The sequence below is a fragment of the Pieris napi genome, chromosome 12 (genome assembly GCF_905475465.1).
Source record: "Pieris napi chromosome 12, ilPieNapi1.2, whole genome shotgun sequence".
In the NCBI taxonomy this organism is placed as follows: Eukaryota; Metazoa; Arthropoda; class Insecta; order Lepidoptera; family Pieridae; genus Pieris; species Pieris napi.
This window is the reverse complement of record NC_062245.1, coordinates 11042363-11186541: the sequence shown is the minus strand read 5'-3', so window position 1 is coordinate 11186541 and position 144179 is coordinate 11042363. Positions and strand designations below refer to the sequence as shown.

Below are 144179 nucleotides of genomic sequence, written 5' to 3'. Positions count from 1 at the left end.
GAAGAAAGACACTCACGTCCCCATTTATAATTGGGGATGTATTGGTCATGTTCTGTATTGTATTGGTTCGTACTCCAAGTACTGTATCTCAAAGTACTTTATTGATTTTGGTTGAAATGTGAATAGCAGCCTATTTTTGGAGAAAGGTGATGTCTATAGAGGCATTGTTGAATATATTTAGTAAAGTACTTTTGTACCGTTCCTGTTTCACCAATAACCATCGATATGACACTCGTTTGGGTAGATTATTACTTGTATTTGAGTCGTAAATAGTTCCTTCATTACAGAAGGTCTGCCTCCACATCACCCTACCTTCAGCTTGTGTCAGTCTCAGGGATGTTGAGCCATAATTGTCTTTACCTGGTCAGACCAACGGGTAGGCCATCGAACCTCACTTCTCTTGCCATCACTCCTCCCTACTATTACCAGCTTATCGAGACTATTCGATTCTCTTAGTTCTCTCTATAGTTGACAGTCTTATGGTGATCTTTGGTTGGTTGAGAATGGACTTATTGGTATTAGTAGTCAATGGTATTTGCAACATTCCCCACTAACACCACATCTCATCATCCACGTACCTACTACTACGTACTGAAAGTCTTGAGGAGTGTAGACAACCCAAGTGTACTCCAAGAGCTGGGTTTCTTAGTACCTATGGGATATGTGCGACGGCGAAGACCTAGGTTATTTGTGATACCAAGAGCAAGAACCAGTCTGTTGCACAGATCCCCGGTATCAAAGACGTTGCGCCTACTGAATGTCTCCGACACTATCGACATACTTTTATGTTCGCAGATTGTGTATGTTTCTCGACATTATCGTATTGGCATAGTCTGTAAGGATAATACTTTGACTTTGATTAATTCGATGACTTGATAATCGCGTTTTAGTCTCTTATTTTATTAACATACTAATTATCATTAAAATATCCGTATTTGAACCTAACCTTCATTCACTCAAGTTAAATATAATTCGCATAATTGTTACATTAAATCAATATCCTTTACTTAACTTGTCGTTTACTATTTCGTTATAATAAATCACTCTTTGTTTGAATTATTTATTTAACTGGGACGTTTGAGAATAAACAGTCAATAAATTAGTATTTTATTAATCATGGGATAATTAATATAAATTAGTTCGTATGAAATCTTTCGTGATCGACGTATCACTAAAACTGAAAAAATATATTAAAATTGAAAAGAAGACAACTGAATATATGTATCTAATATATAAAATTCTCGTGTCACAATGTTTGTTCATATACTCCTCCGAAACGGCTCGACCGATTCTTATGAATTTTTTTATGTATATTCAGTCAGTCTGAGAATCGGCTACTATTTATCTTTTAAACCCCTAAGTGAAAAGGGGTGTCCAACCAACTTTTTTTTTTTCATATATTTTGACATTTTATGATACAGCATAGAAATACATACAACCCTTAATTTTCACCCCTCTACGATCAACCCCTATTTTTTATAATAGTAGATACCTAGTTATTTTTATTGAACTAATAATATGTTTCCTAGAAATAATATACATGGCAAAACCACGTTTGCCGGGTCAGCTAGTATTATATAGAAATTATTTTTTATATGTTGAATTTAATCCATAGACATAAATCTTTACCAATGCTTTAGTCATATTTAATTAAAACTTCATTAACGGATATCAATAATTGAATTAATTAAATAACGTGACTTTTCAGCATTCGTGATGGTTGAGACTGCCTGTTATACTAATAACTAATATTATTACTATGTGATTGAATGGTTGAGAAATGAGAAACAAAACAATGAATACATTTCATATAAGTTTAATTTTGTGATACTTGTGAAAAAAAACAGTGAAAAAATAGATAAAAACAATCCTTGATGCGGATTATATAAACGCCATAACGAAAGCAATATTTCAGGAGCAGACAGGAAACACCAATGAACTCGAAACGACGAGCGTAAATAATTACAATCGTAAAAGAATGGTTGTTAATTCGCATTAACAAACATAACAACGATAAAGTTTAAAAATTAATGTAAGTTGCGTACTGATATTGCCACATCGCTCTAGTTCCACGAAGCATTATGAAGACGAAAATTGTCACACGCATACTTCATTTACCACGGACATTCTAAATCCAGTTCCGGTTCCGCCATCTAATGACGTCAATTTGACATGTCAACGTAATCATTTCTACTGGCTGATTTTAATAACTGGCTGACCTGATTGACAAGTTTCTGTTGTTTCTTCTAAAAAAGTTCTCATAGGAATGGCCAATTTGTTTTAATACATGAAGTGTAATAGTTGCGTAAAGATGTCGGCATCTTCTACCGCATTTATCATGAAGATAGTTTCGTTGTTCGGATTAATACCTGCAGCTGAGTTACATCATCGGATCGAGGCAGAATTTAAAATTCCACCCTCTGGCATTGAGAGTATCTCATTTAACAACATGCGAGTCTCTTATGCCCCTAGTTCTATAAAAAAGCAATAGTGCACGGAGAGTGTTCTGAAGAAATTTTTGGGTTAATCCCGTTCCATCACCGCACGAGTCGTAATAATTCCACATTAAATCCGCACCGTCATGATGGCTTCCGCAGTCCGTTCCCTAGGCTGTACTTTTGCGAACTAGCGAACTGTGGTATGGGCTACCGGTATCTCCTGGGAGATACGCAGTCCAATTATTTAAAAAGGAAGTTACTCCTTCCTCAAACACCGGAAACACCACACTAAAATGTGTTTCCATGGGCTGCTTTCATCGTATACCTTAGAAATTATTTTTAATCTTTCAATTTATGTATGTTGATTTAGAGCCTAAAATTTGTTTACATAGTCTAAATTTATTTTAAAATCACCATCTCACCTTATTTCTATTTAATTACAACCATAACTTAAAGTATAGATCATATTTTTCCTTAAACATACTACCACATAAATTAGACAAGTTTCTCATAGTAAATCCAATACATATCAATCAATATTAGTTGCTGAGTTTTTTACAAAGTTGCTGCTTATCGCCTTACTATGCGATAGTAAAAATCCGACAATCAATATAATATTTTTATACTGTGAATTTCACCATTCCATTACTCCAACATTTTAGTAGCGATAAGCTTCCGGGCGTTCATTTACCTCAATCACGAGACACGATCTCGATTTAACAAATGGCCGATAAAATTATTGAGAGTTGCTTAAAAGTTTAACATTTCTATTTATAACGCTGTCGCTGAACTTTTAATATATTTTGAAACCGGTGTTTATAAATAAAACTATTATATTAAGGGTCTGTTTCACAATGTACCGATAAGTTGTACATAAGTTCCAAATTAGCTATTTATTACTTATTGGTAGGATATACACTATTATTGCGTTTCACGACTGTCAGATAGCTCTATTCGTAACATAAAATCCATTATTAGTTATTAGTCCGATGAAGTGTCAAATAGCTAAATTTTTCTTCCAAATAATTTATGTGTTGCATAGCTATTTGGTACATTATCCATACATTGTGAAACAGACCCTTAATATAATTTTTAATTATATTAAATATATCTATTTTCTAGTAATGTGTGTTAAAATCTGAAGGTATACGATACATGACTGAGTACCTAAATAGTTTGTATTAGACCGGTGAAAAAATATTACTGTTAAAAAGAAGATCAAAAATGCTAGTATATATTATTTAACTTAAAGTTATTGGTTTTAATAATCTAAAACATCCGCTAATTCCGATAAGTATATCGACATTTTTTCTTGAGGTTAGTTATCGTGTGACCAGTTTTTATAAACAAATTGTCAGTCATGTCCCAAACCCACTATTACTAATGTAACTGCGGTGTTAATTAAAATAAATCTGAGCATAGCGACACAGTATTTCCTTTCTAAATCGATTAAATGGACAAGTGTATTTTGATCTAATTATTTTAGCGACAAGCGCAATTCCTTATTAGTAACATTAAACCGATAGTTACTTTTTGCGATATGTATGTCATATCTTAGCTTACTTTGTAAGAAAACAAGCTAAAATTATATAATATATTACTTATATGCTAAGAAAAATCCCATAAATGTCATGCGAAAATCCAAGGAACATAGTTTCGATTCTCATTGAAACAACTTTTTTGGGTCTACCTTACAGACCTTGATGTTCAAAACAGTTGTCTATTGCCACATTAGGGGTTATGGAACTTTAAAAGAAATATATTTTTATTGTTTTTATATGCTACTATATACGTACTGAATGTTTTAACGAGATTATTCCATATCCGAACTATCTCGGTACAAATATGCACGATATGATCACAGTCAAATTGCTACAAAAATTGTATAAGGCGCTTCTAAATCTAGAAAGAAAATTTAGTAAAACTTATGTAACTCGCTGGATCGATCAAGTTAACCCTGACCCTTACAGGTTTTCTGTAACCATCGTAACCATAACCTAAGGCTGAGAGAGTAGAGGAAATTGGCTAGAGACACTGATACTACACCAGGAATGAAGAGTGCAACTGAAGATAAAAACCGTTGCTATGCTTCTTTGTAACCGAAGTCAAAATCAAATCATCTATTTGAATTAGGCCTATTAAAAAGGCACTAATGAAAGTCTAAGAAGATTAGTTGCCCCTTCCAAATGGTAGTTTCATATGGAGAAGAATGGGCAAGAAACTCCATACTTACTCTTATAAAGTAGTTTGTTCAATATGTTGTATGCATTGATATGTGAAGACCATGTACCTAGAACAAAATAAACTACTATACTAAAATAAAATAGGCTATATCCAAAAATAATGTATAAATCCAGGGTATAAATTCTAATGAATGCAGTGTTAATTGTTATTAATTGATTTGCTGACACATAGTATATGTATAAATTCAATAACTCAATCAAGTTGTGCATTTCTGCAATTATAAATCGTTTTTTGCTGTTAATTATTAGTTATTGGAGCTACCTTGCTGTCAAATAATCTTGAACTTAGTTTATTTATTTTTGTTTATTCACACTTCGTTACATTTATACAAGAACAAATAACATAATACATAAAAATTATAAGGAATGCACCAGGCGACCTTATCGCTAACAAGCGATCTATTCGAGACAACCCTAGTAAGGGGCAAATCTAAAAAAGATATATAAAGTGCAAGTCAAGTCAATGTCAAAAATCATTTAATCATATAGGTAACATAATGTACACTTATGAACGTAAAAAAAATAGATACTTTAGCAGATAAATTTAAGCAGCCATAAGCTTTCTTCTAGTGTGTTGTGTTCTTCTTTTTGTCATTTTGTTTGACTAACATTTTTAACTCCACTTCAAGTTTCATTTTGCAAGTACGATCGTGGTTCAGATCGACATTTGGGGCCTTCAGTTTGTTATAAAAGGGGGTCGCAGTCTATAGAAAATTAATGATTACAAACTACATATAGGTACAAAAGATTCATTAAAAATAGCGCGCTATGTAAGTATTATTATAATTTTACAGTGACTGGTCCACAAGACTGTTTAACTTAACTTTTCGGGTTATAGTATAAGTCAGGTAACATGTGTGGGTGACCACACGAAGCCTCCAAGATAGTGTTGTATCATAAATGTCGTAGTAACCAATCTTTTAGCCCTCTCAGATTTTTCAGGATGAATGCCGTACGTGAGAATACGCTTAATCTCTTTCCGCTAGTTGATTCATAACAACGATTAGTAAGTTTAAAACACAAGTAGGTAAAATATGGAAACCCAATAGTAAAACAGAGGTTTCTCATTCTAAAATTGTGTCATTATTATGAATTTCAGTTTCTAGTCGAAGCAAAAAAGGCAACGTGAATGAGAACAAGTCACAAATTGGTTTTTTATTATTTACTTTATAAGTGAAAGGGAAATTGCTAATCTTATAAATAATGCAATCGTGTTGTTTTAATAAAAAGTTCGTTTGTAATACAGCAATAAAAACTATATTATTATAAGTATGAATCATAGTAATAAGGTAAGTTAACATTTTTTAAATATTACTTTTAAAATTAATACGCTGTGTCAGGAGTGTATAGTCTTATATACTTTTATAAATCTTATAGGAATAACCCAAATCAATTTAAATATGTAACACAAATTTAAATGTTTGCAATTAACATACATAAAAAAACTCCTATGTTATTATTAACTTAATTCAGGAAGTTATACATAGTATTAAGTTTTAATCTATTTTATTTCTAGAAGATTATACTAAATTTCAACTCTGCTCTCACAGTCTCTATAGCCGTGATCGTCTAGTGGTTAGGACCCTACGTTGTGGCCGTAGTAACCCAGGTTCGAATCCTGGTCACGGCAATGTGCAAACATTGTCACGGAGAGACGTTTCTTTTTATATTTTATTCCATTCAGATTTGTAATAACGCATTTTTTTAATTTTATTGAATTTAATTTTCGACTAAAGAAATTAAAAAGAATATTTAAAAAAATTTCAGCTGGTGGTCCAAGCTAATTCTTGATTTTAGTATTTATTTATATTAAAGCGATAAAAAATATTGATAAGAAAGTTATCGCCATCTGTTGAAATATTCACGTACTAATGAGAAGCAAACTTACAAACGCGTTTGTAAAAAAGCGCCATCTATGCAGAGACAGTGGAGGTTAGTAAGGCCATTTTTATTCATGGTTGAAAAAACTGTATTAATAGAATAATTAAATAAATACAAGTGAACGAATTAATATTTAATATTATTTTTTTTATTTAATTTAAGCAAACAGGATATTCAAATGTAGTTAATGTTCATGATTAACTATAAAAATAAAAGCTTGCAATTTCAAATAAAAATAATAAAGCAGCTCTAAATAGCATATTTGATTGTGTACTATGTAAAAGAAAGTAACATTTACTATACAAAAAAAAATTACCACCAATTTTCTATTACATAGAAACGGAATAACTTTTAAAGTAAGATCAAGAGATTTGAATTGGCTCATATTTATACATATTATGTATATAAGAAAGGAAAAGGAAGATTTCTCGTATGAGCGATGAAAGGGTACCGTATTTTCTTCTTCCACAACATTAATTTCTTAAGAATTCAAAATACTTCCTTTTCGTAAAGGGTTTTCTGAAAGGCCAGGCACACAAAGAACGGTTAGTAGAGCGTTTAATATGACGGCAATTACACTCATTTTTATAAGTAGGACCTTTTTTAGCATAATAGAAACAAGTGAAATTGGGTCATTACCCACTTCGTTGTGTTAATTGTTAGAAGGTTTTTTAAGCATGCGAAACGACGGTACTGTAATATTTTCACAATTCATAATGATTTTGTATTAACACCATATAATAAACAGTCAACGATCATTTTCAGTAGTTATAATTTTAAAAGCACTGTTGGCCTAGTAGCCTAGTACCACTAGTAGGTTCAAACCCTGAGTGTGCAAGACTATGTACGCATTAAACACTCGCTTGTACGGTGAAGGAAACATTATGAAAACCGGCATTCAGACCGGCCCCATATCACATGCATAATTTGTAATATTAAATGATAGATTTTACGAAGAAATTCAGAAAAAATTGTTAACAAAACGTAAGTAAATTTTGAAAATATAATAAAAACTTGAAATTCCAAATAATTTTAGTAAATTATCGAAAGCCTAATAATAATAATTAAATTGCCTACCTGTGGGGCGTGGGCCTTAGACCTAAATATCGCATTTGTAATACATGTAGTTATATTAAACCTGGTTTAGCCACGTAGTTGCGTAAATATTATTTTTCTTATAATGGTTATTGTACGAGAATTCGTATTATAAATTCGTACAATAACCATTATAAGAAAAATAATATTTACCCACATTCGTATGCTCCTATTTCACCATGCCTCCTGCTGATAGAGGACAAATATTTGTTTTTAATTATTTCATTATTATTTATTACTTAAGATGTCATGTGGAACATGATGTAATTGCAGCTCCTTACAAACATTGTGTAAAACGAAAAACTTGCTCATTAAAAAGAGTGGTGATTTATTGCCAGTTCTTCTCTTCCGTTCTACGCCCTTGTTTTGAGAACTGGCAGTAAATGTAAAATTAGAAGCATTTAATATGTATTTCTTTTTTGACATTCATAAGTGTACATTGTGTTACCTATATGAATAAATAATTTTGATTTGATTTGATTTAACAATGTCTTTGGCAAGTTTAGTATTTAGTCTACTTGAAAAACCTTGTGGTACATCACATGTCACAGGAATCGCTAGGCTTCGCGGGCTGATTCGATTTCCCGCCGCGGGATTGGCCCGGCGAGAAGTAAATTAAAACCTTAAACGAATTACTATGTTGCTCCGATATTCCATTAAAATTGATGTATTGAATCAATTTAAGATATGCGTTACAGGAAAATGATTTTTGTAATAACACTTACGGTATTTAAACATGGGCCAAACTTGGGCACTCACTAAAATGCAAACCAGGCAACTGAAGACATGCCAGACGGCGATGGAAAGAATCATGCTAAATATCAGGAAGAGGTATAGAAAAGTGGAACAAAAAGATCATATATTGGTACCCAAGAAATAAGAAAAGAAAACGAGGTAGACAGTTTCGAAGGATGGAAGACGAAATAAAATCCGTAACTGGGAAAATTTTGACCAGGAAAGCTCAGAACAGAGCAGAGTGGAGAGAAATGGAGGAAATGCCAAAGTTGGGCAAACAGATGGGTTGTCGGTGTCACCGACTCACTAGTGTTAAGTTTAAGTTTAAAATTATGTAAAATTTTCTATCTGAATAAAGGCTTTTATTATTATTAAAACATGAATATTCTATATAGACCAGTGCCGATAATTTTTGAAACCAAAGAAAATTACAGTAGGATAAAACCCATTAGAAAAGCAGGGGAATATGATCAAAATAAAAGGAAAAATAAATTACGGTCGATCTGAGGTCGGGAAGGGGTAGGGGGGTTAGGTTTAAGGGTAAAAAACGGTTTATCTCGATTTCCGGCAAAACTAAAAGTCCTATCGAAGAAAACTAAATGGCAAAGTTGTAGGTAATAAAAAGATCTAAAACTTTTGTATTCAAACATTTTTCACATAACCTCAAAATTTATGTGAAAAATTCAAAAAAACAACTTTTTGGTTTTTTATTTCTATCTTTTACAAAAATTTATTTTTTTAAACGAAATTTGGTTAAAACTTACCTTATTATGTCCCAAATATACTGTAATTTATTTGATTAAAAATATTTATTTTTTCACCTTATTTTGAATTAATATCTTATTATATTAATAGTCTCATATGTTTATTCATGGAAATCACCATTAATCACGGCATGTAGGTTTAAGTCAAGTAGGTGATTAGTCTCTATGCCTGACACATTAATTTAAAGGTCATAGATACATACGTTGGTGCTTCGTTGTAAGTCAGTGTTAATATAATTATAAAAGTTAAAAAACCTTCTTATAACTAGTTGACTATAGGAACATGTTGGCTTGGTTTCAGCGTGCAAGTCTTATCCCAAAGGTTGTAGGTTCCAACCCCGGATGTGCAGCAATGTGTAAGTGCGCATTAAAATCTCGCTTGTATTGTGAAGGAAACTTCATGAGGAAACTAGCATGCATTAGACCCTAAAATCGACAGCGTCTCTCAGACATAGAAGGCTGATCATATACTTGCCAATTAGGACAACAAATGATTCAACAAATACAGAAGTCAGAACAGATGACAAGTAATGCAGGTTAGTGACTAAAGTTCTAAATAGGGATATGTGAAACATATCAAAAGAACAGATAAAAAAGTTGACTTGTGGAATGTAGACATCATTTTCACAAACTATAAACGAGATTGACATGTCTACATCTTAGCCTTTTCCCGCTAGAGAACAATTAATTCTCTCGTGTCGAATAACAATTATATTTTGCATTCCAAAATATATTAAATTGATTTAAATTCCTAACCTATGGAATTCAAGATAAAAGCTATTTTCGATTGAACTCACCGGTTCGTACCTGAAGATGCACTTCAGAATATTTGGCACGATTTAACAAACGATCAGCTGCCACTTGGGTGACCATAAATAAATATAATAAAATAGGTTTACAAATGAAGCCATAAATACAAAAAAAATTCGTGAACCAGTTGTGTTGGACAGTTCTAAAATAAAAATAAAATATGTTTATTATGGAACATAATTTAATGACGTGGAATAAGTAATACCTGTGTATTACTTATTCCGCGTCATTAAATTTGAATCTGTTGGCATCCCTACTCATCGGCAAATAAGACAGAGGGTGTAGGCTGAGAGAAAACGCCAGCGTAAAAAACTGTCGGTACCTACTCTTTTAAAATAGAGTAACATCACATATCAAATATCAAACATCACTTATTTTAAAACAAATATCGCAAATTACTACGATGAGTACTCATCTGTCTGTTTACATCACAATGTTGATTGAATCAGACGAGTACTTTAAAATGAGTGCAATAAGACTTATTTTTTTTAAATATCTAAAGCCACACAAGCAGTGTTGGTGACTCGAGCAAAAAATCTTTTAAGTCTATCTGAAAGTGACGTTGACATTTTAGACTAAAAAGTAAAAAGTGTGGTATGCCGCTCTAGGGGCTTTGGCTTACCACACTTACTCCTCTAGCTCTGCTCTCTCTGTTCTTAACCTAAGTCTATCGAAGCCTTCGAAACCCGAAACTTCCAAAACCATGGCCACACGTTATACGTCACAGCCCGAATAGCAATATTTATAGACCATTGGCGGTGTTATAATAGAAATATGGGAATTGTGTTACGTACAATTTATATTTGTACGTGCGCACGTAATTTATGATTGAATTAACCAAATGTTATGTTTAACACAATTTATTATGTCAATATAAACAAAATTGCTTTTACGTAACGCACGAGTTGAGCGAATTTTGCTATAAATATGTTTACTTATTATAAGATATGCATTAGGTTTTAACAGATTCATAATATTTGTCCTAGATTTACGTGAATTTTTAACTAAATTTCTTTAACAAATTTAAATGCGTATTACATTACGTAACTTGACGTTTCAATAGACTTATCAAATAAGTTAACTGTCAACTTGATGTGACAGCATCTAGCTGGCTTTAGCAAAGTTCTCAAAGACTCAAGAGAAATAACAATGTAATAAACACGCGATCTCTGTTAAAGAATCTAAATTTATTTCAATGTATATTCATTATGAAACCGGTCAAAGGTCAGTTTCTAGTCTGTCAAACGACTTCGGCATATGACATTATAACTTCTCTGTGGCATTTGGCGTTTGACTTCATATGTTACGCAGACCTTTTTTTAAATCAGAATGATATATTGATTATTAATACTGTATATTGTTAGACGATTCCATTTGAGGGGACTGCCTTGCGATTCTGTAACTCACTTTTCGAACTCGCACAGCGGTTTTCGCAGCGGCCGTCGCTCTCAAAGGAGGGAGCTTGTAGTTTATTGTTTATCAGAATGCCAAATCGTAAAATGACTGCTTCACGACTGATTTGACAGGGACCGCCGCTGCGAAAACCGCTGTGCGAGTTCGAAAAGTGAGTTACAGAATCGCAAGGCCGGGCTCTGGAGGTGAGGGGCTATTTTAAAACACTGACTTCATGCTTAATATATATTACATTCACTTCACTACATTTACAATATTTTATAATGTAAGAATGAATAGAATGAAAAAAATAGAATTAGAATGTAATTACAAAATATAATTGTTTTAGCGTCAAATAAAGTACAGATACTGTTCCATAATGGGGATTCCTAATCATCCATTCGGAGTAATAAAAATGGTGCCTCCAAAGATTTGTATATAAATAAATAAAGTTTCCTGTGGTTTTGACCATTACCGTTTCGTTTATCCGAGACAAAGATGCAGAATTACTTATAAAAAATTATTTTGGCGCATAATATTACCTACTCCATTTATAAATGAAAGAATTTTTTAAACTGATTCTTTTCAAAAAATGAAACGAACAAATAATTAATTTCAGAATCTGTTGTACGACTTCTATTAGGACAAGACGAAGCTTAGTTAAAGGAAGATTGACTATTTACGGAGTAAACGTGGTCGCTTCTAGTTCTTATTTGTTATTCGCTCTTCAGTATCAGAGAACGATTAATTTGATGAAAAATTTATTCTTTAAACTACTTTGGAATTCATCCTTAGCGCTATCAATGTTTGGCATTTGATTATTTTAAGTAACAGACTAAGCGGAAAGGAGAATATTCTTTTGTTATGTATTCAAGAAAAGAGCATACCAATTCTTAAAATGCCGGAAACGCACTGGCGAGCCTTCTGATAATGTGAGTGTCCATGGGCAACAGTATCACTTACCATCAGATGGGCCTCCTGCCCGTTTGCCTCCTATTACATATAAAAATTCCCATAATTCATGTACCCGCAGATCCGTATTCCTGTTTGTATCTTAAGTTACAGTCTCATCTTGAGTACTTTTAAATATTATGTCGTACTTCGTACCCAAAATATTGTTTGACAGGTTAGAACTAGGTTAAAATAGCCTTACACTAAGGGAAGAATAGGGGTAAAGTATTGTCAAATAAGATTTAAAAAACAACACAGTACACAGTAAATTTTATTGAAAACAGTTAATCCATACGTAATAAAAACTCAACCAACTCAATTATCTTATCTCTCGTCATCACCACCCGTCATCACCTCCATAAACTCTGAAAAAAGAAAGGTAATTGTCAGATGAAAGTGAAAATATCAATAAAATGGCATGTTGAACATGAATTATCCCATTATCTATCAAATAGATTTAAAGAATACACGGATAAAAAGAGATAATTATGATTAGCAATTTCTCAACTTTTTAATTAAGTATACCCAACAATTTCTGTCTTAATTGCTATTAATACAAACTTAATCTACCAAAGTAAAGTACAAGGAACTTATAAACTAATTATCACTTTATTGGCTACGAAAAGGTAAGGGTGTCAATTAAGTACTACGCCGTAGAATTTATTATTACTACGAATTTGAAAAATGTAGTTTTAAAATCCAATCAATGTGACAGAATTAACCATATTTTCATATTGACGACATTAACATCATGAATAAATTACTTGAATATAATTAAAGGGATGTCATCAGTAATTAACATGTCAAACATTGATTAATCAAGTATTTTATTATCTATAATATAAAAATGAATCGCAAAATGTGTTGGTAGCGCATAACTCAACAACGCCTGGACCAATTTGGCCAATTATTTTTTATAATATTCCTTGAAGTACGAGGATGGTTCTTACGGAGAGAAAAATTTAAAAAAGAGTGAAAAAGTCTAAAAACAACACTTTTCTATATTCCCATACAAAATATTCGTAATAATACTTAAAAGTCAATTTGAACTTTAATACCATATTATCATAAAGTTCAAGTGTTAGTGGAGGGGTTCCGGGAAGGTAAATTTTTATTTTTTGACATAATTTAATTTTCTTGTCTAATATCAACTTTCTTTTTTTATCTTACTAGCTAGACCAGTGTCCCGAATAGCAGAATAATTATTTAAAAAAAATAAAGAATCGACTATTAGGCGGTACGTTTGCCGTGTAAACAATAAACTACAAGCTCCCACCTTTTCAGAATGCCAAATCATAAAATGACTCCTTCACGACTGATTTGAGAGCGACCGCCGATGCGAAAACCGCTGTGTGAGTTCGAAAAGTGAGTTACAGAATCTCAGGGCTGTGCTCAGACATGAACTTCAAGGTGGTACAAGGAGTATATGAAACCTTACCATCAAAATCAACGGTGCCTGAACCATCCGAGTCAATTTCTTCAATCATCATATCCAACTCTTCGGCGCTTATCTTATCATCAAGCTCCCGAAGAATCTCTCTCAAGACTGCAGTGGTGATGTAGCCGTTTCCTGAAAGTATTTTGTATAATATATTAATTCCTGTACCTTTACGTCAGGGAGAGCCTGGTAGACCTGGTTGACCTCGTATAATATGAATATTATGAGAGTAGAGGAAGCTAGGTCTTCAAACCTCAACTTGCTACGATCCTCGGAGACCACAAGTTCTTTGCCTATTTCTTTTGCGACATATATACCTATACATCTGTGAACTTTTACAAAGAGATAACTACTGATGTAGAGTATCACATAAAATAAATTAGTGGCGCTACAACGTTTATATGTCTGGGCCTCAGATTACTGTATCTGTTTCTGATTTTTAATCTACTAGACAAGCAGGTGATTAGCTTCCTGTGACTATACACACGCTGTTATTGGGTCTAATCGGTTTTTCACCCTTCAAGCTAATTTTAAATGCGCACATAGAAAGAAAGTCCATTGGTGTATAGCCTGGGATCGAACCTACGACCTCGGGATGAGAGTCGCACGTTGATGCCACTAGGCCAACACGGCTATACTGCTTTATAGTATCACATAGTTAATTAAAATCTAAATTAACTTAATTTTGCTCATTAAAAACTTACGTTCTGCTGTCATTTGTATAGTTTATAATTAAAGCGTTTCATTTTGTTATTTTCAATTAAATAACTTTATATTAACTTATGAATGAACTACTTTTGTTCACAAAGTTTTTTAAATTGAATGTTTCACATAGTTTTTATTATTGTTTTTTCAATTTCATATTTGTGTGAAGAAGGGCTATATTCATGATTGTTTTTACAACAAACTCCCAGGCGAAATTAGGGAATTATCACTAAATAAATTCTAAGCTCTCGTTAAACGTAAATTAATCAGTAAAGCTTTTTATAAATTTGACGAATAGTTAAATGGTCCTAATCCTTGGGATTGATTTGCTCCAGTTAACAATTTGTATGACTCAAAACTTGGCGATTAAAAAGAGTGGCGGAGGGTTTCTTGTCTGTTCTCATTGCCCGTAGACCGGGAAAGAAGAAGTCTTTGTCTAACGAACTGGTAGTAAATGTAAATTTATAATTAATTTAACTTCTTTTTCGACGTTCATAAGTGAACTTGTTTACCTATATGGATAAAGTTATTTTGAGTTTGAGTTTGATATTTTGCGGCGGTTTCCACCAGTCCAGATACAGTACTATGCAAAATACTTTGCTTTCTTGAACAGCCAACGACACTTTGAATATTAGTTAACGATTTCCTGGTTTCAACAGTCCCAAACAACGAACCCAGATGACGTCATCTAACGACAAAACCCACTTTCGATTATGTCTATTAACTCTGAAATATTACCGTAACGTGAAATTTTAACTTATGTGAGATGTTTTTGGTTTTTATATTAGGCATATTTTGCCTTGCGTAATATAGTAATGTACCTTCTTTGTCGTATAACCGGAATGCTTCTTTAAGTTCCTGTTGCATTGCTTCAGCGTCTTCCTCAACCATGAACCTGGAAGCCAGGGTTACGAACTCCTCAAACTCCAGCTCACCCGATCCTGATAATATATAAAACAATGTTTGTACCCTGTTAATACGAAAGTGTGAAAGATATAAATCGCAGGTCATAGACACCCATGTAAGTGGGTGTGTTGTCGGCATTTGAGAAAGTAGTATACTCTTTCCTTGATGAATTGGAGGTTCGCAAAAGAAAGTGTCTTGTGAAGCTGACTTTCAGCCATGAAGGTGATGCTGATGAAATTTTAAATAAAGAAATTATGCAGATCAGCGATTGTTGCTTGTTGTGTTAATTGTTTCAGCCTACTTTGAATCTAGGACTTCACCTACGGTTTAATAATATTTTTTTCTTATTACTAATTATACTTCAATATTATATACATTTTAAAATTCATTTATTAAATAGACAAAGTTAGTAACTAGTGAGTTCTTGTGTTATTTAGCGCCACCTAATGGATCCAAGTAAAGTTCTATCAGATCTCAATAGATCATAGAGGATCATGGGGAGAGATTCTGTGTCTGTTATCGATGCTTACTGCAATTAGTTTTATCTAACTCTAATTGTTTAGCCGGATATCAAACCCAGAACATATATACTATAATACCAGTGCATTAAAGAATATCTTTACCATCAACATCAACTTCATCAATGATGTCTTTGAGCATGTCATCTGTAACGGACATTCCCAACATTCCCAGGATTGTTCCAACCATGACTGTACCAATACATCCTTTCTTCTCGTGGTCGAAGGCTTCAAATGCCTTTTTCAGGACTGTAATAAAAGGCTTACGATTAAGATAACTTAAACAAAATATTTCATCCAAATCCTATAAACATTTAAAGGAGTGTCGTGGAGCGTTATTATTGATTGGATAAGGGAATTCTTTACGAATAATTGGTAAGCCCAAGACTCTGTTGAACTGGTCATTTTGCGAGTAGCAGAAGATCGAAGTTCGATTCAAATGCTTGAATCAAAAGCTCGGAATCCTGACCCACCCATCAGGCCCAGATGTCGCTGGAAAGAGGCCGTAGAGAAGGACGTATGCGAGCTGCAAGTGGCCGATTAGGAAGCGATAGTGATTGGCAAAATTTTCTAGATCGGAGGTCAAGGCTCACTTTGACTTTGTGCCAGCAGAGTAAGGAAGTATTTCTAGTCCAATTAGAGCGACATCACCTTGATCAATAACAGTCAAACGTCTTTTGTCTTTCATTTTCTGCTCTGACCCACGTGTTGTAGAAGAGGAGCAAGGACGCTTATCACGCACTTTGATATAGAGACATTCCATATAGAAACCGAATGTGATGGTGGTGTGGAGATACATTTCGAATGTACAAGACTAATTTAGAGTCTGCTAAACAAAAGAAAATTAACAGCAATTTTATAGAAAAGTTTCCCACTGTAGTATTTTATAGCAAAAAATAACAATACTCCGTTTGTCATTGGTGGACGTGTGTTTGTTTGAAGTCCTGAAACCACGCAATTAGCAACTATTGTTTTACCTGGGATTCAAACATGAACGCTACATTTGGTAACCTCTAATACGAAGATAATACGTTATATATGAATATTTCTTATACTTTTTGTTTGTTAATAATAATAAGAGAAACATGTATAATTTGTAGGTTGTTCGTTCTATTCAGCGTTTAAATTAATTGTTAAATTTAATTAAAACTACAACTTACTGATAATCTGATCCTTGTTGAGCTCTTCCTGTGAATATAATGATTCAATTTTTAAATAAAATCACATCAAAAACAGTTTTGAATTCAGAATACTATATCGTTAAAGATTACCCTCCTAAGCCCACAAGTCGTAAAGGAGTTAGCTTTAGACACGCTTAATAATGATTTTCTTCACAATATGTATGTATTAATTCAGCACATAAATAAAAAGGGCACAGAACGCACATCATGGTTAAAAAACGCCAGCCTCTGTTGCACAAAATCACTTTGTTTAACTACTTAATAAAGAAAAATAACCTTCAAAATAATTGTGCTAATACTATAAAATTAAAAATAATAATTAGATTTAAAACTTGAATAATAAATAAAATTCCACATCAATTTCAACTGTAAAATCCATATTTAAAAACACTTCAATATTCAATTAAATTAACAATTAATTTAGAATTAGTAAACACTCACCATATTTGAAGTAGTACGTTCAAAAGAACTGAATCAAATAAACCACGATAGCAGACAGCAGTGTTAAAAACACCAATCCTTGCAACTGAATGAAGTGAGCGACTGCCTTGACACTCGCTAGAAATGATGCGATACCCAGATCGAACCGACTCACATACCGACTTGAACAGCAAGTAGTATTCTGGCGAACCGGATCGCTTTTAACTACTATAGCTAAGGACACACACGTTGCCAAAACTGAATAAAGGTAAATATCGCTGTCTTGCTCGTGGGATAATCAAAGTGATTAGAAGCTTCCTATAAAACAATGGATATCGTCCGTAGTATTCATACTTGGATAATTTGTACAATAATTTAATCTAATGAAAATAAATTTGTTTTCTATTTTACATGCACGGGCTAAAAATACAGACGTTATAAATGTTTAAACTAATATAGTGTGTTTGAAAAGAATATTGCTCAAAACAGTATGGATTTTACTTGTAATATATGAATATATATTTGTTCCTTTATATCAAAACCCTATATATGTATTTGAAATGAGAATGATACACTTAAAATCGCCTTCAATGTTCATTCATTTATTCAGTAATACAGAAATACAGTACAAATGAAATAAATACAATTATAATTAAATAAGAAGGTGGGCAACTGGCTGGCTTATCGCTTTCGAGCGATCTCATCCAGAAAAGGCTTCATTATAATTGCGTGGCGGAGAGTTTATTGCCAGTTCTTCTCTTCTGTTCTATGCCCTTGATTTGAGAACTGACAGTAAATGTAAAATTAGAAGCATTTAATGTATATTTCTTTTTCGAGGTTCATAAGTGAACATTGTGTTACCTATATGATTAAATGATTTTTGACTTTGACTTTGACTTTTGACTTCGACTTAAACTTATAAAGCACTCAAAAATACGCTTTTTTACGTTATAAATAATGACAATTAATTTTGTTTTAATTGTACAGTATAGTTTCACGTGCATAAAGATATAATATTATCTAATAGTTTGGCAAATAAAGTCTAGTATTCATCATAAATAAACTAGTATTGTTGCTCATAGCTTCTAAAAATCATAATACATTAGACTAATTTTTCCCTGTCAAAATTCACCCGTTTGTGTCGTGTCAAATGTCTGACGAGCTCACGTCTCTGAGCAATGCACTATATAGCGACATAGCATCCAATTAAAATGTATCTGCCCGAAATCGATTGGATATTTGCCATATTTTTGCCTATACGTTTGAAACACGAGCCAAGACACGTGTTAGTGAAAAGTATTATTATAAAAAGGAAATGAAATATCTAGTGAAACAGCAGGAAATATTATTTTGTCAGGCTCAAATTATAAGTTATTGTGAAATTGGAAAAGTTTGTGTTCACTGATTGTGGGTGTTTATAATGTGATATTAAAGTCACAGAAAAGCAAGATATTTTAAGATAATGCATAGTTATTTCATTCATTTAAAAAACAGTAGTGCTTCAGCCTTTTTAGGTCTTGGCCTCAGATTTCTGTATCTGTTTCATGATCTGTCAATCCAATAGAAAAGTAGGTAATCAGCCTCCTGACACACGCTGTCGACGGCAAGCCAGTTTCCTCACGATGTTTTCCTTCACCGTTTGAGCGAAAGAAAGTCTAATGGTGCATAGTCGAAGCCAACTCTGCTCTATTTATTTCATTTACAAATGGTATTATTAATACTCCATTAGACATTTTATTATTGCGTTTAAAAATTGCTCTTCGTTTGTCTCGCTAAAACTCGAGAATGCCTGGACTGATTTGGCTAATTACAATCTTGAAATATTGGTACAAGTACAGGGAAACGGGAAACATAAATAATAAGTAAAGAAAAATACTAAATACGACAGTTGAATTTTCCAATTAAATCTTTCTAGCTGGAAAATATGTTTTTTTGTATTTTAAGAAATAAAATATGTACACTTAGTATATGTACTACATATATTTATAGGTGTCTTAAGAAATTTGTATTTTGTAGCTATAGTATGAGGATACAAAATTTTTAATACATACTAAAAATATCAGGTCTCTTTGGAATGTTTTAAAATTGAGTTGTATTAAGTTTTGGACACATATGTAGGTGATACGAAGTTCACCGGATCATCTTCATCATCACCGAAGACGGCTGGACCAAATAAAAAAAGTTTATACCATTATTTACAATGAGCACAAAAACTTAACAGAATAATAAAATTCGACTGAGTGGCCTTCAAGGAAAGAGCGTACCAATTCATGAGAGGCCGGCGACACACTCGCTAGCCCAATGAGAGTCTTCATCTCTTAACATCGGGTGAGCCTCCTGCCTAGATTTAATGGGATATATTTATTTATTAAAGTTCACCATATTTATAAAGCTATATGTAAAGTATGTTACAAGCTATCCTTTCTAAAATACATGACAATACAATAAAAATAATAAAAACATAAAACTTCCAATTTTAGATTTTAAATTAAGTATGACTAACAAATTTCTATGCAAATGAAATTGCAGAGAAAAAATCAGATTTAGTCCTAAACAAATTCGTTTTCCGGCTGATTTAGTTCAGTTTTATAACAAAAGTTTTATCTCACAAGATTTACGATAGTTGGGTTTCTTCATAAAACCTTATCTCCTTCTCAAGTTGAAGTGAGCTTTTATATCTTCCACATTATTAAACTTACCGACGTGTGTACAAAACTGAGCTCATTTATTGCCAGTTCTTCTCTTCTGTTCTACGGCCTTGATTTGAGAACTGGCAGTAAATGTAAAATTAGAAGCATTTAATGTATATTTCTTTTTTGACGTTCATAAGTGTACATTGTGAATTGATTTTTGACCTTTGGCGAATTGGGTCCTTCAAGAAAAGAGCGTACCAATTCTTAAAAGGCCGGCAGCGCCCTTGCTTCTGACAATGTGAGTGTCCATGGCCGGCGGTATCACTTAACATCAGGTCCGTTGTCCGTTTTTTCTCTGCCTGTACTTACACTAACTCCCGTTTGCATTAAAAAATCTGGTACTAGCTTTACAAAAATAAACAGCAAACTTTATATTTTACTATCATTATTTTGAAATAACGTGCCATAGAACAAACCCAATTTCGATGTACGAGTAGTTCAAATATTCTAGCGCTGAGCGCGCAAAGTTGGCCTCACGGTCTCTCTATCAATGCTCATAGATTACATATTATATTAACATAATAGTAGATATAATATTTCCGAACATAACAATAAATACCATGCAAATGTTTTGTGTGTTTGGAAAAGCTATTAATTATAATGTATTTATATATTTTTTGTATGAAATGATCCCGTGAAGTTTTCAAAGAAATATTTTGATTAGGTTAGTAGCTATCAGATTTACCGCAAAGAATAAGAAAAGTGGCATTGTTTTATTCCAAGTCTTATCTATACTGAAAGATCAAGAAATCTGTTTGTGTATAACTGTTTCTCAGGAAATTTATACCTTCAAAAAATTCATAGTTATTAGGATTTATTTATTTATATTATTTAGAAACCACTATCAGAAACAATAGCTACCTTATATTTCTAATGATAGGATTATTTTCTTGCCGGCAACCACCACAAGGCAAAGGCAATTCATTCGAAATTTAAAAATACAGAAACTAGGGAGGACGGCCTGCAACCAATTTCATAAACTGAACTACGAATGTTCATACACTCCAGCTTAAGACCCTCCAGACGCGACCGTAGTACAGTCGAAAATAAAATGTGTCATTACATTTTCTTGAGAAGAACTCCAACGGAAGCATTTGCACTACGTGTTGTATGTCCATGTGCCACAATTGGGCACTTAGCTGTCGGTCCTGCACCTGCTCTCGCAAGTCGTGTCGGAAATTCAGGAGGGGTTGTGTAAACTCAAACTCAAACTATCTTTATTCATATAGGTAAACAAGTACACTTATGAACGTCATAAAAGAAGTTAAATTAATTCTAAATTTACAAGTGGCGGCAAGAAACTTTCCGCCACTCTTTTTAATCGCTAAGTTGTGAGTCATACAAATTGTTTGAACTGGAGCAAATCAATCCCAAGCTTTATTGATTAATTTACGTTTAACGAGAGCTTTGAATTTATTCAGTGATAATTTTCTAATTTCGCTTGGGAGTTGGTTGAGTAAAAACGAATACTAATACAATTACTTAGAATTAAAAAAAAACCGACGGATTATTAATTATACAATGCAATAGTATTTTCTAATGTGTTCCAGGCCGATCCGAATTTCTATTGAGACTGGCTATGTTAGCAGGAGACATTCTAGTGTCCAAGTGTGTGTGCAAAAACATAAGTGAAATTCCATTCCATCGTTTAAGTATTCGTCAAATTTATAAAAAGCTTTATTTATTCATTTATTTTTATCGACTGTAGTTTGAAAGTTTGTTTTTTGTAGTGAGCGCATATGTGTTTAGCGTCCTAGGTATAGCCAGTCTCAATATACTGCCACAGCGTTGAATCCACCTGGAGAACAGTTGACATCGAGTATATTTAGAAGCAATACAAATTATTATTAGGTACAAGTACACAAACATAATATGTTTGTCATTATTTGAAGGTCTGATTTTCCAAATATAACTTCCGGTACATAAAACATAAATAGATCAGCCGCTACTCGCCAGTATTTATTATCCAGAAATGGCAGATAGGACATGACATTTATTAATTAAAGTCTAGTTAACAATAATTATCAATTCAATAACATGTGTTTTGCGTTTGAAAAGCTTACTATAGCTTCTCTCGTTTTATTTCTGCAATTTTAGAAATTACGTACTCAGTTTATGAGGCATAATCTTTCAATTTAAAAATCAAAGGTTACTTGTATACTTAAATATACACGGGCAACTTCTGCAAACACTTAACTAATGTTATCTTTTGGTATTTTATGATAAAGTACTAAACAGAAAAAAAGCACATTTAAAAATAAAATAATTATTTAATTATTGACGGAAACCTCCACTACAAACAATTTGAATCGTTCATTAACATTTCATTGTTAACACAAAAACTATTTGTGTATGTCTTCTATATACCCTTCCCTAAATGGCGTTCTATAGACCTATTGGGTTTCAGTATTGACGTCCTTGGGCTACGGTAGTTATATTTATCGATAAATCCGAGTTATGTAACCGCATATTAATTAAGTTAATAATTTGGAGCGCAAACCAAATGTTAGCAATCATCGCACACTTGAAGCCAAAATGACTTCTTTTGTTTTTTCCACACTCATAAATTGTAATATAACATTCTCGTTTCCGATTATGTCCAATAGGTTGACTTCACCCTTATTAAAGTATTACTTAGATTTAAGAACCCTAAATTAAGTCAAGTTAGGTTTTAGTTAGTTATAAGCTCAAGTTTGATGATGATGACATGACATTAAAGCCAGTCGACAGCTTTAAACAAAGAGTTTCATTTATGTGAACCTCCCTCCAAGCACCGCCACCGAACTTAACTACCGTCAGTATATTATATAATTACTTAAAATCCTAAAGAAGTATTTATAACTTTATCTTTGTGGTAATAATAGTGTTTATATACAACATCGCAATGTAATGTATACAATGGTTTGTAAATAAATAAGCTTTTGATTCCCTAGTATAAACGTTATGTGCAATGAGACTGGTAGATAGTTCTTAATAATATTATGTTAACAAACATTTTGGTAATATACTTCGTTACATATATTCACTGACCGTATAATTCGTTCTTTTATATTACAAGATACATTGCTAGTAGGATTAGTTCTTTGTAATACGCCTCTTCTTCGAAATGGGAATATTCGTAATCAAGGAATATTCCCATTTAGTAGCCACCTGCCGAGCCAGTGTGGGCCTAGTAATAACTAAGGGAAACTTGGATAAATTAGTATACATACAAGATATTGTGGAACAGAAAAAAAGTGGTAGCAGGACTACACCAGTGTAAGAAAAACATTGAAAAGAGACATAAATATAGAAAACAAGACATAAGATATAAGGAAAGGTAATCATGAAGGCAAAGTGAGATAATTTAGATGGTATCGTCAAAAGCATGGAAACCACGAGACAAGAAAATTCTATCAGGAAGTCAAATCTCGTAGGGACAGCTAACCAACTTATCATGGAAGAAGAACTTCAAAAACAGACTATCTCCTCATAAGATGATACTGGGGCCGACATGAAGAGGAAGGACAGTTCATGGAGAGTCGAAAAATGCCGAAATAGAAGAGTTAGTAGCCGAGCTCAACATTATGTGTACAAGTCCGAAGACTACGTAGGATGGGGCACCTTGAGCTAATGGGCCGAGATCGGGCGATAAAGGAGGCTTACCTGAGTCGGCCTAGAAGTCGGAGACCAGTAGGTCAGCCTTGGTTGCGCTGGATCGATAGAGGAAGAGGACCTGCTGCAGCTGAAAGCCAGCAATTGGCGGGGGGTAGCACAGGAGAGGAAGATGAATGCTAGAAGATTCTTATTTCTGAGGCCAAGACAATTTTTGGGTCGTAGTGGTCGAGAGTGGGGGGGATTAATGTGTGATGAGAGTGCCATGGTAACGATTTTATGTCCATATAGAATCGTATGGAAATAAATACGGTAGTAAATTAAGACAATTTTGGTCTAATTGTGGAAAAGAGACAACTGAAACCCAAAATAACAATTTCATGATAAAACTGTATAATATGTATGTTAAATAATATTGAAATAGCCAAAAGCCAAAGATAGAAATTGGAAATAATGTTTAGGTATACAAGATAAAGTGTAATATAATTATTGGCCAGTGTTCAAATGCTTTAAATATAAAATATACAAATTTATTGGTGCATGTGATTAATGTATATTTTATTGAAATTTGTGTTATTGTGGTTATAGACTTTGACTTATAATTTACTAGCGACCCGCCCCGGCTTCGCACGGGTGCAATGCTGATACTAAATACACTACAGAAAAACTGTGCGGCCGGCCGGTACCGCCGCAAACGCTACGTCCCGCAATTTTTAAATCTGTAATATCTTCGAAAATATTCACTTAAATCATACGGTGTAAAGGGCCATATAGATCTATATTAAAGGAACAATGTATTCAAGGTATTTCATTGGTTAAGGATTAATGCTGTATTGGTTAAAATCGCTTCGAAAATTAGCCATTATTTGTCGTAAAAAGTAAATGACAAAAAAAAGTTATTGTGGGTTATCCATAACAGATAGACATATACCATTACGGACTTTTGTAAAGACCTTTTCAATGTGTACAATACTTAGTACATTATTTTGATAAAACTCGTAGGGTTCAGCCTGCGTTTGCAATGTAAGCGGAAAAAATGTAATTATTTACGACATCACATTAGAAACCTCAAAAATAACAGTACTTCTCCACTATTTAATGGAAGTTATTATACATATAAACCTTCCTCTTGAATCACTCTATCTATTAAAAAATCGCATCAAAATCAATTGTGTAGTTTCAAAGATTTAAGCAAACAAAGGGAAATAAGGACAGAGAAAGCGACTTTGTTTTATACTATGTAGTGATAACACCATTATTGTGAATATTTTTTCATAGACAAACCAACTCTCTGGTCTTATTCAGAGTTAGGTTTTAAGTCTAAGACAGACCTTACGATATTTTTCTTCACCTTAAGTAAGATTAATTAGCGTGCGTACAAAGTAGATAAGTGCAGAAATTCTTAGAGCAACAGACACTAACTCCAAATAACTCTATCGTTGGACTTGTCTTTATGTAGTTAATTTTATTTAAACATATTTGTATTATGCGGGTTCGTAGGATTCCTTGTGATTTAAAAATTACATTATTCAGAGCAATTTCCACTTCTTTTCATATAAAGTGTATTTGTACTGATTGTGCTAACGTAGCTTTAAGATTTATACTACTACAATATTAATAATACTAAGAGCAGTGTTATGTGTGGCTTCAGGGTGCGAGTCTCATCCCTGAGTTCGTAGGTTCGATCCCCGGCTGTGCACCAATGGACTTTCTTTCTATGTACGCATTTAACATTCGCTCGAACGGTGAAGGAAAACAACATGAGGAAATCGGCTTGCTTTAGACCCAAAAAGTCGACGGCGTGTCAGGCACATGAGGCTGATCACCTACTTGCCTATTAGATTTACAAATGATCATGTAACCGATACAAAAATCGGTGGTCCAGACATATTTATTATTGAACACATTCATTAATTAATGGACTCTGTCGTATAAAACATAAACAATATTATTATTAATTAGAATGTTAAAGTAAAAATGTATGCAATGCTGCCGTCACCATTTTTATTACAACAGCGCTGTTTCAATATTTTTTTGTAGCCGTTTGGTGTTTGAGAGGAAAATCTCACGCGCGTTTCGATAGCAACAGATTGCGTACAATATATCCAACGTTCGCTGTTTATTTTAACGAATCGCTTTTATAATTGCAATTAATATGTGATGCAATCGATTCACAGCGCGATATAGTGTGCACATTAAATGATGGCTATATATTTGTAGGGCAGTGTTAGTCTTCAGTGTGCGACTGTCATCCCTGAGGTCGTAGGTTCGATGCCCGGCTGTGCACCAATGGAGTTTCTTCCTATCAGAAAAAAGGTAAAAAAAGATATATATATATATTGAAAATATTTCTATCAAAAGTCATATTAAGCAGACACTGAAATATTTAAGCAATCCGTTTGCATCTATTTATATATTAAATTTAACTTATTATTTAAAAATTAACTTAAATAGCTAACGAGTAAGCTTAAAACGACAACTATGTACTAAAAAAATTGCTATTTCACGTATCTGAATCTCTAAGCTGGCAAGAATATTTTTTTGTTATAAATGCGGAATTAACTTGATTGTACAGAGAAGGTAATTATCATAAAAAACCGATATTGTACCGAAAAGATGGACTTGTGCCTGGCATAGAATCCCGATTACCTACTTTTTTACAAATAATATCAAAGAAACGGACGCAATCTGAGACCCTTCTTCTTCTCTTCTTATTTTTTGTGCCTCCATTCAGGCCGTCAGTCTAGTGAAGCGTGTCCTATGCCAGATAAAGCAACGCTTCCGCAGTCGCAATACCTTCTCCAGTCCCTAACGTCACCAATCCATGATATTTTCCTTCCACCAACAAGCCGTTTACCCTGGATTTTACTCATATGATTGTTGAAGTTGTAGGAGGTGGTAGCGGTCATGACGCACAACATAGCCCAGGTATGGATCTCCGTTGTTAAATGATCTGCATAAGTTTTTTCAACTTTCCAACTGGATTAAGAACTTTCTATTAAGAGAGCTTCTGGATTCAGCTTATATGAAGCATCCAACGATAACGCAACATCTCAAGTGCTTCTAAGCGATATAGAAGAAGCGAGATACCACCAGTATCTTAATTGTCCAAGCTTCATACCCGTGACCCTTATACCACTGGATTATTATAATTGCTACGAAACATATGATATTATTCAATTTTTATGTATATTTTTATTTTATGATGGACATACGAGCCTGTATCTAACAATAGGCAACCTACGCGACGTGGCATCGATTAATGGGCGGCTGTCAACTGATTTTCAGAAAAATATTTTAAAGCTGAAATATCTACAATTTTAGTTGTATCACTGAAATCTGCTAAAAATAATATTTTTCAACTTCATTGTAATTCATTTAAATGAATATATATATTTGATTGTTATGTTTAGTTATATGAGTAAAATGTAACAAATTACTAAAATTCATTATTTGTCAGTCAAACAGCATTTTCGTGAAGCATTCAAAATTATATAAATTAAAAAAAAAACAAGTAAATCTTGACTTAATTTATTGACCTATAACCCCTGGATGGGGCAAAGGGCATCCACAATGAGTCCGGCGTTCGGTCTTAAGCCTCGTATTTCATCTCGCTCCAAGTCTTTCCCGCTTTCATTCTCTTCTGCAACTGTTTGCTTGGTACCACGCTTCCGCTTTCTTAGCGGCTTCCAGACAATCACCTGCTTGGGGATATGATTGGAAAGACTTCGGACAGGCCTATCCAATTCCACTTGCGTCGTTTGATCTGCTGGCTAATCGCACAGCGCTCCCAAAGTGAATAAATGTATAATTCAATTAATTATTAATAAGTCTGGTTTGCCTGTTTCGGTTCTCATCAATCACCACGAATCCAATCAATCATCATCAATCGATCCCAAATCATAAAAGAATTGTCAACTAGGAACTAAAACCTCAATAATTCAATATGTTAAATATTCATAAAGTATTTCTGACCGTTATATATTTTGTACACTTTAATTATTGGGGTTCATGAAGTTCTTAATGCGTTCTATTGATTAAGTTTTTGTTGATTGATTTAGTTTTGATTGGGACAGCTAAACATTAGTGTACCTACTTAATTTTATTAATATGCCCTTCCGTTACCTGTGGATTTTTTTTTCTTAGAGCGTATATCAGAAATTTACAACGGCGTGGTAGTGGCGATAACTATGTGAGATCTTTGACTGGTAACAGACACCACCAATCCAGATAGCATCGTTTTTTATTATTATTACTAAGCCTTTATTATATATATTACCACTTATTTAAGTTACATAACCTAACTTAATCTAATACATCATATTAGCCGTTTTAGGTAATCAGCGTGTCCTGTGACACATAAGCCTCTTCCAGCTGCTTCCATTCTTTTCTGAAGTTAGCTCTTCTTGTCCAAGTTGTGCCTCCTATTCTATCTATATCGTCTGCCCATCTCTTGCTCTGTTTTCCTCTTTTCGTTTTTCCATCGCGTTGTTGCCATTCTGTAATTATTGTTGTCCATTTCAACCTGCTATCTCTCGTCATGTGCCCGGTCCAAATAGCATCATTTAATCCTATATAAATATGTACGTAATAAATATGTATGTAATAGGACTACTAGCTATGGATTTTTGTTTCCGAAAGTTTGATTACTGATCCACTTAAGTACATGAAAATATCAAGGTCCCATCATACCCTTGGCCTTGTATGCTAATTATTGCACATGTATCGTCTATTATGTCATTAATTGCGTCTACCTTTTGGCACGCGACTCCGTATCGTAGACAACCGTATGACCGACCTTTTATCTAATTGATTGTACAGGTGTTACATAATTCATTACGTTCATAGTAAATTTAAAACATGCGAATGCTAATTCTATTTTTCTTCTATGTTCGAAATTTGAATTTCTATGTATTGGTGTTCTGTAATAGCGACAGTAATATGAATTACGCCCTATTATACACTGTGTGGGTGTGGCACTGGTACAGACGTAGCCAAAAAAACTTTAATATATAAGAGTAATTAAAAATAATATCTGGACCTAAGCTGATTAAAAATTCTGTAAAACACACAGTACAGTGGTTGTTGGTACTGTTACCACGTTATTTAAATCTTTATTCAATTGTAAGTAAGCAATGGCCTGACAGTTTCTACTCCAAAGAGCACAAAACGAAGTTGGAGGAAACACTAGAATTTCTACAGTTTATTACGATTTATGATTTTACAACATAAACTTAAAATTCTGTTATTCCAGCCCTATTGAGTCATTTCTGAGATGACTACTAAGGTAAGTAAGAATAGTTTCTTACTAACCTTAGCTATTCTTACTTACCTTAGTAGTAAGAACCTATAGATAAAGTTAAATATATTCAAAAAGGAACCTATTAAGAAATACCTAACCAAGCTTTGAATCCGAAACGAGTCATAACAACATATTATCTTCAATGTACCTACTATCCAATAATTATAGTTTTAATTTGAAAATAGTGAGATTACCAAATTCAACCACACAAACTTAATAATATATTAAGTACATAATACATATAGATTAAAATAGGTAACAAAATAAATATAAATAGATTTTCGTCAATTTTGTCATCTTACCAACCATAATGGGAAATGTAGTTCGTTGGAATTATTGAAATGTAGTTTGTTGCAGTTCTTTTGAAATTGGTTACCAATCTCGTGTAATATCATATAAATAAATGACAGTTAAATCAATTACCAGGCAAGCTGCCATTCAAAGTTCATTTAAGAGTTACGGTAAGTTTCTTGTCAGTTCTTCTTTTTCGTTGTAGGTTCTTATATAAATGATGTACGTATGTAAAATTTGTGATGTCATATTTTCTTGTATAAATTTAAAACAAAGTGTATGCTTATACACGTTGTTTAAGAACTTATAAATAAATAAATTTGTACTACGCCCTTGATTCAGTAACAGGTAGTAAATTTAAATTTAGAAGCAATGCATTCTGCGTCAATAATCAGTTAAAATCGGTGAATATAATGGTACGGATATGAATAAATTATATTTTGATTCGAGATACGAATCCCTGTATTGACATTGAAATAGGATTCGCTTATTAAATTTACGTGGCTTCCTAGTACGTCTTTGTCCCGTATATTTATCGCAAGCTCCTTAAATTCTCAAAATGTTCTATTTTAAAATACTGAAAGACAAAAAACAATATTTTTAAAATAATTAAATAAATTAATAAAACACAATACAATTCTTAATTTGTAATTCCAATATACACGAAATAGAAACGTCAATGTGCCAAGAGATCTAATAGACCGATACTCAAACGCTTCAGAGCTACAGTTGCTTTTGATACAGCCATTAAAATAGATACATTTCTCAGACAATATACTGTGTGTCAGAAACAACTGTACGAATCGATTCACTATGAATACCGTAGTGGCCAAACGTCTTTAATGAGACCCGGGTAAACTATTTCTCGTATCTCTTAATACCATGATTAATGATAGCTCTGAACGGTGATCTGTAGACAAGTGATTTATGAATACATTTAGCTCATGAACAATTATTGTTTCCGTGCCATTTAATTTCTAACCACGTCGTATGGCGTGTCGTAGATTTTTTCGTTTAGCGAGTAATATGGCAGCGAATCATTATTGAAAATATTAGAAAAATGGAAGTCTGTAGGAGATTTATACGGTGATTTTAAAGATTGTTTCTTTCGCCATTGCGTTAATTGCTCCTGGGTCGGTTGTAACGCTGATATATAACTCACTTCATTGCTACTAGGACTGAATGACTCGGATCTTTCTAAATTCGATACACTTTGTTCATCAGTTGTCACAAAAAAGATTTTCTTCCCTAAATTATCATCATTTGAGTGATCAAAGGTTCGTAAGGGTACTTTGGGAGGTAGAATTAATGCATTGATTTCTTTATGCTTTACAAACACAATTCGTTTATTTCCTTTCAATAGATTTGGGTTGCGTTGAATCAACGCGTAAACGCAGATAGCGCCACAGATCAGGCATATAATCGACAGAATTGTAAAACCAATAATCATGAATTTAGTCTCTGAATACTCTTTCACATCACTTGTTAAAGGAAACTTATAGGAAATACACTGCCTTGTCTTTATAATGGAAGAACGCAAATCAAAGAGGCAGAACGTGTATTGCACACCATACCGTTGATCGAATATTTTTAAAACATCTGGAATTGAGTTTATGCAATACACATCTTCTGGACAACTCGATTCAAACCAAAGTAGTCCGTGCTCTGTGCTCAGGTTCCTCGGTAACAACTCTACTATGGACAGTTGATTGCTGCGGACAGAAAATGTCAAACTTAACCAGTCACTGTCTTGAGCTTCAGGCCATAAATTTGAACTACCAGCTCTTGTCATTTCATCTATTTTTAATCTATTTAGACGACAACCATTATTATATACATCAGAATCAACTCTAAATACTTGACATGTTGAGTTGTAACAAACGCCATTTATATGAAATGTATGTGTTTTGTTAATTGATTCATAATCGTTAACTTCATTGCCCTCACCCAGTTCTAAATCTGGTTGGGGCTTTTCATTTCTTTTACAATAATGGTTAAAATCTGAAAATGTATGACCTCTCAAATGTTCAGGATGACGACATATTGGGTCCACAATTATAAGACCACTAGATGACAACTGTCTTATATCAGTAAAAGAACAATTGCAATACCACAAATTATCGTGTAAAGCTATTCTTGGAGTACGCGGGATAATTTTTCTGAACAATCCATCAGAAACAGCGACCAAATAGTTGTCATTTAAATATATCTTCTCTATGTAATCCAAAGGATCAAAAGTTCCCAGTCCAAGATAGCTTATACGACAAGAATTTAAATGAAGTATCTTGCACATTCGTATCTGTGTAAAGCTGAATTTGTCCAGAATACTGTAAAATGGGTTTAGTGAAAAATCCACAACGCTTATCGCTCTAAGGTCCGCCGATCCAGTAATGTTTCTTGGATTCCACTCAAAGCTCGCTTTTATATCCAAGAATTCTAAAGTGTCGTCAACAGCTTGCAATGCGTTTCTTGTTACATTTTTGAAAACGCAATCTTTGATGTATAGCTGTTTGAGGCCAGTCAATCCCATGAAAGTTTCGGGTTCCCAGTTCGATAACTCGACCTTTTCCAATATTAATGTATCCAATTTACTAGAGAAGTGCGTATTAAAAGCACGGTGTGGTATATGATTTAGATTGCCGTCAATAATCGCTAATTCATTTACATGTGAGCGTATTTTAGACAACCAATTCTGGGGCAGTGTGCCATTTGGGAAGTGTGGGCGTTGTAAGGTTAGTACTATTGTTGGGCAGATAGCGTTAGTTTGCTGAAACAAAGAATGATATTACTTATCTGTATTTATTTTTATTTTATATCAAATTCATCTTAATCTGCTTGCTAGTATTCTAAGCAAGACTTATGAATTTGTTAAACTGAAAGGAACACAATCGAGTACTACTAATAAAAAATTCGCTTCTAAGCATAGTCGTATAAGGTATATGATATATTTAATGGACCACAGGGATTTTTCCCCCGAAGGATTGGATGCTTTATGAACAACCGCTTGACGTAAGTACTAACTAAACTTCAGAGACATATAAATTTTTGACTACATTTTTCTATAAAAATAATACGTTATAAAATTGATAATTATGAAACGTGGATTAACGTTACTACCGCATTTGTTAGCGTTTGCCATTCTTTTTATATGGAAACTAGAGGTATGGGAAGATATTTAACAGATAATATTACACTCTTAATAACTTTCGAACCATATGCCAGAATTGAATAATTCAAGAATAAATTTACAGATATTGCCTTAAAATGATTATTAATACCAAGGTAAGAAAAAAATTGTTAGTAACAGACTTTACAATTTTATATTTAAATTGAACTGTAATTGTTAGATATCATGGACTTTAATTCGCTTCAGTAGTTTAGGAGCTTCAATGCAAACAAACAAACCATGAAATCTTTCCTCTTTAATATTTTTTTATGTAACAGGAAGCAAACGTACAGGAGGCACACTTGATGTTAAGTGATACTGCCACCTTTGATACTCTATGCCAGAGGGCTCGTAAGTGCGTTGCCGGCCTTTTAAGAATTGGTACGCTCTTACATTGGTTCAGAAATACTTCAGTGAGTAGATGGTGTGTATATGTGTAGATAATACCGGTACACAGTGTAAATGATATTAACAGTACAGTACAGTGTCGGTTACCATAGTAACCGTTATATTACGTCTACTCACCCACGCCGCTTCGATAATATCGTTCTCATATTTATCATAGTATGGTGTTTCAAAACAAACCACTCTACAGTTATGAATTCTGCATCTTGTAAGTTGATCATACTTCGAAGGCCTTGTCTTTAAAGACATTAGCAGAATCAGTGTAAAACTGGACACAATGATAATTCCGAAAAATAATTGGACAATCCATCGAAGCCATCCTTTGCTGCATGATGGATTTCTGGAGAGATAGCAATATAATATGTTTTAGAGCGCTATTACTGGCAGGCGTAACTATTATGTACACCGAATTGTTGCTTTTACTCTAATGAATTAACATACACTGATATATGTAAGCAAATATATAGTAATACTAGCTGCCCCCGCGAACTTCGTTTCGCCTTAATATGTTTTTTTCGACTGAGCCCACTTTTGAGTAGCTACATACCAATATATGGAACATTTGTTCGGTTTTCTAGAATGAAAACTTTTTGGGGTTTTCTGTGAATTTTTCTCTATATAAACCTAAGTCATAAGATTTTAATTAACAAAAACAAAATAGGGGTTGATCGTAGAGGGGTGAAAATTAAAATTAAATTTTTTAATGCTGTATCATAAAAAAATAAAACAATAAAAATTTATCTAAAAATTAAAAATAAAATTAGGGGTGGACTACCCTTAACATTTAGGGGGATGAAAAATAGATGTTGTCCGATTCTCAGACATACCCAATATGCACACAAAATTTCATGAGAATCGGTCGAGCCGTTTCGGAGGAGTTTAACCACAAACACCGCGACACGAGAATTTTATATATTAGATAAATCTTAGTAATATTATAATTTGTTCAACGTTTTAGCTGTAATATAGCATGATTCAATTTTTTTATAAGCTCAAGCTCATATCCCCCAAATATAGGACAGCACAAGGCGCCTTTTTCAGTAATAATAATTTTCGTAGAGTTCATAGCCGCCTTCCAAAATAATAATTTTACCTACAATCGAACTTAAAACCTCTGGATAATACCCTAAACTATATATACTACTATATATTATATACTAATTATAAATGATCCATCTCACCTCAAAGCCGTGAATATAGTCTCCTTATATTTCTCGGTCATATCAAAACTTTGCACTTCCAACCACTAACTCGTAATAACGATAAATGTCAATATTACGAATAATCCATGTTTGATAAGCGCGATAATAGCCATCTATCAAGCTTAATGGTGTTTCAAGAGGAACAAATATTTCGATACGTCGTTATTTCATGGGCAAGAGTGAATGATTGCCTGTTATTAAATACAAAGCCTTGATTATAATAATAAGGATAACTACACGTTTGGATCTCTTGAAAAATAACCAAAATTAATAGAGTTGCTTATAGTAATGCTAATAAGCACCAAAGAAAGAAGAAGAAAAAAGAAGAAAAAAGAAACTTTGTTATACATAGTAAAAAGGATATTTAGGATCACACTAAGATTCCTTGTGTTGTGGGCAGCTAGTCCATTTGACATGTTAACGGTAATTGGTAACAATGTTAATACTCGGAACAAACGCAGGCTGCAATTTCCCCGTACTAGACTATCTAAAGTTAGTAATTCTTTTTTGGGAAAAGGGATACTCTTCTGTAATAAAATCCCAGAGGCTCTTTTATCTCTGCCTTTTAATAAATTTAAGAAATGTATTAAAGAAAAGCTGTGTAAAAAGGCTTACTATAAAGTTGACGATTATCTAGTTGATAAAAGGGCCTGGGACTAGTGCTAGACAGGCTACTTCTAATTAATTTGCGATATTTGTTTTAAAATAAGTGTTGTTTGATGATTTGCTATTTTATAAGAGTACCGAGAGTTTTTTACGCCGGCTTTTTCTCTCGGCCTACACCCTCTGTCTTCTTTGCCGATGAGTAGGGATACCTACGACATCTAATTTAAAAAAACGTGGAATAAGTGATACATGTATCTTATGTTCCATAATAAACATATTTTTTTTTATTTTTATTGACATAATTATTTCTACATAACACTTATCTATATATATATATAAAAATGTTATGTTGGTTTGTGTACGCTTCAAAAACTCAAAAAGATCTGGACCAATCGAGGTGAAATTTTAGCGTGATATATAATCTGCATCAAGGATTGTTTTTATTTATTTTTTATCATTTATTTTTTTTTTTTTCCACAAGTATTGCAAAATTCAACTTACATGAAATGTTTTCTTTGTTTCTCATTTCTCAACCATTCAATCAAAATGTGCCACACATCGAAGGTGGAACAGCTAGTATTTTATAATTAAACTATTGTTGCACAATAAGAATATTTTCCATTTCAGCATAGGGTTGATAAGATGTTGTTTAAGATTGTTATTGAATGTGTAAAGTTTTGAATCGTTAGTGAAAATTTTGCTTTTAAGGAAATGTACAGGCTCATCTAGACACACAGCCTTACACGTCATCATCTAACTTAGTAAAACTAAGTTAGATGACGACATGTAACTAAACCACTAAACTTAAAAGGTTTCTTTTGGATAGGCAAATAATGGAAACTTAATTTTCATTAAGGTAAGAGTTATTATTATACATTTCTTGTTTGGATTTTTTCTCTTTTGGACGGTCGCTCAATAAATAATTATAACCTTATTAAATACATACAATTTTTATTGTTCTTTTTTGCAGGTTCTGAATTTACATTTACTCGATTAAAGAGCGCAGAATGGAAGGAATTTCATTGTAATGTAAAGGATTATTTGAACGCTCGTAGTGTTTGCAAATGTACTGTGCAGGAATGTGTAAGTTTAAAAAAGAAAACCATTTTATATATACATATATAAATGTTATATACGTGTATTTGTATAAATGTTTAAATATACATAACAACAAGTAGACAGTAAAACCATACCAGTATCAAAATTTTAGGTAAATAGAAGCTCCATATTTACATTTAAGGGAACTTCACATTTGAATTTCAACGAAAGCTCTTGTAATATCAAAATGCATTTGCTTCATGTAAATATTCAACTTATGTTATTTATGTAAACACAATGGTCCTACATTTGGGTTTATTTTACGCTATTTGAAATAAATTTTTATAATATTGTATATTACGGAATATACTATATTTTATAATGGTATGTATTGACGGGAATACATACAATTTCTTTAATATAATCGGGAATAAATTATTTAATCTGGTTTCGAGTGCTTTTGAGTCGTGTCAAATTCAATTCAAAATTATTTATTCATTTAGGTTCAATATTGACTTATAAACATAAGTAAAGAAATACATATTAAATGCTTCCAATTTTACTCTTACTGCCTGTTCTTAAATCAAGGGCGTAGAACAGACCAAAAGAACTGGCAATAAACTCTCCGCCACTCTTTTTAATCGCAAAGTTTTTTGACTGCTGACAAAGCTACAACCATTATACCACGTTCCATGTTAAATGAGAGGCTCTCGTGGTTTTAAGTGAAGACTGCCAGTGGAGTGAACCTTTTTCGATTGAGACTCTTTTTTTATTTTTTTGTGTAGGCTTTTTAAAAGTAGTTTTGTTTTATAGCTTGATGAGAACCTCATTTCAACTGACAAAGATCATATCACAAGGAGAACCATAATATTAATTGATTTTTTATGTATTAAATTCACTGATTTAGTCGCAGACATTTTAAAGTATCGCATGTCTAGCTGTTCATGTTTCATTTTATTGCTCGCCGCCGAGGGAACACGTAACCTCAAGATAGAACAAAGATAAAAGGCGTTTAAAACAGGTCAAGAATGAGTCAAAGAAATCTTTTTAGCATTTTTAGGTACTAATTGTTTAATTAATTGTTGAATAATATTTTATATACATTTGTCTTTATTCGCAATCACTAAGTTATACGGATATTTTCGATCCTGTGCCAATTTTTTTATTTACGTATTGCACCAGTATATATATTTCTATATTGAATAAATTATCAAACATTATAATTGCAAATAACTGTATACGAGCCTTCTTCCGCCCATGGGTATCACTTAACATCAGATGAGCCTCCTGCCTCCTATTTCAATAAACATATATATTAATTATCCGTTTAACTATGTAAAAATACTTATAACACAAATAGAATTGCTGTTATTTTAATCAACAAAATCATTCTTTATTTCACCATTTATTTGTTGTTTGTATAGTTGATATATATTTTATACAGACATTCTACAATTCCCGTAATTTTTCAAAGCGTACAGTTTTATTGCGAGTGTTGAGAAAATATATAAAGTTCCCATTGTCTGGAGAAATCTCGACGATAAAGCTAATGCGGTGTCTCTTGATCCCGTGGAAGCAATAAATCAAGTGTCGAATTCAACAACAATATATTGACTCGAATTTATTAGGGTTTTTCATTATATAACATATCGTAGTTAAGACATAATTTTCTTTGGTGTATGACTAAATTTTTTGTTAATTCAATGACACACAAAGAAATAATTGGAACTTATACTTCATACATATGAAGTATAAGTTCATCAGAATGTATTTATGTACTAAAATCTCTTTTTCAATTTCGTATAACTCGTATGGGGCAAATTCATTTCTGCCTATGTCTCATAAATAAGCTTTCTTAGACAAGTAGGTTACTGATACGTCAATATATGTTTATAAGTGGTATCGTCACGACGTTTTCTTTCACTGCACATATATTGAGTTAATATTTATTGAAGTGTACAGCTTTAGGCGCATGAGGGTAAATTTTTACGGAAGCGTCACGAAGATGTGCAGCGTTTTTGTCGAAGAAAAGGGAGAGAGCGATTGAGACCGATTGAGAGAGTGAGAAAGGCGAATTACCTTAAAGAAATTATATTTTTTAAATTAAAATTTCTTAAGGAGAATTTATGAAATATTAGTATTTTATATTTTATGCAAAATAATTTATCTCAAATGACGAATTGTAAATTAAAATTCCACGTGTTTTTATTATCGAAGAAATAGCTTAATTGCTAGCATAATATCTTCCTTTTTCCCTCTCTCTAAGTCTTGGAAATCAAATGTTTTAGATTTATATAAATATGAACAAGATTAATTAAAAATTAGTTTGCCAAAGAAGTTTCTGACGATACTTTGTACGCACGCACTTTTTTTTAAGTCTAAAAGAGGGTACGTAAAAGTATCAGTTAAATAGAAATTTAAAATTTCAAAGGATATTTAGCATATACACAATTCCATTCAGAGAAAATTATGTTCCAGCGAGAAAAGCGGAAAATGATCCCGTAACGGAAACAATAAATCAAACGTCGCGGTATTGCTGTGCTTCTATTAGTTTCTGCATTTACCTTGTACCTGTAACATATTACTGTAATTGAAAGCTACAATTGTTTTCTGCTATATCTATATAGAAATATTTATAGCAGAAAACAATTGTATATATATATATGATATGTTTTTAAAGTTAAGTAGGTGATCATAGTTCAATCCCGAAAAAGTTGTTATTTAAATCAAACATCCACTTTGCGCTTATCACTAATCCGCGAAGTATTTTAAATATACACATAATCAACACCATTATTATTATAAAAACAATAACATACTTTATAAAACAACGTGAAAACAATGTAAAAAATATGTCGCACAATTTAATCACATTAAAACATGTAGTACAGTAATAATTACACCCGCTTCGCGTTAAACGACATTTTTAAACGAATTGTAAATACTCAATTCATTGCCCGAAAGAATTTCTTCGTATTTTATTTCATTATTATTATCGTAAATCGTAAATAAACGTAAATATTTTCACTTCCAGGGAGTCCAACCTCGTATATAGGAAAACAAAATAAAACACCATTTACCATATTTAAATTTTTATTCAAATCAAAGTTTATATTTTTACAGCGAAATATAAGAATTAGATTTATAACATAATAAATGTGACTATAAACCCTTCACAAAATATATATTTGAATACTGGGTTTTGTATTCGGATCTTAAAATTTATTGCTCAAGGAACACACATAACACACATTTATATATTTAAGCGCTCACAACAATGATTAACAGTGAATATACGATAGACGACAAAATATATATTAATCTTACATCTAATTGATATGCAAATTTAAGGTCCTTTAGGAATTTGATGACTTAATTTAGTTAGCGCAATTTAAAATTTTGCTTTAAAACTAAATTGCTCTAATTACACTGTTTTAAAGAGTAAAACAGTGTGATAGACTGATTTAATTTACGAATAAGAGTAATTTCAAAATACAATACACCGGTGCACAGACAATAACGTCAAATTGTGCGCCTACGAACTTGTTACATTTGCAATCATTTCAAAGATTGCTCTTACTAATTCATACATACATGGTATCTGAAATAATATTTGAGTAATCTAGTATTTTAACTTGCGTCAGATTAGGAGATCGATTTAAGTTGACGTATATAGTCGACATCTCCTTATACAGATAAACACGACATTTAGATATTGAAAAACTGGAATTACGAGTAAACATGCAAAATCGAATCATGAATCGATTAATCTAATCAGGTTACTTTGACTCCGCTCTTGGTGCTTATGATTTAAAAGTGCGATATAATAAAATTCAATAAATATATCTTAATGACTATATGTATAAACGCCTGTCAAAAGAATACAAATTCGGTATTCAATCTCGCGTCTGTCAGGCGTAATACATTTTTGTATAATTTTCATTTGGAAATATTCGCTCGAGTTTTTGTGAAATATACTGGAAACGTTATATGATGTTTTCTACTCGAATCAACACTTGTATATCGAAATATTCATATAAATTTTTATCAGACTAGGGGATATGTTACGATTATCACGTGAAATTTTATTCAAATTTTGATTTAATAATAAGACAAACGTCCGCAAACATCAGTGTCTTTAGAGCGCGGGCAAACGATGCGGTAACGGTGCGGTGCGGCGCCGAACTGCAATTACTTCGAGCTATAGGGTGACACACGGGCGTTGCGGTGTGGCAATATATGTTACAGCTCCCCGCCTTGTTCCGCAGGTCACAATTCCAGCGAGCTTGCGGTGCGACGCCGCACGGCGGCACAACGCATCTTGTCACATGGTATAGTAATTTGTATGTAGGATGACGTTGCGGCACCGCTCCGGCGCCGCACCGCACCGTTACCGCATCGTGTGGCCGCGCTCTTATAACTGAACTTTCAACGTTTGCAGTCACATTTATTACTATTCTATCATCTAGTTAATTATGCTTATAGGAAATAATACAAAAATAACTATGCAACTAATAAATTCAGGAACCTAAAAACTCAATGACTGAGTGTCTTAAAGCTAAACCATAATAAGACAATTAATTCACGCTGTAAATTTTCCGAAACTTTGGCGCAAGACTAGCGTGGTATAACTTTTATAAGCTACAGAATTTTAAACTATCAACAGCAATAATTATAATTTACTCAGAATTATCTAACACTTACCTACAAATTTAATTCTAAGCTACATCAAGAACATGGGGGCTCTTAAACATAAAGAAAAAAACTAGAGGTAGCGCAATTTGAAGTTAAATATAATTTAAACTTCTACCCTCTCATTTGTAAAAACTAATGTTCTTTTTTGTATTTCAAATTGTGTTCACTCTGTGTCAATAGAAGACGCATTTAGTTGTATTGTAATCAGATGAGTTTAGTTTTTATGACTAAGAGGGTATGTCAAGATCCTTGAGCCCCTAGGGTACTTAGATTTAAGACAATATCGTAATAGTCAACATGGTAAATGCACAAAAGCTTACGATAAATTTATAAAGGGGTAAATGATAAAAAATACAAGAAGATTTATATTTGGAATTAATGTGACGAAAAACGCGACAGTTTAGCTCATGGCATCACAAATCTCCACATAACCCCGATTTAGCCTACCTCCTTAGTTGTTCACTACATAAGGCATACCACACGCAATAAAAATGTATCACTCGCAAAAACTTGCCATCATATCACAAGTTGCCATTCCAAAATACTACAATATTCAGCCCAAAATTGATATGTATATGTTTATTGCACACATTCATCACGTTTTGCGAAGTGCGCGCATCGGTCTATCCGGCCACAGCTAGGCCGAATTGGCACTTCGCGGGACCTAAATGAAAGGGTTAGATTAGGGTTAAATTGACTTACTAGAGACCTCTAGTAGCGAGAACGATGAAGTGGATTACAAGGATGGGACAAGTGTTCGAAGCGCTCGATGGCCCGTAACCTGGTTTTCGTTTGCAGTTCATTTTCTCGAGGGGCATTTTAGCGACGCTGTACTCTCGGTGCTCGTTAACCATAGTGCAGACCGTTCGTTTCTTTTGCATCATTTCGTCGTCCCTGTCTCTGAGACCGGACAGCCAGGCCTCGTACCATGCAAGATCACAGTCACAAATTAGAGGGTTATCTGTAATCAATAAATTTATTAGGTTATGTTTACTAAAACGATTTCAGTGAACGAATTATTTGACCGGTACTTCTGTAAAATTATACAAAAACAGTGGCGCTATAACCTTTTAGGTTTGGGCTTAAGATTTCTGTTTTGTGATCACTTATTATTTCTTGCTTAGAAACCTTTTGAACCCTTGACGTTTTGGGCTAAAGCATGCCGGTTTCCTTACGATGTTTTCCTGAAACATACTTCCAGTTTTACAGAAAGTAAATTGGTGCACCGCTGGGGTTCGAATGTACGATCTCAGCGATCAGATCGCTAGTGAAAGTAAGTGGCTAACACAATTGTACAGTAAAGTAAATATTAAAGCATATTTTAGCTAGTGATAAGTGATAACATATACATTATACACGACAAAATAAACCTGACAGATTCTATATGAAACGATTGATTTCTTATATTTTGGTGTTATTATATAAGAAAATGATCAATCGAAGGAAATATCCGAATAATATGAAAATATTTATTTATAATAATTTTACTATCTACGCGAGTAAAAAGTCTCTCTTATAAAAAAAAATTTGCGTGTACTAGTGTACACACGTTAGAAGTGAAACTTCTTTATGACCTTATTTTTCGAAAAATTATCTATATGCAACTAACTTTACAGAAATTGGTTAAATAAAGTTAAATTAGATAAAGTTTAACAAAAGGCTTTTAATATCACAGACTTGAATACAAATAATACAATTATTTCATTTTACCTTATTACCACTAAGATTATTACAGAATTTCATAAATTGTAATAGAATTTTTAGTATCATTGTTATCGTTATTATACATTTTTGTTATTAATGGTTTAGAATCTCTTTGAATCAACCCTGGTAGGGACAAGAAAAAGACGCGCGTAACGGTCAAATGTGACGCGTAACCGAAAAATGTGACGTGTAACGAAAAAATGTTACACTAATTTTTTTTCCAACCCCGATAAAGAAGTTTCACTTCAAAAACTTGTAACGATTTTTTTAAATATAATAGGGGGCAAACAAGCCTACGGACGCCCAAAAGGGCAGTTATCGCAGCCCATGGACACCCATTTTTAGTGAGTCAGCAACGCACTCAGGGAGGGGTACACTCTAACTTGGAATAGTTGGAGGTCGTATCTCTCAGGGAAGACCCCCACCGGGAGTCGATTCCACAGTTCGATAGTGCGCAAAAGAAATTGCCTTGTGAAACAGACTTTGGAAGACTTCTAGCCATCAAAGTGATAAAATTTAGATTTTTGATGTTTATAGATACATTTCTACGAATTATAAACTATGTATATATTTAGGTGATTTGAGTGTCTCTATTCGAAAAACAAAATAACTTCCCGTCGCTTTAATGTAAAATTACGCCTTTCTGTTTCCCTGCAAACGAATTGGTATAGCTAGTGGTACACATTAAAACGTCTAGTATTATATAAATGTAGTATTGATTAAATCGATCGATCGATATAAATGGGATTGGATGTAACACAAAAAACCAGTTACAGCTAAAATCGTTCGCAACGAGAATGGAACAAATGCTTTCGAAAATATTCTACGCTCTCGTATCCACACTCATTTTCCACTACGTGCATTTTCCATTTTTAAAATTCTGCTGAATAATTTAATCAAAGAAACTTTTCTTTGAATTTCGAACATTCTATTTCGTTTTGTCAACTCATTGCGGAAACGAATTGCGCAGAAACTTTCCATTTACTTATGAAAATTAAGTTTTGAATAAAGAATTATATCTACAGCGTACAAAAAAGCAACTTCAGAATGGAAAAAAAAGATTAGTATAAGATAAGATTTTAGCTTATTTAGGATGGTATTCAGATTAAATTTTTTAATTTTTTATAGGCAACAGTTTTATCATAGCACTCCTTATAATAATAATATATAAAGAAACTACGAAATAACAGATTTTTGTTTTTTTAAATTTCCTGGATGAAGATCCATCACAACTACAAAACTTAAACAAAAAGTTCACTTTCAGGAGGATGTTTGGTTTAATTCACTTAATATCTCCAGTAAACATTAGTTTTTAATGATTTAATAGCACATTTATTTTAATTTAACACGTTCGCTGCGTTACGAGATCTATCAGATCTCTTGCAGGACTTTTGTATTGTGCGTTGAACATAATCGTGTTTTTTCACTCCTTGCGGGAGGGTCTAACTTGTAAAGTTCTTTAAGGATGAACAGGACAAATATACATATTTGCTTCCTACTTAAAGCTGAATTCAAGGACATTAAAAAATAAATTAGAGATGGATTAGGTCCCTAACGCACAGTTTTGTAATTATTTTAATTCCTTGCGTTAGGAGATATGTCGGTACTCGTGAAATCGTACGCCTCGTAGACGCAAGAGATGGAGGATGGGATTTTTAGTGTTGTCCTAGAATCGACATTCGGGAAGTCGCGGGCACGTTTTGGAAATAACACTCGCGTACATATACCAGCGTGTTGATTATTTTTGTATGATAAAAAAGTGTAAAAAACCTATTTTATTGCTGAGGTTTCTAACAAAAAATCAACGCCGGATTATACTGCTGCATCGTCCAGTAAAATATTTGTTTTGGAAAATGTTCAAATTTGCCCCCCATTGACTAATAATGACAGTGATTCTGATTATGAAATATTTAACGATAAACCTTTTTCGTTGGAGCACACGCAGTTAAACAGAACTGACGCTTCTAAAAAAACTAAACGAATTGTTACCATTTGCGCGTAATGTACAAGCAATCAATGTGCTTACCATGTTTTAATGAAAAACACTTTGCATAATTAATAAAACTTTTAGAATCGATAACTGAGATATTATTTTATTCCCATCACTACTTACTACACATATTGAACTATCTTCGGGTGCGGTACGAGATACAATCGATATCTAATTTTTTTTTGGTATTTGTAGTTTATTCAAATGTCGTAACTGCGTGCGAACCTAGCAAAATATAAAGCAATTAGCTATCTTTCACCCACAAAAAATTCAAAATATATGTCATTGTTTTTTGGAAGATATAAATTATTTTCAAAAGTGTATTTTTAGGAGACTGATTAGGTCTCAAACGCACCAGGGGATAGGCTTGTTACGAGATCTTTTAGGTCTCCAACGCACCAGCTGAAAGTTCTTTAAAAATGATGGCGCAGTGAACGTGTTAATATATAATAGTTTCAGTTATTACTTACCCATAATATCAACGACTCGTAATGTATCCAGTATCGGTTCCATGATCTCTTCGGGGATGTGTTGCAGCTTATTATTTTGCAGATTCAGCGTCTCTAATGAATTGAGATTGTCAAAACCCATCGTTGGCAGTTGATGAACCCTGTTTAAATATATATTTTATAGTGAGTTACATATGCCAAAACGTATTAAAAGCTAGTTAAAATTATGAACTTTTCGATACGATTTAGTCCTAACTATTTTTAAAGGCCAACGACTTACTAGCTTCTTAAAAACGTTTTTTTTATTGTTGGGAAATCAATTTACTGACCCTGCCTGAGCTTCTTAAAAACCTAACAAAACCCATTTTGCTTAGATACAAATAAAGTAATTTAAAAAAAACTGTTCTAGCACCAATTACTTATTTATTTTCTATTCTAACAGTAACTTAATAAGAACAGAAAACGTATTTATACAAAACTAGCAAACTCTGCGAACTCCGTTTCGCCACCAGATGGCTTCGTTTTATGTAACATTTCGTTTGGTGATCCCGCTTTTCTGTTGAAATTTTTCCTGTTTTTTTTTTTGCTATAAACCTCACGGAGACCGAGACCTTTCCAACGAATGCAAAACCGTGGAAATCGCTCGTGCGTTCTGGAGTTATAGCGTCAGGAAGGAAAACCCGACTTATTTTTATATAGTAGATTTAAACTAAGAAGATCCGCACCACCACTATGTGGACACATCTGCCCACTGAAGTATTTTCGAACCGATGACTTGGCAACCTAGACTTGGCAAGATATCAATTAAATTTGATTGATAACACAAAGAATAATATTGACACCTTTGCTAAGGGATAAATTACTAATCGAAACGTATAAAAACTCATTGAGAACTATATCCTAAAGTGTTAAATTGCTCAATTAACCCTACCCTACTAAAAAAAAATTCAGAAAATTTGATATGTCTAGATCAGACTACATTAATTTACTACTTTTACTAGTGTACTAGATTTAAGGTTGTCTTTTTGTCATAACTACCATCAATTTCATAGTTTAATTTCGAAAGATTATCGATTTTATTTCGTTCTGAAATCCCTAACAAAAAACTGTGTTCATGTCAGGTAGAAGCTCATGTTAGCTGTGGGTATTTCAAAAACTTTGAATCATGCAGCTCAAAAACCCAGGCAGTCTGTTTTATTATTAGGTATTTATTGACCAGCGGTTACATATCAAGTCAATCGAGGATTAAATAATTCAAATTTCATTTATTTAGTTTATCTTTTTTAATCCGTTTTTTATAACTTTGCCTACTGAGACGTGGTCAATTACATTAGCACAAAGCATCGCCCATCGATCTGTGATTCAACCATCCATGTGGTTAGGTGTTCCAACCCCATTAAATTAAAAAAAAGTTATTTTTGAATGATTAACTCAATACTGAACTGTATTTGCAATTGTTAGCTTTTAATATTTATTTAATTAAATTCTAAATATTTTTATGAAACATATTCTTTTGCTACAAGTGCGCATGTGCAATAATTACTCATTTGACTCGTTCGGTTATTTATGAATTGTCACGAATTGACTCGAATAACTGCCCGAAGTGGGAAGGTCGAGTCTGAGTTGACTAGAGGATAAAAGAGCTTGTAACACATGCGCACAGTCAATTCCTTTGTTCAAGTTTGAGTTTATACATTTTACGTAGGGTCAGTATGTGAATTATAGAGAATTAAGTCATCATTGGAGTGTTTAATTTCCTACCCTTAGAACTAGATCAACAAGCCCTAACACAATATTGCTTTATTTCCTGTCACGGTCGCCAAAAATATTTGATGACATAACAGAGAAACTTCCTCGGTTACAACTTATTTAAATATTATTATTTTATAATTAACTAGCTTAGAATGTCGTGTTAATGATTAGATGAACTCACTTTATGTAAAGTAAAATAAAAACCATGAAATTCATCCAGCCGTCTGACGAACAAAAGCTGACTTTGTATTATACGATTATATTAAGATGAATTACACGAGAAATATGAATTGGACCCTCGAATACTGCGCCAGATTTCTGAAAGATTTGATAATGAAAAATGACATCTTGGCACCTGATAAATCAACTCTTATTAAGTGTACAATTGCTCCGACACAAAAATGCTCAAAATTTACGCTTAGAATGTTCCACAAAATAGAACAAAGAAAAATAATTATTATACGCTAACCGCTTTTCAGCGTACGTAATTAATAATTATGAAAAGTGTTGTGAGTAATTAATTTTCCGAACATGTTAGCAATTGCGCTTTTCAACGAAGAAAATCCAAATATTTACAAACAGCACAGCTGCTATAAACGTGTATTATAAAAAGAAAAAATAATTAAGCCGCTTAAATTTATTAAAGTAATAAAAGTGTAAAATAGATTAGCTATATGTGCTTTATAATCAACTTTCATTATGATTTCCTCTCAAGATTAAATTTGGTTTAAACTTAACGTTATCGACTGTTGTATAATACGTCTCAATTAACGAAGCTCCGACGTAGCCCCAACAGACAAAAGCCTTCCTCGGTGAATCACCTCAAATTAATCTTACCCTGACGTTATCCTGGTCTCAATTAATACTTGCTTGAGATATTTATCATAGATAAAATTTAATTTGTTGAAGCCACCACCATAAGTCCTAACAGTTTTATTTTGTTAGTAGTTAAATACTCTAGAGCTATCTATTTTTTTACATGTCAGAGATGGCAAACCTTTTTGGCCGGGCACATTTTTCAATTTCAATACGAGTCTAAACATCTGAGTCTATACATACATTATATTGTTAGTTAATGTATCCATTTTATTAAGTGCGGTGCTCCACATTAAAAGTGGTTTTATGGCGACAGCGACGACGCACAAGTAAAGATAACATTTTTTTTAAAGGTTTACTAAACCTGGAATTAGTAGGCAGTGATGCCAGCTAAAGAATAAAATAAAGTAATTAAAGTTAACTCGATATATTGATTGTGATATTGAAATATTTGTTATTTTTGTATTAGGTCACTTGAGTAAGTAAATATTTAGATTTACCTTTTTGTAGGTAAAACATAAAAAAACGTAGCATTTTTTTTATTGCCCACAAATAGGTCAAATTTGTTCCTTTTTCAATGGAGAACTTGTTTTATAGCAACACTTATGAAATGTCAGAATTCTACGTAATGAAAAATCATAGTATAGTTAGCTATGCTTTTTCAATTAGTCTATGGCGAGAACTAGTGCCGCCATAGATAAGTACACCTGTTACATCAATAATATTAGAATATTGAAATTATGAATAAAATTAACTAATTAATTATCTCGCACGAAATGTTAATTTTTAATATGTAACTTTAATTAAATTAGTGTAATAATTTCAGTACCTAAATAACGTGAAACTAGTAGCAAGTGTAACTGCTACAATTTTGAATAAATACTGTATGAACCGCGAAAACAATTAATCTTCCAGGCAGGAACTGGGTTAAAAGTATCATTAAGTAACATCTCTTCCACCTTGTTACTTAATCTTTAAGACAAACGAAACTTAACTTTATAAGTTAAGGTTACATTATATAACATTGAATTTTTTTGTATTATATTGTAATTTAACTACAACAAGAATTTTAGCGTAACGTAAGTTTTTTTTCTGCTATTTTGTACCGTGAACTAAGTACAATGTAACGTTATTCGAGCCTGTGAATGGTTACATAAATACCAAAAAAAAGTGTGTGTGTGTCAGCTACGACGCACGATTGGAGTTAACTCCTTACGAACGATAAAATGGCGATAATGTTCTGTGGCTGTCGACCATATGTTCATACTAAAGGTGGTAAGAATATATGTTTTTATAATATAAATGTTTGTAGTAGTAATAAAACGTACCTACATCATCTATGCCCAAATAGGATTTTCTTTCTGTGACCAAAGTTACCTTTATAGTAAGAGAAGAATAAGAATGAACAATCTTTTTAGTTTTAATTTCACTGACCTTTACTATTGACAAAACTCTATGGCACGCTAGACAATCTACTTTTATTTTTTACACCTGTCAACACGGACAATGTTGTAACGTGGCTTCAAATGGCGTGAATTCAAAATAGAAAAGTCTGTGTATTGTATTCCATCTCATTCTTTTACACGTTCAATCCTACAGATATATATGTTTGTCTCTTTCTACATAACGCCTCAACTTTTCGTGTTACACTTGATTTTACTCCTCATAAAATTTCCATACCTTATAACTCAAATCGTTTCTTAAGGAGTAAACTCCAAAAAAATCTAGATGTGTTTATACACTTATTTCTGATGTTAATTGTTATCTGTTATAGGGCACTAATACGAAGTAGGCCAATTACAAATTATCGCACAAAAATTTTCAACCTGACAAGTTTTTAGTTGACCTCCTCCGAACTTGACTAGTATTATCAAAGTTTGCAAGTCACCTAGAACGCCGGTTACTTTGAGTGTAGAGATCCTGTACAAATCGATATTTTAGCTTATATTTTAAAACTACAGTGTAGGATCTACGGTTGGCAAGTTCACTCGGGTTTATCTTAGACTCATGAACATACATTTTTCATTCATGCTCTGCTCCCGTTGATAGTTGTGTGTTTTATATAGCCTTTCATACAACACCAACAACCATGACAGAACAAATTCTTAAATATATGTTTATTAGTAATCAAAACAAAGAAATATACAGTATTTAAAATTTTCTTAATCTTTATAAAGTATAAATAATTAAAAATGTATAAAAAGAAAATTAAAACAAATTTAAAAAGTTTGGTCCCTATAGCAGTGTATCTTTAAAGTGCCCTGTAAACGATCAAATTGTTTGTCAAATTTTACGTGTTTGTCAAATTATTTGATAGTGTACTGCTGTGTTTGAGGCGTTTGTCAAACAATCTACGTGTTTGTCGTGTTTGATGAAAATCTGGATTGATGCCGAGTTTGACAAACAGGTTTGAACGTGTACGGCGTTGTTTGTCAAAAAAGATCTCACTCGTTGTATTGACATCATGGAGGACGGTACGCTCAGTGACGATATGAGTGGCAATATTACGAACAATAAATTTACGTTGCATTTCATATCTGTTTATCGTGATATGCCGATGTTATGGAAAATAAAATCAAAAGATTATATGGACAAAAACAAGAGAATTTATCTCTTAATTTCAACCATTCTCGACTCCATCGTCTTTTTTTTTGTATTGATACACAGTGCTAGAGTCAATGCCAAAATGTGTCCTCTGAATTACTCATTGTAAGCGCTCGGCACGGCGACGTCACGTCACAAAAGGAGAAACCAGAATCTACTAGAAATTTAACAAATTTGTTTGATATTTGGTTTGATCGTCTAAGCTATTGTTTGATGAAAACGTGAAGTTTGACAAACAAATTTGTCAAGCAAATTTGATCGTTTACAGGGCACTTTACGCTGGCAGCATTTCCTAGCTGTACTGCGATACTTATTCGGTGAGCGAGGAAACCACCAGCTCTAGGGTCACCGGTACTATCTACCAGGTGCCAACAGATAATTATATTTAAATATTCTTTTAACACAAATTTGTAGCCAGCAGCGATTTATAAAGTTTCAGAGAGTAATGAACGTATAACATAAAAATATTTTGTTTAAATTGTAATTTTTTTACGCCTATTATTCTAACCATATAATCGTGAATATAAATTATTTTAACTTTAAACGCATATGTATAAAAAGCAAAACGAATAGCTTATTAATATTAATGACACTCGACCTAAATTATTGTGAATGCTTCATTCGTTTTGAATAAATAATTCGAGTTAGCTTCACTCCATTATAAATATCGAAGTTCGTACATTTTTAAATAAAAATGTTTCTGTCTATCTCACATATAAAAATGATAATCATAAATACTGAATATTTTTTTATAAATTATATGTTAATATTTATTTATGAATAAAGATGTGCCTTGGCTAATACAGACTTGCTACGAGACCAAAATATCGTAGCAAGTATAGCATAAATTCCTCTACGGACGCGTAGACTGTAGAAGTCTGTAGAATAAAATACCTACGTGCGAGTGAGTCCTGCTATAAACTACACTTGCTATGATTAATAACACTGTACAGTACATGACTCAGGCTGAAGTTAAAGTCATCGTCTACATTTTAGTATTTAAAAAGTATGTCTATAAATGGTAAGCCGTTCTTTTTCAAAAGATATTAAAAATACAAAAGAAAAAGTAGTTTTCATAAACTGTATTATGTTAACCCTCCCGTTTTACTTGCGATTTGAGTAATTTCTCATTGCTTATATAGTAGTAACTTTACTTATATAGTAGTCAATATTAAAATTAATTATCATTATAAATAAGGTTACTTACATATTCTTCTGCAAGTTGAGGAATGTGATCGAGTCACCGTAGCCTGTGAATGCATCTTCACTGATGTAAGTGATGTTGTTGGAGCGAAGGTCCAAGTGGCGGAGACGGTGCAAGGGTCGAAGCGCTTCAGATGGGATCTCGTGGAGGCGGTTGTCACCGAGACGTAGGTATTGTAGGTTTTCTAGACAAGAATATATTTTTAGTTATTTTTTTTTAAGTAAAAAGGTCAGTAATAAAAAAAATCACATCCACCGAAACTTGAACTTATATACGACAGTTTCGGAGAACGAAAATTTGGTACGTAAAATCAGAGAAGCGAATGAGTAATTCGTACTATGCATGAGAACATTGTTCGCATTAAAACATTCTATCAACTCTCGGATTTAAAGATAATAGGATTTAAAAGATAATAAAGTCTTCCTTGGACATTCATAAGTCGAGCGGGCCGGATGGTATCCCCCCAATTGTGCTGCGTACTTGTGCTCCTGAGTTGGCTCCGGTCTTAACGCGCCTTTTCCGGTACCTGTACTCGCTCGGCACTGTTCCGAAGTGCTGGAAGACCGCTTCGATACATCCGATCCCAAAAAAAGGCGATCGCTCTGATCCGTCCAACTATCGCCCAATTGCTATAACCTCCTTGTTCTCCAAAATAATGGAAACCATTATTAATAGCCAGCTCTTGAGGTATCTAGAGGGCCACCAGTTGATTAGCGATTCTCAGTACGGCTTTCGTCGAGGTCGCTCAGCTGGTGACCTCCTTGTATACCTTACCCATAGGTGGGCAGAGGCAATTGAGTCCAAGGGGGAGGCGCTGGCGGTAAGTTTGGACATAGCGAAAGCCTTCGATCGGGTGTGGCACAGAGCACTGCTCTCGAAGCTTCCATCCTATGGGCTTCCCGAGAAATTATGCGATTGGATCTCCAGCTTTCTGGCCGATCGGAGCATCAAGGTCGTCATCGACGGAGCATGTTCCGACCTTAAACCTGTGAACGCTGGGGTCCCACAAGGCTGTGTTCTATCCCCGACCCTATTTCTTCTGCATATCAATGATATGTTGCAACTTAGCAACATTCACTGCTATGCGGATGACAGCACTGGGGATATTCTTTACACTGGCCGGGCAGGTATTTCTCGGGCAGTTGTTGATGAGTACCGGAACAAACTTGTGTCTGAAGTCGAAACTCTACTACGTGGAGTCTCAGACTGGGGCAGACAAAACCTAGTACAATTTAACCCCAAGAAGACACAAGTTTGCGCGTTTTCCGCTAAAAAAACACCCTTTGTCGCTACTCCTCTTTTCGAAAACACTCTTCTTAAAGCCACAGCCAGCATTGGAATACTTGGCGTTGACATATCGAACGACGTTCAGTTTCGCGGTCACTTGGAGGGAAAGGCTAAATTAGCCTCCAAAAAGCTTGGTGTGCACAGCAAGGCGAGGCGGTACTTCACTCCGGGCCACCGCATGCAACTATATAAAGCGCAAATTCGGCCCCACATGGAGTACTGCTCTCACCTCTGGGCGGGGGCTCCCCAGTACCAGCTCCTCCCACTTGACCGTATACAACGCAGAGCGGTTCGAATCGTCGACGACCAATCCCTCTCCGAGCGGCTTGATCCTTTGGCGTTGCGTAGAGATGTGGGGTCACTCTGCATCTTCTACCGCATTTACCATGGAGAGTGTTCAGAGGAGTTGTTCGGATTAATACCTGCAGCTGAATTTCATCACCGGACGTCGAGACAGAATACAAAATTCCACCCGTATCACCTCGACGTCCGCCGTTCCACAACTGAGCGTTTTTCAAGGCAGTTTTTGCCGCGCACAACCACTATGTGGAACCAGCTGCCCACTGAAGTATTTCCGAACCAATTCGACTTAGGGTCCTTCAAGAAAAGAGCGTACCTATTCTTAAAAGGCCGGCAACGCACTCGCGAGCCCTCTCGCATTGAGAGTGTCCATGGGCGGCGGTATCACTTAACATCAGGTGAGCCTCCTGCCCGTTTGCCCCCCGTTCTATAAAAAAAAAAAAAAAAAAAATATTTTCTACTGTATGAAAACCGAAACTAATTATTAATTAACTCAAAACTTCGATAATAATTGGCAACTTGCTAATAAGGAATCCTGAACACATCTAACGAGGAAACTGAATTACGACGGAGTTCTTTGAATATGCGTAGCGCCAAGGGGGGTGTCATGGGGTTATGCCACCCCCATTGGGCCTGGACAGTGTCTCACTTTATTACAATATTTTTATTGAGAGCTTTTCTGTATACTGTGATCCGAATCGGGCACTTTACTTCACTACAAAGACACAAAGTATTTCGTATTTCCGAAGAATTTGTTTGAGAATTGTTAAGGTTAAATTTGAGTTTTTTTTAAATTATTGTTGCATTTAATATTACACTGTCAAATGAATTATGTTATTCTTTTATATAAGTAAAGAAATTCCAAATTTAAACTTTAAGTTCTAGTACTGTTCTGTACTTCTCTCACCTTCGAGTCCGACAAAGGCCTTTTCATCAATACGTTGAATCAGATTCCCTTCAAGTTCCAAAGAGTTCAGGAAGTTGAGATGTGAGAACACTTGGGCTGGTACCTCTCGTAATTGATTGTGGGCTAATCCTAGAGAATCTAGACTCCTCAGACCTGAATAAAAAATTTATATTACCAGACTTGTTTTAAGATATATTTTTTTCTTATTGGACAATTCACACCAATTGACCTAGTCCCATGCTAAGCTGGTGAAGCTTGTGTTATGGGTACTAGGCAACGGATATACATACATATTATAGATAGATAGACATATAAAAACATATTTAAACACCCAAGACCTAAGCACAACACCAATTGCTCATCACACCGATGGGTGTCTCAGCCGGGGATCGAACCCGGGACCCATGGATTCGCAGTAGTACTAACCACTAGACCAATGAGCCGTCTAAAACTAATACAATGTCTAAGAGTATTGTAATTTTCAACTGCACTACCCTCAAACTTTCATTAGAACAAAGCTGTATCAAGAAATTCTTAAAACTTTAATCTTAAGTCACAAATTAATTAAAGTTCGAATTTTATGTAAATTACCAATTTCAATCAATTGTTTATAATTTCCCGTAATTATACCTTGACATTATTTACCTTTCAAAATTGGACGAGTAGTATAATTACGCAACGGTTTATAAATTTTATTACCCGTACCAAGGGCTTAATTACCTTAGTAACTAACGTAACAGCTAATTATATTTTGAGTTAACAATTAACTTTGATTGTAAATGAGATAGCCACGGCACATGCTATCAAAATAATTGGCACACGGCAACATTGCCAATTTTAGCACGCAATGTTTAAATTATGCCTCAAATACATCGTTAGTTTTACTTCATCTATGGTATAAAAAAAATTCATGTCGTTTGAAAATAACTCGAATTGTCGAGTTAATTAAATGTTATTTCACGTATCTGTTGCTAGTTACTTATTAGGGTTAATTTTGGTAAGGATTTTGCTGACATTAACACTTCTTTTTATTCAAATATCTAAACTTACCTATCCTTTGCATTATGCATTATTAAAAGGCAAGGGCAATTCACAGTGTTGCGACTGTTTCACTTATTTCATATCTACCCACCCAAACCAACTTTTAATAATAATTTTATTTCAAGTAAGATTATTTTTGTTAGTAATGACTGAAAAAATAACTCTCTTACAAACGCTCTCTCTTTTTATTGCAGTAGAAACAAAATTTGAATGAAATAAACAAAAGAGTACTTTTTTAAAAGAGTCAACCTCATGGGCAGCTGCCTATTAATTATTTACAAATCACACTCATTCTACTATCCTATTGCAAAAAACTTAAGTGGAAATGGGCGGGCCATACCGCTCGAATGAACAATGGCAGATGGACAAAGAGGGTAACAAAGTGGAAAGGGCCACCAGGAAAAAGAAAGCGTGGTCGCCCTCTTGCAAGGTGGGCCGATGAGCTTAAGAAAGTTGGTGGAGAGTATTGGAGTCAATTGGAGAAGGCCTATACTCAATAAGAGGTCCTTGGAAAAACAAAAAAATATATATATATTATAATAATAGTAGTATTCTATGTGTGTGTGTGTGTATATTTTGTAACGTTTTGTAAATTTTATTTTGTAATTTTTTTCAAGGAATAAATGAGGCTTAATTATTGACGACTCATTGGTCTAGTGGTTAGTACCCCTGACTGCGAATCTATGGGTCCCGGGTTCGATCCCCGGCTGAGACAAACATCGGTGTGATGAGCATTTGGTGTTGTGCTTAGGTCTTGGGTGTTTAAATATGTATTTATATGTCTATCTATTTATAATATGTATGTATATTCGTTGCCTAGGACCCATAACACAAGCTTGACCAGCTTAGCATGGGACTAGGGCAATTGGTTTGAATTGTCTTTAAAAAAAATTTTATTATAATGTCAAATTAAAATTGAAGATTGTTAAGACTTGTTGTTAAGAAATATTCGGTAGTGTACTTAACGTCAACAACCGACCAACTCATAATATATTCTTTATAGACCGAATCACATGTACCACAGTAACACAAAGAATAAACAAAAGTATTACCAGCGAAATCACCCTCCGAAATAGATGTAATACGATTCTCTTGCATCTCGAGTTTCTTCAAATTTTCCAGTAACGCGAGAGCTTTTTGCGGCACCGCCGTTAGTTCATTTCCCCCCAAGTTCAGACGCTTTAGTTTCCTGGGAATCGTTTATCATACACAGTTTGTTTTAATTGTCTGCAAACTAAACTCGTTATTTGTTCAGAGTTTAAGGTGTTTTATGACTTAACAGTATAGTATGTGTGGAAAGAGAACCAACGTAGCGGTTACGCGAAGTAATATAATTCTTATTTACTACATGTTACTTAATTACAACAACTATATACTGTTTATTTTATAATTGAGAGCAGAGTTGGCCTAAAGGCTTCAGCGTGCGACTCTCATTCTTGAGGTTGTCGGTTCGATACCCGACTGTGCACCAATGGACTTTCTTTCTATGTGCGCATTTAACATTCGCTCCAACGGTGAAGGAAAACATCGTGGGAAACTGGCTTGCCTTAGACCCAAAAAGTCGACGTCGTGTGTCAGACACAAGAGGCTGATCACTTACTTGCCTATTATATTGACAAATGATCACGAAAATCTGTGGCTCAGACCTAAAGTGGTTATAGCGCCACTGATATATTTTATTATGACGTAAGCATGATGTCAACATAGCAAAAAAAGTTATTTACGGTTCTCTTTTTACACAAATTTATTAATTAAAGCGCTATTTTGAACTTTAAGCTTTATGTAACTTGTCAAAGCCCTTTAAATTATTCCTATCCCAGGTTTAAAACTAGGTGTTTGTATCATACAATAAAACGAGCTCTATTAGGGCATAGGGCAGACTAACGAATTAAAGTACTTGAAGATATTTAAAACCAAGTGTATATGACCCTTTATGTCATGCGAATACTTACAGAAACATTTACACATATTACACTATTGCCAAAGTATTGTCTAAAGATGTTACAAAATTAATTGCGCATAATTTTAAATATAATCTTTGATATAAAAACCCAAAGAAATCTTTTATTATTTATCGAAAAACATGAACCTTGAAGAGTACTGATCACCTTCTTGCGTGTCTAAAACATAATTATGACAAAACCCGAAATTACATTGAAACTTAATTTCGATACTTTTGAATAAATAATTACTCACTTTTCTAATCCTTTAAAAGCTTCGCCGTCAACAACAGAAATCTTGTTTTCGTAGAGGGTTAAAATTTCCAATGTATCCAGGCCGAGAAACGCTTTGTTATGAACAGCGGTCACCTGAAAATACGCTCATTGAAAATGGTTTTTTGCTTTCTTTGATGAACAACAATGAAAGCTATTTTAAAAATGCCTAACGCAGTTATTTATTTAACCCTTTTCATACTTATACAAAGAAAATTTATTTCAGATTTTCAGATTTAATTTTATATTGGTTAAATAACATTGGATTTAATTATAATACTTTTCTTGTTTTACGTGATTACTAGACATGTATATTAATTTAATATATTTATTGTACACTATAATTTCATCTGCATTAATTTCGGTCATAGCGTTATTTTATATAGCCTCAATAAATTGATTATATCTATTTTATCAGTATATTAAACATCTCTCACATTCTTCTTGAGATGAAAACTATATCTTAATATCTTTTTCTATCATACAGTTCTTACTTAGAATAACGGATAAAAAAAATTATGCAATTTGGTGAAGTTTTTTGAGCGCAATAATACTACGAAGCAAATGTCTGTAAAATAATTCTTTATAAGAAAACTACTAGACTCGGCCAAGCGTTGCTGTGGCTAAGGTTTTTGTTACAGATGTTAAATAGTATCTTATGTGAAACGTTGGTACTTTCAACACAGCGCGGCGCCATCTGTTAGAATTGTGATTTGTGACTGTCAAATAATAACAGACAAATAATTAGCAATAAATTAAAATTGCGACTATAATTTGAGATTTAAACTATCCTATCTCTCAAGTTGGATCTAACTGCACATGGTGTGCAAATTTGATTGATATCGGTTCGGTAGTTTAGGAGTCCATTGAGGACAAACATTGTGACACGAGATTTATATATATTAAGATATCGAAGCAAATAGCAAGTTGTTGTCTTTAATTATCTATACACTTCAATTCGATTCAATGAATTTTTGCTATTCGAAGCAAAAACGAATCCAACAAAATAAATCATCGAAATCGGTATATTCAGCATCATCATGGTGTAACTAACCCGACTTGGTTTTAAAATATAAATAGGGAATCAGGCTGAGTTACAGCTTAAAAAAAAGTAATGAATTCCCGTTAATTCCGTTATTTAAAATGTTGCATTAATTGTTTCCTTTCATTGATTAATGCTGCCAAGTTTGTGGCGACAGCAATATTTAACATTTGTTTATTTTAAAACTGCACAATATCAAAACTTAATTTATCTATAAACTAGATTAACTCTGAAAATAGAAACTCCTTGGTGGCTTCACTCAATCTTAGAAGCCTGACAGAAATGTTTTGTTCTAGTGAGGAGTTGAGGAAATTGTTTGAGACACATAATTCGCGGTACCGTCTATTTCGTGTTCATTATACATAACTTTTAATAGTATTCTGTAATCTGATAGGGCAATAATTACGGTAAAGAAGAGGGTAGACGTAAATGTTTGTTTTTAGATATCTATATACGCTCACTAATAATAGTTCATTATCAAAATTTTATTCTTTTATTTTTAACCAAAGATACAAAATGTATATTTTTGAAGTTATACTTCTTTAGGCGCGTTATGAAAAATTGATGAGAGTGAAATTTTACGATGCGCGCGCACCGTTACACAAAATTAACAGAATGAAGTTGCCCACGGAAGATGCAACGGCATTGGACATACTTTAAAACCAACATTCGAATAATAATAGAATTTATGTTACACTTAATGTAAGAGAATAATAAAAAATATTTATTTATTTAATTTTTCAAATGTAAACTGAACTTTATTGACTATAATGACTCCTTTTCCAGTCTTTGATTATTTAATTGTAATTAATTATTTGCTTGCAATCAAAAACTATTTTTAATAATGCCAAAGAAGTTTAACTTCTTACGCGCGTACATAAGTACACGCACCCTTTTTTTTGCGTACGTAAAGTAGTTTATTGTCCTGTTATTAAACTCTATGCTATGTTAAATACTATACCTTATTGTGATTCATATTGAGAATCAATAGGTGGTTCAAATGAGTGAACGACGAGGTCGGTATGGTCGCCAATCTATTCTGAGACACGTCCAGCTGAGTTAATTTGTTTCCTGAAATGTTTAAAAGCCACTGAAATACTATTAAAATAACTGTTACTATTTCTACTGAGAATACTAGGAATAAAATAGCTCTAAGGCACAGAAATATAAATAAATTATAACAATATTACTATAAATTAATAAAACCAATAAAACTGGCAATCTGTTTCTTTTTAATTAACAATTCCAAATTTAAAATTTGTTTAAAACAAAAAGGTTGTTCATAATTTTTTACAAGACCCGGATACAAGTCAATTTGACAAATCGTGTATTCCAAATTTAAAACACACAATTTCTGAAACTGTACAGGCCTTACCAATAGAGCTAAGCGATGAATCTTCAATAACAGCCAGGGTACTGTTGTGAACAGTCAAATGTCGTATATCCAATCCCAGGAATATGTATGAGGGAAGTTTTGCCAAATTGTTATGACGAAGTTTCAGGTAAAATATTATCATTGGCTTCGAGCGCAGCGTATTCATCGCCTGAAACAGTGTTTTCATTGAACCATTACTGTTATTACGACATTCATGTGAAGCTTACTGAATGCATGTAATTAATAATTAAATGTCCCATATTGTAGTTGTTGGCGACTCATATGTATAAATAGGAATAGATTATTATAAGTTAGTGTTAGTGACTATATATACAATATGAATTAAGTAGATATGAGCTATAAGAAAAATAAGAATATTGTTAGTAGCTCATAAGTAGAAATTAAGTATATATAAATATGTTAGGTAAAAATATGTTAAGAAAAATATAGTTAAATAAATTAATTATATGCTTCGCCGAATAAAAGGGTCGCGTAGCTCTCGTCGCGGTATACGCGCACAGATGGCTGTAAGCGCAGCTCTCGTCGCGGTATACTGTCGGAGTACTTAAGCTCGGCGAGATTTACGCAAAATCTTCTTTTTCCTCCGCAACGAACTGGGACCCAAGAATAATCGGCGAAGCAAGAAACAAGAAAAAGGCGCAGTTTCATTTCAAGACAACATCTACAATTACGCACTAGCAGGGGTGCGTGGGTTGAGGCGGTGCCAGCGATACGTCGAACCGTCTTGACAAAACGTACGTAGTCAAACCCCACCGGTATTCAAAGCCGCGCCGAGGTTACTTTGGTTACTGCACGGGTGTTCTCAAACGAACATCTAAACGTCTAATCCCGTGCAGGCCCGAGTCTCTGAGGCGACGTCGGGATTGGCTACAATAGTAGTACGTACGAAGTCAAACCCCACCGGTATTCAAAGCCGCGCCGAGGTTACTTTGGTTACTGCACGGGTGTTCTCAAACGAACAACTAAACGTCTAATCCCGTGCAGGCCCGAGTCTCTGAGGCGACGTCGGGATTGGCTAGAACAGTAGTACGTACGAAGTCAAACCCCACCGGTATTCAAAGCCGCACCGAGGTACTTTGGTTACTGCACGGGTGTTCTCAAACGAACATCTAAACGTATAATCCTGTGCAGGCCTGAGTCTCTGAGGTGTCGTGGGGGTTGGCATCAACAGTAGTGTAAACTCGCATATTTACACAACGTTACAGATGTTACAAATTCCCCTTAATAGGGCATGGGGCACATATTTCTACATACATTAATCCTATATATTTAAAGCCTTTCCTGACTGATGACGTCAGGATGATACTTACCAATACATAAATCGTTTCTGTAATATATAATCTTGTTCTTTTTATTTCTGGTTTTATTATTTTTTGAAATGAAACTTCTTTAGGAGCATGAGGGTAAATTTTTAACGGATGAAACGCAATAATAAAAATATTAGCGTCACGTGCAGCGTTTTTATTATAGAAATTCTAATTTTAAAATTAAAATTTCGTAAAGAGAATTTATGAAATATTAGTATTTTATATTTTATGCAAAATAATTTATTGAAATCTCAAATGACGAATTGTAAATTAAAATGCCACGTGTTTTTTTTTTAATAACGGGCAAACTGGCAGTGGACTTACCTGATGTTATGTGATATGGACCCATCGCCCATCATATCGCCAGGAACTATCCGCAATACCTAAAGCACTAAGTGTCTGAGGTGCTTAAAGACGAAAAGATAAACGAACCTTCTGGATGTGCTGCTGTTCCGTGAACTCGCAGAGGATATCAAGGCCATTCTTCTTGACCGAGCAGGTGCAAGGCGCGATCGCGTTAGGCGCGGGACACTGTTGTGCTCCCTGTGGGTGCGCCGGTCGCGCCAGCAGTACCACGCAGCACCACAAAACCCAGCGAGGCAGCATTCTGATCCTATAAAAGACTGTATTTAATATTCGATCTATCCATCGAATATTTTATATATATTATCTATCATATGATGTCAATCTCATCATGTCAAAATGTCAGTCTCATCTGCAAATACACTTGTCCAATTAATCAGGTCAGTGACTAACTTGAAGCGTCTAATATATAATAACCTTGCCTAACACAAAAAAGATCCTAAACTTTTGCCCTATTTATTACAATAAAATATTAGAATATCATTTCCCAAAGGAAATAATGCTATAAAGATATAAGTCTGTACCGCAAGAAATTTATTTTAGTATTACTTGGGCATTTCTATTGTTAGTACTTTTTTTTTCTTTTTAAGTCCATTTGCAATCAGCCTCATGGCTTTTATCAGATTTTATAAGAAATAATGACAGTTAGGGAACGCAAATCCAACAATTTTTTTATTTCCTCCGTATTTCCTGTCAGACTGCGGATGGAGGATTTTCCAACCAAAAATCCAGTTAGAAAATAGGTTTTGCTAGTTCTCTAAACTAGCTCTCAGTGGTCGTTCGTTAGTTCTGTGATTTCACGTTGAAGTTGACGTATGATACAAATATTCCGAATTTAACTGTGTACGAAATTATTCTTTTACACTTCAATACACACACGTAAATAAAACATATACGTAATTAAAAGCTATTATAATTGTTATTTAAACGTCCCTGATACAGTCATAGGCCTCAAATTTATAAAAAAAATCAGTGGCGCTCAGTGGCGTAGCTACCCAGGGGCTAGGCGGGGCAGTGCCCCGGGGCCCTCAAGCTCAGGGGGCCCTCGAAACCTTACCAGAAATCTCGATCGTTCTGAACTTTTGGAAATTTCTCCCATTTTCAAAATAAATATGACAGGTTGCAACCCCACTTTAATCAAGACATTAATTTGAGAGAAATTCAAAAGTTATGCCTAGGGAATTCCCCTAAATTCTTTCTGTAGGTTGGCAGTGTTGTCAATTTGACGGATAGTGATATGTGCATTTTATTATTCATCGATGTGCGTTTTATTGTGAATTCGAGTTAAGATTTTTTTTTGAAAACGGTTAAAAAACTCATGCTATATCAGGAGTAAGTAAGCTAATGTCAATAAACTTTTTTGTACTGGTCAATATAGTGGTTCAATTTTATTTGATTTTACCACTCATATTGATGTTCGTTAAAGTCAATAAATCGTGTCAAATCTAAAGATTTCGCCTACATTGTATAACGCGAATTAGATAGCAATTGAAAACAAAACCGCATTAAGCCTGGATTTAAACGAAGTCATTGATACTTTTGCGAAAACTAAAGCTAGGAAAAAATATAATTGTTATTTAGTCAGTTGGTAGGCCCGACCTTTATATAATAAAACCTTGAATCTTCTCTATTTCATTTATTTCGCCAAACCTACATCAAGTATTAATTGTAATTTACGAGTATGTTGTTACTGTTTAATATTTTTATTACCTGCCCTGCACAAAAAAGAGCTTAAGTAGCTTAGCATTTTTAAAGTATTTGTATATTTCATATTTTATTTGATAAAACCTAATCAGTTTACATAGCAGTGGGGCCCCATTTTTTAATTTGCCCCAGGGCCCTTGGTCACCTAGCTACGCCACTGGTGGCGCTACAACCTCTTTAGGGTCTTGGCCTCAGATTTCTGAATATGTATAATGATCATTTTTTAAATCTAGGCAAGTAGGTGATCAGCCTCAATGCCTGACACACGCCGTCGACTTTTTGGGTCTAAGAGATGTCGGTTTTCTCACGATGTTTTCCTTCACTTTTCGAGCAAATGTTAAATGCGCACATAGAAAGAAAGTCCATTGGTGCACAGTCGGGGATCGAACCTACGACCTCAGGTATGAGAGTCGCACGCTGAATCCACTAGGCCAACACTGCTCCTAGGCCACAAATTTACAAACACTATTCACATTCTCTTACATAATTTATTTGTTACCGACTTCAATTACATTTTCAACCTCATTTATAAAATAATCAAACACATCTGATCAAAAACCTCCGCTATCTCATCTGTCTATAGGTTCCGATGTTGTTTATATTTTAAGATTTGTTTAATCCCCTCTCAACGCTGAGATCGGTTTATCAGCAGATATCTACGATAACAAGAAATGACAATGTTTACGAAGGTACTTAATTTTTCGATCCTCTTTGTTTATCAGTGCAAACATTTTTTAATACTGTTATTTTTATAGAACAGGGGGCAAACGGGCTCATCTGATGTTAATGATACCGCCGCCCATGGATACTCTTAATGCCAGAGGGCTCGCGAGTGCATTGCCGGCCTTTTAAGAATTGATACGCTCTTTTGAAGGACTCTAAGTCGAATTGGTTCGGAAATACTTCAGTGGGCTGGTTCCATATAGTGGTAGTGCGCGGAAAAAACTGCCTTAAAAACACTCAGTTGTGTAAAAATCGTTGACAGGTGTTTAGTGGTAAGGGCGCATGTCCTTCCCAATGTATCATGTCGCAAGCCCATGCGTCTTGGACTAGATATGCTGTTATATATACCTAATATATATTTTCGAAGAACTTAGAATATCAGCACCACTGATATAGACTTTTAAAAAAGATTATTAGCGATTATGCGCTTTGAAGGCAATTGCTTGCAAAGACAAGTGCTTTGCTCTACTAATTAAATTTCCAAGTTGGTAAAATTGTAAAACAAAAGACGCAAGAGAAACGATGCGGTCGACTGTGATTGGTCAAGCGAACATAATATGACGTATCATGTCTCGTGTCAATGCGTTTTGGGCTAGAGATGCTGTGGTTGGTAAATACAATGTGGTCTGCCAAAATTGCACTTTCCGTACAATTGTGTAGACAACGAAAGATCAGAATCTTTCGTTGTACATTGTCACCACATTAACGATTTTCATACAATGAAGTAAAATAATCTTGCTTAAATTAACTTTATTTAATATCATTGAAAAGTAATTTAATATAAGCATAAATCTAATTGAAATATATCCAAAATATTGAACGAAAAAACCTACGCATAAATTATTTTAGCGGAAATTGAATTGCGTTGAGAGACACGCGGAAACGTGCTCTAAATTTCAATATTTTTTTATTACATTATCATATTGAGAGCACTGATTTATATGAAATATTATTTTTACATTTATACTAACAAATTAAACTATTCAAATTATTCCCTTTGCGAAAAATCTAATTTGCCTGGTTTTGATAAACTCCGAACATTTTGAAAAATCGACGACCCGTTTCTACGACTCATTTATTGATTATATAAGCCCTTATATATTAAATTTTAGAAATAAGTTCCATAGGTTACTTCCAAAAGCATATGTCATCCACACTACAATAATGGGCAGATATTAAAAGAAATGAAAAATAATAATAATTCTTTATGTTGTGTTTTTTTTTTTTTTATGGCTCTGGCACGATTTGTGCATTAGCCAGCGTCAAGTATAGGATTTTTTTATAATTCGTGCTTGTCTTTAGAAATTCGACCGAGTCATCCATGTACGGTTTAGGCACTCGCCCGGTACCGCACAACCCTCCCAAAGGCCGAGAACAAATTTAAATTAAATTAAAACTTGCCCTCGAACCGGGAATCGAACCCGGTACCCCTCACCTAGCTGCCACTTAATAAGACCGCTAGGCTATGAGGCCCCTATGTTGTGTTTAATATTCAAAAGCATACAGACGCATTCTGTTTTAAATTTAGAACATAACAATACGAAGTCAAAACAACTGAACAAACTAATTGGACCCAATAGTTCACCCTTGAATATTATAAGGATATGAATAGCTAACTGTTACCCGTATTCAAAATAGGATCTAACCATTCTCAAAGGAATACAAAGCCATACGACATAAGTTTCGTTGAATGTATTCAAACGCAACTTTGACCCTAAATTTGCATAATACTAGTCTTATACCCTGCAAAAAGCTATACATCGAGGGATTTACGTCAGAACCGTTTTATTAGAGTAATAGAGCGTCATGTTTATTGCACACAATAATGAATAAAATGCTATCAAAAACGTCTTTGTTGTTGATATAAATGAGAATTTATTATTAAATGAGCTTTCTAAAAGTCCAGCAACACAGGCGAAAGCTTTCTGGTAAAGCGCGGTCCATGGGCGGTGGTGTCATTTAACACCTGGTGAGCTTTTTTGTGTGCCATCAAAAATTTAAAGACAAAAAGATTTTTCTGTAATATTTAAAGAAGAAATCCCGAGTGGGTAATGAAATAAGTATTGAATTGATTAATTCAATACAATGGTTGTGTTATATTTGTATATAATTTTACTTTAGTATATCTTGAATAAACAAAATTTCTTAAAAAATTAAATAACTAACTAACTACATGATAATAAAATAAGAAAAATCCATTAACAAATCAGTAAAAAATTTGCTTGGGGTGCAAAATTTAAATAATTAGAGATATATAATGAGACTATGTGCCGTATCATATCGTATATGTATTTAATAACTAAAGTAATGTATGTAAGAAAATATGTCTTATTAAAAATCAACCACATTAATTCATGAATGGGCAAGTTTATACTTACATTTAACCGGTACAAACCGAAGTCAAAGCAATATTGCGTAACCGACAATTAAAATACTTGTGTAGGGGCGATTGCAAATCGGTTTCCACTTGGTTAAATGGATTTTCCTGATAGAGTTTTCGAGAATCTGGTATTTCTAACAAAATGTATACTGGAACGTTATGACGACTCAATTGGTCTAGTGGTTAGTACCCCTGACTGCGAATCCATGGGTCCCGGGTTCGATCCCCGGCTGAGGCGAACATCGATGTGATGAGCATTTGGTGTTGTTCTTAGGTCTTGGGTGTTTAAATATGTATTTATAATATGTATATCTATCTATAATATGTATGTATATCCGTTGCCTAGTACCCATAACACAAGCTTCACCAGCTTAGCATGGGACTAGGTCAATTGGTGTGAATTGTCTTTAAAAAAAAAAAGTGAATTGCATACAGTTTAATTTCTGTGTTATATCTTCGGGGGAAACAATTATAAGTTTCAGTTGACCGACGCAGAAGGCTGGTCGTCTAGTTTCTTCTTAAGACAAATGAGATTGGACTTTGCCCCGTGTCTTATTCTAAGTTCAAAATTGTATCACTTAGGTATTTAAGGATTTTATTATAATACAAATGATCCACGCTCCAGATCTTTTAACTATATAATCCACTTTATAAGTGTCTACGTAAATTAGCCACCCTCGCATTCCATAACTGTACCTAAAAGCGTGGTACGTAACGATACCAGTAAATTATACTACGAAAGTAATGGTTCTTTAGGGCTGTCAACACAAAAACAATTTATTTACTGTAAGATTTTACTATTGAGATTTCAGTATGCTGATAGCAATTGATACTTATCTTTACAACCATTAAACTAACGGACCGATTTTTAATTTGTCCCAAATCACTTAAATTTGACTCACATATAGCCTTGATATGATAATAAGAGCTACAACCCTACTTAGAACACTAGCACGATTTGCGTACGTACGTCGTTGTGTGCGTGTCAGGTCGGCGAGCGCGTTCGTGAGGGGTGCGCCACAGTCATGGGGCACTAGGTCATGTTAGACGAGATTCACCTTCCGCCCTGAAACAAATAATTAATATTGTGAAAAAAATTTGGAAGGCTTTTCTAAGCTCTCTGCTACAAAGACATGAAGACCAACACCGACACACCAGAGAGAAGATACTGTACTGAAGTGCTCAGTTTTAACATCGTCTGCAGCTAAGTCTAAATCTTATTAAATGTCAAATATTTATCGTATGAAAACAATTTGCAATCAATAAACGAAGAACAGACAAATCAGATACGCAAGTTGCAAAAAAAATTACAAAATATAAATAAACTATATTTCTCATAATGATGAATGATAATGTAAATTGCTAATTGTTAACACGACACAGCCCGCCTTTTTTAACGTCAGAAGTAAGTCTTGTCATTATTGACATGACGGTAAACATAATTCAATATGGCGTCGAACAGACATAGAGAATGGAAGGTCGATGAATTATTTGAATTAGATTTTTTGTTTCTGGTAATTTTGAATACATTAGTGGGTATAAATCACGGTTTTTATTCATTTGTTTTTGTAATGTTGTAGGCATATATTTTCAATTATTATATTCATGAAAATAAATCGGTATCAAATTTCCCGCGTCTGGCTTCGCCCACGACTCAATTATAGTATGACATAATTGCCAAAATATGATATCTTGTATAAATAGGTTTTTAAATTGATTACCAAATTTTTCTTACGTCATAATATTAATTCTTTATTTTTTTATTTTTAGATAGTAGTATTAGTATTATAGAAGTATTATTATTATCTAGAATTAAACTCTGTGGAAGGAAGTCACAAGGCACGTTCCATAGACAAAATCAGGAATTTTTAAACGTCCGCACAACGAAAATGATTCATGTAGAAAAACTCTAAATATTATGTAGGTTACTAGGGGTGAAATATAATTGCGATTGCGAATTAAACCTGGCATTTCAGCCTTGGTAAAAAATAATATTGTACCAATTTTAATCAAGAACAAAGTATATAGCCGAGCTTCGAATCGGCACTCAATATACGCTCGCCATTTTAGTATAATCTGATTTTCTCGGTAAATGATTTTACGATAGCAATGAAAAGCATATGGGGATTCAGATAGGTTAATTTCCCATTTGGGGGAAATTCAAGTGACATGTTCGGAGAAACTGAGAGCTGAAAGCCTTTTATTATGCCTCGCATCAACGACTCTGCATTAAATAAGCCAATATTTGAGCAATTTTCTCTTAAGATTAAACATAAGAGGTTTGAAACCGATAGATTTACGTCTTCTTACATTAAGATAGCGTTTTATAGTCTGTATTTCATCCACAGCCCACTGGTACCAGCAATCAAACTGGAGTGTTTGATTTGCTGTGAAACAATAATTGTTGGTTTAAGTTAGGAGACAGACTTGCCTTAAAGTAGCAATGACACTTAAGTGCTATTCTGTGCAGAAATGTGTCTATTCTGTACTCTATTTGAGGTAATCAAACTTTTTTATAATATTATAACAGCCTTGGAGCTGAGAAAGGTACCGCATGAATTGATCGGAAAAAATGGCCGACTGACGACAACCGGAATCGAGAGCCTACCAAATGGCAAACATCTATAAGAAATAGTAAAGTAAAATAGGACATTCAGTAAAATAAAAAATGCTTTTTTCTTTTAAATATAATTACTGATTACTATTACTAACGATTAATTTAACATGTAGTATGGCTGACGCACAAGCCGTGCAGGCCAAGAAATGGGAAAGAAGAAGGATCTTATGGACTGCAACGGTAACCAAACGGCTCTCACGTCAGTTCGCCTACGCTATCTTAGATATCACAAGAGTAGGCGCGGCGCGTGTTACCTAACTTACACGCGCATTATTTTAAATGGTGAAGTGATATGATATATTACTTCCAAATAGAGACCAAAATTCCAATTACAAACAAACACAGCTGGTCTTTGTTCTTGCTATCACAATATGTTCGTTCATGGAAGTGGTACTAAAAGTAAACTTTGCGTTCCATTTATAGGAGAAGAAAGATCTGGCTTCGACATTGATAGTTCCAAGCAATGCTATCTTATGGATGTCTAGGAATACCAAATTCCATCCATATCACCTTGATTTCGACGTTACGAAGCTAATCCATACTACTGCATTTAATTACTTATTCGAAGGTTATTTTATTAATCCATTATTAATTTTTGGCCTTCAAACTACCCGGACACGTGACGGAATGGGCGAGGACACACATTGGACAGTTCTTAAAATTACATCAAAAATATAAACTTACTTAAGTAGAACACAATCCAATTATCACTTAGGCACTGAACTTGGCCATCACATTTAAAATGCGATCAGAATAATATGTCCACTCCTACGCAGATGACGAGATACTGCGGCCCCTCCATAATCAATTGATGGTTCATCTCCGTTTGGTTTGTATTGTGCGAACGTGTGATCATATAATGTACTCATATCATAGAGTCGCTGAACTCACTGTATCACATATGTCGCTTATATAATTTAGGATTTTTTTTTGATCACGGGATAGATTTTTTGGGTATATAAATAAAAATTAATCGCAAAATATTTTGCTAAGTGAACTCGAAGTCGACTGGTCCAATTCGAGTATTTTTGAGGAAACAATTGAACAATATAGTTTTATTTAGTTGTTCGGTTTTTATTTTGGTAGAGCGAACAGTCTCTATGGGGTAGCATAGCAAAATGTTCCATATGTTGGTATGTAGCTACTAAAAAGGTAGGCTAAGTAAAAATTTATTTTTAGGTGATATAAAGTTGGTTTTTAATTATTTTTAAAGAATTCTAGTCACTCATTTTTGGTAATTTTATTGCTATGTTTTGATTATTTTTTCTTTCCAATTTTTTAATTATTGTTTTTCCAAGGTCGCCGCACGTAAATGACATTTTGTAAAAAAATACCTACTGTGCGTTGTCGTAAACTTATCCCGGGTTCGATTTGTAGGTTTAAAAAAAGCTCAGACAAGGCGGATAAAAGTCACTATAGGTGCACAGCACCAGCGGCTTCTTCTTTCTTCTCTTATCTATAATAATAAATTCAATACGAAATCAGAACTGCCCTGGGATTTGACCTCGCAGCAAAGCTTATACCCATTTTGTTATGTTGAAAACAAATTGATAAATTTGATAACTTTTACGAAAAATTTAAATGACGAGAATTATATAAGGATAACGGCAGTTGGGAAAACCGCTATACAAGTTTTCCTTCCTCACAGATTGGACTTTTAACATTTTCTTTTTTATTAACTTCATATGGCTAATCGTAATTTTATTCTACATTATTGCACAAATATTCGATCACGAATACCGTCATTATAATATAAAAACACAAGACCCGTGTAAAAACAAAGGCAAATAAATGAAAACCCTTAAGCATTTCATGTTTCCTCATACAAATGTACCAACAACAATTCTATTTGATTCCCCGTCGAGATAAACATTGCATATAAAATTCATACCCATCCCAGTTGTACCTCGACGCTCGTACAAAAACTATTTAAACGATTTCGTGTGAAGTGAAAATGATTTTCTTGTTTACTTTTTAAATTTAGAACGTTTAAAAGGATGGACTCAATTGTTTCAATTCAAACGTAGAACGGAGGCAAAATGTATGGCGTTTTTATTATCTACTAGATAATTGTAACAATAATATCTAGTCTTCTAATATATAAAATTCTCATGTCACAATGTTCGTTCCGATACACCTCCGAAACGGCTCGACCGATTCTTATGAAATTTTTTTATGCATTTTCAATAAGTCTCTGTAGTGTCTCCCTGCATCTTCTACCGCATTTACAAAGGATAGTGTTCAGAGAAGTTGTTCGGACTAAAACCTGCAGCTGAGTTTCATTATCGGACGGAATCCGTATCACCTCGACGGAAGGAACCGACTAAAATATTTTCGAACCAATTCAACTTAGGGATCTTCTAGAAAAGAGTATACCAATTCTTGAAAGGTTGGCAACGCACTTGCGAGCCTTCTGGCAGTGCGAGTGTCCATGTTTGGCGGTATCACCTTACCTGCTGCCCGTTTGCCTCCTATTACATAAAAATATATATTTCGGGGCAAACATATATTTCTCTATTCTGTCGCATGCATTCGGAACATACAACTCGTCGTGTATCCAATAAGCCACGAAGGGTTAAATTGGGGTGTTAATGTGCGATATAAAATATATTATATTGTATATTATATAAAACCGAACAAAGATAACGAACTAATAAATTACATATGAAACCTACTTTGTTATATAATAAAGCCCATTGAATGCATACAACTCAAGTAGCTTAGCAAAGCTGCAAAGTTGTATTGGATAATTTTAGCGGTGAGAGTGTATCGATCGTTGTACGTGAGACTCGGTCACGATCCCCGAGTTACCGAATGTCTATCTCTACCTGCCCTTCTGCCCTCAATCGATGGTAGAATTAACACTGTAATATTGTTTCCTTAAATAAATAAATAAACCCTTATTTAGATCGATTAATTATAAGAATCCGCACAATCAGACATATAAAATAGGCATGCAAATATCATATTCATTTTCATAATTTATTTATTTCCCATTTGTACAGTCACTTAATTCTAATACAAAAGAAATAAACTAAGAACATAATATAATAAACAAAACAAGAAAACAAAACCTAAACGTTTTTATAACTAATTATAAATAATGCAATTCTTGTGAATTCAGCCAGCAAGCAACTAAATATATCCGTCTCACATGCAATAATATTCAGGAGTATAATGTCATATAATAAGAACATTAACATACTGTCATAATAATAAGTTAAGCTATTTATAATTGTTGTCAAACTTATGGTCTAAATACTCGCCCACTCCATAAAGGTAGTGATATATAACTTCTAGAAACAATTTCTTGAATACATCTTGGTGTGGCATGCAGGCCACACCAAGGCACTTACAGCCGTGTTGGATCTCTGGGCAATACAGGCAAGTTTCTTTAAATGTTTTGAACAATTTTGGATACTTTTTTACAGTCATATCTTCAAGGATATATAAACTTGATACTGTCAAAATACCGAGTTCGTAAAAAAATATCCTAAAGTATCCCATGCGATGAAGTCCTGACGTAAAACACTAAATAAATATTTGTATGTAGGTATAATGTACAGGTTTTCATTTGGTATTTAATCCCATAAAACATAACAACAATGATGCCAGAAAGCTCGCAAGTTTATGATAGCAGTGTGTCTATTGAGGGCGGTATCACTTAACATCAAGCCTCTTGCCAATTTGTCCCATGTTCTCTAAAAAGTTCAGTATTCATTAATGCGTCGTTTCCACTATAATAATCCAGATATATATGGGTTCTAATTACTGCGTTCATTTTGGATGAATTCAGTGTCGAGATTTAGTTTGTCTAATTTTAGATTCAAGCATATTTGGAAATCAGTATACTTCCTTTCTGTTATACTTTTCGTTCTGGATAGATTTTGGTAAAAATAGCCAAGTGAAATAAACCTATAAGTTCAAAGTTGAAGTACTCCATCCATAAGTAAATATTGTGAAGCTTGGTACCGATGTACAATAAATGTGTTATTACTGGTAACATACTCAAAAGTCAAAGACAAAAATCATATAGGTAACACAATGTACACATGTGACCGTCAAAAAAGAAATATACATTAAATGCTTCTAATTTTATATTTACTGCCAGTTCTCAAATCAACGGCGTAGAACGGAAGAGAAGAACTGGCAATAAATGTAATGTGTGTGTAATAGTATGTACTACAACTTGGATTCAACATTGCAAGAGTAATATGAAAATATAATTTCAAGATACAATTTTCTTGGGCTTTGTGACAGCGTTTTAAAGATAATCTCATAACATATTACCTTTTACTTGTGTAAAGGCAAAATGTAATAACATCGCGGCGTCTCGAGAATCTCGGTTAACTCGAAGTTACATTTGAAGTGTCTTTCAAAGAATTGTTCTAATGGTGACAGCTGCTCAGAAACTAAGTTTAAAAAGTAACAATAAATTCGAGAATAAAGGAAACCGAAGAAATAAGTTAAATTTATTATTTGTATTAATTTTCGACATTTAATATTTTAATGACAATTAAATTCCTAACATATCTTCCTTTTTCCCTCCCTCTAAGCCTCGGAAATCTAAAGTTTAAACCCACACCGTGTCACGGTGTTTCTAATTAAACTCCTCCGAATTGGCTCGACCGATTTTCGTGAAATTTTGTGTGCATATTGGTTAGGTCTGCGAATCAGACAACATCTATTTTTCATCCCCCTAAATATTAAGGGTGGGCCACCCCTAAATTTTACTTTTTTATTTTTTTATGATCATGCAAAAATACATACAATCCTTAACTTCACCCCTCTACGATCAAACCCTATTTTTTATTTTATTAGATAGATATTTTTATTTAACTAAGAAATGGTTCCTAGAAATAATATGCATAACAACGTTTGCCGGGTCAGCTCGTGATATATAAAAATGGTTCTTGGATTTAAATGTTCGCATCTGTATGTATTTCTGTATGGTGAGTAGATCATCAGTCATCTGTGCCTGATGTCATCGATTTTTGACTTGGACAGTGGGATGAGAATATAAAAAGACAGAAGAAACGAAAGCATGTGTTTAAACTTATTTTTGATAGTTATTATTATTTATATTACTTTCACATACATGTTCTGCCAATATTTAATAAAAGTCTGGAATGAATAACTATTATACTGTAATAAAAATTAATTACATTTCAATCCTGTCAGATTCACTTTAACGGAAATGTTTTTCCAATTCGCAGCGCGATTTATGAACTTAACTGTAATAAAGTTTTCAGTATTTTTAAAATAACATAATTTCGGACACAAAATTCATAGAACAGTTTTATATGAGTTATTAAGAGTTACTATATATTATGTTATATTAGAACTAATAGGTATTTCTATATATATTAATTATGGCAAACCTATTACCTATTATAACCAAATATATTGCGTGTTGTTCCCACTAGAATGTGCGTGCTCCTACTTCACCATGCCTCCTGCTGATAGAGGACAAATCTTTGTTTTTTAATTTATTTTATTATGTTGTATGTATTATTTATTATTAATTAACTATTAATTACTTAAGATGTCACGTGGAACATGGTATAATGGTTGCAGCTCCTTACAAACATTGTGTAAAACAAACAACTTGGTGATTAAAAAGATTAGCGGAGAGTTTATTACCAGTCCTTCTCTTCCATTCTACGCCCTTGATTTAAGAACTGGCAGTAAATGTAAAATTAGAAGCATTTAATATAATTTATTTATTTTTTGACGTTCATAAGTGTACATTCTGTTACCTATATGAATAAATGATTTTGATTTGTTTTATTTATATATACCTAGGTCTAGGTTAGTTTACCCTATGAACGATTCCCATTATTATGTGACCAAAGACTTTTCCGCTCGATCGCGTAGTAATCAAGCAAGAAAGCATTCCCGATATACTACAGCGCCATTAAAGACACAGGATTCTTTTAAAAATCCCAGTAACTTTTCAGCTTATAATTTTTTTATATTATTTATTGAAGAAGATTTACAGCTACTAACTTACTTACTAAATACAATGTTCTTTTACGCCATTAAATAAATATTTACAAATAGTTATTAATAATATTAATTGGATTGGTAACAATAAAATGATGTTATTCAACTATATAAATAAACATCAAAGAAAGTAATAAACTAAGTAAAAATTGGTTAAGTAACACTTAACAGTTTAGTATAACTTATACACTTATAAAAACTTATGGTTCATCATTCATTCCATTGAGAAGCTCAGATGTCATAGCTCTCCTTGCCGACACCACACTTGAGGCGAATAGGTCAATATCACAAGTTAGACTATTAAACTTACTCGCCGCCCTAACAATAAAGCTGTTCCTTCTGTAATTTGTGTTAACTTTAGGTGTGTACAATAGGTGCATATTTTTTAGCGTCCTATTTTACATACGGAGACACACCTTACTTAGTAGCTCAGGACAATGGTTCTAGTGTGATCATTATTTTAATGTCATAGTTTCTATACAGTCGTGAGTATTAACATAGTCATAGAATTGTATAAGCAGTATGCTAAGTAGGCATTCTTAGTCCGCATAGGTTGAAGCAACGATTTTACCAATGGCTGTAAAACTTGTGTAGCATAGAAGTTATTTTAATGGCTGTTATGTATATTACATGCATACACATTCGTACAATACACGTACTTATTTAATATCATATAAGTTACGGAAGCGCTGGGTCCACAAGTAATTTGTATTTACTTAAAAGGGGCATTTTTATTTGTGTTACAGGGTCATTTTAAGAATTGGTGCGCTCTTTTTCTGAAGGACCCTAAGTCGAATTGGTTTGGTAATACATAATTGTACATAATTTTATTTACGATATATGAATTAAACAATTTTGAATTATGATACTCAAAATCAAAACGACGATTATAATATTTTAAAATAGTGTAGTCCTCGTAATAGCGTATTTTTAGTCAAACATTCGAAGCTTTCTCCCTTGAAATTAATTATGTTATTTACAAGTCTACGTCAAATTTTCCTTTTGTAAAGAAATTTTTAAATACGCTTCATCTTTCCCTTTTACTAAAAAGGTTTCACTTAGTCGGCTGTTCCTTAATCGTGTTATGAATCCTTAAAAACAAGAAAAACTAAAGCTTTTAAAAATGTAGTATGACGTTCTTTTTTTGTATGTATCTTTAGCTGTTTATTTTTCCATTTATTTCTTCATTTACATGAAACATTTACAATCCTTAATTTTTAGAGAATATAGAGGGAGTCCGATACATCAAGTTCACAGATAACAATTTTAAATTAGTGATTAATATAAGAAGTTGCTGTTTACAGTATGTATATGTATACGATATGATGTTTTTCCACAACTGAGCGTTTTCTAAGGCAGTTATTGCTACGCACCACCACTATGGGGAACCAGCTGCCCACAGAAGTATTTCCGAACCAATTCGACTTAGGGTCCTTCAAAAAAAGAGCGTACCAATTCTTGAAAGGCCGGCAACGCACTTGCGAGCCTTCTGGCATTATGAGTGGCCATGGGCGGCGGTATCACTTAACATCAGGTGAGCCTCCTGCCCGTTTGCCTCCTATTACATAAAGAAAAAAGAAAATGCGATTTTTACGTTTACATATATTTAACCGTTAGTCGGAAATTTTATATAAAATTATAGTACTTTTGCAAACAAAGGGTCAGATTCAGACTTAGCGTTGCGTGATTTCCGTATATCTAAAATTGGGTTTTGACATAGTTCGTCACGTTCCTGAATCTTAAAACAATAGATAAGAGAGTGTATATATTTTAACGCATATAAATACGTACTGTTACTGAACATTTCGTCATAATTTTTGCGTATGACCGGCCTTACCAATTAGTGATTATCACTAAAGAAATTCAAAGCCCTCGTTAAACGTAAATTAATCAATAAAGCTTTTTTATAAATTTGACGAATACTTTAATGATCCTTAACCTTGGGATTGATTTGCTCCAGTTCAAACAATTTGTATGACTCACAACTTAGCGATTAAAAAGAGTGGCGGAGAGTTTCTTGCCAGTTCTTTATGCTTGCTCTACGCCCTTGACTTGCGAACGGGTAGTAAATGTAAATTTACAATTAATTTAACTTCCTTTTTGACGTTCATAAGTGTACATGTTTACCTATATGAATAAAGATATTTTGAGTTAGAGTTTATCAATCAATACTCAGTTAACTATACAAGCAAAGTGTAATTAAAACGGGATAACTCAGTTGTCGACTTGTTATAACTAAGCTCATTCTAGTATGAAATCACTTAAGCTGTGCATCCACTTTGCTGCTTTGTTGATAACTATCGGCCATTTGCCAATATGGTCAGCTAATAGTGTTATCATAACACCATTAATATTGATCTTAATCACGTAATGCATAACTGTGTACCGGTTTCAGTATAATTAAGTGACTTCAATCATCTATGCTGGATATTGAAGGTGTCTTCCTCACTGTTTTTCTTCGTTTATTGATCGCGCATAGCAAGTCCATTTGTGAAAATAGTCCGAGTACACGACAGTTTATTTAATGGTTATACTTTTAATAAATAAAAAATAGAAAATTTGTCTTCAGATAGTGAGTCTTCCGTTTATATAATGGGGAATTTGCGCCCTGCCCCGCAGATTCCCCATTTTCCAATGGCTTATTCATTGCTTATGAGACTAATCTCCAGTATTTATTTTTCTGGGAGGTTTTAGGGTTCTCAATAATAAGATCGTTCTTTTATAAAGAACTTTCGTGACTGGGTGGCTTCACTCGCTTCACTACAATTATAAACTTTAGACCTTAGTTATAATTAAAGTTATAAAAAAACCGTATCGATTTATACGACGGCAACACACTTACGCCAGTAAGTGAGTGTCTAAGGGCGGCGGTATCCTGTTGTCTAATAAAGGAAATTTTCCTTTCATCTCTAAAGATACTCCAGTTTTAAAATTAAATAAAGTTACAAATTCAAATTCTTTTAAGTAACACAAATACATGGAATTGTATATTACCTGTAAAAGTAAATTATGTAAAATGTTTAAATAGAACTTCGGTTCTGAAATAAAAAGCTCCGAGTCTCAGATGTACGAGTTGGAATTGCAAATGATACGTAGACACGGAATGTGAACGTTGCATGTGTTATTTTCCGATACAGTTGTTTTATTAAAGCTTTCACAGTTTCAACTTTGAATAAATCCTTATAAATTCGTGTCTAAGCTAATCTGAACAGATCTCCTTTTAAATTTACTCTGTGATTAACATACGAGTATGAGTACCAACAGTACCGCTAATGATATATAGAACTTCTTGACCTAAGCCACTGGTTGCGGCCGGCCAGTCAGTGGTTAGACTGGTGGAGGAGTAATTTAGACCAGATAAACAGCAACACCTTCCAATTTCCACAAGTATCTATAATTCCATCGTATTTTTCAAAGTATTAAGTTGTATACTAAACTTTTGCACTTCTATTTAAATTTTCATAATTTTTAATAGTTTAAGGCGTCGTCTGGAGCTATAAGCGACAAGGCTGTCTTTTTATTTTAAGAATGTTTTTATGCCAAGTTGAAAAAAAAATCCAAAAATTAAAAATTATTTATTCATATACGTAACACTATCTACAAAAGAAATATACATTAAATGCTTCTAATTTTACTTTACTGCCAGTTCTCAAATCAAGCGTAGAACGGAAGAGAAGAACTGGCAATAAACTCTCCACCACTCTTTTGAAGCAAATCTTTCTTAATAAAATAAGAAAATTTTATTATTTTAAGACAATACAATTTTTATGTAAAACTGAACTAATTAAAACATTTAAATTTAGAACAAGAACAATAAAACGCGAGAACTAATTTGTATCGTAAAAATTACGTAAAAAGTCTCGCGAAAACTGAGATCTCTTAAGGGGACCGTTATTAAATTTGATGTAGCGGCTGAAGTTTTAATTAGTGCGATATTTTCACTCAATCCCTGGGAAGTGTTAAATATTCACTTCGCGTACAGCTTCATTTCTCAGTATAAAAATAAAAGTACCGGGAACTCGGGAGACTGCTCTTGACATCAAATTTCAAATAAAAAACGCATTACGATATTAATTGGATTACACAACGGTTTTTCTTTCAAATGTGTATTTTAAAGAGGATATAATGAAGCTATTATGTATTATATATAACGATAAATATACACATTTTGCTTTTGTCTCTCATTTATATAATGTGCTGCTCTTGCTAAAATACTTCAAAAGATGCTATACTGAGATATACAAATATTATTTAAAGAATATTAAAAATAAATAATATAAACAATAGAATATTATATATTATATATATAGCTGTATATAGCTGAATAAAGATATTATATACACATTTGACAATTTTTCAGTCTTAACAAACGAGTTTTTCCTACAATTAATTCCATTGCCAGTGGGTATTATAGACGCAAAACTTAAATATGTTATTGATTTTATTTAAAATGAAATAAACGTGAAAATATCGAACTATGAAACACACATTTATTGTTTTCATATTTACAAATACATAAGTGAGAACTTGCGAATTCCGATTACATTTTAATAACGACAACTTTTCCAAAATGCTTAATAAAAGTAATGTTAAAATTTAAAACGACTTCAACCTGTCAACCCATATCATGACTGCTAATGAAGCATTTAGATGAGATTACCCGCTAATCATCTTGACATAACTTTTAATTTTCCAAGAACTTTGAGCACATACAGCCCTGCCATTCTGAACTCACACAGCGGTTTTCGCATCGGCGGTCGCTCTCAAATCAGTCGTGAAGCAGTCATTTTATGATTTGGCATTCTGAAAAGGTGGGAGCTTGTAGTTTATTGTTTATCAGAATGCCAAATCATAAAATGACTGCTTCACGACTGATTTGAGAGCGACCGCCGATGCGAAAACCGCTGTGTGAGTTCGAAAAGTGAGTTACAGAATCGCAGGGCTGAACGTACGAAATTTAGCACGCGTATTGGAACAAGATCATACTCAGATATTATTACTACATACATCATACATACAGGTCAAACTGATACTGATACTTTTTTTAAGTTAATTAAAATAACAGTAATCAAACAGTAACAAAACAAACACAACATATATTTACGTACGCGCTAAAATCTATTACAAAATAACCGAATTAACATACGCTTATTTATTCAGGTTTTTGAAGGGATTTACTTTTCATTTTAATCCCTGAGGTAATGAATTGTATGAGCAATGCTGTCCGGACTTTGATGAGTTTTGGGTTCGTTAGCGATTTTAAAATGAATTTATATCCGGTTTCCGAGTCGATCGTGAATACGTTAATCAAAATCAGAACTTCGAACTCAAAATTCCTTTATTTTACAATATTTAACTTTGTGATTCAAGTCTTCGATAGCTTGAGTACTCGATTCATATAGCCAATCACTTGGCCCAGTTAAAATGTCTGGTTTATATTATGCAAGTATAAATGCAGAGTATTTGTTGATCCAAGTTTACCACATCACACATAAATACATAATAACTATTAACTATATTATCTACGGTATATGTTACAAACTACTTTACTGTCAACATTAATGTTCCAAAAAAATACACATACATAAAATAAAATAAAAATACCAGCAAAACAACGCATTAGGTATGAGATAGGCACTTAACAATTTTAAAAACCGAATACATATATCCAGTTTAAATTACGTACTTAAGTACTTTTTAATCCGATTTAATCGCAAAGAATTCGAAACAGAGATGCCTGGTCACTAGCGCCATTTGTACCGTCTTAAATTTCATAGCTATGATTTCCAATAAATGTTTCGATTTGAAATGCCAAGGTAAGAATTCTGTGCTGTGTAAGACTTCTGACACAGAGCTTGAACTGGTCTTTGACGCTTATGTTCATATATGTACATATTAACCTCTAATATATGTAACAAACACAAGAAAATGTATGTACAATTGTGTTCATGTATATTGTATAAATTATCCGCTCTAACAAATTTTAATCTTACAAAAAACCAACGAAGCAAAATGCCTGACACGAATTGTGATACACACGACTCACTAATCTCTGCTTCAGTGATTTTAATTCACTTACTCGTTGAACGAACAACACGTCCGACGCTGGTTTAATTAAAAAAAGTCAAACCATTTCACTGCCAACAAAGTTAATTATGCGCCCTACGTCAGAAAACATTACGTCTAATTATCTCCCGTCCTCTACTGAGTGGCAGTATTGTGCTTTGTTATATACGTTAATGAAGGAAAATTTTACAATCTAAGCTATGGTTGCGGGGTAAAGAAACATACACGGTTTTTTCGTGTTAAATGTGCTGTCCATATTATAATAGATTAAATGCAATTTTCTATGAAATTTAACGACCAGCGGTAGCAATGATGTAAGGGCAATGAAAATCTTCATTATAGCTTTATTATTAGCTTTTTGTGCTATATTCAATTATTTCCTTTTATTTATAGGGAATTGGTCAATCTCAAAGAGACGTATCGTGTCGCGTGTGAACGCGTATTGGACTAAAGATTGTTGACAAATCACAATCGAACGAAACTCACAATAGTTTTATATTTTGTTTTACATTTTTTGCTAATTTAAGAAGTAATATATTATTTATTCAAGCAGATAATTATAAATCCATGTGGTTATTATTGCGTTAGTTACAAATAATAAAGACTAGATCAATGGTAGGAAATAAAACACTCCATAATTAATGGACTTGAGGTAGGAAATTAAACACTCCGTTAATTGCTTGATTCACTTTGACTCACATCTTTCACTTCACTGATTTTACATATACTGTATCACTTCAAAGTTTAACGAAATAATGCACGACCATCCTACTTCGAGCGGATGTTTGACGTCAATTCGTACAACAGAATGACTTAAAAGGTATCAGAATATTGTCCTAAATAATTTATTAGTAGGTTAGATTTAAGTTAGCTGAAAAATTATGAAGACTGTATATCTTTCTACTCCTCAATCAATCCTAACAAACTCTAATAACTTTCCAACAAAATTAAATAACATGCAAACATCATATCATGATGTATATCATGTATAATATTCACAATATTCTCATTCAAGTACACACTTTACGAGCTGTAATTATGACAGATACTGGCTGATAATATTGATTTTTATTTTGCGACTGTCAATCTTTTGTCAAATAAACTATCGGATAGCAGAAGTGTTTATTGGCATACAGATTGGACATCGATCTTTAGATATGAATCAATCCAAAATTGGTTATAATCTTAGATTGAGCTTTAACATGAAATATATTGTTTTCATATAAATCATTTCTTCATTGTTATATATTAGAAGTTATGGTCACTTATTTTTTTATTAAGGTTATTTATTTATTTACGCTTTGTTACAAGAAATAAATAGTTAAAATAAAAAATATCACTTTGCCTTTGCAGGCAACCCCTGTGAGGAAAAAATTTAAATAAGGTGAGCGCAAGAAGTGCACAACTACATTAGATATACAATGTTTTAGACATATATATATTGGTACACAACAAATTAAAACATATGTAGGCAATGACTACATATGTTGACTGCAAAAAAGGACAAATGAAATAATATACTTTTTAGTATTAGATGGTTACCATATCATATATACGACGATATTCAAGTCTATGGAACGAACGAACGAAGGAAAACAAACTGGAAAAACTTAGAAGATAGGCCCTTAAGGTTCTAGCTCGACCCAGCCAAAGCTGGGCTGTAGTTTCTATGAATAGTTTAAAATTGGTACATAGTAACATTACATTTATTTATTTATTTTATTCCATATCATTATTCTATCTTTACAGCAATTACTAATTCGATAGAACGACACAATATTTATACCTACACCAATTAACCTAGATAAAAAACATTAAAAAAAATATATTTATATACCTAAATCTTATAACTAATAATATAGGAAGCAACTCTTGTGAACTCAGCCAGTGTACAAACAAATAGGTCTAGTTTAACAGAAATTCTATTTATTAAATGTATTGCTCGCGTGAGTGGTGCTTCGCTAACCAAGTTGGAATGTGCGCGCGGTACATCCAAAAGTTGAGACTTCCGCCTCAGGTTTCTACTTGGTACCCGTAGACTCAGTCTCTCCATTATATCCAGATTATGAACCCGACCCGTAAGTATCTTAAATAAATACCCTGACAAAGCTAGCTCTCTTCTAAGGCGTAGCTGGTCATAACCCACCATACCCAGAACAAACAGGGTCAGGTACATAAGCGGATACAAAGGATACACTCCATACAGTCTCTTGCAGAGGTAACGGGTGAATTTATTTTGTTTTCGCTCTAACATGAGACTGTATTTAGCCTCATATGGAGCCCACACCATTGCGTTGCACTCCAAGTGACTTCTAACTAACGCATTGTAAATATATATAATTACATTTAGAATTAATGTGTTCATAAATGTATACATATTTTGTTACCTGTCAAGCGCAGCGAGCGCATAACTAAAGCAAACGTTGAACAGCCACGTTTAACTATTCCTTTTTGAAGACCGGAGTACGTAATCCACAATCACTACTGACTAAATTCCGCTTCAAACTGAAGAAAATTGAAAGCAAAATTAATAGATATTGAACACGAACTAAAATATCGCGATTATGTTTTGGCTAGACGTTCTATTTTAGCATTTGTATTTGTAAGAAAAAGTTAAATTATGAAGTAGTAATTTATTACACAAGGGAACAAAGTTAAACTTTTTACTGTTGCGTGGAATTTACTAATTTGAGGTCGCTGATTATAGATAGCTCTAGTTTTTTTTGATATAGCTTTCAGACATATTTTAGTCATATTTAAACTTCAAATCAACCGAGCTGTTTCTTTTTTAAGATCTTTTTTAAACGACGACGAGAAATATCTGTAAAAACGATCCTTACTATTTTTAAATATGGTGGTGAATATAAATAGATAATTATCGATGTATATGTCGAAAAGAAGTGTTACAAATTTTCATACACACACAAACATTTTTGGAACGAAGTTCCTTATCGCGCGTTGTGAAAGGGGACTAGACGGAAAAAATTCTTACGAAAAGTTGTCACGACACTTTTTTGCTATTTGCTATTGTAATACACCGGTTCTCGTCCGATCACCGAAGTTAAGCAACGTTGGGCGAGGTCAGTACTTGGATGGGTGACCGCCTGGGAACACCTCGTGATGTTGGCTTTTTTTTTGAAAATCTATCATACTGTTATGATACCAATTAAAATATAAATTAATCGAAAGGAATTTCGTCCCATCCGGGTGTCCCCTGACACCTCTAAAGTTTTTTATGGAATAATCATTTGGCACCCTCCAGAAAATCATAACCTACAGACTTAACCTCATATGTTACAAGTGATAAAAAACCGAAACGATTATAAAAATAATTTGTTAATTTGTAAAGTGTTACAAATTTTCACAACACACATTCACATTTTTATAGAATAATGAGTTGGCAATTTCCTAAAATCCAGAATCAAAAGCAGGATATACAGCTTTAGCTAACATGTTAAAATAATAAATAAATCCGTGGTGCCTTTTTAGGTTTGGGCCTCAGATTTTTATATCTGTAACATAATCCTTTGTCATTCTAATAGAAAAGTATCAGACTACTGTCCCTGACGCACGCCGACAGCTTTATCGGTCTAAAGCATTTTTATTCACTATCTTTTCGTTGTCGTTCCACAACTGAATGTTTCTTAAGGCAGTTTTTGCCGCGCACCATCACTATGTGGCACCAGCTGCCCACTGAAGTATTTCCGAACCAATTCGACTTAGGGTCCTTCAAGAAAAGAGCGTACCAATTCTTAAAAGGCATTCAACGCACTTGCGAGCCGTCTGGCAATGTGTCCATGTGCGTCAGTATCACTTAATATCACGTGAGCCTTCTGCCCGTTTGTCTCCTATTACTTAAAAAATTGAGGGCGTAGGCTCAAGCCACTAGGCACTCTTGGAAAGGTTTTACGTCAGCTTTAAAGTTACATCCAAAACCTTATTGTCCGTACTCTGAAAAATTATGGCGGAAACATAAAATGTACGTAACGACTTTTTGTAGTACCGTAATAAAACACGATACCTCATAAAAAATATGACACGGAAATACGTACGTACCAAAACAAAGCATTTCCTTCGTAAACTTGCTAATGTAAATCTAATGTTGGGACTGTAGTGGGAAGAAAAATTATTCGTATGAAGGAATATATAGTAAAGCTTTGGATTAAAATCATTTTTATGATTGAAGCAATTGCTTTTTTCGCTAGAATCAATCGCTATTCAGTATTTTTTGTACATAACTAAATTAAGATAAAGAAATTTACATACTTCTCATGATACTAAAAAACTACAGGACTGATTTGAAATTGAAATTATTTGAAATTATTTCACCTAAAATCCTACGTACGCAAACTTTTGAAAATATTATTTTTCTGTTTGTAATTATGATAGTGTAGTGTGAACCCAAGGTGTGTCGTTGTGTGTTGTCATTAAAATATTAAATGTCGAAAATTAATACAAATAGTATACATATTTTTAAAATTTATTTCTTAGATAATAAAAACACGTGGCATTTTAATTTACAATTCGACATTTGAGATTTCAATAAGTTATTTTGCATAAATATAAAATACTAATATTTTATAAATTCTCTTTACGAAATCTTCGTGACGTTCCACTCAGATGAAGCTGCGAGCCAATTAAACATAATGTAAATTCTTGTGTTCTCTTTGTTATACTTTGATACTCACATTTAAGGATAGTTTAAACACTAAGCGTAAACTTCGACTAAACAAACTAAAGCGGCCACCACAAAGTTAGACGTGGTCAGTCAACCGTACTTGAAACTAGATAAAGCTGGGGTTTGCACAATGCCTAGTGCATTTTCCCAACCCATTCACCACTTAGCACTTAATACGCTTCCGTGTTTTGGTTAATGAAACCGTATAGTGTATCTAGTATATATATAGGCACAGTGGAATCTCGATAGCTCGAACCTCGTTAAGTCGAAAAAAATTGCCAATCCCTTCCGCTGAACCGATACGCTATATCTCGAATTATTAAGACTTTGTACGAAAACTACTGTATTTATATTGATATCCAAATAATTTTGCGTGTTTGTTGCAGCAGCATCCTCGAGGTCATACGTTCGATCCCCAGATGTGCAAAAATTCCTATGTGCGCATTTAACATTCGCTCGAACAATGAAGGCATCGTGAGAAAACTGGTTTGCCTTAGACATAAGAAGTCGACGGCGTGTGACAGGCACAGGAAGCTGATCACCTCATGATTGACAATTGATCATGAAATAGATACAGAAATCTGAGGCCCAGACCTAAAAAAGGTAAATGCGAACACACTCTATGGGGTCGCACAGCAAAATGTTTCATATGTTGGTAAATAGCTAATAAAAAGGCTAAGTATACATCAAATTAGTGCGAATGTTATCTAAAAATATTATATTTAAAATTTTGAATTATATACATCAATATATAAACATAAATTAAAGAAATAACAAAAAATTACATACCATAACTTATTGTATTGTTAAATTCATATATTAGTCCTACGCTTTTGGGTAAAATCTAACCGTTAAATATATTTCTTTACTGTAGAAAACAAACAATCGCAAATACTGAAGAAAATCGTGGAAAATATCGTAAAGGCACGATAAATGTTGACGTTCCTATAAAATCAACAGGTGCTGCGTTGATATTTTTTAGCTTTGCCCCTAAATATTTTTTGGTAAAAATTGTATTATCGTAGAGCTACAAAGCTGATGCTTCGACATTTTTATTTTTTCGAGAGATGAATGTATATCTACATAAATTCTATTTAAGTAGAAAAAAAGTTGTTTGTAGTTTTATTGCTAGTTAGTCAATACATTATAATAATTTTTTATTAAATAAATAAATATTAAAACCAAACTAAATATTATTATAATTATTTCTATGAAATACTTCTAGCTTCAACTAACAAGGCGAACTCCCAATAACAATAGCAATACCGACGTTTTTGTAATGTGATACAATTTTTTTTTTAATAGTGTGAGGGAATATTTACACAACATAAATATGTCATTTGCATGCCTATTTTTATATGGCTGATTGTGTTTTTTTTATAATCACTCTGTACCTGAATAATAATCTGAATGTACCACTTTCTTTGCAAATAAACTATTTATCTATTAACAGTTCTCTCAATATCTGTAGCGCTAATGTCGCAATACTGAAGTCGTAATCACTATCGCTACCGCTATTGGGAGTTACAGAGAGCAGGCAGAAGAACAGCAGTTCATTATACCGAATTAAGACAGGTTTGGGAAGCCGAAAGAAAGAAGATTTGTTTGTTAAACCAAACCCTTCTTTTTCATTTTCTCAATTTGTATTGCACCAATTCCCATTGTAGTAGTTCAAATGAATACCTGAGCTTAAGCATAGTAGCCAATTTCACCCGTGAGGTTGATTAAGACATGTATTACTTAACGCCCTAGTTAACTCGAATTCGTGGTTTATTTACATTCAGATTTCAACGTTTAATATTCGCATTCAAAGGGTGAAAATGGTGCGAGAAATGTTTTATGAAGAATAAAGTGTTGTATTACAGAAAAGCGAAATTTGCGGTGTTTTGAGGCTTAGGTTGAAAAAGTACTGAAAAATCTACATATTTTACCACTCAAATGTGGTGTAGAAAATTTTATTCGAATCAAACTTCCTATTACAAACTCAAAATAACTTTATTCATATAGGTTACCAAGTACACTTATGAACGCCAACAGAATCAATACAGTATCACACTACGACCTTAAGGACAATTGAGTTTAATTCCTAACATGCCAGGAGGAGATCACTGGAAGCGATAGCTGAAACAAATAGCTTCTATGGTTTGCTTTTAAAAACAACGAAAAATGTTTTGAAATTAAACGAAAAGATCCTAAAAATCACATTCCAATCAAAGACGACTTACATTTGTGTAATTGATACAAGCAATATGCATAACTGAATTGTGTATCACGTAAGCAGAATTTTAACCTCATTACCTCAATACACATGTCGCTCGTTAACGATTGTATCGTGTTCAGAATCAGTAATGATGTATGTAATTTATATTCTCATGAGACCGCATTAATTCTGATTTAAATCCAGGCCTTTGGTTCAAATACAAACAGTATCTTTTACAGATTTATAAAAAGGCTTTTATAAATAAAATCGACCTACGATGCTTACTTCATTCCGTACGTTGGTCACACAAATAAGAAGCAACGAGAACCAAGAGATATTGAGTGATTAACAACACCGAAGGCAACAGATCGCGTGGACGTTCGCCAACAAGATGGACTGATCAAGTCAAAGACTTGTCGTTCTCAAAACTATACACTGCTATACAAGAAGAGCAGGACCAAAATTGGTAGAGGAAATTATTCGCGCCATACTTTACAGCTGACTGGCATGAGTTACAGACCCAGAGAGAATGCTTACACCTAACTTAAAGCTATCAAGTTACAAGAGAGATATGAAACAATGATATGGATCTATAACCCTATAAGGATTTTGGCCTCAGATGGAATCCGTTTCTTTGATATTTTTTTATAAAGTAGGTGATCGGCTTTCTGTGCCGCATTTCGTGAATGGTAGAAGTGCACAGAAAACATCTCCATTGGTCACTTGTTTACCGTAACGTAACGGTAAAGCGGTAAGTCAGACTAATTTAAAATTTAGTACCGGTCTATGTTAGACATAAGTAGATTTATGGATTCGTACTTGTTGACAATTATAACACAGAAATAAAAAGCCTTTTCTAAATACAAAAAAATAAATGCAGACTGCAGTTAAATAAAAATTCAATTGTTTCAAATTATAGACCAAATAAAGAATATTATAAACAAATATCAATCGAGAATCTTCGAATCGCCAGAAATATATCAGTTTGATTGATGAAATCGTTCAAACTCCACAATCTGACAATCTGACAAATGTGACATAAAGTGACGTCACACTCACTGTTACAAGATCAAACGTTTCCTGGTTTAAGAAAAAATTTAATAATTAAGATATTTATTTATTTACACTTCGTTACATTTATAGAAAAACAAATAACATAATACATAAAAATTATAAGGGATGCAACTGGCCTTATGCAAGAAATGCATAAAAAATTATATAATCACCAAATCTTAATCTTAAATATTTTTTTTTTTGAATTAAATATACATACTAAAAAACCTAATCTCACAGTTTAAAAAGTTAGGGAGGTAGCCAATCGTATGGAGTCAGGCAGCCTATTCCACAACTTAATGACGGAGATCCTAAACGAATTGCCTAAGAGGGATGAGCTGTGATATATCAGATATATATCAGAGAAGTGTAACATATAGTTATAAGGACCTGAGAAATAGGTATATATTTCCTTTATTTAACAATTACTTTCTATGTGGGCAGCAGAGACTCCGAAGTTTGTGCTCGTATAAAGATCACAATAAATAAAGATCAAAATATTTACTTAAATCTGTATCTTATAGTCTACATAACTAAAGTTTCCTAACTAAAGGGATATACAATTCATAACATAAGATCTACACACATAAGTCTCCACAGGTATCGCCTACGTAATAATATTATGTCACCTACCTCTACTGTGACTGAACAAAATGATCCCGCTTTATAAATATTAACCGGAAATTCCCAAGGCTAAAATGTACACCCAATTTAGGAAAATTTTCATCCATCATAAATTTTTAATACAACAATCTGGACTGAACACAATAGGAAGGCGGTTTTCATGACCGTCAAAGCTTATAAAAGGTCTATTTTAAAGTCTTCCTACAGTGTAATAAATATTAAAAAAGATACAACACGAAATATATTATGCATGTCCGGAACTAATTTGTATATTTATTTATTTTCTATTCTTAAAGCAACTTAATACTAATACAACATAAAACTTAAACTAAGAACGTACAAACAAAACAAGAAAACATAAAACCTTTTATAACAAATCCTTGTGATTTTTGATGCATATGTATATGAAATATTAACTGGAATGCGTTTTGGGCGACTAACAGACCCTCGAACCGAATAGATTACATTTCTAAGCTAAGCGGGCTAATATAAATCATTTAATAGACTCTAAGTGAGAGCTTAGTCCGTTCCAGAACTGAGCGTTTTTTAAGGCAGTTTTTAACCCACACCAGCAGTCTGGAAACACTTACTCACATTTAGAAAACAAATGTGCGTACCTATTTTTAACAAGCCGGCAACGCACTTGCGAGCCTTCTGGCAGCGTAAGCGTCCATGGGCGGCGGTATCACTTACCATAAGCGCCCCCTACCCGTTTCCCCCTGTTATATAAAAACAACTTTTTTCGTATCGAGGAAACTAGAATCGTTCTAAGCACGACAACTTAGTTAAGATGAAGTGTTCACAAATGAAATGTAAATGATTGAGTAACTTATCCACATAATATGTCAAGGATAAATTAAACCCTCTGTTAAGCGAGACCACAGACTCATTGCTTCGAGCCCATCCCTTTGTTTATAACTTGACGCCCCAGGTATCTATTGAATATTTTGTCTATATCACATTCAGTTAGCGAAAATAATCGTGATTAAATATTCTTATTAAACTAAAACTTATTACAAAAGTCAAATTTTAAAAAGGAAGATGTAAACTAGAACTGCCAGGAAACTCTCTGCCATCCTTTTTAGTCGCCAAGTTTTTTTGTTAACAATATAAATACAACCATTATGCTTCACTTGATATATTGATTCAAAATGTCATAAAAAAACCAACTAACACTTATCATCTGCAGAATAGTAAACACGTAATTTTTTATAAATTTTTGAATAGTTCTTTAAAACCGATGTATACAATTAAAACATAGAAAGTGGTCGATAATAAATGCGTGGGCGAGTATTTAGATCATAAGTTTTCACAACAATTATAAATAACTTAACTATTCTATTATTATTTCGTCATTGTAATGTTTCCCTCTAAATGTTGTGCACACTTGTTATTGATGCACATGCATGTATCTTGTTCTATGTCATGTGTTCTCTGTAAGTGTTTGTATGTGTATCGTTAGTGTGCCTTTAAAAAAAAAATATTATGTCTTATTATGACATTATGACAATTAAAATTTGCAAGCCTATTTTTATAAGCTGATTGTGTAGATTTTTATAATTAATAGATTAAAATGTACCACTTCTCTTGCAAATAAACGATTTATTATTATTTTTTATTAACTAAAATGGACCTTGGAACGCAAATTTCCTTAGGTTCATTTTTAGCTTTTAGGTTTTTATGTAACTACTTCATGGATATATTTATTCAAAGTTTAAAAAGAAGAAAGAGTATTACGACTAAACCTAAAAACTGGACAAATTGATTGCTAGACATTATCAAATTATACGAGCCATATTTCTTTCTTAGAATTAAACTAAGTGACAAACAGAAAAGTGAAAGTATATGCGGGAAAACAAAAATAAAAGATGCTGAGTAACATGACATGCACTAATGGATATGTCAGATCCATCAGGGCTCAGGGCATCAGGGCTCGTAGTCGCAATCAAAAAGAGTAAGTGAATTAACTGGCTCAAAAGAACAAAGAAACAAGACCAAAAATGCGATGGACCGAAGAGATTTAAAGAGAAAAATTAGCAGGAGGCCACCCGAACTGGGGCCGTATAATAAAATTTTATATATCTTTCTGTATTAGAGCAGTGACAGGATATTAAAACTTTCTCCCCTTACTCAAATTCCTTCTGCAGAAACCAACCTAGAAGTTCAGGTATCTCTCTTTCGAATTTTAACGAATTAAACAGTACTAATCTGGAGCTGGATATATTCGGTAGTGGGCTGATCGGTTTTAGAGAAAGCATTGCAAGTGCCTATCTCGAACCTAATTCGCTGTTTTGCTGATAATTTTTTTCTGCTTAACAAAATTATCAGCTATTGTATGCTTATTTTATCATGTATATATTTTAATTGTATTTTTGAATATTTCCTTTTAGTAACACTTACTTACTTTAGTTTCCTTAAATTGCCATACATTTTAGATAAAGGAGTTTGACATTTGCCGTTGATTACTATGTATGATGTGGTAAACTTTAATAATAAATAAATATTTTATATAACATGTGAGCAAAAAAAGGCGAAATGTTTTAAAAAATAAATAGGCATTTAACAATACAAAACTCTAGGATACCTATCGTATTTGGGCCTGGACGTTACCGATATAAATATTCCTATATGCGCACGCTATTTTCGCAGAAGCGTCATCGCCACCATCTTAATGGCTGTACTTTATTTTTACGAGACAATAAGGCTGTGTAATCGTCCCGTGACTACGTAACCCACGTATTTTCCTTAATTTTCCGCCCATGTTATTTACTTCTGACGTTTAGTAATATTATTAGTGCTATAAGTAATTATATTTCAACGTTTCTATTGGGATACTGTTCTTTGCATCAAAAATAAACGATTAAGTTGACATAACATTTATTTTCTGACGACAAAACTTTTTTAACAATTATAAACTACTGAATACATTATTTATGTTACGACGATGCTATTTACGCTTTTACGCCCGACGTTCCGAGTTTTCTTCAATCATCAGCGAGAGACGGTCTCTCCAAACTACTCTTTAGAAATGTGGATTTTAATTATTGAGGTTTAAATATAAAATCTTTTTTAATAATGTGATAATATAATTCAGATATATATAAATTGTTATTCCAACTTCGATTTTGTTCCCTTTGGCCATAGGTTTCAAGTACATATAAGTATGGCCATACAGCTAGGAAATGCTGCCAGCGTTAAATGTACACTGCTACAGGGATAAAACTTTGTAAATGTTTTTTAATTATCTTTTTTTAGATATATACCTTTTTTAGTAATATGCCTTTTTAAATCTATATAATAATCTAAGTCTATATATACTTAGTTCATTATATAGATATAAAAAGCAGCCAAAGACCGCAGTAATGTTATTAAAAGCTATTCACCTCTCAGCTTTGATATTCCATCAAGATACGAAATAGGTTTTACCGAAGCCAAATTCGGCAAAGGGTAATGTAAGTACTTGTTGATTAGAAACTGAACTTATAAACCTGTTCATTAGGATTAGATACTAAAATCAATGAGATTTCCCACTTATATATTATATTGCGGGAATATATAAAAGCTAAACATATAAACAACATTTTTATGTGAAACTGTAAAAATGAAAATACGTTTTAAAAGCATACTTCAAAAGTACTCAAAATATCCATTTCACACCGACGGAAAATTTTATGACATGAGCTGCATCGCGTTCTATTTTAGTTATCTAAAATTCTATCTCAGGAAATACTGTATAGAATTCAATATAAAACGGAAGGTAAGAATAACTAGGAAAGTATAAAAATTTTCGCGTACATTCATAAATATAAATGAAAATGTATCGCAAAATATGTTGCTAAGCCCAAAACTCTACGGCTGGACTGAATTTGTTTTATCCTTGAACTCTGAAGCCTTTATGGAGAGCATTAATTCACGAAATACCCCTAATAAACAGTTTTGATTCCGGAATTGCGAACAGTGTCTATAGGGTACTAAGAAAAATGTTCCATATGTTCATATGTACCAACGAAAAATTTAATTAAGGCGTAACGAAGTTCGCGAGGGCAGCTAGTTGAATGCTTTATCAAATTAAACCTAACTAGCATAATACAACCTTTGTAGCCATAGTTGGCGTCAATATGGCATTATTTAGGCTTAATGCCCGTCTTCCACTGCGAGCGGAACGGGCCCATTACGGACTCCACTATATTCGTAACGGTGATTTTCATACATTTTCATTTTTATTTCCGTGGGAAACTCGGTCAACTCGCTAACCTCATATGTGACTCTTTCAACTCGCTCTCTCCGCTGCGCTTGTCTCCGCTTTGGTGGAAGCACATGTATTAAAATCATCGTTACCAGTATAGCGGAGTCCGTAATGGGTCCGTTCCGCTCGCAGTGGAAGGCGGGCATTAATGTCAACTTGTGGAAGCTTCTCGCCGACTTCGATGGCTGAAAAGCACTCAAAACGTCAGGTTATGTAAATAATCTAAGAAATTCTCATTTACATCCGTTGTGACGATGTATTTAAATATGTACATTCCTAAACCAAAGACAGTATTTGTAGCAAATTATTTTCTAAAGCTTCGTAGCTAGAAGCTTTTGCGTCACGAAATATTTTATGTATTTTCGTCATCCATATGAAATAAAAAATACAAAGACCTCTGTAATCCTACCGAGTGTGGAAATGAAATTTAGCTACTGGGTATTCTGTGAAACCAGCTTGTTCTCAAACCCCTAAACAAGGTCACATTAATATTATTTATATCTTCAGAAAAATAGAAGACAGAAGCGCATTAAGCGCATTTTTGACATCTTCATTGATAAAGAAAGCTTTTGTTGTAAGTTGTAAGCGTTTAACGTGACAATGGACATTGTCACTTCGTGGTCGTCTGTCATAATACCAAAGCAAAATTCCAGCGCTTTTGTTATTAGTCTATAAGATGGCGCCAATTTTAAATCTGAATTTTAGTCACTGGTTTAAGTGTTGCCAGCCATCAAATTTTTTCAAGCCAAAAATTATAAATACCTCCTTTTAATAACATATTTTGGCTATTATATTTTAAGGTTAGTTATTGTTTTGAGTTAAGAAAATTATAATATAAATGTATTTCTTTGTATGTCATAAACACATGCGTTGGTCTTAGGTTCAAAGTTGGGGATAAATACCTACATTTCACATAAAAACTCATATTTTGTCCTTTTCCATAATATAATATTATACGTGAACTCGTAATATAGTTTAATAAAGAACCAGCCATGGAGCAATCATAGTTTTGGAAACATTTCTACAGTTAGAATGGAGTGACATTTCATGGCGACCATATTCCCAATTTTTGTTGACTCACTTTTTCTAAAGCTAAAGGTCTATTGATAATTTGGTCGCACTTGAACCACTGTAGTCAGACACATTGTTTTTCTTGTCCTGTGATGTTTTGAAATAAGAATACATCTAAGTTTAGTAACTGTAACAATATTTTGCCTTCATTAATGTCACGGCAACAATTTATATATTCATAGCTTGTTTAAACCGGACTGATTCTAACTCGAAACCATTTTAGTCCAATTACGAAAGCTTTCAAAACAAACTTTAAATGTACATTTTATTAATTAAAAAACAACAAATAAGGTATAGTAATAAATAAGTATGTAAGAAAGTGTTTTTACTATCTATAATTATACTCAATACCTATTCTATATAACTGAACTGAACGGAACTTCTGTCTATGTGAGACAGAAGTTCCATTTGTGCACGGCCGGGGTTCGAACATACGACCTCAGGGATGACAGTCGCACGATGAAGCCTCTAAGCCAACACTGCTCACACATATACAAATTATTGAATTTTCTTTTTTAAAAACACTTAGACAATATATAAAGCTAAATCAGGTTACATTGTTACCAAAATATACAGAAAACATAAGTAATTAAGTACATAGTAGATAAAAAAGAAAACTTTTAACTTATACATAGTATTTAATGAGATTATCAAATATCTTATAAATAACTTCTAAAAGCATTTCACCGCAACCGTGTCTCGTTTCGTAATACTCCGTTCTTCAAATATATAATTTTATATCTACCGATGCGGAAGGTTGTTAGAAAGACTAGATTTGTTCTTCTATTTATAGTCTCGTTTATTAGTATACTGCATACTTTACGAAGAAGTTTTGAATTACCATATAAATGAAAGTTAACAACATTTGCCCCCAGACGTCCCAAAAGTAAATAGATTTGTACATTATATTTTTAATAGACAAAATATATTGCACCAATTAACGAAAGCAATCCTCATGACAATAAAATACTTTTAATTGCTTCTGAAACTTCCACTTTAAGCGCATAATTACAAAAACTCGACCGGAATCGACTCCGTGAGAGATACAACCTCCAAATATTCAAAGTTAGAGTGTACTCCTCCCTCAAAGGCTGGCAACGCACCCGCTAAAAAGAGTGTCCATGGGCTGTAACACAACGCATGTGTATTTTTTCTATAATATCATTAAACGGCATTTAAAAACTTATTGAACGCTACTACTCATTTTGTATAACATGAGAGCTGATTTACACAGGGTCAGTAACTGACTACAAATTCGAGGCAAGTCAGTGCTGACCCGAAAAAAACCCTGTGTAAACTGATTTGAAGTCAGTACAGTGGCTTGAAGTCAGCGCTGACTTGAATATTCGGACACGAATATTTTAAAGTCAGTTGGTGCCCCCCGCCACCCGCGCACCCCCGCGCCAGCCAAATATACCCCGTGTAAAGAGACAAGTCAGTGCGTGGTTAGTCACTGCCGCTGCGTTGTAGAGTGACCACGTTTTTTTCGCTGGCGATAAAAATGAAGCTTAGCGTAGACGAAACCTTAAAACTGGTGCAATTATATGGCCAGTTTGTACTCCGCAGGATCTTCAAATCGCAATTGCTTCAACAACAAAGCAGAGCCACCAGTTTCGTTTCTATCGTCAATCCATTTTCTTACCCATTGTCGTTTATTTTAAGTTATCTCATTTTCTACCATTTCTATTAACTCATTCAACAGCAATATGATAAACTTTTCAACAAATAATTAAATCGTCGTTTCAGTTGTTTTCGCGAATTCATTTTTCCCACTGACTTCACACACGTGTGCTCATCGTGAGAATCGCACCACTACTACTTACTTCATGTAAACAGTTAAAGTCAGTCGCGGCGCCGACATTGGCGCTGCGACTGACTAGTCTACTGACCCTGTGTAAATCAGCCTTGAGAATTAAAGAATCATTGAAATTTGTGTATACGTTTTTTGACGTGACAACGTCTTATAATTCGATGGAGCCGGCTGCACGCACGAAAAAACATGACTCATGCGGCGTTACCTCGCTCTGAGGCGTTCCATTTCAGGCTTGAAGTGCAAGCGAGAGCGCGAAGCGACAGAGAGGCACAATCGGACTCCGCGCTCTTCAGCGTTCGACAGCTGTCTCTCTCCTACTTGAGTGAGCGATTCGTGACGTTGTCACGTTCAACTATCGTCAGTAAACCGACTTTACAGACAACCGATTTTTTTTTTCTAAAATGCTACGAATATGAATAGCTTACATTGTTACTATCATTTTTTTTTTAGTGACGAAAGAACTACTTATATAATTACTACTTTTTAATCTAATATAAATGTACAGAAATGGTTGAAATGGTTTCAATGGTTTCAGGTTCTATTCAAATCGTTGTAGTTCCAGTTTGTAGCTGACATTCTGATAAGCCCACGTCTAGATAACGTTTAACTTTAAAACTTAAACAAGTAGGTTTATTCAAGCCTATAATGAAAATAAAGCTTTGCGTTTCCACTTTTCCCCTATTAAATGTAATAAATGTATCAAATTGTTTACAATAATTAATTGAAGTAACTAGCCGCCGCGAACTTCGTCTCGCCGTAATATGATATTACTGAGCTCTTTTAGTAGCTACATACCAATATATAGAACATTAAACTACCCTTTATAGCGTTTCCGGAATAAAAACCAAAGTAACGATACTAAAGAACCTTTGCAATGTTAAGTCTTGGTCGACTTTTGAATTCGAGTTACACATAGTTAACTTAAAGTAATACCGTTTAGGTAAGCACCGCGCTTAACACCTAATTTAAAAAAGAAGGGTACATATCTCTTTTCTCATATCATAGAGATATATGTTAAATAGATTATATGTATACAATTATCACTTGTGAGCGTTTTCAGCTATAAGTAACTGTCTCTATTCGTTTCTATTTCTTGCAGCTTGCATTTCCAAGCTTTTTCCTGTCGCAATAATTCTAAATTTAAAACCCATTTAAAGTTAGAATTACGCCACATTTTATACAAAATAAATCCCGGAAATGGATAGAGTTGCAATAATATTTATATCCGGTTCACCGAACTATAAATCCGAATTAAGTGGGCCTGACATTTATTTTCGTTGCCCTTACCTTTAACGGCTTTTCTCGTTAGTTTGTAATTTAGTATTCGTGCCTTTTATATTGTTTTGTGCAGCGATTAAGGTTTTATAACGAAACAACTTTTTATACAATAATTATGTTATTCTAAAAGGACTGTTAAGTATTATAAAAAAATCAGTGGCTCTACAACCTTCTTCTTGGGTCTGCGCCTCAGATTTCTGAATCTGTTTCAGGATAATATGTCAATCTAATAGGCAAGTAGGTGATCAGCCATCTCCTCTGCCTGACACGCCGTCGTTTTTTTGGGTCTGAGGCAAGCCGGTTTCCTCACGATGATTGTATCCCAGCCGGGGATCGAACCTGGTGATCAGGGATGAGAGTCGAACGCTGAATTATTTAATCAGTTAAAATATAAATTAAGTGGTTGCATAAAAATCACTCACGATGACGCATATAGACAGAAAGACCCTTGGTGCACAGCCGGTGCTCGAAACTACGACCCCAGGGATAAGATTCGCACGTTGAAACCACTAGACCACTGCTCACTAGATGACTTAATTTCCTAAATCAAGGATAAAATCAAAATTGTGTGATATTTTAGTCACGTAGTTGTCGATATTTCTTATTTTCATAAAAAAAAATTACACGATTCGTTTTGATTTTTGTTGCTAGTGTATAAACCACATAAAGCTAAAAACTCCTCTGGTGTGCTATATTCTTTATCTCTTTATCTCTTTTATCTTCTCTTCTCCACTCAATGTTGCCAGGAAAACTATTTTTGTTGTATAATATTAAATATTACTGATTCTTTCTTCTTTGAAGTCATTTATTTAATTTTTGCAATTTAATGGAACAAACACTTTTCGGCCAAAGTCAAAAGTTGGGTCACTTTAAATTATGTACTACCCGCCGTTCATGGACACATGCAACGCGTTTCTATGTTAAAAAGCCAGCCTTTAAACTCAGACAAAACTGTTACGAAAACAGGTGTAACCGAGTTATGTAACCTAACAATAGTTAAGTTATTTTTAATACTTAGAAGCGCAAACCAAATGTAGCAATCATCGCACACTTGAAGCCAAAATGAGCCTTTTAGCTTTTCCCACACTCATATTCCCACACAGGTCGACGACACTTATATGCTCTATAGGTATCAGAAGGGTCACTTAGTTTGAAGAACCCTTAAATATGTCAATGTTAGTTTTATTGTTAATCCAGCGTCGCCTTTTTATGTTAGTTATAAGCTCACGTTTTGAACGATTAAAGCCAGTTGACACACAGCTTCAAACAGTTTCATTTGAACATCCCTCCAATAACCGCCACCGAACTTAGCTGTCATGTGGAGAATACTCGCAAAAGTTTAACAAGAGAAAATTTCACAGTCGACCAAGTTTCAAGTGAAGTACGGGACGTACTTTGATGTTTGATAAAGTTATACATTTTGCTACAGGCTGCATTTCTAATCGACTTTGAAAGCTCCTTTATTTGATATCCGGCCTCGATGTAATTTAATTATCTTAAGTTTAAATAAATTGAACTACCTGTTACGATGAGCAATGTTTATAAATAAATATTGAGCATAATACAGCTCCGATTTTTATGCTCTAATAGTTTGCCAATGATATTAAAGCTTCATTAATAAGCTTAATGAGTACAAATTATCTTTGAACTTAAAAGTAAAGTGTAGTCTGTTGCGGTGATGAATCTTTAATCCTATATATTTTTATGACGACATTATGAGTAACGCAGTCCTTTTGTAATTGTATTTTAAGTTAAATTAATTATTATTCTTATTTTCGTTGCTTTGCGGTCCAATTGAGAAAATGTAAATTTACCTTTATGCAGACTGTTAAAATATGGAAAGTCGCATAACTCGGACTCGTGTTGTGTCATCATCGATACGACTTGTTGTAGCTTACAATGCTGAGCAAAATTCATGGCAAGAGACAGGCTGGTAGAAGGAAGAAGTCGTGGTTGCGGAACGTACACGTCACATCCGCCGAATGTTTTATACTAGCGCAAGATACCCGGCATTTCAAGTTGTTAACAGCCAACCCTTGGCAATAAAGTAGCACCAGAATTAGAAGAAAAAATTTGTTTATAGTAAAAAATACAAGTGTAATCGGTGTAATAAATTACCTATTCAAAGTTGTTATTACCTCAATAACTACTATGCAAATAGGTTTGGGGGAAACATTGCAAATGGTGATTGTGGGAAATATGGCAACAATTTTCAGGTAAATTAAGTTTTTGTTACTGAAATCGCAAAGCTTCTAGTCCGATCTGAAGCTGTATCAAATAGGCAAAGATAATGTATATAGCGACTACAACCTTCGGATTCAAATATTTAATGACGTCATACCCTGAACCAAGCAAACAAACTGGAGCCTTCGGGCCGTCCAGTCAATGGTGCGAGGTCAAAGGAAGCGCCCAAAATCCTTCAACCACACGCAAGATCTAGTGTTCAGATCAGACTAGAACTTTTGCGATTAACAAATCTTGTAGGTATATTTTAGCCTGTACCAAAGCTTAAATTCACTAAAGCTTTTAACGTATAATTCACAAGAGAAGCATTAGCGAAAGTTAGCTTTTATTATGTTATTAAGGTTGCGTGTGACTAAGTACACAGTTCTTATCTTGCGTTTAAAATAGTTTCATGAAAATTATATGCTATAAAATGAAGTTTTAAGTTTATTACTCCTATTAACCGGTGTTATTAAAAACTGTATCATAAGCTATATCAACATAAATCTTGTTTTATTAGGGTCTATGAAAGACGATGGAGCTTCAAACGAATTGTATTTAATTCTGTTGGGTATTTTACGTGAATATTATGAAACAATTAATTTATAACCAAGGTGGAAACGTATTTACGGACCCGGGGGATACACAGCCTGTATGTGGGAATCGACTCACAATCGGCCTTTTTAGATTTGGGTACGCTTTTTTCTTGAATAGAGTTGGTTCGGAAATACTTCAGCGGGCAGCTATTTCCACATAGTGGTGATGCGGGGCAAAAACGCCTTAATTTCTTAGTTCTGGAAAGACGGACGTCGAGGTGATACGGGTGGTATTGTGTAATGTGTATCTCGACGTCCGATGGTGAAACTCAGCTGCAGGTATTAATCAGAACTCCTCTGAACACTCTCCATGGTGAATGCCGTAGAAGATGCTACCAGTATTAAAGGTACACATTCACAAGGTCCAAGCTTTTTGATTTATTTTAGTGTTCTATTTATCTATTTCGAATTATTATTTGTGGAAATGCATAAATATTATATTATTAGAACAACTCTAACATGTTCTAGCGCTCACCACACATTCAATTGTTTAATCATCTATCATTCCGAATTAAGTTCCATTGCGAGACATATATGTTTACTGGTATAAATCCCTGTAACACAATTAACGTGAACATACATACCGAAATTGTACAAGATTTATCAGCGGCCCTCGTCTCAGTAAATTACGACTTGGGTAATTATCGCATTCTCTCTTCAGTCTCTCTCCCTAAAATATGGCGAGGGGGCCGATGGCTGGCCATGCGTCATAATCGTGAACGGGTGCTACTTGTGGTGACTGGTCGGACTTGAATTCGTGTATGCGGTGATGTTAGTTATTTCGACTATGTATTTGCGTGTCGTTCCCACGAGAATGTAAGTGTTTGCTCCTATTCCACCATGCCTACTGCTGATAGAGGACAAATCTTTGGTTTCTTTTTTTTTCGTTTATTTATATATTTTTATTATAATAGTTAATTACATAAAGATATCATGTGGAACATGGTCTAATGGATGCAGCTCCTTACAAACATTTTGTAAAATAAAAAAACACAATACATAGTTCCTTTTGCTTCAGTGTGGAAATATTGAAGCTTCCACGGCATTAAGCGTCTTTATAATTCCTCTTGGACTGCACTATTGCGTTTGTAACAAGATTATACGTTGCACGTTAATAGTACTAACAAGATTGACGTATCTATTAACTACCGTAACTTAATGTATCTTTTTTTATAGAACAGGGGGCAAATGGGCAGGAGGCTCACTTGATGAAGTGATACCGCCGCCCATGGACAATCTCATTGTCAGAGGGGTCGCAAGTGCATTGCTAACCTTTTAAGAATTACGCTCTTTTCTTAAAGGACCCTTAGTAGAATTGGTTCGAAAATACTTCAGTGGGCAGCTGGTTCCACATAGTGGTGGTGCGCGGCAAAAACTGCCTTTAAAAACGCTTAGTTGTGTGCGTGTCATATAAAATATTGTTCTTTATTTTCATTGTACCAATGTAGTACGTTGGCAAGCTTTTATTAGTATTGTCTTTTATTGACATAACCTTTACACATTTAAATAAAAAACTTTTTAACCGGATTAAAGTTATGTATTTACAATTATTTAACATAATTTTAAATTTACCCAACGTTTTGCGTGCTTTACAGCGTGCGTGGTCACGGTGTCCTCTATTTGCGCGGATTTCTGCCAAAACCCTCCATCTTTTAGTCGATACCAACTCCGGGGAAATAAATACAGATAATGCAACTTTTTCTACGAATGTGATACTTTTTGACATTTACGCTTTAAAGCACGCGAAACGTCGGTTAAATTTAAAATTATGTTAAATAATTGTAAATTTATACTAAAACATAACTTTAATCTGGTTATAAAGTTTTTTCTTTAAGCTTTTATATATAAATATTATTGAAACTCATATATTACTATATTTAATAAGTTATTTTAAAACACTAGTCACGTCAGTAATATTTGTTTTACACACATAGAAGTTTCTAAATTCCACTTTGTTTTGTTAGTCGGGACGTAGGCGGAATACTGAAAAGATCAACAAATGAACAGCGCGCGAAACTTCATCTAAAAACAATAAAATGTCATGTTTCAGGAATAGCTTTGGTAATCGAATTCGTTCAGTTATATCACCTGCGCCCAAATGCTGCGCAGAATGGATTAGATTTTTTCAAATTCTTGCTTGTTAAATGCCGTAAGCTTATAATAAAAGTGTAAGAACACTAATAAGTTACATTTTAAATATATTAAATGAAAAATTTCTTATTGAGCTTTTTTATTTCTGTCACATGATCGTACTAATGGCCTAAGCGTTAGCCAGCTAGTTTATTAAATGTTGTAACAAATGCTACGGCTGAATATTATTCAGGCCGCTAGTTGAATGGCGCTGTTTAGTAAAGAGACTAGGCTTTTAATTGAACGGCTAATTAAGCTAGTTGGCTACTACAATAACACCACTTCTCAAATACTTCTAAGCGCCGGCGGGTATCTCCTTTTATTGTCCAGAAAACATCTATAATTTTATTAATTTATATAATACAAAAATAATTACTACACAAATCGAAATCACGAAACTAAAAATACATAAAAATCTTTTGTAAAGGTTAAAACAGTACCAACCGATACATTTCTCACTGCGCGTCAAAAACAAGACAAAGAAATACAATTTGATTGTCTGTGAAAAGCTCTGGTGAAGACGTCTCGAGACTTTAAAAAGCTGCCAACTCATTATACTTTGAATTGATTACGAACTTCCGTTAGTCGGGAGTGTTTTACTCGTAATGTATGTTGTTTATGTTACTCAGGTAAACATCTAACACAAATATACATTGGCAATTTGTCTGTTAAATTAAAAAAAAAATCTTAATTATATTACATATATATATGTGTGTGTGTGTGTGTGTCGCAGCCAACTAGCTTATTAAGCCGTAAAAATTCAAATCGTCACTACACTCTTCCATTGTACTTGTTGTTTTTCATGAGAATTTGGAAAGCACCATCAAAGTTGTGGTTTGCCGACGCCATATTGACAGTTTGAAGAGTTTTGTTTCGAGTTTGAGAGTGGCAGAAAGTGGAATTAAATTTAAATTAACAGTCAACACGCTAGGCAAGTAATGAAACGTCATCGACATGTCACCGTAAAATTGTAATCACCGTTAGATTGTAATCTATCTCGCGAGATTATAAACTGTCGAAAGATTGTGAACCTCAACGAACTGCTTACAATTTAACGTATTATTATTCGGTAGTTATATGAAATTGTTGGAAAGTAACATTAATCTGTAATTGACCAAAGAAGTTTGAATGATAACTAAGTTAGTGTAGTACAATCTACCGAATAATAATACGTTAAATTGTAAGCAGTAAGCTGAGGTTCACAATCTTTCGACAGTTTATAATCTCGCGAGATTGATTACAATCTAACGGTGTTTACAATTTTACGTTAACAGATCCAAGTCATTTGCCTAGCTGTTTGATCAACTGGCTGAACATCCTTCAGGCCGTTAAACGGCTAGGCTTCTGTGAGTCGGTAATGACTCCTGGTTTTTGTGTTGCTAGCCTTTAAATAAATAAATCCTTACCCTAGAGAATCCCAAAATATCAACTTGAAATATTTAAATTTCTATATCCAGACTGTATCTTTTGATAAAGCCGGGTATCGAACTTACAATCTCAGGGATCTCAAAACTGTACTTAAAATATAAAGTATGTTTGAGAGTATTGAATTTCATATTTGTTATTGATATCTCTCAAAACAAAGAAGCATTGTTGCCAGGTTGAATAATATTATCCCTGAAGATCGTTCAAGACAAAGGATTATTATCATTTCTCGAAAGTTTCGTTTCCCTAAGGACAAATAAACGTCTGGTGTAGCGAAGGCATCTAATAAATGTTGCATATAATTTTAGATAGCAACTCCACCGGAATAAGGTCATCAATCAGAATAATAGCTAGTTTAGAGTGCAATGCCATAGTCCGTGGTTCCGGATTTTTAAGCGCATTTATCACGCACGTAAACAGACATCGCGAGGAAACCAGCATGTTTAGCGCTAAGTATGACTCTTATATGTCAACAACTTGTTATTTTCTATTAATATTTAGTTTAAGTTTTGACTCTGAATCTAAGTTTAAAAAAAAATCACAATAAATACATAAATCACTTGCATGAGAACAACAAGTTAAAAAATAAATCAGTGGCGCTACAACATCTTTAGGTCTTGCACTCAGATTTTTGTATCAGTTTCAGTCTGGCAAGTATGTGATCAGCCTCCAGTGCCTGACACGCGCCGTCGACTTTTTTGATCTAAGAAATATCGGTTTCCTCACGATGTTTTCCTTCACCGTTCGAGCAAATGTTTAATGTGCACGTGGAAAGAAAGTCCATTGGTACACCGCCGGGGATCGAACCTACGACCTCTGGTATGAGAGTCGCACGCTGATGCCACTAGGCCAACACTGCTCAAAATTTATCTCTCTGTCTGATAAGACTATACCCAAAAAGTTACGCTCTCAGGTCAATAATATAAGTTTTAAAAGAAAGAAAGAAAGAATAAGAAGAAATAATTCAATCCCGTTCGCTTTATAGACAAAGTCCAAATGAGTAATCTTAAAGAATAAATTTTAAATTAGGATGATACTTTGATGGCTCCACATAATACAAATACGATTTTGTTGGTTCACACATGAAAAATTCATGGATATGACATCATAAAACATTCAAGACCCAATATCCTTCGACGAAAACTTTTGAAGTCCTTGTAAAGCTATGTAAGTATATTAACGTAATTTACCTGGTTGTATGTTGCTTTAGCTTAATATTTAGGTAATTTCTTTATTCAATACAATTCTTTCTAATGTCTAAATCAATAATCAAGACACTGCAATGGATGTCTTGTGACACAACAAATATGATTCTTTAGTGAACTTTTTGAGAATTCAACATAGTGGGTAGAATATAAATTAAATAAATCGGTGGCGCTACAACTTTTTTAGGTCTAGGCCTCAGATCTCTGATTCTGATTCATGATCATTCTTCAATTTAATAGCTTCTACATTTTTGTTTATACATATTATTATTTATATTATACTTTATTTATGTTATTTTAAGTTTTTTTAATTAATTAATTATGCAGTTCTTGTACTTTACCCTCTGTCGGTGTTTCTTTTTTATTGTTCCATATTAGAGTTGCCTGGAAGATATCGCTTGTTAGCGATAAGGCCGCCCGTTGTCTAATAACTTATGTAACCTGTTTTTTTTACATGTATGATTTTGTATATGGTAACGAAGTGTAAATAAATACAAAAAATAAATTATATGTCATCTATAATAACCCCGGAAGAAGAAATCGGAATGAATCAAACCAATCGACGACATCAATCACCAATCCATACTTGGCGGCGAGAGGGTGGTGAATAATAGTCTTACATTGGAGGCCTAAATTATAAATATTGACAAAAATATTTGGTCTTTCTTCCTTTGATATTTCCTCAATATTTCTTAATAGATCACATTACACAAAGAATTCAAAATATCTTACGAAATACATTACGGAAGTACTCTAACGGATTTGTATGAAATATTAATGTGATATGCCATTCAAGCGGTCGTATACAAGGGGTCTTACGTGAACGAGATATTTGGGATTAAAACGATATTTTGTTTGTAAATAACCTGAAACCGGAAATTGTCTGTTCGAAGCCAATCAATTTGTTTTGCTTTGTGCGCATATAACTTTTTGTTAATACGGATTCCAAATAAGTCGTGAAAGGGATACGCAAAGCTATCTAGAGATGACGACCAATAAAATAAGAAAGTAATTGAAATGCGTTACAAGGCGTGGGTGTATCTAAATCTATGGTATAGGCATGCAATCTCTATGAACTGGATCTAAAAAACTTAATTTAATGACACAATCACTATTAGTCTTCATAGTGGTGAACACTATGTTACATACCTAATATTACGATTTAAAACTACTAAAGTATGGCGGTATACCATACCATTAAAAAAAATCGTTACATACTCTGGTATTGAATCAGTCACCCACGTAGTCCTGGAATGCGTGGCTGTGGCTAACCAACGTACAGAAATCCTTGGAGCAGTGAGGTCGCTCCGTGAAGCCTGCGAAATGCCTAGAGTGCTTCTAGAAGGAGCTGGGCTGGCTTAGTTAGTCAGTACTTAACGCACAACGGACGTAATGAGAGTCTAAATGCGGAAACTTAGTCCACCAACCATTAACCATTAACCTCTGGTATTTATCCAATATACTAATAAATCTGAATTTGTTTACTGGCTATATTATTTACTTAGACAACTATTAATGGAGTAAAGGTGTCGGAACCCTATTGGGACTCACGGGAACATAAAATGAAACTCAATATTCAGAACTCCATACAGTCCGCTCGCGTGTATATAGATTCCATGTATATTGGCAAAGTTTGAAACTCTTCTAGCGGAAGATAAATTCTCCATAGTAACTGGTAAAATGGAGCAAAACTTTTACAAAGCGAATCGATTTGAAAGTTTTGATTAGCAGAAATGGACACCTATATAGAAGTTCTATTTTAAAGCATTGTGCACTAATGCTGGTAAATAAATAATATATTACATAAGGTTCTTTGTCCAGATTGAACATTCTGATAAACGAGCTAGGTCTGGATATCCATAGTTGCTCCCCTCACACTTTATAATCGATTTTTGTATAGTTTAAAAATTGTATATTGTGGTTCTTTTACCAATGTATTAGTGTGCCGAGCGTTGGCAAGCTATTACCAATAAAAATAATTATAAAATAAAAATAAAGCTGATACTACTGATAACTTATGATGGTTAACACTTAGTCTATATAACGCTGTCTTCCGTGAAGTTTTTGGGATAAGAATAAGAAATTAAATGTAAAAGAATATAATTTAGTATAATAAAGCATGCTCTCTGGGTTAACAAATAAATAAAATAAACTTTATCATCACATTATTCTATTTTTATTTATGTAAACTGTTTGTAACGAACAAAGAATAAAAAAAATAACATAAATTACATACAAGCACAAAGATGAAGATCTATTTGGCAGCTGGCTAGAAAAATTTAAGAAAATAAACTAGCATAAAAGGAAAATAATTTTATGTACAGACTCCTACTTTAAGAGCAAAATCGTTACAAATATCTAAATACTGCAGACTTTAGAGGCTTTTTTTAATTAAGGTTGCAAACCCCGATTCTAATTTCTACGAACTAGGTATATATAACTAGGTCTAGATATAGTCCTGAAAAATGTTTTTTTTAAATTTAAATTTGGAAAAGGTGTTTCGAGAATTTAGCACTCTTCGGGTATCATCAAGTTACTCGTGTTGTCCTGTGCACTGTCCTATAAAATTTTAGTTGTCTTTGATTCTTAGTATAAGGCATCATATCGCCCAGTTGCGTTTGTCAGAATGGATCTTGCAATTTAAAAAAAATAATCGAAAAACATTTATTTTCTCAGATCTCCAGAAGTAAAGTACAATTTATTTCCTTATTATATTTAAAAATATATTTTATTGCTTTTTGCAGTTTGCATTAAGTTAGCTCCTCGACTAAACACAGCATCTTCACAATAGATTTAAACTTCGTTTCAGCGCCAATCGATAAATTGCGTTTAACGAAAAATATTTCCAAATAAAGAAATCACATCATTCGAAACAAAGTATTTTCGTGGTCTTCATTGTTCTCATAAACCTCAAATAACGTACAATACGTTATTATAAAGTACGGGTGGCAACCCTAACCTCTACATCTAAAATATTTAGTTAAAAGCTAAAGTTATCTTCTATTTTACTGTAAAGATTGCTTTTATTATATAAAAAATGAACGACCAGACCGACTTCCCTCTCAGCTTCACTGGTAAACCACGAAATCCACATCCCTGAATAATGCAAATTGATTAAGGCTTTAACCCTTTCCCATAATTTATATGTTTCGCTGTATATGCCGTATTCTTATTTACCGCAGCTTTTAGACTACAATTTAACATGATGATTAAAGTAAAACAAATCTGGGCCTCAGATATCTGTATCTGTTTCATGATCATTAGTCAATCAAATAGGCTAGTAGGTGATCAGCCTGTGTCTGGACGCACGCCGGCCGTCGACTTTTGAGTCTAAGGCTAACCGGTTTTCTCACAATGTTTTCCTTCACCGTTTGAGCGAATCGGAACATAGAAAGAAAGTCCATTGGTCCACAACCGGGGATCGAACCTACGACGTCAGGGATGAGAGTCGCACGCTGAAGCCACTAGGCCAACACTGCTCTATCTCTAATAAAGCCACTAGGCTAACATGATGAAAGACATATTATTTTTAATTATCAAATGAATAATAAAAATACAATAAAATACCTACACCGATCATTCTACAATTTTTTTTTGTCTAGATATGTCATATAACTAATAATATAATAGCTCTTATGAATTCAGCTACAGTACAATATTGCAATATTTGCTTCACACATCTCCTATAGTCAATTAGCTTTAGTTTAAAACTTGGACAAAATACATAGTTGGTTACGAGGTTTTCCTAATGGTAACCATGGCAACACGCGGGGTACTTTCATGTATAAGTAACAAAATCAATAATGGATTTAGACTCACGCTATCAAGCACGGAAATCCCACTTTCTCATTCCTTTTATCAGTGAGATTTTTCTGGGGACAATGTAATTTATAATCTCTTATATCTAAGAGGAAGTCAGATTAACAATGTCATATTGACACCGATTAATGCCCCAAAGGAGACATGGAAAGTTTCCTGATTTATTTCTTCCTTCCTTAGATATCGAACAATAAAAGGGGCTGGCGATAATTTATTTATCAGGCCTTAGAATTCTGTATCGGTTTCTTCGATTTTTTTCTCTAAATTAGCAAGTCTTCTTACTTGATAAACCTTCTAAACCTAACTCCCGCTGTCGATTTTTTTCTTCACCGTGGGAGAACACACACAACACACAGAAAAGTTCAACGATTTTGGTTTTCTGTCTTTATTTTTACGATGTTTTTTATTTTAGTTAATCTAACGCTCTCACTGTATTAAAACGTAGCAATTACGACTCGTATTTTGGTTGTAGAAACCGGCCTAATTCCGGTCTTCACAATGTACTCCTTCACGTACAAGCAAAATATGCACAGGAAAATAATTACGCACAAGTGGGGTGCTCACGCAACCATTTACGATAAGATAATATAAAAACGAAGCAAGAAAAATAACAAAATCATTAATTTCACCACACTTTCGCATGCAATTTTGAGCCTGGCTGTAACTCAACTACTTTAAAAATATACGTTTATTTTAGGTGTCAAATTGAAATAAAAAGGACAAGAATAAACGTTTTATTGGAACGAACCAGTTAAACCGAGAAAATGGAAATCTGTCACAAAGCAAATTGAATGCTGACAAGCTTCAATTGTATTTACAATTCCTCTTTGTCTACCTTTAGTAATATATTATCCTTCCAATACCAATATACAAGAATCATAATGGAAACCGAGCTATGTACTGAGGTATTATAATCTCGCGCTCTTCGTTCTAAAAAGAACGCGTCCCGTACGCGTTCAGTACGCGTGCAAAACCAAATGTTTCATTAAATACGTTTATGTAAGCATAATAATAATAATCTCATTCTTTCGACTCTAAAACTTATCTTAGACATACATATCATAGAAAATATTTGTCATCAAACCGAGTAACTAAAAGGCAATCTATCTATGACACTTCTGTCAATCTGTTCTGTCAAGTCGAACCTGTCACAATACGTTTTAATTTACGTCGCATTTGTAACATTCCAACTTCAATATAGAGTTGCACCTTGCGATTCAGAGCTACTGTGAAAGAACTTAATCGAAATTTGATACAACAGCTTTTAGATAGATATTACAAGTTACAGATACTTCACTCAGGCGCATTACACAGACTACTGTTAATGTAAACTCAGTGACAATGACAAGAATACCAAATGTTACTTAATTGCTTGAAGTTCGTATGGGAGCGGTCCACGAACCCAATTAGCGTCGAATGATGTAATTACCTCTTTGTCCAACTTGTTCACTGTTATTATCAGGAAATCTGAGTGACAAATGTATAATGGTGTCCTATTATCTGTATTTGTTTCGCAATTTCATTATTCAACTTTATTTATGAGAAAGAAATGTTTTTAATACGGGCGTTTACACGATAGGTCATTAGAGTTTTTAAATTTTGAATTTAGAATAAATTACAATGATAAGTAAAAATTACAACCAAAATGAATTCACTCTTTATTTTCTGCCTACTAAAACTAACCCTTTGACCCAAATCTTATCCTACCTCGCCCATTGACATTCACCCCAATAAAACTAAATGACGCAGTGTTGAAGTAACTTCACTAAACCCGTCAATTGAATCTTTAATCCGATACAATATTGATTTGTATATGTTCATGAAAGCGCATACCGTGTTTTCTATGCAGACAAGTCGTTATTGCTACGAGACGTAGGGGAGACCGGGTACAAAAGTAACGGCGGGTCGAAAGTAACAAATGCTCTCTAGATTCATCCAATGGTCGAACACAGCTTCGCCGCCGTCAGGCGATAGCTGAGAGCGCCCCCCTCACGTGTAGTTAGTCGCCGCGTACTTAAAGCACTGTTTGGTTGTGTGAGAGGATACTACGTGGTTTTACAAACCAAAAGTAAGTTTTTCGATATTTTGTTATTTAATGTTTACATAGTCGTAAAAGGATGGTAGTAATCTGAATGTTTGCATATCTATTTTTGATTAGATTGATTGTACATTGTTTAAATTTTTTTTTGTTTAGCACGTTCCGTTTTTAGGTTATATTTCATGTTTCAACAAAAATGAGGAAGGGTACAAAAGTAACATAGTCCTATGGGTTCACAAGTAACATGTTACTTTTGTCCCCGTAATGATTTAATTACCTTTACTCCAACAGAATGCCGCGACAACGCGTAAGAACAACTACACGAGGAACTACCGACACATAAGTGTATAGAAAAGCGGCGGATACATTTTTTTCTGAAAGGTGGCACGATAGTCAAATGGCTGGTAATGAATGATTGACGGGTTTTTTAAAACGGCACCCGAGCCTCTCTTTGAGATCTCAGAGTTTCAACGAACATAATGTGAGCAATTTTTTTGATAATCTTGCTGAGGTAATGGATAGGTACAAATTTGAGCCAAAAGATATCTGGAATATGGATGAGACAGGGGTCCACTGTCCAAAAACTTAGCAAGATTGTTGCTCAAAAAGGAACTAAACAAGTAGGTGCAGTAACCTCAGCAGAACGTGGAAGATTAGTAACTGTTGCTGTTGCGATGAATGCTCAAGGAGGACACATACCTCCTTTTTTCGTATTCCCATTGAAACAATTCCAAGACCACATGATACTTGAGGGTCCTGTTGGTTGTGCCGGAGCTGGCAATGCTAATGGATGGATGCAGAATGCAGAACTTTTACTTCATATACATAAATACTTGTTGATGAAACATATAATATTGTATTAATTACCAACCTCTTCTTCTTGTTACTTTCGACCTGCCTACGTGGTCGAAAGTAACAACTGACGTTTTTTTTTTGACTCTCTGTTATTCATATAAAACACACCATAGTAACATAAATTGAGCTGCTAGTGTAAAGAACATAAACTGAATTTATATATGGTTATATTAATTTAATGACAATATTAAAACCTAGCCACAAATCAAGTGTGAAGTACAAAGTGTTACTTTTGTACCCGGTCTCCCCTACCCGTTTATTTATTTATGTTTTATATTAAGATTATATTTTAAAGTTTAGGTACTTTAAATTATCGTAAAATTAACAGCTAAAGTATACTATTGTCTCTATCTGTCAAACTATGTTTATGCTGTGATTAACTAATTTTGTGGGAATAAGGAAATTTTCTAGTGTACATTTCACAGAGTTGATATGACCTGCAAATAACATTCATGGTGGCCTTGAGACCTAAACTTTTAAGACCTGGCTGTACAGAAAAAAAATACACAGCCATAGCAAATGTATTCTGTGGAAATGGACGCTGAAATGACTAATCGAGAATACTAATTCAAACCAATTAAATAATTTAGATAAATTATTATTATTATTATTATTATCATAACAAAAAATTTGTTAGAAAGGTGCTGTAATTTTTTGGCAAATAAAGATTTGTGTATTAGTCTGTAATGTAAGATGAATTAATTAATGTACTCTCTGGAATAGACACTGAAATGGCAACTCAGGGAAATACAACAGATTCAAACCATTTCAGTTAAATAAAGTTGCTGATATATTAAAATTTTATAAAGAAACAATACTTCATTCGTAAAAAAACAACTCATTTGTAATTAAATTATTCCAAAATTACGCAAACATAGACATTTTTACCTACAGATCTTATCTTTATCACAAATCTAATACAATTACTTTAAAAAATAAACAACAATAGATAAAGTTGGGTTTGGTCAGCCATTTTTGTTTGGAAACTATCGGCGACGGAAATGTTTGAGCTTGCGGTGTACGTGCAGTTGCTGACAGCTTAATTGTGAAATGGACATGCTCTAACTTAACTCCAGTTTCCAGGTAACACGAGTTCGCACCGATAAAATTAGTCACTTGTGAAATTACCCTTCAATGTTCTCATAACATATACATTGTTATATGAATAAATACATTTTGATTTGATTTGATGAGAACAATACATGACATGCACCATCTGCTGTTCCATTCTGTTGACACAATTTGACATAATTTTCATTGATATTTTTAATGTAATAAATTTTATAGATACTAGGTGTTTCATGGAACTAGTGTTCATCATCTCGATTTGATTAATTAACATACATATACTAAAAAGCGTACAACGAGTATAAATATTTTGAAACCTAAATAGATCGTTACAAATATCGAATTCCACGACCTCATCGAACCGATAATAATGTATTTTTAAGAGTCCATTTAAAATTACCTATGTCTTTTCTTCAATGCTGATAACATAATAACCCCTTAACTATGGCATTACAAATATTTAAAATTCACAATAATCAGTACGAAAGGAGATTCACTATAACAGAAATAAAAATTACAAAAATATAATTTTGCCTCACCCGGCAGTGAACCCGAGGCTCATTCTCGCGGTCCTTTTACAAAATCGCTTAGCCACGATGCCTACAGCACTACAAGTCACAAGTCTACAAGTCATATTTTAATTTAAGAGGAGCTAGGCTCTTGTACCTTCAAATGAAGCATCATTAAATTTGTTTTCTAATGAAATACGAGATTTCAATGTCAAGGTAAATAAATTAAATTTGTTTGGAATGTTTACACAAGGTATTTGAGCCCCTGAACTAAGTCTAGGGAGACCTGTACATCAGGGTATTATTATGTTGTATTATTGTGGTTATTAAAATAAAACAAATGAACACGACACAGATACATACATATAACTAAAAGGGGGCAGATCTAAAAGGTTGTATCTAACAGTTGCATAAACACCAATAGAAAAAAATCTTCTGAAACAGTAACTTTCATAAGTTAATATTAATCCACTATCAATATTTCTCTAAAATACAAAAGATATAAATAAAATAAACGGAAAATATAAACCAATATCTGAAATGCCTCAACAGTCGTCGGACGCAAAATCGTTTTCGCATCTTGCCGTGTCGTAAATTTCAATCTGTCTCCAAAATGGAACCTGATTCGAACTATCTATTTCTACAGCGTCTCTGATTTTATATATTGCTTGTGTGAATTTAAGATTATTTATGTAGTTATTTCAAAAAATGTGTACGAGTATATAAAAAAATATTGTCTTCATAATGCGCAAAAATTTTTTTCTTATTAAACGCGAACGAAATTGCGTCGGTAAAACTACCAAAATCATGTAAATGATCTTATTTTGTAATAATTCGTCTTCAGAAGAATAATATATTACCCAGAATACCATAGAATAATAATAGAATACCCACAAAGGTTGATCAATATAAACTAAATAAACTGAATTCTTCCTTAAGTATTTACAGTCAAAATAAAATAAAATATCTGTTTCTGAATTTCTGAAAAGCCTTGTTACCCATAGCCATTTAAGATAGACTTTAAATTAAATTCTTTCACACACCCTTAAACATATTGACCAAAGGACTTCTATAGTCCTATTATCCTTGGGAATAATGCCTCGCGGACCCCGAGGGCCCATCTTAAGGGTGTGAAGGGTTGAGGTGTTTTAGTGGGTGGGGTCTCGCTACCCCTCTGAATAGCAGAGGGATTTGAGTGTAGATGCATTGCCCACGTCAAGTTCGACATCCTTGGCGTGGACCTGCGTAAGCGCATTTTCCCCTCATTAAAAAAAAATAGTCCTATTACTGGCACCAGATGATGAAAGATCACTCATCAGAAAGATAATCAATACTTGGATCATGTAAACCTGTAAAATACAATATTGTGAAGAGGCAATTAAACTTTATAATTATTATTTGTAACTGTTTACTTCAGCTCATGATCGATTCAAGATCCTGGTCTACCGTTGTTTTATTATTATTATTCTGATGTTATTTTTATTAATACTATATCGTAAATTGTATGCATGTTAGTCGCACGAGCTAGTCCTGCTCAAGGCAAAGATTACAGCTAAAGAACCACTTCCCAAGATTTGTCTTCTATTCTATATATTGCCTCAGCTTTTATCTAAAGTTTAGTGTAAAATATTGATTGAGTTGTCCAATATTTCTTTCTTTGTCGACGCTTTGGGAAATTCCGTGGCCAATACGAAACGTTAACACCCCTCTTAGTGAAGGATAATAATTGTTTAGGATTGCAAATACTGCTGTGACGCGCTGTATTTTTTCAAGAGTAAAAATACGATGCTTAATAGTGACTTTTATTTTCGAAACTCCATTTGTAGCGCTTTGCGGGTTCAAAAGTTCTGTATGTACGATTAAGAAAATATATAAACAACTTTAGATTTTGGTGTGTTGAAGTGTTTAGAGCGATGGCTTAGTCGCTTCAGAGTACGAATTTCATTCTTGAGATTGTAGGTTGGAACCCTAGCTATCAATGGATTTGACTAAAATTTACGGCATGTGTCAAACACAGAAGGTTGGCTACTTGACTGTTAGAAAAAAACAGATACAGAAATGTGAGGCCCAGACTTTGTGGCTTTGCGGGTATACCTCGATGTAGACCCTCGGAGATCATTTGAATTGCATTCGTTAAGTAAAATTAAGGAATTTTCCACGTTCGAGCAGTCCCATCGACTGCGCGCAGCGAGTGTAGCCTATGTCTCCTCGCGTGCTGCAGCCCCCACCAAGGGCTATACGCCCGCTTTCGTACCACCCTGTTTCAGCAGGGTGCGAACATACACCACCCGAATGGGGCATACCCCCCGAACGGGCCAAAGCTCACCCCTCTCGAGGGAGTGTGCAACAAGTACCACGATTGAACGTCCGAGCTGTCGGATACTAACTTTATTGAATTGACGTATACGAATATTGATTAATGCAACATTTGTCGAAAACTATCATAGTATTGTGCTTAGGGTAGGTCCTAGATAAAGATTATTTTTAACAGGCGAATTCCACGAATGCCAACGTAACATGTCACGTGATTAAACTTTAGCAAATATCGTATAACTTTTTTTATTAAAGTAGTAGTAGTCACGTATTGCTAAAGCCTTTTATATAAAGGCCGTGTATGCATTTTATATGTCGCCGTAGCATGCTACGGAACGCGTAGAAGTCGTAGCCTTTATATGTAACTCATATATATTTCCTTAGCATAAAATGCCACTGGTTTACGTACCATAATTGTAATAAATAATAAATCGTGTATTTGTAAAGAAAGTGGTACATTCAGATTGATTAATTATAAAAAAACACACAATCAGCCATATAAAAATTGGCATGCAAATGTCATATTAATAATCATAATGTCTTAATAATAACAGTTAAGATATTTATAATTGTATTGTCTTTGATTAACATAACTCATAACATTTAAAGAAAAACGCTTTTTACCGGATTAAAGTTATGTATTATTATAAATTTACAACTATTTGACAATTTCAATAGAGAAGACGGCCTAAAATTGTCAAACACCTGGGATCCAATAATATCCAAATTAAAATCTCAAAAAGAAAAACAATCCGCGAAAATAGAGGACACCGTGAGCCATTTTTGCCAAAACCCTCCATCTTTTAGTCGATACCAACTCCGGGGAAATAAATACAGATAATGCAACTTTCTATGCAGCTGTGATACTTTTTGACATTCAACATCTTTTGTCTTCAGTCACCGTGACCACGCACGCTGTAAAGCACGCGAAACGTCGGATAAATTTAAAATTATGTCAAATAGTTGTAAATTTATAATAATACATAACTTTAATCCGGTAAAAAGCGTTTTTCTTTAAATATTTATAATTGTTTTCAAAACTTATGGTCTAAATACTCTTATACGCTATATATTGTACATGCAGAGAACAACGATCTTGCCGTGTGAAATTAATAAAATTTAAACGACTTTTGTATTTTAATTAATACTCTTATTAAGAAATTTAAGAAACTAGAAATTGGACAGAACTCATTACTTAAAACTGTGGTTATTCGTTTTATAGCGTGAATTGCATAACAGAAACATGTATTAAAAGCATAATATATTGCAGTATGCGCAAAACAACTATGAACAATTTTAATCCCGCAATAAAGTAAACCTGTCGTTAGCACAATTCTGAATTATCAAAGCTTCGGAGTTGTGGTTAGTTGAATAAAAGTAATACTCGATTTAATTGATTATACAATGAGGTTTTTGTTAAAAATTTCATCTGGTGCGTGGTCGAGGTTGGACCTGAGCCTAGCTGTATTATAATTATGATAAAACAATTTTTTCGAACAATTTATAGAACCGATGGTGATATGTCAAAGTCAATTTGTCGTCGTTAATAGTTATATTGATCGTTGAGTTCAGTTGCTTCCTGATTGGCAACTGAGCCAGACGTGGGCACTGACTTATTTTAAAATAAAATCTAAATGTCGGAGGACGATAGGCTAATATTAATCGATTCGAATCTGCGACATATATATTAAAAAACAGCGCAGTAACAGCGAAGATTTGTATGAAATATGTCATGTCATAAATCATAAAAGATATCAAAGATTACTTTAATATTGATTGCCATTCAGTTTTAAATGTTTAAAATTATGATAAATTACTTTTAATAATAACAATAACGACTATGGAGTCATTATTATTATCGAACATTGAATAGTCGTTAATTTATATATCTAACATTGACAATTCAAATAAACCATTCGTATTAATGGTTTTGAAGTAATTTTAGTTTAATGTTATTAAATTATAATGACAATGGCAGCTTTTGATCCGACATATATATTCATAGTATATAGTGCTGCGTAAATTATCAAGAAATATATGTTTATAAAAGGTCTTATCAGCCGATTTAGTTGAATGAAAGCATACAACTTTACGACACTACCTATTTATTTTCTCTGTCATGTAAAGTAAGATTACAGTTTCGTTGAGTAATACATGCCAGACAATGCGGTTCTGCGATAAACTTTCGGGTTAAGGAGAAATTGTGAAACTTTTATATTCCCAAGCACGGAATTACCACGACCGACACTATCCTTGCTCGTGACCAGACTACAAATCTAACTGCGATCTGTTCCAGCCGCCATTTTGAATTTATGATGACATCACACCGTAACAGTCTCACACTATTTTTAAAAACTTTAAAAACTTCCAGAAACTATTTTAAATGAGTATGTATTTGATAACTGATTATGAGTTATCAAAATCATATATATTTTGTTATTTTTTTACTTAGAGTAGTGTTGGTCTAGTGGCTATTGCGTGCGACTCTTAGAGCGGGCGTACACGGACTGCTCGAGCAGTTAACGGCTAACCGACGTACACGGACCGCTCGAGCGGTCGGCGTTGACTGCTTGAGCAGTCAGTTGTTGACTGCTCGAGCTGTCTCTACCAACCGCTCGAGCAGTTGAATTTCTACCGCAGTCTAGTCATGGATTCAGACAGAGAGACACTAGACGCCGCGAGGCCAGAAGAGAAGGGAGGGGGGGGTCGTAGAGCTGTCGACTGCTCTAGAGCCGCCGACGACTCGAGCAGTCAGTGTATGCCTCGTGACTGCTCGCGAGCGGTCAACAGCACGATGGAATTTCATCATGTAGTTGACGGCTTCAAGCGGTCACGACTGCTCGAGCAGTCGTGTGTACGGCAGCGAATGAATGGCTATAGTTCACCGCGCGGTCGGGGCTTCAAGCAGTCGGTCATAACTGCTTGAAGCAGTCCGTGTACGGCTGGCCTTATCCCTAAGGTTGTAGGTTTGGATCCCGGATGTGCATCAGTGGATTTTCAATCTATCTGCACATTAAGCACTCGCTCGTCTGTAAAAACAGTCCGTACATGAAAGAATAAGTCGACGGCGTGTGTCAGACACAGAAGTTTAATTGAAGAAGGTTGTAGCGCCACTGTTTTTTTAACATAGTATTTAACTGACTTAGCATTTAATTATACCCAATGAACTCATCACCATACAATTGTATGCCTTTTAATATGTTATGAAACTGAACGTATTATGTGAAGACAGACAAAGATCACATAAAGCAAAAGAAATTACTTTCCGACCAACTTTTTCTTTATACAAGTAGAACAAGAGGCAATCGAGCAGGAGGCTCATCTGATGTTAAGTGACCTCCGCCCATGGACACTCTCAATGCCAGAGGGCTCACGTTTGCGTTGCCGGCCTTTTAAGAATAAGTAAATTACTATATCCGTTAAATTATCTTTTCCACGATGCAAACTATCAAGATAGAGAAATAAAACGGTTGTATTTTTCAATTTCAAATGCTAAGTAACGGAGCAAACAAATTAAGAATACCGAGGTAAAAAGAACCGATGAACGAATTCCTTGAACACAATTTATTTTTCCATTTTATTCAAACGACTACTTAAACATCTCCAATGTATTAAATGTTTTCGTTGTATTTCAAGTCGTTTTCCGTAAGCCCCAGACGTAGGAATATAAAGCAGTAATAAAGTAATAAATAATTTATGTCTTGTATTGAGTTATGTAAAATATGACAACACAAAAACATAACAACTTGTCAACGAGAATTGGAACGTAGTGTACTACATTTAAAACTAAAGAACAAGATAAGTAGTTCAGAAATAAGAACGAAAACAGTTATTGATGCACTATTCTAGCAAAAAACTTAAGTGGAAATGGGCGGGCTCGCGTGAACAGCGGATGGACAATCAGGGTTACAAAACCAGGGGAAAAAAGAGAGGTCGTCTGTTTCACGTTGGCTTGACGAGTTTAAAGAAGTGGGTGGAGAAGATTGATAGAAAAATGCTCAATAGATATAGAGCCTCTTGGATGAAGCCTGAATTATTTCTTGAATTATCTTTATATATATAATTCTTCTATGAGTGTGTATGTCACTGAACTTCTCTCAAACGACTGGACCGATTATGATGAAATTTTTTGTGTGTGTTCAAGGGGATCTGGGAATGGTTTAGATTCACAAATCAGCCCGCCAGATGGCGCTGCAGTCGGTACTTTCATACTTTGCTTTACTAATCGCTTGAAATATCATGCAGGACAACGTCTGTCGGGTCCACTAGTTTCTGTATAAAATTTTAAGTGTATCTTTTATAACGATGGATGAATGTTTCAAGGAATGGCTTAATTATTTTTGAATACGTGTTCATGTATGTAAAACAAAAAATAATCTCTAAAGTCTGTGCACGTAATTGATATTAATGCCTGGGAATAACTTGAATTCGTACACATACAAGTACTTAGCTTTTAGACAAAATGCCATTCCTATACCTATGTGAGCAATAATAATTTGCGATACAAGTTCGGTGCTTATTGCGCCACATAGCATATCCAGGGTTCATTCAATCCCAGTGCCGGAATAGCCACATAGCAAGAGTAGCAAATGCTACGGGCCCCGCGAACTTAGGGGCCCCGCGCTCCAACGCCTGTCTGACCGTAATAAAAAAAGTATTAATTTAGATAGTAGCGTAAAATATCTTGCATACCTTTAACGCGAAGCGCTTAGTCTATGCTTCACTTCCACAGAAAAATAAACTCGACTTCGTCAAGTATAATCGTAAAAATAAGTACGTATTTATCTTTTTAACGTTAATTTTCAAATTTTAATTATAATTGATATACATATTTAGACTAGCATGTTATATTTTGTACCCTTCAGATTTTTATTTTTATATAGGTATACATTTATTTTGCGAGTTTACGTAGCCGAGATTGTACTTTTCTAATATAATATCGATTATAAGTATTTCGAGGAAACAAGCGAACTATTTAAATCCTAAAGCCTAACCAAGGGCCCCTAGGCAGAATTTGCTACAGGCCCCGCGCTGGCTTTATCCGGCACTGCAGTCCCCGTCGAAACAAAAATTCATTCTCATGAAAAAAATACTTGTAAGAGATAGGAACAATAAATACTGAATGTACACTAGCAATTAAACACTAAATATATGAAATGGTACGAAAAATCTCTCAAATATCGTTAAGGTCACAGAAATGTTCAAGCTACATATTTCAAAACATACCCAACCCTATCCCTTGGGAAGTGACTGGGTCACGACATACCGTCACTGACAAATGGGTGAAATATTATCAATAAAATCAGGGTAGTAAATCATAAATTTGTTTTACTTAATTTTGAACAATTACAATAATACTATATGTTGGTAATTGGCAATATTTTCAATTCAACTCGTAGATTTCTTGTTAACCAATGTTTTATTGAACCTCTTATTGCTTTACACTTTATCATGTTTTAATATAACAAACTAGTGAGGTTAGCGCACCTAGTGACAAATAAAAGAAAACTCATTTGTACGTTTACAAAGACAGTTGGTAACAAAGTGTTTAAAGATACATCTATGAACTACAATATAAATTTATAATCATTTAATACTATACATATGAATCGTGCGTTTGAACCCAACAAAAGCCTTTTCTCGCTTGATTTCTTTATTTTCGTGAATTGAAAGAAAATTGTACCTGATTATATCTTGATCAAGATTTTTAGATTTCTTTCATCGTCGTAGTCGTCGACCCAAACATTGTTTAAAGTAATTAACTTCTACTACACGAACAATCTCTATTAAGTGGGCATATAGCGAAATATGATAAGAGACATGGAAACATCATCATACAGACATACAGACATGGATTTACAACAACACCAAAAATATAATACAAGTGTGCCAGAGAGTAATGGAAAGGACTAAACATACAAAGACAACATCGGAAAAGAAATACATAATTCAGGAAAATTTATTTTTATTTTTTATTTATTATTAATATTGATTTTATTAACGCATGCACATATTATGTAATAATTCATCATATGATATACTTGTTTAATATATTATTCATTATGGAAATAAAGAGGCTATAATAATAATAATAATAACGAAATATGCACAGGCAGGGATTAAACCCACAACATCAGGGTTAAAAAGACACTTATCTTTCTCTTATTAACTTATCTACCAAAAGCTTTCTATAACATTCTCTCGGGATATCTGGGTCACGTCACACCATCATTTATGTAAGGTCAAAATATATTATCAATAAAATAAGGCAGTCCAATCATGGAAACCTTTCTTTTGTAGAACAAAATTACCCCTTACACGCTTGGCCGAATTATTCATTGTTACGCACAAAAATTTGATAAATGATTCTTGCGGAAATAAACTTGGTTTTAGTTCATTTTATTAACCTGCCGATGTTATTTGATAAACTTAAATATAATCCATGGGTCCCGGGTTCGATCCCCGGCTGAGACAAACATCGATGTGATGAGCATTTGGTGGTCTGCTTAGGTCTTGGGTGTTTAAATATGTATTTATATGTCTATATATCTAAAATTTGTATGTATATCCGTTGCCTAGTACCCATAACACAAGCTTCGCCAGCTTTCCATGGGACTAGGTCAATTGGTGTGAATTGTCCAATAAAAAAAAATAAAAAAAATATCTTATACATAGTATAAATTTCACAATAACATTGACTAACTGCTGCCACGTCACGTGTCTGTTCCATTTAATAGCTGAAGATGCGATATACCAACTGCCTCGCGATTCTGTAACTCACTTTTCGAACTCTCACAGCGGTTTTGGCAGCGACGGTCGCGCTCAAATCAGTCGTAAAGCAGTCATTTTACGATTTGGCATTCTGATAATCAATAAACTACAAGCTCTCTCGGAAAGTGAGTTACAAAATCGCAAGGCAGCTCTCAAGAATAATATTATGTATGTGTGAACTATTGCTGCTGATGTCGAAACTATTTTCATCCTGCAGAAGAGGGCTATTCGTGGAATCTATAATTTAAAATCTATAATTTTTTACGCCGGCTTTTTCTCTCGGCCTACACCCTCTGTCTTCTTTGCCGATGAGTAGGGATGCCTTCAAATTTAATGACGTGGAATAAGTGATACATGTATCTTATGTTCCATAATAAACATATTTTTTTTTTTTTTTTTTTTAATAGGTGTAATATATTATTTTGTAACAACTAATAAGATTTGAATATTGCCCTGTCTTATACATTTCTCGCTTCCTGTCAAAACGAAGACCCCAGCCCTTAATTATCGTAGTGAGCCTGCCCGATAGCTTTAAGATAATCTCACCACCTTGAACCTTTGATCCGTGGCTTGTCTGTTACCTTAGGCCTCTTTGTGCAAACATTTCGTGTTCGGGTACAACTGTATGGTTTAGAGAACCGTAGGGTTATTAGTTCTCACCCTCTCATATATTTAGTTATCTAGCAGCTTGTTACATACACTACATCTTAATATATATAAATTACGTGTCACGTTGTTTGTCCGCTATGGACTCCTAAACTACCGAACCGATATCAATCAAATTTGCACACCGTGTGTAGTTTGATCCAACTTAAAAGATAGGATAGCTTACGTCTCAATTTATACCCACAATATTATTTTATTGCAAAATATTTGATTATTATTTGACAGTCACAATTCTAACAGATGGCGCTGTGTTGAAAGTACCAACGTTTCACATAAGCTACAATTTAATGGCATAACCACCAAAAAAGCATGGTGGTCCTCATGACTGGTGTTCTCCTACCGTTTCCCTTGAATAGTTTGCTACTATGAAATATAACGAAAACCTTAGCCACAGCAACGCTTGGCCGGTCTGCTAGTATACTAGATAGATACTCGTAGTCCCGACATTTATTACGTATAAATTTAAACACACACTCAAGCTACGCTTATTAAGTGTGTAACTCATATTTAAGGCCAGCGAGCAGAGCGGTTCATATGGTATGGTTAGGACTAAAACATGATGATGTTCAGCAATAACCTACTTATGTAAAAAGACAGACATACATATGTCTACCTCGGGTCTTATTAAAACAAAATAAATTAATAGCGCTACAACCTTTTTAGGTCTATCTAATAGGCAAGTTGGTGATCAGCCTTCAGCGCCTAACCCACGACGTTGACTTTTTGGGTCTAAGGCAAGCCGGTTTCCTCACGATGTTTTCCTTCACCGTTTGAGCGAATGTTTAATACGCACATAGAAAGAAGGTCCATTGGCACACAGCCGGGGGTCGAACCTACGACCTCAGGGATGAGAGTAGCACGCTGAAGCCACTAGGCCAACACTACTCGGGTCTTATTAGGGGGCTATATAAAAGGGTTAAATTCCTTGGAACATATTTTGTCAAAGTGTGGAGTTCCTCGTCTCTACTCTTGACATTAAGGCTCGGCCTTTGTATTACGTTTAACAATGAACAATGTTCGTACAAAAAGTTCAATCACATTCATGGTTCAAAGAGAATTATGTCTATATGAATAATAATTAAGCTTCGATATCCGCCATTATAAACCATGAACCATGTACTGTGTTTGTTGCTACGGTTACAGTTTTATTTCTTCAAAAAATGGTAGCCATGGTAACAAACAGTTTTTCAGGTACAGGTTTTGACATTAGATTACTGCATTACTTTGCGGGACCCACGGAGATTTCAATTCCAATATATGCCGATTTCGCCGGGTTTGCATCCAGATGTTACAGGGAAAACTACGTGGAAACGCAAAAGGAGCAGCTACTAGAAATCTCAATATAAATCTTGGGCGGGGAAATGTGTAATAACAATTTTAAAAATCACCCAGACCCGATACCTCTCCCAATTAAATTAATTTTCCTAGCTGTAAAATAAATTATATTCATGAATGTAATATTAAAAAATCAGAAAATGTATCAACACATTGGTTTATTAAATTGATATGAAACAAGCACTTACGTTATGAATGCGTTAGAATATTCATAAACACTCATATTTTACGAAGCAATATGTATGGATATTGCAGCTGGCAACATTGTACTGAAATTATTACTTAAATACCCAATGTCTTCATGGCATATGACTGCTAATACTTTAGTATAAAGTATATTTTTATATAAATAAATCTTTAATGGATTGGAACGTAGATTTATTATATAGACAGCGTTTCTATTAATTTTCAGTCTCTGCTAACCACAACTGCAAAAGGAGATCTCGATTAAAGTAAATAATGTTATGGAATTTAAATTCGTTAAAGGATTTATATATCTTGTCTTTGATGGCTTCTATTTGTGTATATCTAATATATAAAATTCTCGTGTCGCGGTGTTTGTGGTTAAACTCCTCCGAAACGGCTTGACCGATTCTCATGAAATTATGTGTGTTCAGATAAATTTTTATGATACAGCATTAAAAAATACATACAACCCATAATTTTCACCCCTCTACGATCAACCCCTATTTTTTTATTATAAAAACGCCCGGGTCAGCTAGTATGTTGTTGGAATATTTTAAATAATGTTAGTCTATAAATAATATAGTCACGTGGTGACATGATACTTAATAAATCTTGTCTATGAAAAAAAAACAAAACTGAATCTACAATAACATGGCGTTTGACTCGGAAGTGTTGTGTTATTTCCGGCAAAATCATGTATCATGTCGGTAGCCACAAAAATTGGGCAATATTATAGTACAGAAAAAACACCTACTTTAAATGGCCAGCCTTGGCCTTATTTTGTATTTAATAAGAGGCTCGCAAGTGCATTGCCGACCTTTTAAGAAATTGTACGCTCTTGAAAGACCCTAAGTCGAATTGGTTCGGTATTACTTCAGTAGGCAGTCGGTTCCACATAGTGGTGGTCCGCGGCAAAAAAGGACGAGGTGATACGGATGATATTTTGTATACTGCCTTGACGTCCGACGATGAAAAATTAACACTTTTAGTCTACCATTCAACTGAATGATTCATACTGATTGTTTAGTTAATGAAAAAAATCGAAAAGGATATCTTCTAAATGTTCTTTGTTTCATTACAATTTTGACTCAAATTATCGTTTGATAAAAAAATTTTCTTGGGTCTCATCTTATTCTTCTTTGGATTTATACCTGAACTTTACGAAAATATCAAAGTTTATCGAAGTGTGAAATACGATTTCCTTTTTATAATTAGTCATTTAGAATTCAGTGAGCTCATCAGCGGTTTACTTACAGAGGTCACTGACGTAAAACAACGCAGGTAAATCGGCTTATTCTGAGTTTCTTTGATTATCAGACCACATTTTTCCTTTTTGCTTCAGGCTGTTTTATTAAAGCACGTTAATAAGTTACGGTAGACATTTCCCATTTTCTTCGAAAAAAATTTAAAGGGTTATTTCAATACATACCTATAGGTGATGCTCCTTGGTACGGCCTCGATTTATTTATTGTTTCTATAAGGAATTTACAATAGACGCCGAGGAGTTAAAAAAAATATTTTAATGTCGGGGTCGTCCGTGTTTTTTATACTACGGGGTTTATATTTTCGACACTTACAATATTTTATTTATGATTTTAAGAACAATATTGGTTATTTGATAAATATAAAATCATATCTATACGAATACTTCAAAACTGATGTATATTTATTCTAGTTCGTGACATTTTTTTATGTAAGTGAAAGGGGAACACAAATTGGTCACAATTTCACCGCCAACCTTAGCGGCAACATTACAATAATATATATACTTAAAAATATAATGAATACGGTAATCTCAGAAAGTATTGATTATATACACGTATACAATTGCGCTACAACCTTTAAGGCTAGGCCTCAGATTTCTTTATCTGTTCCAAGATCATTTCTAATAGGTGGTTAACTTTCTGTAGCTGGCACACACCGCCGACTTTTTTGGGTCTAAGGCATGTCGGTTTCCACCTTCGTATTGACGGAAAGTCCATTGGTGCACTGCCGGGGATCGAACCTACGATGCCACGGATGAATTTCGCACATTGGAACCACTAGCAATAGTATTGGAAAATTAATTTTGTGTGAGAAAGAAAAAGAAAGAAAGAAATGCGAGTGAAACCGTCCCATACCTTACGTAAAAAAATTATAGCAATTTAATATAACTATTGAAACTAGCTAAAACAGACAATATGCCAATTACACTGAAGTGGCATCATTTAACAAAGGTTGAGCGTTGAATTACTCCACTCGGCCGTAGCGGTGTTAGCGGGATTATTACACTCGCACTAAAATAAACACTAGTTTAGCTCTGAAATAGGGTTACCATACGTTATATATCGTTGAAAATTATATTTTTATATTGATAGAGTGAATCCATTAAAGAAATGTCGTTACAAAATATGTATAGAATGAATTGGGCGACGAATTTTTTCCGGATGTGAATACGGTGGCGTACCCCCAGCGACGTTTTCCTGCTCTTCGATCCCCGAGAATGGTCGCTGGACAGAAATTTTGCGCTGATGAAGAAGGTAATCGCCAAAACTGAAGCCTCAAAAAGAGGCTAAAGACAAATCGTACTATAAAAATGGTATCGAAAAGTTTATGACCGCTTTACGCCCGAACCCAATAACCTATCGATCCATAATCCACCATCTGAGATAGTAATCTTAATCCAAGTGTTGTAACAAGTTTGCCAATAACCAATCGCATTGTAAAAGCCATCTATAGATACAAGCTATACAAGGGAGGTCGTATGAAAATGACAGTTGACGAAAGCTCGATTTCAACAGTTAACTATTTTAACAGATTTTAACTTACACCAGTTTTTTAAATAATTAAAGAAAGTGTTTGTTATGTTTTAAACATACACATGTGTATCTTAATGTTATTTGTACGGTTTTGTTCACTTTATTTGGTTTACATTGATTATCAAATATGAGTGAAAACTCGGTAAAATGGAACGACATAGAGCATTTTATCCATTAAGTAAAAATGGATTGTCTTCGTAGGGTTTGGTTATTGGGATGCAGATAGGAGATCAATCGACAGTCACAGTCTGATCTCAGATTGTTTTCAACTGTGGATTGATTTTTGGGCTCGGGCGTTAATCGTTGTATCATTCTCGAAGAAATTCGAGGCTCAAGAACGAACGCGATTGAGACTCAACGTGGGCGCCCCCTGTCCCATCTAGTTATAGAACATTAAGTCAAAGTCAATATCCATAGTCAAATTTTTCAATTCCCTTTAATAATAATTGAATTTCAACGCCGTTAATTGGCCATCAATCTAGATAACGACAGTACCGTCAGACCTCACACACTATAATCTATTTTCAGCCATTGCACTGTCATTCGTACATGTTAGGCAAAGCTATCGTAACAATAAAATAACATTTTAGTTACTACACGTTATATATAACGGACTCAGTTAGTATAGAAAGATACACAGATAATAGGTGGACCTTAAAGACAACTGTATGGAAAGGACCAAGAGGAAGAAGGAGAAGAGGTCGCCCAAAAAAATAGATGGATAGAAGAAATAGAAGCGGTAGCAGGAAACGAATGGAGAAAGAGAGCCATAGACAGAGTCAGTTGGAAAAAGCTGGAGGAGGCCTTTACCCGTGAATCGACAGTACTGAAGGAAGCTAGAATATAGAATAACAAGCAAAAGAAAAAAAATATAAAAATGTAAAATAATCTAAGCTGTGTATAATAATTCGTTTTTTTGTCATGATTGGAAATAAAACGGGCTTTATTATTATTATTATTGCGGGCCCGGCAAATATTAATACAGTACTGATAAAAATAAATTTGTGGCGCTACAACCTTTATAGGTGTGGGCCTCAGATTTCTGTATCTGTTTCATGATCATGTAATCTAATAGGAAAGTTGATGATCAGCCTCCTGTGCCTGACACACGCCGTCGACTTTTTGGGTCTAAGATGTGTCGGTTTCCTCACGTTTTCCTTCACCGTTCGAGCGAATGTTAAATGCGCACATAGAAAGAAAGTCCATTGGTGCACAGCCGGGGTCGATCCTACGACCTCAAGGATGAGAGTCGCACGCTGAAGCCACACTACAATTATCGCTAAATAAACTAAAAGGTTATGTAAAAATATTGTTTGAATTGGACCACACTTAAAAAAAAATTTATGTTCTCAAACCTAACGTAAAAAAATTAATAAAATCGGTCAAGCAATTTCGGAGGAGTTTCGTATTTGTCCAAGCTCTACCGGGACATGAGAATTGAATACAGAATAGCGACCGGGATGACATCACACGGATGGACATTTATTTGGGAAAAAATAGCCTCAGGGTCTGTGATATTTCTTTTATCAAAATCGAGTGTATTAGGTAGTCTGAACTCCTACTTGCCTATAAAAACACGATCCAACAGCCGACCTTAAGTGACAATTGAATAAAGGTTTCCTAGTAAATGATGAGTGATTTAAATTTTGATCGTTTTGTCTATAAGCAATGTCGATGTATGTTAAAATACAGAAACAGAAAGATGTTAAAATAAATAAAAGAACATTCCTATATTTAGCGTAAACTCATCGCATAATCCTCTTGAGATTTTGTTTATAAAAGAGGTTGACACATTAAAGTCTATTTGACTTTGATAAGTAGATGGAAATATTTCACAGCCCGCTTCTCTATTTTCAAACTAGCGGGCCGTTTTGGAGTCGGAAGCTTCTTGGGAAGATCTATACTGGATCTCTGACACCATATACCTTCAACTATTTAAAAAAGTGCATACTCCGCCCTAAAAAGCCGATATGGGTGTTCATGGCCCGCCTTAGTTCCCTATAAATGGCTGTTCCTTAGACTAGTTTGACCCTCTATCAAATAAAAAAGTGTCTCCATTCTATTGACATAACTTAATTATAAAGATAGGTCTGGATATCCATAGTTGCTCCCCTCACACTATAAAATCGATGTTTGTTTAGTTTTTTGTAATTTCAATATTTTTTTATTAGTATTTGTTTTTTTTGTTTAATAATTGTTTTTATATATATTTGTATGATCTCTACATGTATGTCATGTTTGCCTTTAAGTGCTTGTCACATAAAAAAAATTATTTTGTGTTTGTTTTTATCAATGTATCAGTGTGCCGAGCTTTGGCAAGCTTTTTATGAATAAAAAAAAATAAAAAAAGATACAAATGTATTATAGATCAAATCATTTTACGTCTGTTAATTAATGATTCACCGTTACTTTGTAATACGTAATAATTCCTACGGCGGAAATCTAATCATAAAACATCCGTATATGTATGGACTATGTTAATAAGTTAAGCCGTCATCTAAGCCACAAAAACGGTATCGCAAATCAGATACGAACCGGGATTATCAAGATACGATACCACTTATACCACAGATATACAGACTTCTACAAAAAGCCAGGGTTTTATAAACCAATACTGAAACAAACATTATAACACTTATATAAAAATCAATCACTTTTATTAAAAGCAAATTCTCATTTATATTAATAGGACAGCGACCTAAAAAGTACCCACGTCTGAAAGGCTTCGTTCAGCATTGCACTCCCTAATGCATACTAAACATTTTACCCAAAGAAAATTGTTTTTACTTTTCCGCCTTCGCACGTAATGTTATCGTATTCGAAATTTAATGTTTTGTGTTGCATTGATAGAAATTATATTTTAATTCTTATCTAAAAAGGAAACGTTTTTATTGCCATAAGAAACGAAAAGGTTAGAACTTAGGCACTCAAGCACAGAATGCTGATCCCTTACTTGTCTATTAAAAAATATTAAGATACAAACAGACATAAAGGAATATTGGGTTAATAACAATGGTTTTTTTATATCTTAAATATGTGTGTTGAATTTTTGTCCATATCACTTACATATCATAAATACACGTGAAAGACTAAAATGAAACTTCGTTAGATATCATCGGAAAACACACAGAATTATTATAAATATATGTATAACAGTCCGTATGTTAAACTAGAAGTAGTAGGAAATACATAGTTAGAAACTTTGGGGTTGAAATGTGTTATAAGTAAGTATTCAACGTTTCGTCTCTACGCGAGTACCAACCTAACACCAAGTTTATTTGTATAAAATATTAACTTTACCCAGTACTAACCTTCTTCCAAAATTTTCCTTTCTTTGTATTCCTAGAGTTACTAGAACTAAAAGTATTCTGTACGTACCTACGGGTTGCCTGCCTGCTACTTTTAATGGTCCAGTGAATAGGAGATCTTGCTCTTACAACTTAATTACTTACATCGATATATTTTACAACAATCTTCCAAATTACCGTAACTTTGTTTATCATGCTCTTAATGAGGTGTAAGTTTCTATTTCGTTTTAGTTATTATGACCTTTTTAGTTGTTATTTTTTTATTATTCCATTTTGTTGTTGCTTGTTTAATTTTTTCCCTTGCTATATTGCTTATGTTCTAATATTATTAACATGTGTGTCGGAAAATTTGTGATGTCATATTTTCCTGTACGTAAAATTTTATGCATACACGTAACCGTAACACCTAAAGAAAATTATTATAGTTAATACTTCTCTTCAACAAGAAAACAATTTTTTAATTAATCTTTACTTTCAGTTTGTGGACTTTCTATCTCCACTAAGAACGTCTAACTAAATATGGCAATCTTCCAGTCTTCAAGCCTTCATTTACACCTGCCAACATTCAATGTGGCAATGCACTCTAATATAGTAAGATTCCTAATGAAATAGATTGCTTATTACATGACTTATTTAATTTTATTTCTACTGTACAAGTACATATCGATGCTGCCTTTAGGTCTAATTTTGTTGTTGCTTTTTTTTTAATTAATATTATAAGTGCATCAATAAAAGTTTTGTTTATTTAGCCTCTTATTAAAGTAAGAGACGGATGTTAGATTAGATTATTAAATACTTAAGTGTGATTCAAGACGAGACTGACAATATAATATATATAATAAAAGAACCTATTAAAGCTTTTCCTAATTAATTATTTCGCTTTTTTTGTTAATTGAACACTTTAAAAATCAATTTTGGAAATGGCGTGGCGTGATATATAACTAATAAGCCGATTATAAGTAGGCCGAATAAAGTTTACTCGTTGCTAAAAAATATATATTATATATAAATATAAAAGATAATATTTTCTGAAATAACAAAATATTCAATTAATAATATACGAACGACTGAATCAATTTAATTCTTCTTACGGTCTGCTAATAATACTGAGTACGATTTGTGCCAATACAAGTACTATGTCGCCAGTAATAAAAATAACGAATGGAGAATTATGTGAAAATATAAGAATATACAGTTATATTATTATAGTTAATTACATAAAGATGTGGAACATGGTGTATTGGTTGCAGCTCCATAGAAACATATTGTTAAACAAAAAGCTTGGCGATTAAAGAGTGGTGGAGATTTCATTTCCAGTTCTTCTCATCCGTTCCCTTGATTAACATCCCTTGATTTGAGAACTGGCAGTTAATGTAGCATTAGCATTTATTATGTATTTCTTTATTAACGTTCTAAGTGAACATTGTTACCTAAATAAATAAATAATTTTAAGTTTGAATTACATTACAGCAAAACCTTGTCAGCAACGACATTGCATGCACATGCAAAAATCACTTAGAATTTGTTTAGTAAACAAAAGATGTCATTTTGACCTCATTTGCACTTTAATACCATAACCATAAAACCATAAACCAAACATTGACCTTCTTCTACAAGAAGTTTTCGAAGGGAGAGGTAACAAAATAAACAAATATTTACTGATTTAAAAAACAAAGTTTCTGAATGAAAATGATAATTTCGAAAAAGTCCTAAAAGTTTAGATCGTCGACGTCGCGAAGTCGAGACAATTCGTTCTTACATTTTGTTTCTTATTTTCTTCGCTATTAATTTGATATACATTTTATATTGGTTTTAATGATTTAGTTCAGAGCTTTTATAATAAGATTTTCTCTATTTATTAAGCTTAGTATATTTCTGTTGTGAATAGAATTTAGAAAGGTCAAAGAATTTAATTATTTTATAAATCATGAGACTGAAACTGGTACGATTGTTATTGTCGTATCGATGATTTTATTCTACAGTTTATAATTATCTATTATACTGAAGTGAACGCAGATTTTTTTTCGAATATACACAGCGTCCCAAAACTATGGGACATCAAGAGAAAGTATATCGTGATATAGGGAAAGATTTGCTATACAAAAAGCGATACGACAACATGGGCGATTTACAAACAGAATTGAGCCATATCATATCGAGTATTCAGCATATTATAAGAAAATCAACAGGCAGCGGACTTATTAATTGTTTGGCGATTTGCGTAAGACAAGACGGATCAGATTTTGAGCATTTAATTAATTAAGTTCCAAAATAATACTAAATTGATTTCGGCAGTTTCATGTATGTTTTTTATTTGATTAAAATGTATAATTGTTCGTTGTTCCGTTCATTCAAAATAGGTACTGTTTTGTTTTAGAAGAATTATTATTTTTTGTCCATTCTCTTGATTGGCATCACAAAAATAAATAAATAAAAATAATGCTTACTTTTACTTACTTTTCAAAATGAAATCAAAATCAAAAAAGTCTTCATTCAGCAAAAAATTTAATCTATGATATTTAAGGTATCTAACCCTTTATATCTCATAGTCTTGGGACGACCTGTATTGTGTAAATATAAATTTATTAACGAGGCTATTTATCACATAATCCATAAAAAAATTATGAACCAGCATTTCCTAAAAACTCTTTAGCTCTATGACAAGTACGATAGTTAAAAAGTAAAAGAACAGCATATATTCGAGTACTGTATAGTATATAAAGATTACATTAAGTTTGTGTTATTATATTTAATATTAGTACACGACCACCGACGGAGTGAAGAATTCTTCAATTTGTCTCTCACCTTCGCCACTATTTTCCTATCTTTTCTTCATAGTTAATAAATATTATGATGATGATGACGAATATTATTTAGAAGACCAAATGTATGTATTTCATGAAAAAATAATCATGTTAACACATTATATGCTTTATAAAAACTTAAAGGAAAATACGTCTTTTACAGAGCGATGAAATGCTCACGAACATTAAAAGAACTTTGAACAAAATACCGATCTTTTTAATCTGGCGCCGCCGTTAAAGAAGTTAAACCGATTAACTTCTGCATAGATATACTATCTCGCATAATTTATCCTTGTTTCGACAATGTTCGCAATAATGGTCACGTAATGTACGCAATCAAAGTTTTAACGAACAGGAATCTCGGTGGAGTAGAATTATGGAGTGCGATGGCTGTACTAAACGTCACATAGTGGCTGGACAGGCGTACTGATTGCGAAATACGTCATCATATTTTAACGCAAATTATGCTGTTTGTTGAACTTCAACAAGTATTATGCTATGACCATAATTTTATGTTTAACAACGCTTTTTTTGAGAATGTACATACAGCGGTAATATATACTCTTGTGATGATTTTAGCAATGTGTGTCTTCAAGACTGAAACATTATTTATTGGGGACAACTTTAGACCCTCTGGAGGAGGCCATAACCCGTGAAGGGGTTCCGATTGACGGTACTGAAGGTAGATAAGATATAGGATATGTAGGATAACAAGATATAACTAAAATAAAATATATTTATTATGGAATATAAGATACAGATTACATTATCACTAATTCCACGTCATTAAATTTGAATCGGTAGACATCCCTACTCATAGCAAAGAAGACAGGGTGTGTTAGCCTATGCCGAGAGAAAAAGCCGGCGTAAAGAACTCTCGGTACACTTTTAAAAGAGCAAATCATCAAACAACACTTATTTTAAAACAAATATCGCAAATTAATTAGAAGTAGCCTAGCACTAGTCCCAGGCCCTTCTATAAACTAGGTAATCGTTAACTTTATAGTAAACCTTTTTACACAGATTTCCTTTAATACATTTCTTAAATTTGTTAAAAGGCAGAGTTAAAGAGCCTCTGGGATTTTATTATAGAAAAGTATCCCTTTTCCCAAAAAAGAATTACTAACTTTAGATAGTCTTCTACGGGGAAATTGCAGCCTGCCTTTGTTCCTAGTAATAACATAACTTATCACTATTTTTGTAAACATACATAATATTTTCATAAATATATTGCGAGCGATTATAAATTATATTAATTTCCTTGAATTTATCTTTCCGAGATTCCTTACATTTTAAATTATAAATTGCACTCTTGTGAAGAGGATGAAAATAGATTCGACATCAGCAGCATTACCCCATAATAATAAGCCATAAGTCATTAAGCTGTAAAAGTAACTAAAATAAACAAGTCTAGCTGTATCGACTTCAGTTATTGTATCGAATTTTATTAACCGCGTAAGCTGCTGAACTAAGTCTCTTCGCCAATTAGCATGGCCGTTAATATGAGTGAATATGAATAATATATAAAATGTAAAAAATCTAAGCTGTATATTATCGTTTTTTTGGCATGTTCGGAAATTAAACAGGCTTTATTATTTATTATTAACCCTTGAACTTTGAAGGTACTTTGTGTTATCCAATTAGCCACATTACATCTACATCAAAATTGTGTAATTAAAACTTTTAATTAACTTGAGAAACTAAAAAGCGCCCTTGTGCTGAAATCGACGATTTTTACGTTGCTCTGTCGCTTACAATAAGGCTCTTAAAGAAGTATACAAGAGTCTAAAATCAAAATGGCGGACGAACGTCGACTTTTTGAAAAACTTCCGCCCTCAAACGGGCATTTTGATAATCCAATAGTAGCCTTGGAATAAATCCAATAAAAATTCGAAGTGGGAACGACAATTCGCTACCGGATATATTCTATAATAATAGGGTTTATTTGGTTTATACTGCGAAGGAAAGTCGTTTAAGTAAGCTCTCAAGGCGCTTAGGGGAAAGATTAGAAATATAAATTGCTAATATATTATATACGTAACATAGAAGCGTATACTTCTACATGTATAATGTATATGTTCTATGGCTGAAATAAAAGGCTTTTTATTTTTATTTTATTTTATTTATTTTATGTGCTTAAGACATAGCGAAGACAAAGAGTTTAGGGTAACGAATTTCTATTATTAAAAAAAGAAGTTTTAATATTCCTACATTACTTTTGGTAATTATTATTGCTACAATTGACACTTTATTTTTATTGTATATTGTATTAATATACTAACATTATTTCAAATAGTCTTTCTGATGTATCAATTCGTTAGTCGCGAACTGATTGGATAATTCTACGTCTAAACTAATTATTTCACACACACAAACTCAGATTATAATCTCGGAACGAAAGGTTCCAGCGGGAAAATTGAAAGCGATAGGCGATGAAAAACGCAATTTTCCTTAAAATAACAAAGACGCTAGTCTCGCTGGCGGACCTTTTGATGTTCGTAACAAAAGAAAGTGTACTCACCAAATTATCGATGTAAATCTGCTCCTTTTTGAAGTGAAAATTCGAATGTGGCGGGAAATTTAAAAATAGAATAGCACAGATTTTAGAATAGCATTTCACATAGGTTTCCACGATAGTATTGCGGATTGAGGAGCAGAGGCGATCACCCGCCGCTGAAACGCGAACAAGTCTGACTGTTGCGCACCCCCCGACCCCTCATCCCTTACCCTCGCAAGCTCTCACCCCACAGCCTTCGTTTAGTCCTCGCGCCCTTTGTGACACTAAAATTGCACAAAAAATCGCTACAGTTGACCCTCTTTCTGCTCTTTGCGACGGCCAGTTGTGTTGCATCTTAAACGTTATCCAATTAACTATATAAAGATAATAAACATGATCCCATTCATTACAACATTTAAATATTACGACACGTTTTAAAGTAAATTTTCATATTATTTTGTTACCTAACAGTATCAAAGTCGCTTTGTTTTATTTTATTTCCATATCAATTTACTTTTTAATTCTTATAATTTAAGCTTATAATATGTGTAACGTGGTCAAACCTTTTAAATAAACTAAACATTACGCTGCTACTGGACTGCCAAAATTGTGTGTCGTGTAAGATAATCTTTATTCCCATTGCAAGTGATTTTCTATAAAACTCTTGTACTTATTATAGTAGTAGAAGCCGGCGTCTTAGTGTGCTCACTCTGTTCTCTGATAAGCAAAAAGCCTTGGTTGGGTACAAATACATATCCACCTTCTAAAAAAAGGATTTTGATCACTTCATATTGTGTTTGTGATATTCGCGAAGTTAGTTGGCAATGTCATCTCCAAAACTCTATTATAAATTTAGTTCCTCGTGAAATGAGAGGAGGCTGTTGAGGGTCTCCTGAGGTCTAAATGAAATTGATACGTTTTTCCCGGAAAGGGACGAGAAAATAGGAACCCAAAGTTATTAATTCATAACAAAGCCCTCGTACCTTAATTAAATTTTGTAATTAACATAACGGGAAAGACCTAATAACTTGTATTAGTGTAATGGCTTTGACACGTTGAACATCTTAAAAGTTCTTAAGACTTCCTTAATGTATAATTAGGAATAAGGTTTTAACAGTATTGGCTTTATATAAGAGAAGTAGCGCTACAACTTGATCAGCCTCCTGTGCCTGACACACGGCGTCGACTTTTTGGGTCTAAGACACGCCGATTTCTTCACGATGTTTCCCTTCACCGTTCGAGCGAATGTTTAATGCACACAAGTCCGTGCACAGCCGGGGATCGAACCATACCTCAGGGATGATAGTCACACGCTGAAGCCACTAGGCCAACACTGTTCTTATTATGTTCTTAAGCGTGTTAACATAAGTTAACGCGGGACAAACGGGCAGGCTCACCTGATGTTAAGTAGTACCGCCAATAGACACATTACCAGAGGTCTCGCAAGTGCGTTGCCGGCATTTTAAGATTAGAGGTTCTCTGCCTCAGTAGATTTTAGTTTAAGAGTTAGATTTTATGTGATATGTGTTCGCTTTTGAAAACAAAAATAAAAATTTAGCTTGACGTGACTTCCCATTCCTGATACAGTTACGGAGTACCTACTTACACACGACGTTTGGTCTCATTATAAAATGTGGTTTAATAATAGTACTATGTTTTACCATTGCTACCATGTATTTTCCATATAATGGAAATGTTTCGTGAACAAGCGACTTAATAAAATAATAAATCAGTGGCGCTACAACCTTTTTTTTATATCTGAGCCTGATATTTCTGTATCTCTTTCATGATGATTTGTCAATCTAATAGGCAAGTTGTTGATCAGCCTCCTGTGCCTGACACACGCAGTCAACTTTTTGGGTCTAAGACACGCCGGTTTCCTCACGATGTTTCCCTTCACCGTTCGAGCGAATGTTAAATGCGCACATAGACCGAAAGTCAATAGCACAGTTAGGCTCGAACCTACGACCTCAGGGATGAGAGTCACACGCTGAAGACACTAGGTCAACACTGCTCTTATTCTGTTTTTAAGCGTGTTAATACTTATAGTAAATCACCTAAATCTGGCGCGGCTACTGATAAGTTAATAGCTCTTCATAACATAAAATATTTATATCTAATATATAAAGTTCTCGTGTCACAATGACTGTTCCCATACTCCTCCGAAATGGCTCGACCGATTCTTATGAATTTTTTTATGCATATTTAGTAAGTCAGAGAATCGGGTACTATCACATAATGTCACACCCCTAAATGATAAGGGGTGTGACCCCAATTTTTTTACTATTTTTTAGACAAAATTTTTGTTTTTATTTTTTTATGATACCGCATACAAAAATACATACAACCCCTTAATTTTCATCTACCTTCGCGATCAACCTCTATTTTTTATTTGTTAGTTTAGAACTTATAACTTTAACTCTGAGGTTTACATAGAGAAAAACACAGAAAAACCTAAAAAGTCTAGCAAAATGTTCCATGTTGGTATATACTAAAATGGTAGGCTAAGTAAAATCACATTAAAGAGAAACGAAATTCGCGGGGGCAGCTAGTATATATATAGAATTGCTATCCCTCTAGTAAAGAATAATAAACTCCTGAGTGATTCAAACTTCGTAAAAGCACCCTCTGACCTCTACCGTATAGGATATAATAATATGAAATTATTTGATCAACGACTTTGATCTTTGCTTTAATACCTAATGTTGTATCGATTACGGGGGTTAAAAAGTGCCTTACATAGAAAACATTCGATTTTATTACTCAATATAGCTTTCGAGAGCGATACAACGATTATAGCGGTCATAAAAATTACGATTACGATTTTGTCTTTAGCCTTAAAATAGGCTCAGTTGTCTCGATTACCTCTTCAGCAGAATAACATATCGCTATTCGTAAATCAAATAAGTAATTTTATAGACTACTAGCTGACCCGGCAAACGTTTGTTTTGCCATACAGTATATTATAACTAGGAAAAAAATTTTGGTACAATAATAAAAATTAGGGGTTGTATGTATTATTGTATGCTGTATCAAAAACAAATTGAAAATTTTATCCAAAAATACATTTGTTTTACCCCTTATCACTTAGGGGTTTGCAAGATAGATAGTAACCGATTCTCAGACTTACTGAATATGCATAAAAAATTTCATAAGAATCGGTCGAGCCGTTTCGGAGGAGTATGGCAACGAAAATTGTGACACGAAAATTTTATATATTAGATGTTTGATCGTGTAATAATAATAATAGCCTTTTAATGCAGATACTTTTATATTTAAAGACATTTCTATTTCAATTTTCTTTTAGGTATCTGTGTGCTCTTTTTTGGCAAAGGTCCCGCCAAATCCCGCCATTCCTCTCTGCATTGTGCCACTCTCAGCCATGTACCACCTGCTGTTTCTTTAATTTGGTCTATCCACCTTCTAAGTTGTCTTCCTCTTTTTCGTTTGCTATACCTTGGGCACCAGAGTACTTACCATGTGCCCTGCACAATTCCACTAGTTTATTTCTTATAGTTTTATTCTCATTACAAATATATATATTTTTTAACTTATATACGGACGGGATACACCATAGACAGCCATCCTAATTTTAGTCTACTGGGCTCATTCAGATATCTTACCTTACAACATATTCTGTTACCTTAGTTGTTTTTCTTTAACCTGTATTATTAATTTTGTCCATTCTTTTCTTCCCTATCATACATCGTTCCATCGATCTTTGACACATCTGTACCTTGGGTACACCTGTAGTGGGCGCCCATGTTTGAGATCCATATTAGTACAGGTAGGATTGAAGAGCTTTCTTTTAATTAAGCATGCATTCAAGATTGTGTAGTTTTTATTAAATATGTGGTGCGTGTGTTAATAAAGCAAGAAATTACACCAACAATTCCAAGTAAACGGCGACATTACTACCGAGGAAAAGCCTTTTAGTCAATTACTTCTTAGCATAGCGCCTTTCCATGCGATTTCAACATTACCAGTTTATAGCGAATGTCTTTTCAATTTGTAATTAGTTGAGTACAAAATTGTTTTGCAATTTGGTGCTTTGCATGCTCAGATTAAACAATATACTTATGAAACTAAATGACCCTTTACCAACCAGAAACAGTATTTTGCCTTTTAAACAATGAAACATATTCCTATTGTGTTAATTACAAAGCCTAGGTTAGTAATAGGGTTGGGTTTTAAATGTCGTCGCACGATTTTGATGATACTAATTATGCAGAGTTTTTTTTTAAATTTAAAGTTTTGTGTAATGTATTGAAATTTGCAAATTTCGTCGCACGAATTGGGGGTTTTGGGGGGGTGTAGTAATCACATCCCACCAATTTTGCGCGCCGGAAATAGTTATTAAAAAAAAAACCGTGCGACGCCATTTAAAACTGTTATACTAGTAATACAAAATTAATGCTTTAATGACATGCCTCAATATCATTAATTGTATATCTATAAGTTCTTACATTTTACTACACGTTCCCTTATGTTGTGACGTTGCTAGGTAACCAGCATGTTACTATTTATCTCATGAAGAATTTGAAAGATAAAGACGCGAACCTATAATTATAATAATGTATTTTATTTAATTAAAAAAAACAGGAGTTCAGGCAACTCTCATTCGAGTTCTTCGCGATTATAACGGATTAAACAGTTTTTATCCGGAGCTGGATATATTCGGTAGTGGGCTTATCAATTTAGAAGAAAGCATTGTTAAGTGCATATGTCATACTTAATCCGCTATTTGCGGGTAGGTAGGTAGGTTGCTAGGTGCGTTTAATTTTAAAATTACTAGTATTTTTTAAAGTTTTTATTGTAACGTATGTTTATCAAAATTGTCATATATTTAGAAAAGATAGGTTGTAATATATAGTGTAAATATAGTATTATGTATGTGGTAAACTGCAATAAATAATTACCATTTACAAGTTATAAACTTAATCTACTCATATTCTTTGTTTTTACACATACCGAACGATCCTCTTATGTAATTAACACCACAATTTCAACATTATATAAGCTATAGTTGTAGGTATCGGTAACTTTAATTAAATTTACATCTTTAGTAGTACGTAAAATTTATTCACAATACTGAAAAAGCTCTAACATTAATTAGTACGAGGAATAAGATAATTTTCCGTAGCGTAATACTTAGTTTTTATTACGGTGTGGTCCGACAAAGAATGGTATTATTAAAACAAGGATTTTAAAACAAAGCCGAGCTTTATTGGCTGAAAGCGTAATGTGCTTTAGTTAGTCGAGCTTTTAACCAAATGGAATCTATTATTGAAAATGCTTAGTGCATTTCCACAAATACTTTTATCTTATCTAATTAAAAAAACAATGGAAAGGATTGGTATAATCAATAGAATATTTAAAAAAATGTTCGTGTCTCTTCTATACTGCTTACGCTGGATAGAACAATAAAATCGGATTCAATGAAAATAATCGAAAATTCGTGATTGGACTGTATTGACACTGCTACAAATAAAACAAAAAAAATCGTTTCATCTTTTGTTTTACATTTAACCCTTGAAATTTTTTATTCATAACTAGCCGTTTCCCCCCGCTTTGCTGGGCGAATTAAAATTGGAAATAAATAAAATTTTATGTTTCATTATTATTTTTGTTTCATATTTTTATTATTCTTCTTTTTAACTTTCCGCTAAGAAAACTGAAAATTTTCGAAAATCGAGTTTTTAACAGATGTTGACGTTTCGAGGTTCTAGGAAGCCTCCCCGAATGTTTCCGCGGTGAAGTCCGTATGTATAAATTTTCATAAAAGTAAAACAGCAATAAAAAAATTAAGGAACATTGGAATTTGAAAAATAAATAGCCTAGGAAAAATTTCGCATCGAATGGCAGTAGTTTCATGTCGATACGATCAGTGGTGAAGGAGCCTCAAACGAAGACCATATATATATATATATAGATAGATTGTTCAGAATATACATATTAGATTTTTCTTAGACAACTACATATAATCAATGTCACGAGAGAAATGTCTAGAACGCATATCAATGTTTTGTATATGCGTTCTAGCTACGATTTAAAGCGTACTTCCACAGTCCATACCAATAATAAATAATATAATAGTGTGAGATTCCCTTGATACTCAAATCTATGCGACACGTGTTATCTGTGTCTACAATTTATTTTTAATCTACAAAATCAATAGTTCTTATATTTATATAACAATGTTTGGCGCTGCTCCAACTGTTACGCTCAAATTATTAACAGGTGGTTAATATCGTTTAACTAAAACGATTTTATAATTCAGATTTAAGCTTAATGGTTTCCATTTATTCATGATTTAGACAGAGTCATTAGTTTAATAATTATATACGTACATTAATTACCATTGCATTTAATTTGAGAAAACAATTTTTCTGTGTTATTTAATTTTTTGTAACTCGACAAGGATCAGCTGAAATTATTGTATTACCAGGAATGATAAAGAAAAAAGAATTGACAAAATAATTAACAAGAATTTAAGAGATACAAACAGGGTTTGCTGACGTCACATAAAACAAACAACTAAAATGGAAATGGGCTGGACATACCATAAGAGGAGCAGATAAATGGAGCAAAATTGTAACACTATGGCAACCAAGAGGCCAAAAAAGAAACAGGTAATTAAAAGGTGGACCGATGAAATTATGGAAATGGCTGGAAAGACCCGGATGAGATTGGTATACAATAGAGAAGGGGGACAATGGAGAGGCCTTTTTTAGAATCAGCTATCGTAGATTAAGAAACACAATACCTATAATGTATATATCTTGTATTTGAATGTACCAGGAATGTAATTGAGAGGGCGTGTTGAGTTAACTCCTAAGCCGAAAAGGCAAAACTTAATATCTCTCATATTAACCACAATTAAAGTTTTTGATAATATTTGTTTATTTTTACTACATTAAAATCATAATACCGTTTGCAATATATAACACAAAATTATTTATCCTTTTAAAATATCATTTTCAAACCTATATTTTATTTCTGATCGCGTTAACTTCCCAAAACCCGTAACATAACGTAAATACAAAAATTGGTTAAATTGAATCAAAAAGATGTTTATTGAAATGTTAACATTGGCAACATGAAAATATCTTTTCATACAAATTGTACAAGTCTTGCGTGAGAAGGGTCTTTCTCGTGTACATTATTATGACAAGCATTCTGACATATTAAAGAAATGTTTCTTAAGACTCGGTACATCATAAGGCGGAAATGAATAGACGACCGGAAATGATTTTTGAATACAGTTTCCTGTTCACTGAATGAAATTATTAATTAGACACAATTATTACAAGCTTTGATTATGTTCATAAATATAATAATTGTACCATTTTAACTAAGTAATAAACAATTATAAAATTCTTTTTTTTCTGCTCTAAGAGCCAACAAATTTCTGTATTTTTTTTTTATTTTATTGTGTGCTTTTACTATCGTATATGTTTTAATTGTAATTTTTATTTCTATTTAATTTTTTTTTTGTGAAACTTATGCTTACATTAATTGTCACACATTTTAGATGCGAGATTTTTTGTAAAATAATTAGTAATTTTAGTACTGTGTGTGATGTTATAAGCTTAAACTACATAAATAAATAAATAAGTAATCATCTGTTTCCTTTACTACAGAGCAAACACAATTGGACACAGAGAGAGAACAGTTTCTTTTGTTAAAATCTCGACTCTGCCAAATCCAATACGCATGCTAAATATCTAAAAGCATATTCTTTTCCATTCAGGTGCTTGCATGCGACGGGCGTGAGATGTGTCGATTAATTTGTTTTGTGAATAATCGAATCGACCCGAGTCCGTCCAAATCCGTCGTCACGAGTACAATAATCAAAGATTACTGGTCTACTGGGACAATGTTAGACTGATAATAAAGCTACTGGGAAAAGGAAAAAAGGTGGTTCTTTCATATTTAGTAAGTCTTTTGTTAAGTAAATCATCGTGAAAAATAAACCGAGAATTCGACGGGCTATGTCGGGCACAGAAGTCATTAATGAATCAAATGCATTTGACTACTGAAATAGAACTTCATCACCAGAACAAAACGATATTAAGACGATAGATATTCATACTCAACTGAAACATATTTCTCAGATTTTTTTTAATGAAATTCTTAAGTGATTAAAGTGAAAAGAAAACTAAAGGTTAGCTCACACATTAGAGTTAATTAAAAACGGCTCATTCACGCTTTAATTAAAATATGTATAAAATCCTTGTTCTTTTTAATTTCTTTAAAAACTACGAGTTAATAAAGTTATTTTTATTAATCTTAGAATGAAACTCAATGAAAACGCGCTACTTAAAGAG

At 33.6% G+C, this 144179-nt stretch overlaps 2 protein-coding genes, 1 non-coding gene and 1 pseudogene across 5 annotated transcripts; 1 reads left to right on the top strand and 3 right to left on the bottom strand.

The window, feature by feature from the left end:
* Positions 1-6239: 6239 nt before the first annotated feature.
* Trnah-gug lies at positions 6240-6311 on the top strand. The gene has a single exon. It is a non-coding gene; the product is annotated as a tRNA-His (tRNA).
* Positions 6312-12567: 6256 nt separating this feature from the next.
* On the bottom strand, positions 12568-17687 carry LOC125054531 (troponin C, isoallergen Bla g 6.0101). Its single transcript, XM_047656494.1, has 6 exons — positions 17499-17687; positions 17037-17064; positions 15982-16125; positions 15274-15393; positions 13748-13879; positions 12568-12674 (listed from the first exon to the last, which is right to left on the bottom strand). The coding sequence occupies exons 1-6, from the start codon at positions 17499-17501 to the stop codon at positions 12634-12636; spliced, it is 468 nt and encodes a 155-aa protein (XP_047512450.1). The 5' UTR covers positions 17502-17687; the 3' UTR covers positions 12568-12633.
* Positions 17688-30094: 12407 nt separating this feature from the next.
* On the bottom strand, positions 30095-41065 carry LOC125054657 (annotated as a pseudogene).
* LOC125054530 (slit homolog 1 protein) lies at positions 38910-136034 on the bottom strand. Of its 3 annotated transcripts, none has more exons than XM_047656492.1 (11): positions 135874-136034; positions 66622-66717; positions 60914-61094; positions 59154-59322; positions 58740-58849; positions 56720-56832; positions 55576-55712; positions 53483-53635; positions 50992-51172; positions 44634-44773; positions 38910-41430 (listed from the first exon to the last, which is right to left on the bottom strand). In XM_047656492.1, exons 3-11 carry the CDS (start codon positions 61085-61087, stop codon positions 41171-41173), a joined length of 1437 nt encoding a protein of 478 aa, XP_047512448.1. In that variant the 5' UTR covers positions 61088-61094; positions 66622-66717; positions 135874-136034; the 3' UTR covers positions 38910-41170. The 3 variants fall into 3 exon arrangements, with proteins under 3 accessions (XP_047512448.1, XP_047512449.1, XP_047512447.1); XM_047656493.1 differs by lacking the exon at positions 135874-136034 and adding an exon at positions 82728-82812; XM_047656491.1 differs by lacking the exon at positions 135874-136034 and adding an exon at positions 68953-69076.
* Positions 136035-144179: the final 8145 nt, after the last annotated feature.

Coding starts and splice junctions, on each gene's coding strand:
- LOC125054531 (XM_047656494.1), bottom strand. Junction 13,880..15,273: donor CCGGTTATACGACAAAGAAG/GTACATTACTAT, acceptor AAATACTTTCAG/GAAACGGCTACATCACCACT. Junction 12,675..13,747: donor AGGCACCGTTGATTTTGATG/GTAAGGTTTCAT, acceptor TTCTTTTTTCAG/AGTTTATGGAGGTGATGACG.
- LOC125054530 (XM_047656492.1), bottom strand. CDS start 61,087: ATGCTGCCTCGCTGGGTTTTGTGGTGCTGCGTGGTACTGCTGGCGCGA. Junction 55,713..56,719: donor GCTTTTAAAGGATTAGAAAA/GTGAGTAATTAT, acceptor AACGATTCCCAG/GAAACTAAAGCGTCTGAACT. Junction 53,636..55,575: donor TTCGGAGGGTGATTTCGCTG/GTAATACTTTTG, acceptor TTTTTTATTCAG/GTCTGAGGAGTCTAGATTCT.